The following is a 144,179-nucleotide window of genomic DNA, read 5'->3' on the forward strand; positions in this document are numbered from 1 at the left end:
GGCTCTGGAGCCTGACCCACAGCCAGCATAATCCTCTGTACGGCGTCTTTTGTGCCGTTCGTTCCTCGTCCTGTCCCTCGCGCCGAGATGAAGTGATCTTAACGCGGCTACGAATCGGACATAGCCGTCTAACGCATCGTCATTTGCTGCAAGGAATGGACCCTCCGTTGTGACGTTGTTTTAACAGTTCGACACATTCTTCTTGAATGTGTCCCTAACGATTTGTCATCCATGTTGGGTGACGATGACAGTGTTTCCAGCCAGTGTTTTTAGATTTTTGAGAAGAGCAGGTCTTTCCCACTGTTTCTGAGGTAGTTCTAAACTATACTTACCTTTCTTAATGTGTTGTGTTTGTCCATGCAAGTCCTTTTCTAACTTGCATTTTTAAACTTACTCAAGGGTTTTTTACCCCCTCTTTTATTATTTCTAGGTAAAGGTTTTAGATAAGGGGAGTAGACGGCATATGCGTTATATGTTAGGGAATATATGAAGATTTTAGCTTTTGCAGGCTCTGCTGTATTGCTAGCTCTTGTGACAGCTGAGCAATTTGATTCTTAGGTTGTTCCAGAGGAAATGGCGGAGCCAAGCTGGAAATTATTTGTCTAGCAACAGCATTATCTCATCTCTGATTACTTTCGCAAGGATGGGAGTGATTGGCTGAGTGCAAGAGCGTACATTAGCACTAGCAATTGCACGATAAGCTTTAGGCTTTTCTATAGCAGCCGCTTGCGCAGCATATGTTTTTATTTTGCCATATGGTATATGCAACAACTCCTCCCAAACCAATGGGGATCTTCCCCATATATACTGAAGGGTGCAAAATGGCCTAAAGAGCCGACGCAACCAGCAATTTCAAATCCATCAATCGATCTCATTTCATCACTATTTATCCCGATCGTCGCGATTAGTCGCACGTTGTAGAAGCGTGACGTTAAATAAACTTAATAAATCAATCAGAGAGAGAAAGAGAAATAATATAACAGAGGAAGAAAGAAGGAAACAGAGAAAGGGACAGAGAGATGAACAGAAGAGAGAGAGAGAGAGAGAGAGAGACAGAGAGAAAGAGTAACTGAGAAAGAAGGACACAAAAACGGAAAGGAGAGAAAGAGAAATAAATGAACACAGAGAGAATGAAATAACAGAAAAAGCAGGAAAGAAACAAAGAATTTGACAGAGAAACTAGAAACAGAGAGAAAAAAGGAAGTAACAAAAAAGAAATTAAGAAACATAGAAAGAGACTTAAATGAACAGAAAGAGAGAAAAAGAGAGAGAGAGAGAGAGAGAGAGAGAGAGAGAGTGAGTGAGAGAGAAAGTAACGAAAAGAAAGAAACAGGCAGAGAATGAGAAAGAGAGAAAAGAGACATTAATGAGCAGAGAGAGATGGTAACCGAAAAGGAAAGAAACAGGGGGCATACATGTACAGATAATGAGAGAGAGAGAGAGAGAGAGAGAGTAATAGAATAAAAAGAAAGATAGAACGGAACAGAGGGAAAACAGACAAAAATTAACAGATGGAGAGGGAAGAAAATAAAGAATCCGAAGAGAAAGAGATAGAGGAAGCAATATAGCGATGATCAGCCATGACCACTGAAACAAGGCCTTCCTGAAAATACCCCTCGCTTCCACAAATCTCTGTCAACCCAACTGATGTGTTCCTCTTTAACAACAGTCCAAGCGAAAAGTTGAGACATGAAGCTCATAAACCATGACCTTGAGATCTGAGAATTTTGAACTGTACTGCAAAATACACTTTGGATGCTGATGGTTTTATATCATCGCGAGTTATAAAACTCTTGAAGTATCACTCAGTAGCTTGCGATCTTCATCTGTCGAACTGAAGTCATTGTTCCACTGTCTTGAAAGTTCCTCAAAGCCATAAACTTTCTCAATCCTACTCCAAGTGAAAATGTCTATCTTTATATTCCAAGTGTACAAGATCGCCATGTTTCCTTTTAATATGTTACGTAAGTTATTCCAGTAAAAGCGATTTGCAGTAAAAGAATAATTAAACTTCGAACCTAATTTCGTTGCTAGTGGCAGCTCTTATCGCATTTGGCAAGCGACTTTAATCTCTTCCATGGCTTTATAGGGAAATATGGAATTTAATTTGCATAAACTTATCAAATTGTTTCTGCCCGCCGCTATTTTTCCGGTTAAGCGCCCCACATTTTACGAAACCTGATCCTTCTAACTGCTAGATACGACATGCATAGTAAAACTGTCTGGCGATGTGTCAGTATGCAAATATTGCTTTTAATGCCAGAGTTGTTGAGTATAAATATACTGTAGAATGCTTGCTTGGCTGCACATCTGTAGGTTTTGTGTTGCCTGGTAAGTGGAAACATTCTGACAATTTGTTTAAGCTGTTTTGGTGTTCTGGAGATTGGTATATTTGTACCGGAAGGATTAAAACATTTATCTGTTCATAGATGGAGCTCTACTGAACAAATTATTTCTCTTCGTTTAGAGCTATATTTTCTTTGCTCGCCATCTCTCCACTATAGATTATTTTAGTTTGTTTTAGAACATGTAATCTAATTTGTACCGCTCTACTTTCACCTGGAATCAAACTCTGGTAATCTTGATTACAAGGTTAATCTCTCGTAGGTGACATGACGTATTCACTCTTTACTAGTAGCATTAGGTTAGTGATATCCACAATACATTATAAAATCAAGTAATTAAGTTTGCATTTTAGAAATAGGTCTGCAAAAACAACGTGCGTCTTATACGCCGATTCTCAATTTATGATTACCTTCCTATCTGAAAATGTTCTCTTTTGTGAGTTGCTCTTTCCTGCTTCCTTTCGGTATGTGTCGAAGGAAAATAAAATATATTCTTCCCTAATCAGATTAGGTACGTTATTTGTTAAAAGTATACCTATATATTATTTTGTATTTGAAATACTGTAAATTAATTTTGAATTCAGTGATAAAGGTTTTTTCCCCCCTCGAAAATGTACAAAAAAGGGAGTGTGTCCTATACGCCGACAAATATGGTATTTCCAAGACTAAAACTACTTAACGAACAGTACGAGCAAATTATTAAAATGTACCTAGTTCGAGTTCGAAGTCACATAAGTAATTATATAAGAGCAGAAACAGTATTATTTTGCAAATATGAAAAGAGCGAAACAAAACATATAGTTTGTAAAATTATAGAAATATAAGCATGAAGGAAAATATTGAAAATATTTTATAAGTATATACTGGACAAATATGCAAATACAGTAAAAAAATAAATAGGAACAGGCATTTCAAAACCCAGATATGCAATGATCGTGCAAACAAGTCATAATGCAAAATGATGCACAGTGTTGCAACATTCCACTCCATATTTTTTTTTACTGTGCGGAATATGATGCAACCTAGTCTCTTAAACGTTCAAAGTTCATTGTTACATAGGAAAACAAATCAATTAGAAAATCGTGGAATCAAATATGTGTGTCGAACTTGCAAAGAAATGTACATAATTAATGTCTAATTATGTCTAATCGTTGTGTCCTCTGTGTTATTATTTTTTTAGTAGATGGCGCTGTTTTGTTACTTTTTCATTGAACCTTAAAATGGGTTTAAAATAACTCTGATACATTACATGAATGTAAGTGTATAAATAAATATTTCAATAATTAATGTTTGGTAATTGTTTTTACATATCTTCATAAATATACGGTATTATTTATGTTTCAATAAACATTAATATGGCAAAAATGTAAACAAATATTCAAATATCTTCAATTTGTGAAAGATTTCTATAGTCCAATGTCATTTGTTTAGACTTAAGCACGAGTGATTGACTTGTAAAATATTTAAATTGGAAACGTTTGATTGACGTATCTCTGTGGATTACGATTTCTACATTAGAAGAGCGAGTTTCTCTTGTCTGGGGGTGCACAACCTCACGATCAACAACATTTAAGGGAAAGTATTTCGAGAATATTCATGGCTAAGTAATTCATTGGCACGATTTGGGAATGCGTGACTACAAGCAGTTTACCAGACCCACAGACCAAACCCCGTTTGTTTAGAACAATGGTTATTGTACAAAGAGACACCGTCTGTTAAATCTTGTTCACGATATCTATGAATTCGGTCACCTGTGACTTCAAGTTGAGGCCTCACACGTCACGGTAGACGACATGACTCGGTAGAGAAGTGAAGTGGAATATCAGAGGAGTATATGTAGCACGAAGCAGCAGACTTGGGTATGTATTTCCACTTGGATCTTCTCAAGGAACAGGTGTGTGTGTTTTCTCAGCTCCGTAGTTAGTGCTTGCTTATTCGAAACTGTGGAAGTGCTTATCAAGAAAGACGATAAAGGGATTTTCCTGCACGAATTTCTAAGGACTTGAATTTTGTTCAACTGCAGCCTAAGTATTGTTCAGTTCACAGCTTCTGTCTACTTCATTAAATCGTCACCAGGTGTCGGGTGTGTTGTGTTTGGTTTCATACTGGTAAAGGAACAAATGCTAACGGACATCGGTGTATTCTGAATACTTAATTTTCTGCTACATTTTTTCTGGAATTAGAAATATGTTCTTAGCCTTATGGATTATAGTATATTAATGTATTTTTGCGAACGATTAGAAAGAACTTTCATGTAGTCTAAGCAAAGTCTTGATTTCTTAACTTAGAAAATTCTTGCAATTGTTGAAGGAATAAGATAAAGTCTATCAGAACGATTAGAAAGAGCTTTCATGTAGTTCTTGATTGTTTAACTTAGCGATTTGTTGCACATGGAGAAGAAAGAATCAGCTATCCAGCGCTTGCACAAGCGCTGAAAAATTAGTGCATTATCCATAAGAGCTGTATATTCAATTGTCTTACGCCTGAAATAGATATTATTATGATGACAGATTCACACTAGTGTGTGTGCAAGCTAAAAAAAGAACTTCATAGAATATAGTTACAAGCTAAGGTTCCGTCCAAGGGCGGGTCTATGGAAACTCGAATGGGGACATTAAAATAGCCTGTGGAGGCCCATAGTGGTTCGGATCCCACTTTAAATTGTAGGTCCAGTCCCGATTAGCCTGTCTGTGCATAAAGTGGACTTACAACAAACAAACAAACCTCTTTATGAATATGGATACGGTGTGAATAAATACTTGTGAACTGTAAGCATTACTTTGACAACTTTCATTCAATTTAACCATGTTAATTTCTTGTACACTAAGATGCAAATCTCAGCTGGACAGAACAATTTTAATATAAATATCCATAAGGGAAAAGGGTCTCCCCGATGGCGCAGTGGTAGGGTCGTCGCCTGTAATCCAGGGGTCTTGGGTTCAATACCCGGTGGAGGCACATAGTGGTTCGGATCCCACTTTAAACTGTAGGTCCAGTCCCCATTAGCCTTACTGTATATAAAGTGGACTTAAAACACCAACTCAATCAATCAATCAACCAACCATAAGAGAAAACTACTATAAACTTCATCAATGTTTTTCCCCATCCTACAAAATATCGTTTTTAAATTGCAAATCATTGACGGTTTGGATATTATTTTAAAGAAATATTGCTGAATAAACTGAAAATTTTAAATGAGCTCAATCTGCTATATGTTTCTCGTGAAAGTAGACTATTTTGACATAAAATGCTTGAAGTTGATTTACTTTGCTGCCTCCAAAGGGTGTATAAAATTTCAGGTTAACGAGGTCCTGGTGACTAGTTTTTTTTGTCCTTTCTCGCTCATCTACTTTTGTAGTCTCAAAACCCTTTAAAGGATTTATATTCCTCACGCATATATTTTATATCGGGTATGTGGTTTTTAATATATTTTATTTTCAGGTATTTCGATGAACGTATTCGGAGTTTTAATATCGCTTAAAATATGTCAAGGCTATGTGTAAAAAGATGAAAATAGAGTTAATGTGACAATTACACTTTAATTACAAACACAAGGGAATATAAATTCCGTATTTTTTAAAAGTTAATTCTGGGGTTAGTGTATTTGCCAAAACAAAAGGGAACTGGGCAGACTTAACTGTATTAGTGCTGTTTCTTCAATTTTATGTTAGAGATCCCCTTCTGTACAGTTGTGGATAGAAATATTTTCCCATAAGACTCCTGGTAACTAAGACTATATGAGGGGAAGTATTTTTTGCCATGGCGTACACTGACAGTTTTTTCTTTCTTCAGCATATTTGAAAAAAAAATACAATTTGTCTGAAGTTATTCCATTGCATTTAGTTCATATTCTCTATTCATTTGTGTAGTCTGTTTTTTACACTTCTCAAAGCATGAAAAAATTGTATTAATATTTAGCTGTATCAATGACACCTCCCCGCTAAATCTGCTGACCGTGTACAATGGGATGCAAATATATTACCAGGCAAATTGTCCGTCACTGTTTTAATTCATTCGGTGAGAAACGCGATGGTATCTTGTATTTCTTGTTATTTTTTATGCTCCTTTATTTCCAAGTTTGACTAATGAAGACAACGAGGGTGAATGATGATTAGATAAAACTGATGAAGGAATTCATGCTCAGGTCAGGATTCGACACCGGAACAGCCACCGAAGTGGTGAAATGGGATTGTATAGTGGAAGGCGTAAGTATTGCCAAGCAAATTGTCCGTCATCACTAGGTCTCGGAAGTTGAAGACCTATAAATTGCCCAAAAAAGGGCCTATAAAAAGACCTAAAAATATAAAAAAAGGACCTAAAAACGGAAAAAAGTACGTATAAATGTGATCCAAATTAATTAATAACTTCACTTTTAATTACATATTTAATGAATAAAAAATAAAAAATTCTGGTGGTATGGAACACACAGTGCAAAAAAACTATATGAATGAAATGCATCTTCTTTCAAACATTATATATTTTTTAGATTAACATAATTTGAAAAATCATATTTGAAGAATCAGATTTTGCCTAACCACACTAGGGTTACAGAGATAGGACTTCGGATCCTATTTCAGTCGTCCAAAAATGTTTTTCTCTCGTTTCAGGGGTGGTTGGAATATATTTCTTTCCTTCTTTATTTTTCTTTACTACATAAAGGATGTTTAAGAGGTGATGAACTGATGATGATTCGAATTGAGAATGGGCAGTAAAAACGTAGTCGAAAGAAGGTGAAGTTGCAAAAAAATCCGTTAAGGCCTAAAAAAAAAGGCTAAAAAAGGACCAATAAGCCAAAAGAAGGCCGAAAAAGGCAAAGAAGGACAAATAAAACCCACCTTTTTCTGGCCTACAATGACCCAAAATGAACATATATTAAGTCGGTCCTCGTCTTCGGACACTAGAAAAAAAAGAAGTTTTCCTCAACTTCCGAGCACTAATCATCCCATTTCTTCTCTTGTATCAATGAGAGCTTCAAGAATAGTGAATCGGTCAATGAAAACAGCTGACAAACTGTGCACCAGTATACTTAAATATAACATTTTTTAAAAACAAGTAGTATGCAAGAGAGAAAAATAATGAAAATAGTAATGGACAATTTGCCAAGCAATACTTGTGCATCCCACCGTACAGGTTAGTGCATTGGATAATATTGCTTCGGTGGAGTTCAGTTTCGGTTCGTCAACCTCACAATGTGCAAAACAATGTGAATGAACACTGTGAGGGCAGTGATGTACGTCTATGCGTAAACAACGATAGTCTACATTCTACACATAGACTATTTTATACACGTAGACGACGTAATCTGTGTAAACAACATGGCGAAAGGTGATAACTTAGCAAAGGGCGCGGTGGAATAAAACTGCCTATCAGTTGCTGATGTGTGAGGAGAACTTCCGTACTCTTTCTTCCAAATTCGAACAATTTCTCACCTAGGGAAAAACCTAGCATAGGAAATATTCTAGTGTTTTATTGGGAAAAGACCACTCTTGCCTCACGACTGCCATCTGTTGTTGTTTTTTGCATACTATTTATTTCCTTCCATAGTTGATAATAGAAGAGAAGATAAATTTTATTGTAAATAGGATTCTTTTCAGTTTGTTAGGAACCAATATAGTTGAAAATATCACTTTCCTTTCATGAAACCCTTGGACATTAATTTTAATGCACTTTAGATTGTCTACGTAGTCTATGTAAACTACAACCCAATGTAATCTACGCGTAGATTACGTGTAGACGTATAATCTACGGCACATCACTGGGTGAGGGACAATTTCCCTGGTAATATTTATGCTTCTCACCCTACGTTGCCAAATCTACTGATAAGGAGCAAGAAGTAAATGCATGTTGTCAGATTTATTGCCCTTGGATTCGTGACTTACTCTGTACAACCAAAACCAATAATTTATTTTTCATTATTCGTTCTTTCTACCCATAAATGTCCCGTAGTAGGAAACTCCCAGAGTTCACACTACTGCAAACAAAACACAGCTGGACTGTACGTCATAAATATGTCGCCAGCTTTGGCAGGAAGCGGTTCTATAGTCACTACACCACACTAATGAGACACAGTGCGTGCGTGATACACTAATGGTTACAGTAGCTTTTAAGTGGCGTTTAAAGTCCATCGCATTATACAATTAATCTGGTTTATTTCTGTCTGTTCGTCGAGACGGAACTTTTTCGTGAAACATAAAAAGCTACGTTAGAGTTTGCCGTCATGCCATATTTTCCACCTCGTCAATTCTTCTTGCCTCCAGAGCTGTGGATGTAGAGGTCGGTTGGGTGGAATTTGACCTTGTACACTTTTTGTCCATAGCGGCACAGAGAGTTCCTTTCCACCCCTTCCCCTCCCATTTCTTTACATTGTGTGAGGAACAAATTTGCAATTAGATACAATGTACAATTATTTCCTCGTGGTGTAAGTGCTAATTATTCCGCTGGGTAATTTTTATTTCGTACATTAAAATACAATTTTCCACATATGCAGACACTTCCACATACTTTTTTTAGCTTTGTCGGTGTCTTGCAATTGCTGAAGGTTTTGAGAGGCATGCTTTTGTCCATGGCATTGTTCTGAAGCTCATATCTTTACAATGAAATATGATCCAAGTTTACAGGACTTGATGCTAATCGCGACGATGAGTAATGATATGATGAAATTGATGAAGGGACACTCACAAAGAATACCCAGGGCCATTCCTGGATTCAAACCCTGGAACCCTGGGGCCGTAGCACGCCACGGAGATCTGCTGCATGTGAATTTGCAAAACCTGACCAATGTTCGTCCTATATGAGAGATTGGTCGATGGATTTGTTTTATTTTACTTCAATTAGCCAAAATGGGCTGCTCTGCCACTTTTGGCTAATCGCGAAGATGATGATAAAAGGTGATAAGATTAAATTGGTGAAAGGACAATCATAAACACACATGGACAAGATAACATACCAGATGTGAGATCCAGACGCCAGAGCCTCGTTAACCTGTATGGGCGAGAGTGGGTATCTTCAGAAAAAGCCACCCCTTACACCCCTTAATTTGGAAGAGGGCAATATAAAGGACTTTGGGAATTGGACCAGATGATATGAAATCCGGGTTTGTTTGAATGGGCAAGGTATCTCTGCATCGTCCATAACTGGAGTTCCGGTGGAGCCATATAGTGGTTCGGATACCACTTTAAATTGTAGGTCCAGTCCCGATTAGCCTTATTGTGCATGAAGTGGACTTAGAACACCAAATCAAACAAACAATAACAGGAGTTTCCCAGCGAAGTTGAGAAATTGGGTTTTCACGAAAAAGTTTACCTCGTCAAATGGACAGATTTCATCAATTTCAACACATCATTCAGTATGTGATTTTCATTACATACTTGGGAACCACTATACATATGATTCATCCTAAGCGTCGACTCGTTGACTCGTTCAATGCTGGATTCAACTCTGTTCCATTTCCGATTCCCAGTTTGGAATATGTGTTCCGTTGTGTCCAGTCATCTATTTAATCTAATCATCAGGTTTCCTTGTAGTCGCAATTAGTCAAAATTGACGGAAAAACAACCCTAGATAACACAAATACAAGTGCTCATCCAGAGAAAATGTATTATATTTCCTGCTGGATGAAGCATGATTGTCTCCTCATCTTAAAAATATCTAATATCATCATCTAATATCTTGGATCTTCCCAGGCACATCTCAAGTAGATCGACGTTCATAGATACAAAACAGTCTTTCCGCCACTTTCCAAGCTTAAATACAAGAATAGTTTACACAATTTAACTAGAAATATGGATGACACCACGGCTGAAATGGTCCTTTTGTTCCCTTACAGTTAATTTCCCCTTCTCCTTCAATATGTGTGACGAAGATGTTGCCGCACTTGTCGTCGACAATGGATCCGGAATGTGCAAAGCAGGTTTCGCTGGTGATGACGCACCAAGGGCAGTCTTTCCCTCCATCGTTGGAAGGCCTCGATACCAGGTGAGAACATGCTACCCTTTTTCATATTACCTCTGTTTTTTGTTTACTATAGTTATGTTAACTTGTTACTAACATTTGTACTACACAGATGTCCTGAGATATTTCATGATAAATATATATGAATGGCTTATTGCAGAAAGGGACCTGAGTCACATTTTTGAGGTATCGGAGTCACAACTTTTTCATCTCCTCTGTCTCTAGCAGCATACTGCAGGAGGGCGCATTGAGGGTTGCAAAATTAACTATTCATTATGCTAAAAAATTGAGCCAACAACAGCACATTTCTTTCTTACACTCTCAATATTATACGATTTTTCTTGTTTTTCTCAGAATTGTGCAAAAGTGACTCAGGTCCCTTTCTGCAATAAGCCATTCATATAGTTATAAAATCTGTGCGCAAAATTTGCATGAGGACTATAGCTAATTATGATGTATTGATCCTGTGCTAATTCCAGTATAGAACTTATAAGCATTATAAATTTGCTGTGTTGAGAAATGAACTTCTTTATAAGACATTATTAACTATTAAGATCATATGCCAGAATTAGAATAGCTTTAAAAAAACATTACTAATTAACAAAAAGGATCATCACAAGAATATACACAAAGTTCTACTTGTAAGGCATTTATTGAATATTTTGTATAAGTAAAACTTGTTTCCATTATATTAAGATTAGTATATTCTGAATATCTATAACATATTTGTATAATAGATTTTATGTGATTTGTGGTAGACATTTTTGACACAAGTCATTCATTAGAAGCGCGATTGTAATGGCACAAGATTGAACAGAGCAGGAAGGTTGAATTGGTAATCAAGTTAAAAAACTGTGTCTACTTCTCCTACGCGATATTGTAAAGAAGTTCTATATTGTCTAATTAAAGCTAATAAGGAACGAACATATTATTAAGCAATTTGCACGCTGTAATAAAACCATACTGTTTTTGCTTTAAAATAAAAATAACTGTGAAATATGGTTTCTAGTTGAAATGCCACAAAAGGTAATTAATATCAGCTTCGACCGTTATAGCTTCTTCAAATAACTTCTCTCTTTTTTAGCTGTTCAAGTGTCTGTTGGAAGTTCATTCACTGGCGTGAGAAACAAATCGAAGTAATTAATTCAACGGTGAAATATCTCGTTATAGCATTCTTGCTTAGTGTCCTGTGAATGCGTGAGGAATGTGTTGTGAGTCGGAAATGCGGTAGCAAGTAATTGCTGTGATGGTTCGGCCCCACCGAGTACTTGCTTTCATCACGTCACGTGTTTATTGCTCCCAATTTGGACATTTAATTGCACATTTGTTCCTTATTGTTCGTGACAATTGTACTTCGTGGCAGAAAAGTTGGTGCAAGTTAAATCAGCAAGCCATGGATTCCTTCTTGACTCGTAGATTAGCTTGTGATGTTTATTTCGTTAAATTGTAGAACAGACTAATTACAATACAAACCAAAAGTACACAAGAAGCATATTAATTCATAGAATGAGTAAACGCTGCATAGATATCAAAATATTGATTCTATTAATACAAATATTTACCACAGCAACACGAGATAATCTGTACTGCGCAGTGTATTTATTGTGGTAAAGTTAGAACAATATTAACAGAAGTATTGCAATTAAGATTAACGAAAGATTGGTAAGCAGTGAAATTGGATCTACATTCTGAACTCTAAACTTATCCTCGAACAATAAACATAATGACGAATTAAGTATTTACAGCACTTGAAATTTTCTGAAAACACATTAATTTAATGTTATTAATGTGAATAACTGTCAAATGATTCTTATTTCTCAGTTTCTCACCATCTTTCTCTCGCTTTATACCTATTGCAATTACGTATCTCGATATACGAATATAGATTTATAATTACAATGCAAATAAATAAGATATTGTTAGGTATAAAATGTTACAAAAAGTGTTATAAAATATAAAGTCTATAAATATACATGTATGTTCTGCTGAATAAAGACGCTGTACAGTATATGCTTACACATTATTCCACTGCAGTAAATATTTGTATTAATGTAATTATAATTTAGATATCTACATAGCGTTTGCATGTTCTGTAAATAAATATACTACTTGTCTAGTTGTGGTTTATTCTCTTCTACATTTTAACGAAAACTACAAAATATTCTATTTGAATAGATATCACAAACAAATCAACAAATTTTCACTGTAAAATTCAGATACTCCTAACATTAAAATACCGGTAGTACATATTTACTTGTGATTTATATTGTATCAAATGTCAGAAAACAAGAGTAAATGGATGACTTGGCGATATATTTTGTGTAAGAATATTATTTAACAAAAGTATTATTTGCTTGTTTCCAAATAGAAAAGTGGATATCGTAATATTTCTTATACAACCCATGCATTTCCTAGTTAAAATCGAGAAATGATGAAATACGAACCTGTCCAAATAATATTATAAATGTCAATAGTGTATAATGGTAATTGTTACTTTTTCCTCTCGTAGGGTATCATGGTAGGGATGGGGCAGAAGGACAGCTATGTTGGAGACGAGGCTCAATCCAAGAGAGGTATCCTGACAGTCAAGTACCCCATCGAACACGGCATCGTCACCAACTGGGACGACATGGAGAAGATCTGGCACCACGCTTTCTACAACGAACTCCGAGTCGCACCAGAAGAGCACCCGGTACTTCTCACGGAAGCACCACTCAACCCGAAGGCGAACCGTGAAAAGATGACACAGGTTTGTATGAATGGCCCTAACGAAAGTCAAGGGGGCGCACGTGTTCCCCCCGCTATCCTCAGAATAAGAAAAGAATGGCAATTTTCGACACTTCTTTTCATTTGTAACTGTTTTTTTTTCCTTGAGCCTTTTTTCTAGTTTGCAAACTCTTTTCCTCAGTTTACTTGTGTCTTTCTTAGTGCTTACTTGTGTTAATCATTTATTTCCTTTGTTTTCCTTCCTTCTTTCTGTCTCATTTTTCTTTCTTCTCCCGTCTTCATTTCCTCTTTCTCTCCTTTCTGTAATTATCTCACTACGTGTACTACTCCTATATATGTCTTTCTTTCTCTGTCACTTCTCTCTTTAAATTTCTCCTCTCCCTCTTTCTCTTTCTCTCTCCGTGTCTTGCTTCTTTAATTCTCTTTCTTTCTTTACCTCTTCCTTCTTTGTATTCTCTCTTCTCTTTCTCTTGTCCCGCTTCCTTATCTCTTTCTCTGTCCTCTACTTTGTTCTTCCCTCTCTCTTTTTCTTCATCTATCTGTCCGTCTCATCCCTTTTTCCTTTCCCTCTCTATCTTATTCTGTTTCTCTGTCACTTTCTTCTCTTTCTCCCTATCTCTTCTTTTCCTGTCTTAACCTCCATCTCTGTGTGTAGCTTATTTAATTCACTTCATTTCTGTCAATCTTTACTGCTGCTTCCCATGTCTCCTGTTCTCTCTCCCTTACAACTTCTTCTTCTTATGATGATTCTTAGATTTTTAAGACTTGTTAGAAAATTTTATCCGGTCACCCATATGGAACGGGCAACGTAGAAAAGCTAATTGTATGTTGGTTGACACCATCTTAGAGCACAATGCAGTATTAACTTTCATACTACAGTTAGAAAAGGTTAAACAGAGCAATTATTCAATCAATATTCCTCTAAAATGATCACTATCAATGATAAGTTTCTTCACTAAATCATATACTCTCTACTTGAAGCTATTTCAGAGCGATGACTACAAAAATTAGACGAAAGTGTAATAATTTAATGTGGTAGCAACATCACAACCATAACTTGAATATTTAGGATGCGAAATTCAATCCCAATACATGAATTCAATGATGATTAAAATGCATAGATATACTTGTAATGTATTGGATTTCCAAGAAAGCCAACATATATTTTTTTATACAATGTGATTGTGAAATTAGTTACAATTGTACATAGGATCTCAAAGGGCGTCCAACTGTTGGAAAATTTTGGATTTAATTATGAATAAACAGTTGTAGTGAAATACTGAAGAGTACAAGCACCTGATATGGGGGGAGGGGAGCATATTTATGTCAGTATTGCTTCTCCCCCAAATTTATTTAAAGTTGACGCTACTGCTGAAGAGGTGCAGCAGACGTGTTCATTTCTAAGTTAATATTTTACCTGTTCTTTGCAGATCATGTTCGAAACTTTCAACACACCAGCAATGTACGTGGCAATCCAAGCCGTTCTGTCCCTGTATGCATCCGGTCGTACCACTGGCATTGTCCTTGATTCAGGCGACGGAGTTTCACATACTGTTCCTATTTATGAAGGTAAGTACATATATTTTGATGCTGCAGTGACACTAAACTAAGAGACACATAATAAATTATTCCATCTTGCAACTTAGCACACACATAACTATATCAAAGTATAAACCTAACCTTGGTGAAATTTTGGTCACAAAATGCCAGCCTGCTTCAACTTTGAGCCCATAGATGGCTCTAGTAAACTTTTAAATGGACTTGTAATATAAATTGCTGCTACTGCTAAGTTATATATAAGAAATGTCACGTAACAAACTCATGTATTACTCTTACATTAAATGCTTTCCTTTATCACCAAGAATATTCCCTAAAGGAATAAAAAAAATCTCAAAATTCAGCACTTATCAGTTCAGAAGCTTATTTCGAAGAAAATATATTATGATGTTGCTAGTATTCTTTTACAATCCATACTACAGTTCTCCTTCGTAGACAAAAATAGAAAGGAATATTGAACAAGGAATAGGTATCATTAAAATAAGTGATTTTGCACCACTTGGAAGTAAGGCTACATGAAGAAAATCACATCTAATTGAAATATTTCTTACTTCAAAAATTGGCATCACAATTTGAAAGATTGTGCTTAAACGACTCCTCTGAAACATGGTTGTTAATGAAATGTACATAAATATTATAATTTTGTTACGCAATTACCCATAAAGAGATTATCTTACACATAGACTACTTTTTGATATTCATGAGCTGAAAGAATTAAGCACCACAACTTGAACATGTCTTGAACTTAAAATTATGCTCGATATAAAGAGAATAATCCTGTACGCTTTTAATGTTACATCATTTTTATCCTCAAAGTTTATTATTTGTACTTTGCTAACTTTTAAACATCAAATATGGGAAGTCATGCATAATTTCTTCATTCATTGTGAACTTCCTTTTATAAATTACTGGTTATTACACGCATCTTCCACGATTCGTGGCACATTCACTTAAGCACGGATTTTTCAGATCTAATGAATTCCATGTCATCAGTATACGGGGCACGCTGAGGCAAATTATTCAACTTTTATTTACATATGTATTACCATTCCGTTATCGTCATATAAACTTTAGTTCATTGAAGTTTATTTTGCTGCATATCATCTGTAACACGGCAAAGCACTTTCAAAGCAAGGCATCAAATTACATACCGTGAAATTGCACCATCAAAGTGTGCAGGATTTCCAGTGGTTCTGTAATTGAATGACAGTTATAGGTTTTCAGAGAAAGACATCTTTCTGATGGTTGGGACAAGCTTATCCCTGAATAAGGACAGGGTAACAGAGGAGCAAAAGTTGAACTATAAGAACAATTGGAATCGAACTGGGTAAGTTACATTCTGAAGGTAATTTAGTTTATTTTTTTAAGTCCACTTCATGCACAGATAGGCTGATTGGCATTCGACTTACAGTTTAAAGTGGGATCCGAATCAATATGCCCCTTCACCAGGTATCGAACCCGGGACACTTTGATTACAAGGCGACGACTATACTACTACTCCATGGGGGAGGCATGGAAGTGTGTATGTGGGCTGAAATTGCCCTGTTTCACGCCTTAAGCTTGTCATAGTTTCTGCTTAGGAATAAGTAGGTTATTAGGAAGGAAGATGAACGTAGAGGTTGTACACTCTGTAAAGAAAAGATAGCAACACTTGCTCGGATATGGTTTTCACAAGATTCATTATCCAACACCCCCAGTTCATTTGTATTTTCATTTATTTTCTTATGTTTCAATGCAAGAGGCTCCCTCTGGTGCTACTCTGTTGCATGGAGGCCGATGAGTGCTTCGTGCGATGCGAACTTCCCGCCTGCACAATGCACCTCAAAAGCAACAGAGTAGCACCAGAGGGAGCCTCTTGCATTGAAACATAAGAAAATAAATGAAAATACAAAAGAACTGGGAGTGTTGGATAAATGCCATCGTTTTCGCAAAACCACCTCCCGTTCCTTCTGCGATGATAGGAGGGAGTGAGAGAGGCATCACATGACGAGATATTTTAAATCGAACGAACACGACCGACGATCCCTTGCAACGCTTCATTCGAGAACGCTTCTTCACAAATACTTCTGGTGGACAAATCCTGCTTTTCTTATTGTTTTAATTCACTTCATAATCTTGTGAAAACCATATCCGAGCAAGTGTCGCTATTTTTTCTTTACAGAGTGTAGGAATTTGTGGTGCTGTAAGAGCTTAGAAGCACATCAAAACAAGAGCTTTATGGAAACATCCTCACAGATTTGTGTTTATTAGATGAAATTACATACAAGATGGATAGTTAAACTAATATCTTAACATAAATGGAGTTCTTACTTAGGTGAAATAGTGTTACGCTTCAAACCACTACTACCCATGTTGCTAGCATGTTGATTTGAGTTCACTTTATGCTCAGAAAGGCTAATCAGGACTGAACCTACAGTTTAAAGTGGTATCTACACCACTACATCCATCGGGTATAAACCCCGCCCCTATTGATTTCAAGGCGACGACGTTAGAACTACGCCATCGGGAAGTCAGCTACTCATTTGCGTTGGTTCATATGGAAACTGTAACTTGACTACCAGCGTCCGTGGCGGAGTGGTTATCACATCGCGCTACGACGCCAGGGGTCCCGGGTTCAAATCCAGGTCTAGGCATGGGTGTTCTTTGTGAGTGTGCCTTCATCAATTTCATCATATCACCACTCATCCTCATCTTCGCGATTAGCCAAAAGTCGCAGAAAAGCGAAGTAAAATAAACCAAATAATTGCAACCCCACATGCATTTATTATAATGTTCATAGTTATACCAGGGCATATCTACCTTTTTTATATATATTACGTGCCTCTTTGCTTCTTCTAATTGGAATTTTGTATTAAATATGAAATTAAGTGGCAATGAATCAATCATTAATCTGGTGGGTTAGGATCCCACATTAAATTGTAGGTACAGTTCCGACGATTAGCCAACTGGGAATGAAGTGGACTTGAAACAGAAACGTTAAATTCCCATTTACTTTCGCACACAGATCAACACTTACTTAACACTTTCAACAATAATAACTCATTGACTGATTACAATGTATTTTATTCGCCTAACAGGATACGCCTTACCACACGCAATAGTGCGTTTGGACCTCGCCGGGCGCGACCTCACCGACTACCTCATGAAGATCCTCACAGAACGTGGCTACAGCTTCACAACAACCGCCGAGCGAGAAATCGTACGCGACATTAAGGAGAAACTCTGCTACGTAGCTTTGGATTTCGAGCAAGAGATGTCAGCAGCGGCGGCTTCGAGCATCCTTGAGAAGTCATACGAACTTCCGGACGGCCAGGTCATCACCATCGGCAACGAGAGGTTCCGCTGCCCAGAGGCGCTCTTCCAGCCTTCCTTCTTGGGGATGGAGTCCTGCGGGATCCACGAAACTACATACAACTCCATCATGAAGTGCGATGTGGACATCAGGAAGGACCTGTACGCCAACACAGTCCTCTCTGGAGGCACCACCATGTACCCTGGCATTGCCGACCGTATGCAGAAGGAGATCACTGCCCTTGCCCCTTCAACAATGAGGATTAAGATAATTGCCCCTCCGGAGAGGAAGTACTCGGTCTGGATCGGAGGTTCTATCCTCTCATCCCTCTCAACCTTCCAGCAGATGTGGATCTCCAAGCAAGAATACGATGAATCCGGTCCCTACATTGTGCACAGGAAGTGCTTCTAAAATCCAAACATCTCGGATATCGTATCCGGTCAACGAATTATCCAAATAAAGCAACAATTGAATCATAAACCTAACAATGAAAGAACATTTTTCTTAATTTTATTTGTTTCTTTTAGCAAACCACGGCTTGATAATGCGTTGTAATGAATCTACACCTGCTGTCACATTGTTACCTTAGCACCATTGTTGTTAAAGGACTTTAAATTGCTTGCGCGCATGCGCACCATTATAATTTATTGTTGATATGGATGTATAATGTGTAAATAGCAAATAAAGTTATATTTTCAAATACACTTTTATTATTGGCATAGGCTTTTAAATCACAACATTGTACTTTTTCAGCGGTAATATATTTTTGTCATTCATTTGAAAGTAAATATGTAGATGGCCATAGCAAAAAAAAAATATCAAGGAATGTCATAAAGCAATAATTCTGTTGTTGTTAGATATTTAATTAAGTAATCAATTACAAATGCTTAAAAATTAGTGAAAATTAAAAACTAGTTCCCAATCAGAAGCTACATTTCTAACGTTCCTATGCTACTTCCACAATTTCTGACTGTAAGTTCTTAAATATTAATATATACCATCAGATACCATAGGGGATTTGGTTATGAAAAAGTTATGGCTCCTAAGACCTCTTTGATAAATTAATATTATGTACAATCAGAGCCTTTCCTTCTATCCAAATAATGTATTTCATATTCCCTTTTCATTCTTGTTTATTCTCACATTATTTTGTTCTCATCCATATCATAACTAGTTTTTGTAATTTACTTTGTAATCCGAGAAGAGCTTTACTGCAAGGCCAGAGCATTTCGCCCTGATAGATGGTATTACATTCTTATGGACCTTGATTCATTCGGTTGCCATGGCTACTAAATTAGGTTCTCTTTCTCTCTTCTTTTATCTCTGTCTTTTCTCCTCTTTTTCTCCGTCTCTTTCTGTTTCGTTGTCTTTCTTCACGTGTCTCTCCGTCTCTTTCTATTATTCCTCTCTCTCTCTCTTTCCCTGCTTTTTGTCTTATTTTCTTCCTCTGATTCTCCACTTCTTTTTATATATTTATTTCTTGTTCCTTCTCTCTTCCCACCCCCCTCTCTCTCTATCTTTCTTCGATTGTTATATTTTCTTCCTCCTCTGTTTGTAAGACTCTTTATATATTTCTTGCCTTCATTCTTTCTTGCACCTGTTTCTTTGTCTTCCATTCTTCTATGTTCCTCTCCCTTTTCAATATCTACTAATTTCTTTCTTCTTCCTACCTCTTTATCTATCTTAATCAGTTTACACGTCCCTTTTTATCTTTCACTCTCCGTTTCTTTTCTTCATCTTCTGTTTTTCCCATCTTTCTATCCTTTTCGCTTTCTTTCTCCATGATTCATTTTCTCTGTTTCTACGTCTCTTTCTATATTTCTATTTCTTTCAGTTCTTCTTTTCTTTATATTTCTTTTGCCCTTTCCTTCATCGTCTCTAACTCCATCTCTTTAGTTGTTTCTTCTGTTTCTTTATCATTCTTCCTCTTTTTTCACCTTCTTTCTTTCTCTATATCTTTCCATTGTCCTTTCATTAATGATTTGTGTTGTACTATAATTGTTTCTGAAAATTTTCTCATCTCTTCTATCTGGTTGGCCAAACTGGGGGCGACTCCTTTTTTGTGATAAGAAAAGTAAAAAATTAACAAATTTCTCCTAAGAATTTCAACCAATTAACACTCGATCAACTCCAACTGAAATAAATTAAACATTAATTGCATTGAAATAAATTTATTAATAAACCAGTACTTAACAACCATATTTTTCACACATCACAAAACGAAAAGACAGATCCTAGAACATTTTAAGACTTGAGCAGCAATATAAAACACCAACTGAATGCGTACTCAAAATTATCACAAAATTTCAGTGTATCCAACCGCGTAAATCACTCACCAAGGAGCAATGTGGTGTCAAGTCAAAGATAAAAATTTACAATATGCTCTCAGCTGTTCTTCTCTTCAAAGGGGGAATACATCCTACTCGTAGAGCGCAGATTCCATTACGAAATCTACTTTTGAGTCTACGCTGAAGTCTTCCTGCAATTGTTGAGCAATTCCTTCAGCCTCCTGTTCCTGTTGCCCATTTGCGTAAAACAGAAGGAAATGTATCTTCTCCAGATCTGGAAGAAAATTGCACATACTATAATCTGTCGTACGTATAAGTGCCTACTCGATGGCGCAGTGGTAGCGTCTTCGCCTTGTAATCAAGGAGTCCCGGGTTCGAAACCCGGTGGAGGCACATAGTGGTTCGGATCCCACTTTAAGCTGTAGGTCCAGTCCCGATTAGCTTTACTGTGCATAACGTGTACTTAAAACACCAAATCAATCAATCAAGTCGTACGTATAATTCTGTGCGTATTTAAGAATAATAGCAAAAACCCAAATAAAAGTGAAACTTTGATTTGTAAGTAAATGAAAGTACAGGGTGACCCAAACAGAGGTAACCGAACACATAATACAACGGTTCTACTTTCGGTTACCTTTTCCGGGCCACCCTGTAGGTTGATAGACGAAATGCAATTTAACTAATTTTAGTAGCGGAAGAAACAACGCCAAGAGAAAATTAAAAAAAAAAAACTATCGGCCTATCCCCCCCTCCTGACAGCAGTCTCTAGTTTCGCCCCTGGACAAGCTTGTGGCAAGGATTCGTCTCTTTCCGTTCTGCCTGAGTTGCCACCACTGCCATTTTGTTTTAATTGATTGATTGATTTGCTTTCCTTTACTTCGCTTTTCTGCCACTTTTGGATAATCGCGAAGATGAGGATGAGTGATGATGTGGTGAAAGTTATACTTTCCAATTACATGCATTCCCATACTGAAATTCAAACCCGGGGCTACTGACATCGTAGTGCCATGGCTAAACACTTTGCCACGGAGATTGACATCAAATCAATGAATCAGTCAATCGTATCGTTCGTTTACTTTTCGCATGGTCACTGAACGAGGTGCTCACTCGTTCTACGACACCTGATTGATAGTTTATAATTTGTTCGTATAATATGTGTATTTCTAGCAATTGGCATGATTACGTGCGTCGGGCGCACGGTATTTGGAGCGCACACAGAGGAGAAGCCGTTTATATAGCGCACGTGAAGGTCACATAACTGATGTGAGTCATCCTTGAACATCCAAGGTGCAGGCAAGGAGGAGATTGAAATTGTAAAGTGGGTTCATTCTTTGCAAAGTACTTGTAGTGAGAAAGTCGTGGTACAGAGCGCTTTGTTTTTGTGTAGTTTTTTTCAAATGGAAGTAATCACCACTTCAGAGGCGTGGCGTGCATGTAACCGGTGTTACCGCAGGTAACAGCAAAATGTAAAGAAATTAAAAAGTTTTTTCTTCTCTAAAATAACAACAATGTTAAATAAGTTAACCGACAGCGTTGCAGTTGAGTGTATATTGCAGAGGACATTTTTTTCTGCAGCCGACAAAAGCGAAGAGACAGGCCGTTCCGCTACCCTCAAGAGGCAACAGGAGGAAAGGGCGCCAAGGGCCCTGTTGCCGCTGCGGCCTACCGGATCAGCAAGTGTTGTCACATTGGATTTCCAGAAAAGAGCTAAATCCAGCCTAGAACGGGGATACTATTTCTCTGAAGCAACAAGAGCTAGACTGTAAAGCCAAAACTGGATTTAACTACAACTGAGACCGTTTACGTAATAGGCGAAATGATAAGTACTTGATGTGATTCGTGATTTGGACAAACCTTGCTCCAAAAAACTAAGTTGGCAACAGTAGTACGTACATCTGGACTTCCTCCCAACGCTGGAGGAGGGGAATTCTGTCGTCTGCTCACCGCAGAAACGTCAAACTGAACCGAATGTGTGGTTCTTCTTCCCCTTTCCACCTCTTTGCAAAGAAACAGAGATGGTTGACAAGGCTCGACTACTATTCACTGGATTTTCGCGGTAACTCTATCATGAGTGGTAGTTCTTTCTAGGAGTGATTGTGGCTAAAAAAAACCCATTGAGCGGATTGCAAAAAAAAAAAAAAAAAAAAAAAAAATCCCGATCAAAGGCATGTCTTTTGGGGGGAGGCCGTAGGGTGGAGATGATAACGTCTGATGGCCGGTAACACTTTTGAAAAAGTCACGCCACGCCACTGCACCACTTACAAGAATGAACCTAGTCTTCTGCTCGACGGATATCGGTTCCGTGTTAGCCGTCAAACTGAGAACATTATCCACTGGCGGTGTGTGAAGGAACGGCAACTCAAGCGCAAGGGTTCAGTGAAAACGAACAACGATGTTTTGGAATCGACACCTCATCAATGTGTGCCAAACGTTGCTGAGTCGGAAGGAGAAAAAGCCAAGTATAAGTTCATGAAAAGAGCCAGAGAGGACCTTTCGACGCCAGTCAACGCCATCTACAAGCAAGAGTTTGATAAACTGTTCAACAGGTAATACGAATTGATGCCGAAGTTCCTAGATACGAGAACGTGAAAGGCAATGTGTGCCAGGAACGCAGAAAAGCACTGGAAACTACGCATAATCTGGCCGAAAGTTCCGAAATTTCTTTCAATAAGGAGATGCTGCTACTTTCCGACGGGACGAACTTCCTTATGTTCGACATAACTCTGGATAATGGAAAGACATGCATCGCAGCGTTAAAACGTTGGGGTTGGTTTCGTGATACAGGCGTCAGAGATATGTTCCCACAGACTTTCGTGTTCGGTTGTAATCATTTTAACCAGTGTCTGTGGAGGCAGATACAGCAACTAGGCTTAGCAAAGGAGTACAAATACCACTTTAAACCACCATTGTGTATTAGATTACACATTGTCCAGTCCCAAGTCTGGAAAAAAATGCGAGGGAAAGTTGTGTGAGCTCGATATATGGTCGTTCAGGCGATGTATGAAATTTCGTTTGGCGCTCGATGTACGTGCGCTCATAGCACGACACCTCTGTGGATATAAGGTGTGACCAGTGATGTGCCGTAGACTATAAGTTTACGTCTACATGCGTTGTCTACACGTAATCTACGCGTAGGTTACATTGGGTTGTAGTTTACATAGACTACGTAGACAATGTAAAGTGCATTAAAATTAATTTTCAAGGCTTTCATGAAATGAAAGTGACATTTTCAACTATATTGGTTCCTAACGAAATGAAAAGAATCCTATTTACAACAAAATTTTCTTCTCTTCTATCATCAACTATGGAAGAAGGTAAATAGTATGCAATAAAACAACAACAGATGGCAGTCGTGAGGTAAGAGTGGTCTTTTTCCCATAAAACACTAGAATATGTCCTATATTAGGTTTCTTCCTAGGTGAGAAATTGTTCGAATTTGGAAGAAAGAGTATGAAAAATTCTCTTCGCGCATCAGCAACTGATACGAAGTATAATTTTCTTTTAATTCCACGGCGCCCTTTGTTAAGTTATCACCTTTCGCCATGTTGTTTACATAGATTACGTCGTCTACGTGTACAAAATAGTCTACGTGTAGAATGTAGACTATCGTTGTTTACGCGTGGACGCACATCACTGGTGACCCTTTCCAAAGGCAACGAAGTGTCAACTCTTCCATGTAGTTCAACCTGGATTAGCGAGGCTTTGGCGTCCAGGCAAACAACCAGTATAATCCTCTCTGGGAGTTTTGTTGTGTGCTGTCCATTTGTGTTCATGACTGTCCATTCATCCATTTCATCTTACCACCATTCATTCATCTTCACGTTTAGACATAAGTGGCAGAAAAGCGAAGTAAAATAAACCAAATCAATCAAGGAAACAACACTGGCACACGCTCTCTCACGACAGGAAGGCACGTCACAGATGTGATCAAATGTTATGTTGGGTTGCCAGCATACAGGCGGCAAAAGTGGCCTTTTGTGGGTGAGAGTGAAAGGTTTTGAGCCTCACATGGAAGGAGTGATGCTAGATAGTTAAAATTTTGGAGGATGTAAGGTTTGAGTTTTAGGACACTCTGTGCGAACTTTTATGAAATTTACATGTTTTCTTATATTTTTTTGTCAGGTTGAAAATTAATGAAGTGTCAGAGGAGAGAGTGGCCAACAGGGCCGTGATTCGGTACCTCTGTCGGAAAGGCCTCACTGCACAGGCTGCTTTGGTCGAGTGTGGCTTCACGCACTTCCCCACCCACCTTATTCCCCCGACCTGTCCCCGTCATCTTTTCCCTGCTATGCGGAATTTACTTCGAGGACGTCACACGGACGAAGGCGGTCATTCAGTGGTGAGAGACTCAGGACAAATCGTTCTACCAGATGACTGTAAACAAATTGCAGCACAGAATGCGTAAGTGCATTGATCTGGGGGGTGTTATAGAGATTCTGTGATTATGTAGATAAATCATAATGAGAAACTGTAGCTCAAAACTTTTCACTCTCCCCTCGTACATTCGTAGAGCCGAAATGACGCATTAGCGATACAAAATGTTACTGACACGTTTGTTTGTACCCGTGGCGGCCCTGTATATGTGTGTGTTTGTGGATATTTTTGTGCTTATGGATCTGTTGCCGCATATGCTCGGTACGGCCTTGTTCACTCACCTGCAATGCCATTGAGCTGCATTCTACATATCTGCACCACCGGCTGCAAGGTATCCAGGTGACCTTGGTACGTGAAGCTCCTCAAGCAAGGACACTTGCGCACCAACTCTATGAGGTCGTTGTCGAAGAGGGCCTCGTGGTTGTCAGGGAGACAGAAGTAGAATGACTCTACAAGGAACATGAAAAATGGCTGAGCACCGTGAAATATCTGTTTCTATTGCTATCTTCAATTAGAGTATTTGGGGATATAGTGGACTCTTAAAAAATGCGCCTGCTCTTATTGGATTCCGGGCTTTGTTTTCTGCTGGCATCTCTCTGTCTTTTTCTGAACAGTTCTCTCTCCATTCTGCTTCCTATGCTCTCTATACTCTGTTCCGGCCATCTCTGGAGCAGAATGAGAACAAGTCTCTGCGCAAGTAGTGACGCGAGGCATCTCCACCAATGAACACGTGAGAGGGAAGGGGATTGCGTGGAGGGGGAGCGACTGCAGTTACCAGCCTTCGCAGAAGCGTGTACTGCTTCGCTCTGCTCACTCGATTTCCCACCTTTCTCTTCCGCTATGCGCGGCCATGCTCCAGAGATAACAGAGACAGAGTATATCTCTTTTGCGCTCTCTGTTTCTCTCTCTCTCTCTCTCTCTCTCTCTCTTATTCCCCTTTGAATTTCAAGCTCTCTTTAAGTTATTACTTCACAGTTTTATTGCCAGAATGGGCTGGCTATGCGTCATAGAAGATAAATAGCAATATTTAACGCACGTCAGTTGTCAAATGTACAGGGTGATTCAATAAGGACTTTACAACTTTGAAAGCATATAGAAATTTATTCAGATAACTTACAGAGTCGGTTGATGTGCAATTGCAAAGCAAGACACATCACGTTTTGACTCACATAGTCCATTACCCCTCGTTAGAAGTCCGAGATTTTCTTGATACCCGATTCCCAGGTACCAGGATTGATCGTTCAGGTCCAATGAAACTCCACAAGAAAAAATCTGGGGAGCGAGGTGGCTGGTATCAAGAAAATCTCGAACTTCTACTTGGTAATGAGGTGGTGACGTCTCGTGAAACCAAAACACACAGCGAGCACGTTCCGCACCAGTTAAAATAGCTATTTTCAAGAACAGTAGAGTGACAGCGCTACTGGTGGGTGAGTTCGGTACTAATGGACTACGTGAGTCAAAACTTGATGTGTTTTGCTTTGAAATGGCACCTCAATCGACTCTGTAAGTTATCTGAATAAATTTCTATATGCTTTCAAAGTTGTAAAGTCCTTATTGAATCACCCTATAGAAGACATAAGCAGGCACGTATGTAGGAATATATCTCGGGAGGGGTCCTCATCCGCACAGACTCTAGACCCGGTAGCTTACACCAAATGCGGAAACTAAAAGCTCTAAACCTGCCCCTCTTAACCTAACTATCCCTAACCTACCATTCCGCTTAAGTATAATCAGGGACGTCGTTAGGGTAGGGACCAGTGGGGCCTTGGCCCCACCGAGTAGCCTCCCAAAACAAAATTTTGATAGATTAAAAATTATCCTAAATTAATAGAATACTATATATAAAATTTTCCTGTAAATTTGTAGCAGAGCCGGAAGACTACGTGGGGAACAAACTTGCTATTATGAAAAAAATAGTCAGAAGCAAATGTAGGACACCAATATTTCCACCCATTTCATTACTTGCCGGTTTGTTACCAAAAATCATATAATCTGCCTTCCTTGAGGTTATTAACCTTGCCCCAAGTTCCTAGAAACCAGAGATTCGAACTTTTCGTTACGATGACCCTTCCCTTACAGATATAATCAAAGTCTCTGCTCAGGGATCCCGGGTTCGAATCCTAGGCATGGATGTTTGTGAGTGTCCTTCCATCATGTCATCACTCATCCCAATCTTCGCAAATTAGTCAAAAGTGGCACAAAAGGCGAAGTAAAATAAAATCAACCAATCAATCATAGTCTCTGCTGAACTTCGTCGAGAGATATTCGAGTTTCTGTAGGTGCGATCAATGTATATTTGTTCGTTCGTGGGAAGATTTCTAGTGTTTGTCCGTTAATATAAACAAACTAACTAACTCTCTAGCCTTCTTAAACCCGAAGGTTCATGGCTGCAGCAATACAGTCCATCCTTCTGTCCCTATCTTGAGCAAGATCTATATACTCTTTTCCATCCTTTAGGTCCATCTCAACGTTGTCCCTCCATCATCGTCTTGGCCTTCCTACAGGTCTCTTACCATCAGGTTTCCCAACAAGAATCCTGTAAACTCCTCTTTCCTCTCCCATTCGTGCCACATGGCCTGCCCACCTAAGTCTTCTTGATTTAATTATTCTAATAATATCTGGACATGAATACAAATTATGTAACCTTCTCCACTCACCTGTCTCCTCATCCCTTTTAGGTCCAAATATTTTCCTAAGGATCTTATTTTCAAATACTCTCAATTTATGTTCTTCTTTCATTGTCATTTCATATGTCCGTTAATAGAAAAATTAAATAAATTACTAAATATATTCTTTAGCTTTCGTTTCTAGTAACAAATTTCAGATGCACCCCCCCCCCTTTTCCAAAGTGAATAACCTAGCTACGTCCCTGGGTATAACAATGCATTTGTGGTTAGCTTAGGAGGGCCAAGCCTAGAACTCTTAGCGATTAGCTTTGACCCGACAGAGTACAAGCAAGATTTGATGCTGCTTACCAAGAGTCCCTGAGTAGTTGTTATGTAGAAAGGTCAGCACGTTCTTTAGCTCGTTGATGGTGGAATGGTCCTTGGGCCACACGTTCTTCATCTTGAACTCCTGGACGGGCATTGAAGGCAGAATGAACCTCGGGAAGTAAGCGATGGCATTTACTACAACTAGAGATGAAGATATATTAGCCACAACGTACATTTACAAATCGTATGCAGGACCTGGGGACATAGGCGTCGGCATGGAAATTTCCATCTACTTCTTTTTTTTCAATTTATGGCAATTTATAAACGAACCACTTTAGTTCCTCATTTTGCGTCATTGTTTAAAAATGGTCTTGAGATATCGAATTTGGTACGAAGCTTTCATAATTTGCAACACTGAAACTCTGTTAATTTGTAACTTTCACACGTCCCGAAGCTTCTCATACTACTGCATTTGCTGCTGCTACTACTGCTGTTAGAAGTAACTATTATGTAATCTTAGTTGTAACAAGTACGTACTATATATCATTCATATAAAAAACTTATTGGATGCTAAAATAAACTAAACTAAAACTGCTACTGCTACTACTGCTGCTACTACTACTACTAGTAGTAGTAGTAGTAATAATAATAACAACATAATTTAAAATACCGATAATGCAATAATTTTAAAAATGAACCCCTCCTTGACAAACTTCTGCATATGCCAGTGGTCTGTATCAGAATATTTTTGAGGGGAGGGGGTGTCCTCGACATCTTCGATTCGACCCCCTTAGGAGAATTTCTCTGGGGACGAGGCTACAGATTCCACTCGGTAAAAATTGCTTTGAAAATGACCACAATATAAAACAAGAGATAATTAAATGTGGTAGAAAAAATGAAGTATTATGTATAGTATGTCTGACTGATTGATTAGGATTATTTTACTTCCCTATTTTTCACATTCGGGTAATCGCGACGATAAGGATGAGTGAACACACATTCCCAGGCCGGGATTCGAACCCGGGACTCCTAGCTCATACTGCGCTGTGCTAAACCAGACTAAACTGTTGATTCTTTTGCTTTATTTTACTTCGCTTTTTCTACCACTTCTGGCTAATTTGCGAAGATGGGGATGGGTGACGATATGATGAAATTTATGAATGGACACTCACAAACATCCATGTCCAGGCCGGATATGCTAACAACTCCGCCACGGGGACCGGCCAAATAGGGTGTTAAGGGGTGACCTTTTCGATAGGTTCCCAAATGTCAACCTCAGTTCCACTTAGTACATCCTGGACTGCTTGTAACAGACTAACGAGGCTCTGGCGTCTGGATTCACAGCCAGCATAATCCTCTTTGAGGTTTATGCTATGTAATCCATATATGTTTCATCCCTCCCATCGCCATTCATCCACATCGTTGCAATTAGCCAAAAGTGAAAGAAAAGCAACGTAAAACAAACTAAATGAATCGTCGTATGAGAACCACAGGAATGTAACTCCAAAAATGCTGTTTTCAGTTTTATTTAAATAATCTCGTCTGAAGAGTTCTATTTGGAGTTCAGATAGACATACCTCCACTTCTAATCCTTAGCAGTTAAGTGGAGTCACGTATTTTTGAGTTGAAGAGTGACAATTTCCCAAATGTCCTTCTCTCTGAGACAGCTGGGGAGCACTGTTGCCAACATAGCTCTTTTGGAGCCAGAACTGGCTCTCTCGTGCACTCTTTGGCTATGAACCCGCCCCACTGTCCCTAGGCTCCGGCCTATATAGACCAACTTTTGCCATGAGTATACATTTTGCACGTGACGTGATATTGTTATATTGGCTGCGTCGCCCCACCCCACCCCTCCCTCTTACCTCCCCAGCTACTTTTATACAGCGCCGTGGCTGAGGTGAAGATGACAATATTGTTATCCGGGAATCATTTCGATTCATACGACCATGAGTGAATTATTGAGATTGGTGATGCCGCCAGATCTAGACGGTGAAAACTAAGAATGCATTGTCACCACTTTAAAGTTAACCGTAATAGCAGCACCCCCATTTGACAACTAAAATTACCCTAGGAGGCACTTCAACCAGCCTTTCCAAATCTGGCATTGTAAGTCAACTAAAGCTCCATTTAAGGTGAAATTTAGCTTTTTCATGCGCATCAGGTTTGGCAACTATGCCAGGATGGCCGTAGGAGGCAAGAAGAAATGCATTACGCTTAAGGGAGCATTATTTTATTCGTTCTCTCGGGGATATCAAACATCCGATGACGTAGAAAAGTACATGAACGGAAAAAGAACATCTTGAACTATGTCTTAGTCGTAGGAAAAGTCGAAACTCCCATTTGCTTAGCAGTAACTTGAAGTTGAAGTTGATTTCCCATAAGGAATACATGGAATTCTGTAAATACTTATTGATCATATTTTTCAAACATCGTGTCTAGCTTAATAATCACCTTAAAAACCGCTTCCACTTGGAACATGGAGGTAAATTCTTACTCTCTTGTATATTCAAGAGGTTTTTTTTTTTAGTTGCAGTGCACATTCCGACGATATTGAAATAAATGCACAACTGGTGCGAAATTGTCACTGGCTCTGTCCGAAAGGTACGAAGTACGTACTTGAAGCATGGTTTTGGCGGAAGGGACGTCACCTAGTACAGTTCGAAAGCGCCAAGAACAGGAGTACGCAAGTGCATAGCTCGCAGTGAAGATGGAAGCTGACTCGGTCACGTGATTTCCACACTCGTTGTTCATTTGTTTAAAATCGCGGAGATAGAAAGCCAGCAAGACAGGTTAAATATATGTTATGGGTCAGCAAGTTGTTGGTTAAAGTACTTCTAATGTGTGGAAATGTATGTGTACGAACATTTGAAAATGCAACGTGATTTCTATGGTGAAAAACAAGTATTTAAAACGCTGGGAAAGCAACGAGTACTCAGTTTTATCTACTGATCGTATTTGGCGCTGCAGTCGAAGTGCAATTCGAAAGACTTTCACTTCCAGTCCACGACTTGAAGACCGCACTCCAAGACCATACTCGGAGGATGCTCGCTTCAAGTACGGTCTTGCAACTTTCGGACACGGCCTCTCTTTCTCTTAAGAGTCAGATGCATTCCTAAGAATACATTATTTCCTCTCTTTCTCTCCTGTAAATTTAATAAATTGGAGTTACGTCCCTCTGACGTAATTGTAGGCTCTCTAAACAGCGAACCTACCGATATAGAGCCTGACTCGCATCTGGCTGCAGCTTGAAACGAGCAGGTTCCAGTCCTCGTCGTCAGGTGGAGCTAGTCTCAGCTCCCTCGAGTCGCAGAGGAGGTTCATCTGTTTCAGGGTCTTCTTGACGTTCCTCCGCAGTGTTGCCAGCAACCCTCCGCAGACCATCTTGTTGTCTAGGGTGAGAGTCACGAGGCTGAGGAAGTTGTTGAACAGGAAGGAGGTGTCGGCGGGCAGCGTCCAGAAGTAGTCCATGAGGCGGAGGTGCTTGATGGTGCCCCCGCACCACGTACCAACGATGGTCAGAAGGTCTTTCCCGATGGCTGACGGGAAATAGCAGTCCTCGAAGGTTAGCGTTTCAAGGTTTTTCTGGAAGCTGTAAATGCGATGGAGAAATAACAGAGTTTCAATTTACCTCTTTCTTTCTGATAAAAATTAAGCAAACAAACCAAGGGAAAAAGTAGGGGTGTGCGGGACAGATTTTTTTTGGTCGGAACGGGATCGGGACGAGAAAATTTATAACTAGCGACATTCGGGACGGGAAATGTTTGAAATTTCCCGAAGCTCTGGAAATCTCGAATTCTAGCTACACGTCATTTTCACCTTAAGGCTCGGCTGGACCTTTGGCACCCGAATGGGCGATTTTTTTTTAAAAGATCCTCTCCATTTGAAACACTGCTGTGATATTCCAAAATATGAAAAATTACATCAGCTTAGAATTGCTTCTAGAGCATTGACGTGAATTTTCGTGTAGTTTGCTTTCACTGTTGTCTAGATATTATCAATAGTTTAATAGACTTACGTAATCACGAAACTATTGATAATATCTAGACAACAGTGAAAGAAAACTACACCAAAATTCACGTCAGTGCTCTAGAAGCAATTCTAAGCTGATGTGATATTTCATATTTTGGAATATCACAGCAGTGTTTCAAATGGAGAGGATGTTTTTAAAAAATTCGCCCATTCGGGTGCCAAAGGTCCAGCCGAGCCAGTGATTTTTTTTTTTGCATTTCTGGAATAAAAACTAACAATTTCCGACAAGTTCCAGACACTTACAATGCAGAAAACGTCAAGAATTAACTACTTTTTAAAATGGCCATTCGGTATTTCCCGACTATTCGGGATACCGAAAAGTCGGGATCAGGACGGGAATTGTTTTCCCGATCCCGGTACCGACTTTTCGGGATACCGCACACCCATAAAAAATAGTAAAACTATCCTCTGTGTATTGATTTGTTTTTTGTTATTTATTATAGCTTTTCTGTCACTTTTGGCTAATTGCGAAGATGAGAATGAGTGATGATGTGATGGAATTGAACACAAAGAACACGCATGCCTAGCCCACGATTCGAACCAAGGTGAGTTCATACGGGCAAGTCAATTAAATCCAGTGAACGGCCATTGGTTCATGAAATGACATCACCTTGTAAATTCGTGAAAATAAATGCTACAAAGAGAAATTCAAATTTTCACTAAACTAAGGAATAACACTAATGCATTCAAAGAGCATTAAAACTAAATAAATGGACATTTTTCACTCATCTTCTGAGTTGTGCATTTTTGTACAATAGTTTTACGATTTACTTGTTCAAGCTGTCCGATTGACGGCTCCGGTAAGATGCGTGCGTGAAGCTTTCCACAAACTTGTGTAGAACAAGTAGTCGATAAAATAAATCAATTTCACTTAATTAATGTTCCACGGGAGTAACTGAAGCGAAAATGGGTTAGCTATTTTGAAAAGTATAGTGCATTGTAATCAAGGTGTTTCGTATTCGATTCCCTGTGGAAGCACATTGCACAGCAGTTTGGAGTGCACAGTTTGAACTGTAGGTCTAATTCCGTTTAGCACCTGAGCATATACAAGGGTCGTTCAAGGTTGACCGGGACTTTTATTTCTGTAGAGGAAATATGTAGCAGAAGAAACACCAAACTATGTCAGTTTTTCAAAGTATTCTCCGTGCGCGCCGAGGCACCGTTGCCATCCTTCTGGCAGCTCCCGAATTCCTTTGGCGTAGAAAGAACTTGGTTGTTGTCGTAGCCACTGGAGGACATCGCTCCGCAGTGCTTCGTCTGTCGTGAATTTCTTCCCTCCCAGATGGTCTTTAAGGGGTGAAAACAAATGATAATCACTGGGGGCTAAATCCACACTGTAGGGGGGGATGGGGCAGAACTTCCCAGCGCATGTCGGCCAGAGTTGTTGTTGTCACATTGGCCGTGTGAGGGCGGGCATTGTCATGGAGAAGAATGACATTTCCAGACAACATCCCAGGTCTTTTCTTGCGAATGGACTTTCGTACAGCACCACTTAACAATGTGGAGTAATACTGGGCATTAATCGTGCTCCCTTTGTACAGAAAATCCACATGGATAACGCCCGTCATGTCCCAGAAGACACTTGCCATGATCTTTCCAGCGGACGGCTGCGTTTTGCTTTTCTTGGGGGGCGGGGAACCTTTATGCCGCCACTCCATGCTGCGTCTTTTGGTCTCTGGGGTTGAATTGTGCAACCATGTTTAATCACACGTGATGATGGATTGCAACAATTCATCACCTTCTGCTCGAAACCGATTCAGAAGCTGTTCACAGACCATCCAGCGTGTCCACTTCCGATCGAATGTCAGCTGGCGGGGAACCCACCTTGCACAGATTTTGCGGAAGCGTAAGTGGTCGTGAATGATTGTCTCAACACTCCCGACACTGATATTCACCTCGGCAGCAATATCCCGCACTGTTACTCGCCGGTTCTCAAGAATCATTTGCTCAACATGTGCGATATTCACTGGTGTGACTGCAGTCGGGCGAATGTGTCCATGCGCTTCATTTGTCACCAGCTCCCGTCCTTCGCGAAACTGCTCACACCATTCGTACACTCTTGTCCGCGACATCGTTTGTTCACCATACTGTGCTTGCAATCGTCTGAAAATCTCAGCTGGTTTCACTTTCTCCTTCACGAGAAATTTGATTACACACCGCTGCTCCACAGCCACAGACACACTGCTTGCCGCCATGTTCGCTGCAACTGCTGCGCATGCGCGAAATACGTCATGCCGGGCGCTAGTTACTCGCGAAGGAATACATTACGTTACCCGCACGTTTCATCATGATCCGGCTATTCATCGATTTTTTACGTACGAAAATCCCGGTCAACCTTGAACGTCCCTTGTACTTACGTGGATTTTAAACAAACCTCATCACAGTTCGGAGAGTTGAGTGTAAATTCCAGAAGCCAGGTCAGAGGTTGATCTGTTCATTTTTTGCTACTTTTTCCGAAGAGCAATTGACTTCATGAGGAAGTTTTCCAGATTTCAAAATTGATATTTTTATGTGAGTGACAAATTTCATGACTAAAATTTCTCATAAACTTTTGTAAATTTACATTGATTGAAAAGGTATTAATTAATATGACAAAGTGTATCTGTAAATAGGTGGTTTCATATCTGAATAATGTATTTGGTATTAAGACAAACAGACCTATCAAATATTTCTTCATCTGTTGTATAGATTAAAAGTGTCTACCAAACCGTGATAATAATATTTGATTATTATTAGTTGATAATTAACGTCATTCATTAAATTACCACCTTGACTTAATGTTATATTTTCATGTTTGTATTGGAGGGGAGGAGGGCTTGCCTATTCTAACCAATATAACTATCTGAACGTGGCTCTACACTTTGCCCTGCGAATATCTGGAACAAGCGAATGAAAATAAATCCTCTGGGCATGTACGACTTCAGAGCAATGAGGGCGTGAGAGGGGAAGTGAGTGCATGGAGGGGACAGAGCAGCTGCAACTACCAGCAATTTGCAGCAGCATGCACTGCTTTGCTCCGTCTATTCCCTTTCTCCCCTTTTCTACCTTATGCTCCACAGAAGCACATGACAGAGTGTAGTTATCATGTGTGTAACAGGTGAACCTTTCTAAAGACACCCAATAGTCACCCTCTCTTCTACGTCCGCAGGATTTTTTCCAGGGAGGGGAAAGGAAGGTATTTTTTCCTGGGTGGGGGCAGAGAAGGCACATTTTCCCCAACAATAGTGTTGTTCCCTCAAAAAACATTGCTTAAATATGAATTTATCATGTTCGTGTAATAATTAACACATATTATTGTGACTGTAATGGAATTATATGCGTGAAATATATAATTTTGGTTTACTTTCATTTTCCAGGGGGGCATGCCCCCTTTTGCCCCCTTCAGGACGCCCATACACGTAGTACACCCTGGCATTTTGCAGACTAGCGAGGCTCTGGTGTCTGGACTCGTAGCTAGTATAATCTTCTGTGGGGCTTGTGTATTGTGTATAGCCTCGTCCAGTGGCGGCGATTGGGTTCCAAAACCGGAGGGTGGGTAAGGTGCCAAAACGAGGGGGGGGGGAGACAGTATATTTCCATTTGTATATAAGTTTTAGTATAGTGCGGCTCCCCTCGTCTAATTCGCTGCACTTTTTGACTCTCTTTGCATTCTTGTGTCTAGTTAATTACACTGTGCAACACCGACTCGTCAACTTTGATGATTTGGTGCCACGTAGTGTACTTGATGTCTGCACCATTTGCACTACGCCCTGGAGTGGTGGAATGTGTGGTGTATGCTCACGTGGTGCGTGCTAACTAATCGAATGAACGTTTAAAGCAGGAGACAGTCATTTGCATTTGTGAGAGCCATTTGTAGCCCGAATGTCCCATCAACTATCCTAGTTCATGCACATCATCTTTTGAAACTCTTTTAGTAAAAATTTTAACAATACTCATAATTACATACTTAGTATATAGTAATAAGTCATGTGTTTTGCTGTTTCTGGTCATAGCCCTCCAAAAGTTGATGGTTTAGCTTTAGTGGTCTGAGCCCCCCAAAGTTGATAGTGTAGAACATTTCAAATGTGTATTTAAAGTTAAGTTCATGTGGCACAATTCAGAGTAAACTTTACAAGAGAAGCAAAATAATACATGAGATCCTCTTAAGCAAAATTATTTGCGGTGCTCTGCCCCCACATCGCTAACATTTGGAGGGCTCGAGTCCCCCCAAACCCCATGGAGTCGGCGCCTATGGGCAGAAGGATGAAGTAAAATAAAACAAACCAATCAAAATCACTGTAGTTGTCAGACAGCTTACCGCACTATGTCACCCAGCTTATCGGCCACGTGCTGAAAGTGTACAGTGTCGAGCATGAGGCCTGTGGGTGTCATGAGGCAGAAGCTGACGGTTCTCAGCAGCCGACACTTCGTACAGATGTCCTCCAGCAACTGCATGAACTCCGCGCAATACCCCTGACTCTGGTAGTAGCAGTTGAAATCCAGGCACTCCAGACTGAAACCGAAGCGATTGATGAACTTCTCGTACTTGAGCGCCTGCTGCCAGTCCTTGAAGTCCAGGAGCATCGTCTTGCTACTCCACAGGTCAGGGTTGTTCATGGTTTCCGACCATGTCTTGCAAGTCAGGGCCGCGCAAAACCGATCGAACTCATCCAAGTAGCAGAATATGACCGCGAGAGGCTTTTCTGGCAGAGAGGACCAGTCTTCAGTGGCGCAGTAATCTCCCATGTTCCTTTATCAATTCTCTCAAGGAATTTGTTGTTCTTGTAGGGAAAGGAGATTGTCGTTGCTAGAAGAATGTAACCTAGCCTGATTGTCCTGATATAACAATTGTGTCATTGTTGATGCATGGCAACAATGGTTTCCACCATAGAGTATAGTTGTCGCCCCCAAAGCAACCTCACTTTACTTCAAGAAAGTTCCGAAAGATCAGTTTTCCCTCTAACAACAACATGTCAAGTCCACGTGGAGTCCAATAAATCGCCCCTCGAACCGTTCCCACCAATTGCGTCCGTCCAAGAAATGACAGCTCTTGTCAAGTCCACGTGGAGTAAATGAGGTGATGCCAATTCAGTTTCTTTATATATTTCTGAAGGTGAGGTTGCGATTGCGTTGTCTTTGAAAGACTGTGTTATTGTGGTGTGCTATTTTTTTTAATACAATATAAAGACAATGGGAGTATAACATCGCAGTGAACGAATGGATGTCTAAACACTGCAGGCAAAAGTGACAACATTGCTTTTCCGAAAAACAGGCGGTGACTCGAAACCAGATACGTGGCCGGTCGGTTTCCTCTGGGATTGTGTCAAAGGTACCGAACTCTGGATGCTTAAAAGACCAGCACTATATGCAAGGTCAAGTTCCCCTTTCACATAGCACATGTAGGGGATATGGGAATTAGGGCCCTCAAATTCTCGATCTCGGCTATTTTGGAGGTGATGCGATGGTAACACTTTACTATAGGGGTGACGGATTTCTTACTTTTTACAGGAGAAAGTGCTTTCGCAAATCATTTTCTTTAGCGTTGTGGAAGTTCGTGAATGTAGTTTTGATCCATTTTAATGCGAATGCATGTTGTTTTCTGCGAAAATCTCTGTCCGACACGCTGTTTCTGCTGCCGCCATTTGCTTTCTACACGAGAGCACAATGTTCCGTGTGTTAGATGACGTAAACTCCGTAGTCAGTGTTTCAAACTCACCGTGTTTTCGCTATAACATGACCTGTCGAGTATTTTTTTAAACTATGCTTGCCTAACCTAACCTAACCTTACGGAAAATGGTTTGTGGGGCTAAAGTGAATGGTTTTTGGGGCTAACGTGAATGGTTTGTGGGGCTAACGTGAATGGTTTGTGAGGCTAACGTCAATGGTTTGCGAGGTATTAGCATAATTTCAAATCCGGGCACGAAAGTAAGTATTTTCCGGTGAACAAGGTTGCAACACTGCATAAATCGACAAAACATTATCACAACGCGCGATGGACCAGTACACTATCGCCATAATGTTACAGAATCGAAATAACAAGTAACAGTAAGTACTCGTAAATGTAAGAAATATACATTATTTTCGTTAGAAATTCATTATTTAACCTAAAGAAATGTTCCGCATTCCATAGTACGTTAGCAATGTAAAAAAGTGCGAAATAAATGATTTATAGGTGTCACCCCTATAGTAAAGTAGTACCGATACGATCAGCACCACGCTCCAGCCGCCTTTACCCCTAGGATTTGAGACTGGGTGAGCCCCAGAACCGCTTTATGCGTAGACAAGGCCGAAAAAATTCCGATCTTAGATCACCCACCCTGTCAAAAGAACCCGGGTCGGTCTCCCGCGTGACAGTCATACGCTCTACCGACTACACCACCCCAGCTCCATCCCTAGAGTATGGAAAAGCACAAAATATAATGGATAATGCCCAATTAACATTGCATGCTAATCTAACCTATGTCCAGAGCTTGCAGTGGAAAATGTTAGCTAGGGGGTGTTTGATCGAGCCTATGGTTTAACGTACATGGTAACACTGAGATAGCTTTGCGGAATTTTTAATAGATTTGGGAAATACTGTTTATGGCAATCTCCCCCCCCCCAATTTTTTTCGAAGTTGACCACCCCTGAGGCGTAGTCTTTAAAATTCAAATACTTGTCTCGAGTTAAATTTTTAATTCAACTCGTGATTAACTATATAATAATTATTATTATTATTTTGTTTTGGTCCAGCCGTAGCTAGATATTTTGGCGCCCTAGACAATATTGTGATTTGTTGTTCCCCCCTTTTATGAGCGTTCATATATATTTTCTATTTTCTTCTTATGATGGTTTGTGATATTTACATGCTAGAAATTTTGAAATGAGGAAACAAGAAAAACTCATTAAATATAATATAGCTTAGTTACATTTAAATATTCTGTTTGCAGTTTTTATTTTTAAAAACGTTAGCATGTTTTAGTGTCTGAAGAACATCTTTAAAAATTACTATTACCACAGATCACAATCCCCCTATGGGAAAGATTAGAAAGCACCGTGTTAAAAAGTTGAACTAAATTTTGCTTGGAAGTGGCGCCAACATCGGGGACCAACGGAACTACCTGCAGTTCTGCTGGCAGTGTAGCCAACCAGTAGATTATTCTCTAGATTCAGGCAGGTAGATAGTGTTGCCATCTTTGTGTTATTATTAGTACTTTGAGAAGCAGAAAATGCCAGCAGGGCCTCACCAGAATATTCCTCTGACAAATATAAATTCCTCCGTCACGTATTCAAACTACGTAGTGCACTCTGTGCTTGGAGCCCTAGGCTATAGCCACCCCCCCCCCCCCCTTCCCCTCGCTTCGGGCCTGATGAAGAAATCTTGTCAGCCTTCGTTGTCGAGTGGCCTGCGTAATGTGTTACGAACAGTGGCGATTTCTCTGGGTGTGTAAGTCGTGTGTCAACGGCCAAAGGAAAATGAAATAAAGAAGAAACTATCTGTACCTTTATAAATTACGATTTTGAGCGTTTTTCTTCAATTGTCAGTTTCGAACGCCCGGTAGTTTTCGAACGCGGCGCAGCGCGCAGTGGTTGTCAGGCAGGCAGATCGGTCCCGCACTGTCAGGGCGTTGGAGAAGAAATACGTCTTAGAGTCCAGCGCAGATAATTCTGCCGTGCGATGCGCGAAACAACTAAAGAAGCAGTGTTGCTAATGGAGCAGATAGAAAAATTGCTGCAGTGCGCCGATGCACAGCTGTTACGTACAACAATAAAATTAGAGAATTCAGGTCTATCTAACGTTGAGTTTTAAACGTGATGCATTATACCAGGACTAGGATTAATATGTACTAACAAGTGGCTTTGTATGTAGCTACATACATGTGGACTAAAAATTCGCAAAATATGAACTAACACATAAGTAAAATTACCAAAAATGCTGCAATGAAGACTTCTTCATACGATTCCTTATTTGAGTGATTTCAAACAAAATAAAAAAAATATATATATTATTTTTCATTGCATTAATGCACTGGTGGCGTTCTAACTTTTCACTCCCAAAACCCGTATACACTGGTATGGAACTGCAACGGCAGATAATAACATGCCAACGTGTTAAACCGCTACAATTGCACCATAACACTCCTCCTGAAGCAGTATTATTATTTCCTCTCTGAGATCGGCGACAGTCGGTTGCCTTTGTTGTACATTTACAAAGGATGCCGGCTTCCACAACAATAACAAGTACATATACTGCCACTAGACGATAAGCTGCGCGGCTTTTTCTTTTGTTATGAACCAGGGCCGGCGCTAGTCATTTTGCCTCCCTGGGAGGTGGCGGCAGATGCCGTTCTATTTCGACCCCCCCCCCCCCCGGTCATTACGCAGCAACGGAAAATTGAAAATCAATATATTCCTAACTAAAACATCAAAATATAAAATAAATAATGAGACTTCTTATGCTATTTCAATACTATTCAGCGCAAAAGAATATCTCGCTCGATCACAGTTTTCAATAGGCTTATTTTTTTCTTCTCTTCAAATTTTGCCGCTCTGGGCGATGGGACGGTTCGCCCTCCCCTTCCGCCGGCCCTGCTATGAACTTGGTCACCCATCAAAGCATGGCAATTTTAACACAGAAAACAATATGTATCGCATTAAGCAGCAAAAATGACAGCCTCCTCTATGCAATTTCTACAAGAACACGTGCCGGAGCCAGAGTTGAAATGATGTTGCAGCCACATAATTTATTTATTTTGAATAATTCCAAAATTATGAAATATGAACAATTTGTTGCTGCTTTTCACTGCTCTCTTGCCAAAATGCTTTATTGGGATGCTAACACCATGACTGGCTTCCTCCTTCATGAACTCGTGCACGTTGCTTAGAATTTCCCGAGCTTGGCTATGCAAGGTTTTTGATTTCAACTTCGACAGAACTGGAGGCATTATGGAATTTAACGTTAATTAGCAAACACACACTTTTACATACACACACGCAATACACGCACACAACGTCAAACCGGTCAAATACTTAGTATGAAATAAAAATATGGTGCTTCCAATCCAACAAAACTCACCGCCACTTTACCAGCCTTTTCCCCTTCCGTGACAGAAATAGTGCTTCATTATTACAGTTGGCAACACTAGTTACTAGCTAGCCAATGAACATGCACTGCATAAAAGAAGCAAGCACTACGCCGTGCTATATTGCCACATTAGCGTCCCTACCGAACGGTGGGAACCGCGAGCTGGAGCGCTATTCAATTGTTTTCAATGATGTTTGCGCGAGTGTGTCCAGGAATGGAATGACAATGTGGCAACAATAGCGAAGGTTTTCGAGCAGGGTAGAACACATGATGCAAAGAGAGAGGGAGACGAAACGAAAATTCGTTTCTACGCAACGGCAAATTTACGTGTGTGGCACTCTACCTGCCAAAACATAGGATGACCGCGCATGCGCATCCTGCCACCCACCAGCATGGTTACCTTCTCAAGGCATTGTATTTGTTCCCAACGGTTTGGCTTTCATTCGCCCCGCGTTCCGCGTTGTTTTGCTCGTGATTGTTGTGCATTATTTTTTAAACGTGTGGTGTGAATTGATGTGATTATTTTAAGATGGAGAATAGTGAAAGTGTTGTGCAAAAGTATTTAAATAATTCATTTTCTTTGCTTTCGTATTCAGAGAAGAAACAAGTGATTGACAATGGTCAACCATGTCCGAATCTCACGATGTCAACATATGTTAATGGAAAAACTGGTGCTGGAAAAGGTTTTGAGAGACATTTTCGAAAAGAACTCTATGAAATTTCAGACTGGCTTTGCGGGTGTGATGTGGTGAATAAATTTTACTGTTGGACATGTTTATTATTGTAGACTAAAAAAGGTGTTGTTAATTATCAAGGGTATGCGGATTTGAATCATCTCAATACTGCAGTGAGAAAACACAGCGAGTCTGAATTGCATCTTTCTTGTTTCTTTAAATTTAGTAGTTTTGTTGCCACCCCTACTAGAATTGACGTTCTTTTGGATACTCAACAAAAATCTGAAATAGAGCTACACAATGAAAAAGTAAAAGAGAACAGGGAAATATTAAAGAGGTTGATTAACGCCGTCTGCTATTTAGCAAAGCAAGAACTGCCATTCCGAGGCCATGAGGAAAATGCAGCATCTCTAAATAAGGGCAATAACATGGAATTCCTTATTGCAAGTGCCGAGTTCGATCCCTCATTAAAAGAACAGTTTTTTCTTTTCTACAGTTTTTCGCGGTACTTCGGCAGGCATTCAAAATGATTTAATAAATTCAGTTTCGGATGTTCTGAGAGATGAAATCTACAATGAAATTCAAAACACAGATTTTGTGGCTATCATGGTCGATGAAACATCAGACATTAGCAAAAAAATCTCAGGTGTCAACAGTGTTACGTTTTTTTCGGCCTCACAGAAAAAAGTCATTGAAAGATTTCTTGGATTTCATGACATGAGAGCCGATAAAACTTCAGGAGCTCTTTTTAGTCACGTGACTGAAATAATGGATAAATATAAGTGTGGGGATAAATTAATTGCCCAGACATACGATGGATATTCTGTAATGAGGGGTCATTTGAATGGCTTTCAAAGTAAAGCTTTGGAAAATTATCCGAAAGCTTTTTTTACGCATTGTTATGTTCATGTCATAAACTTGGTGCTGCAACAATCGTTAGAATGTAACAAAGAGCTTAAGGTGTGTTCTTTTGTGGTCTTAAATCACTTAAACCTCATTCTCCAAAGAGGTTACAAGAACTTTCTGCTTTCATGTCCAGAAAGCTCCCGTCATTAGCTCCTACCAGATGAAATTTTACCTCTAGGCTAGTTTGGACGGTCAATGACAACAGAGAAGCACTGCTTATGTTTCTTGAACATGTTAGTGAAAGTGGAGACTTCGATCATTTGATTGCAATGACTCCGAGAGGATTTTCTAGCTTCCTGAAGGATTTCGAAAATATATTTTTAAAAAAGGCTTTATCCAACTTGCTTGCCTTTTCAGACGTATTATTCAGTATATTGCAGTCTAAAAATGTTGATATTTTGTATTGCAGTAATAAAATAAACTGAATTTCAACAACAGCTGCAAAAGGAAAGGGAGAATTTCGAAACACTATGGAATTCTATAACTGGTGCAGTAGAAGAGGAAGAGGCTGTTGAAATGAAAAGGAGGCGACTGAACAACGAATCACAGAAAGACCACTGCCGGAGGCTTTACATTGAAATCATTGATAATATCAGCAACCAGATAACAATTAGATTCGCATCATTTGAAAAATTGCAATATTTTGATTTACTAAATCCCACAAAACGGGGCTACTTGAATAAAAGAAAACTTTCCTCACCATCTCGTACATAAATTGCAGGAAATTTATGGCAGTGTGTTTAATTTAACCAAACTGCAGAAGAATGAACTTTATGTTTGGTATGCTTCCACTGAAGGATCAGAGAAAACACCAATTGAGATTGTAAATTATCTACTGGACACGAATCTAGTGGGCGAGTTTACAGAAATATATAAATTAGCAGTGTTGATCGCAACAATTTCATTCACGACGTCATCTGTCGAGAGATCGTTCTCATCACTGAAGAGGGTCCACACATTCTGCCGATCTACTCAAACTCAGAACTGGATGACGAATTTAAGTCTTATCTCCATCCAGAAAGAATTACTTTCTAAGCGGCGAGAAGGGGATAAATCCAAATTTTATGAGGTGGTGATCATCGCATTTCTCTCTAAAGAAAGAAGAATAGAGCTGGAATTCAAGTAACTATAAGTAATGAGCAGTTGATTTTTCAAAATCACTTTTTGGAAGGATAAATGAAGGGTAAGGAGAAAAACCGGGAATGTGCATGTGCATTTTAGCGATTTTTCAATGAACGGGTCATTCTTATGTTCACGGTGTTTTCTTAGGGGTGATAAGTAGGATTTGATTTTTTTAATTTGATTTAGTTTATTTTACTTCGCGTTTTGTGCCTCTTGGCTAATTTGCGAAGATGGGGATGAGTGATGAAATGATGAAATTGATGAATGGACATTCACAAACAACCAAGCCCGACCGGGATTCGAACCCGGGACCTTTGGAGTCGCAGCGCGATGTGCTAACCACTTTTTATTTATTTTTATTTTTTTATTACATTTTGCAATTTATTACATTACATTTGCAATTTACATTTCAACTCATTGGGCAAGTAAACATTACAGTAAGAAAATTAGCATACAATCTATTTCTTTTACATTCAGGTATCCTGTGGTATTCTTGATGGAGGTAATTTACAAATTGTATATTAAAATCTGGTTGCCGATATGTCGATAGGAAATAGGCATAGTGTCCTAGGAGCCATTGTACACTTTTACGTTTTGTTTTTGGGTAATATTCAAAAGCTGGATATAAAAGAATATCTACAGAGATGTTATACACTGATGTTCGACAAATAGTACTCACAAGTTTCCTTATATAAAGCCATGATGTTTCTATTATTTGGCATTCACTCAGTCTATGGACTAAACTATCAGATACATTACATTTGGCACACATTGGCGTATTTATTAATTTAAGATCATAGAGTCTCTCTCCAGTGATTAATTTTTGGTGGACAATTATATACCATGCTGATCGGATTCGTGATGTAAGATGGTGAGCCTGAATATTATTCCATATTTCTCTCCACTTCATCCTGGGATTTTGCTCAATAATTTTACATGTTGGTTGTTCTAATTTACATAGTCTGCGATATATTTCCGATGTCACTGGTATTGTTAATATCGGAGATTGTAATAGGGCATAACTAATATCCACTATTGTTGACTTAAAATACCATAAAGTGTCTACCAGTCTAGTAATATCAATAGGAGCCTCTAGTGAAATATAGTCCAAAGCGCTTCTCAAAGATTTACTTGTGAGGCTGAGTGGATGCTGAATCAATGTCTGCGTGTCAGCTTGAATACGTAAGGCCTGGCATTTGAGTTCTATATTCACAAGATTCATTCCTCCCTCGGCAAAAGGCAAACAAAGTAATACATGTTTCACCCTCAATATCTGACCATTCCAAATAAACCAATTTACTGCACTCTTAAGTTTATTTATATCTAACTTCCGTAGTGGGAGGATTTTTGCCATGTACCATACCTTTGACAGTGCATAGACATGTACAAAGGTCACCCTTGACTGTAAACTAAGGCTGCGAAATTTATTTGTTTGTAATATCGCTTTAACCCCAGTTAATACCCTATCATAATTTAATTGGATCATACTTTGGATAGAGTGCGTATATATTATACCTAGTATACGTATCATTTGTACAACCTTAAAATTACCTCGCTGCGAGTGAGAATGAACCAAATTTAAATTCAAAATTGACGATTTTTCTTGGTTTATTTTTAATCCCGACCATTTTCCAAATTTCTGTAATACTTGACATGTTTCATCAATATCAGACTGTTCATTTATTAATACAGTAACATCGTCAGCATACGCTAACACCTTAATGGTAGTAGAGTGAACTTGAACTTTTCGGCCTATTTCAGACAGAATGGGTCTCAGTGCAATACAAAACGCTAACATCGACAAAGGATCTCCTTGCCTTACACCTTTATAAATATAGAGTTCTTTTGTCAGAAAACCATTTATTTGAATTTTTGCTGTTGCATGACTATAAAGACTTTTAAATACTGAAAGAAAATGTCCACGTATACCGTAACCCTGCAAAACGTTAAATAGATATTCATGATTTATCGAGTCAAAAGCACGTTCAAAGTCTAATGCTAATATAGCATTTTCAGAGTTTTTGTTCTCTAGTCTATAACATGTAATTATTTCACGCATCGTTTGTAAAACTTTTGTGATTTTCTTATTTAAACCAAAAACATATTGATCCTCTCCTACTAATTTGTCGACATAAGGCATAAGTCTGCCAAGCATACATCGCGCCAATATTTTATAATCCGTACAAAGGAGGGTGATGGGTCTATAATGACCAGCTTCGCTTGGTTTTGGACATTTTGGGATTAGAATTATAATACCCGTATTGGAAGATTTACCCATTTGATACTTGCTAAACACTGCATTTATCCAATCCGTTATTGTTTGACCCATCAATTTCCAAAAGGTTTGATAAAACTTATTGGGTATCTCATCCCAACCAGGAGCTGAAAATGATTGCCCTACCTTAACCGCTCGAAACACTTCCTCACTTGTATATTCTTTGTTTAAGTTTTCACTTTCTTCATCTGTAAAAACCTCTGATTCGGATGCCAATTCATCCATTAAAGCTCCATTATGTGACGCTGGTTGGGAATATTGTTGCTCAAAATAATTATAAATGCAATTACGTATTTCAGGGGCTGAATTGATCTTTGTTCCCCCATTATCAAATATTTCACTAATACATTGTCTTTTAGCATTTTTTCTTTCTTGAATTACATGGCTGATAGAGGCGACCTCATCCTTGTCAAAATGAGGAAGTCTACTACGAATTTTGACCCCTTGACGCCTTTCTGCAGTCATTTTTAACAATACAGCTTGTATACGTTTGACTTCAGTTTGCACTTTTTTCCCGTCTGTTGATTGCTGAATTTGTTCACGCAATACCCTGTAGTAAAAATTATATTTATTTGTCCACTCTCTCGACCGTTCCTTACAGTAACTGATACAAAATCTTTTTATACCCGGTTTGAGAATCTCCTCCCACCAGCGGATTATATCTATCCTCCTCAGACGGTGTGTTATCCATCTCGACCATTGGTCATTAAATGCTTGTTGGAAATTTTTCTCATTAAGAATTGAAGCATTTAATTTCCAACAACCGTACCCTCTCGGGACTATTGGAATGTCCACATTTATCATCATAATGACAGCACTGTGATCTGAAAAACATGTAGGTGTTATACTGATGGACTTTACGTTCTGACGTAATGTGGGGGTGACATAAAATCTATCCAAACGGGATGCACAATTGTCACGTATATACGTGAAACCCCTCTGCCCAAAACATTTGTCACTCCAGACATCTGTGAAGTTAAAGCCAGTTACTAATTTTTGCAATGAATTCGACGTGTTAAATCCAGGTCTTTGATCCTGCGGATACAATACACAATTGAAATCTTCCCCACATATTATGTGTTCTCTCCTACCCTGCATTTCAACAGCAACTTCCTGCGCAAAAAACTCATCCCTTTGTTTTCTACACTGTGACCCGGATGGAGCATATATGTTATATATCCATACATTTGCAACTTTTGCTGATATGATTCTATTATTAGGATGACATACCACATTTGTGAGGGGAACCGTATTACGTGTTAACAAAGCTGTTCCTGTCGATTGGAAATTTGCATTATTATGAACTCTTATCGTTGGGGAAAAATTGAAATTAATTTGTCCACATTCTTGGAGAAAGACAATATCTAATGATGCTTGTATAATAAAGTCCTCTAACGCCGCCTGTTTTGTAAGGGATTTCATTTTGTTTACATTTATTGTAGCAAAACGAAGGGTCGTCATCATAAATACTATGAACAAAATTTTTGGGATTGGGTATTCCCAATACTTATACTTCCACCTTTGCCCCATCTGAGAGTAATAATTCTTACACTATTTTTATATGCCCCTAATGTTATACACCAAAAATTAACAAACACATTAACAATATTATTTTAGTAGGGGGGAGGAAATACCCCTTCCCTTTGTATAGCTTAATCCATAAATATCTACCACCACGCAATACAATATCATTAACTTTCTGACAGTCCATATAAAAATATTCATTCCAAATAATACTATTTTCTAATCTTAAAGTGATTACCTGTATCCAGTATTCACAAACTTTCATGGCCTATCGGACTTGGATCAATAACTATGTCTTGGACATTTGTTTTTACATGTCGCAATGATCGTCTTTTCGTCCGATTGCTGCCTGACACTTTCCTTATACTCTTTGGTCGATTTTGTGAGCCGGAAACCGAACGACCCGTACTACTTTGGACACTTCCACTTTCACTATCCGTTTCCGAATCTTTTTCCTGTTCAGCTTCTTGTCTGAAGTCCTTTTGCTTGGTCTGATTCTGCTTCCTCTCCTTGTTGCTCTGTAGCACTTCATCACTCGATTCCTCTTGCACTTTAGTTATGTCTTCATGTCGTCTTAGTGGTCCACCCTTCTTCTGCTCCATAGTATCCAGGGACATTTCTTCACTTTGTCGCGTAAGTTGAACATTTAACACAGGTTCTTTTGGTTGCTCTTGCATATTTTCTTCAGTTCCTTCCTTGGTCAAAGTTTGTTGATCATTCTTGTGAATATTTTTCTCTTCCTGTATATGTTTTCCCTGTTGAAGCCCTTCTATCACAGTCAGTTGTGCTGATTCTTGACTCACATTTATATCTTCGTGTGTAGATGTAGACGGTGCAATTGCTTCGCTATAGGACCGAACTGCACGACCCATGACTTTGAACACTGTTGGTTTCCGTAAGGTACAATTAAACCGCATGTGATCACTACTACCACACCATTCACAAGTCGGGATTTGACCATTATATACTACATGTGCCGTATATTGGCCTATTTTCACAAAGGAGGGAATTGGCTTCTTAATTGCCATCAAAACCTGACGCACCCCATTATACACTTTGTACCTAAATTTGTCACTCCAAGTTTCTGCTTTCAATTCATCGATTGTCCCATATTCACTCAGTTTTTCACGAATTTGTCGTTCTGGCACTTCCAAAGGAAGATTAAACACTCGAACCGGCTTCAAAATTCGATTCGCATCACTCAGTTTCACTTGTGTCACAGCTCCACTACTATAATAAAAATTCACTTCACCAATATTTTCTTCTAATATTTTTCTCATTTTTCCCGGACGCACTAATTTCAAAAATACACATTTAATCGTCGTGGGAATTTGTATGGCTGCAATTTCATCCACACTCAGTTTGAATTTATCATGAATAAATTCATGTACTTCCAAAGGACTAGGTTTCAAAGTTCCCGTTTCAAAACTGATTTGTATCGTATTTTCGCGATCCATTCTATATTTTACTTTTGTCCAATTCTTCACTAGCACACCCTCTCCCACACGTACGTACCGATATCGCGCTGAACTTTCACTTTTCCTCAAAGCACAGAGCTCGTACAGCACGACCTACCTGTTCCGCGCTAGGCGCGAGACTATGACTCGGCCACAGGGTCGGGCGTGATAAGTAGGAGTTCCACCAACCCCTCTGGTTGCAAACTCGTGCTTTAAAAATTAATTGTATGGCGAAGTATTGAACATAGTCTATTAATTTTCTCCTTACCCTTCAAATATATTAATACATTAAATGAAGTATTTACTTCATTTAAAATAATTTATGTAATTTAATGTTTTTTAAATATTTATAAAATTACACCAAAAAGGTACGGAGAAAATTTTTAATATTGGTTCACAGAATTGAGAGGGGGAGTGGTTAATATTCCTTCTTTGCCAACGCCTGAAGTTCAGGGTCAGGAGACGCCACTGGTTACGAAGCTAGAGGTGCCACGTTCGAATCCTGGGCAAGGCATAGGTGCCACATCGTTACACCCTCATCGATTTTATCATTTCGCTATGCTTCATGACAGTTGCGTAGAAAAGCTACGTTCAAGCCTGACAGACCCTTTGAAATATGGCGCTGGTTGCTGGAAACTAATACATTTTCTTCTTTCAATATTCTCATTCGTGAATTACACTATTCTATCTACATAGTTATAACCAGGGCGAAGAAAACAAATATGTCTTCAGAACATGATTGTAGTGAAACCACTTTATTCGTCAATAGGAATTCCTTGGTAAACGTTTCTTGAAAACACAACATGTAATATTTATTCTAAAATAAAGTTGTAATTTCCTTTCAGATCTTTCCTTGTTTAGAAATAACATTTGAACATCTAGGGATGTAATAACATGGAATTTGCATTGAATTGTCTGTTTATTGTTCAACATTGCAACTAACACTACTCACACAGATCTATTATAGTCCAAGTCAGGTCATAATGCTTAGGAAATAAAGTATTTGAAATTTCAAAAACAGATTTTCGTTAAAAACGATTCCAAACCTTTGTAGTAATATATATTATAAATAGACGAATGTTTATCCACCCTGATTATTTCCAGTGTTGCCGGTGTTAGTCCCAGTGTTGCCTTGGTTGTTGTTATTGTTGTTGTTGTTAGCTGAAATGAAAAAAATAAGAATGATTTCGCCCTTACATCTCAACTGAAATAAAAATCGTATACAAGTCACTTTCCTCTGCCAAAGAGCCTGAATTCTATTTCATAAATTTTTCGATAAAAAGCGCAAAATGCATTTTAAAATCAAGTTTAGGTAAACATAGTCATGAAATCATTTTATGTCTTCCTAAATTTTACTTCACGGTGCAGCTAATGGCGACATTTGCTTCTTGTATCGAAATTCTATGAAATGTGGTGGCTTAGCATGACAGGGCCTGTGACTTATTTGAACTGGTTCACCAGCAGTAAAGCAATGCGTCTGTACAATCGCAGACAATTCTGGGTTGTAATGGTACCATTGAAAGCAAATGTAATCATTACAATCCAGAAGTGACCTTGACTGAACGTACAGACACAACATACAAGATAATATTCCGCAATATTTGCTACAGCGTGATTCTATCAGATCAATGTTCACCAGCTACATCTAGCCTAAAATAAATCAACATAATATTTATTTTCAAATAGTCCTACCTTGCAAACAGTTATTGCCAAACAGTTGCCTGCATGTGGAGAACCCACTGAAGACACATGTACACACTATGCAGTTATTTGGGTAGAAAACTTGGCCAGGATTACACTGTCTATTGTTGACTTGTTGGTGCCATGAAAAGAAAATTAACATAATCTCATTTTCTGAATCACAACAATATACTTGTAAATATTTATAAAGAGTGTCTTCAAAATAGAGCTTTCATGCATTAGTGGAATTTGACGTTACATAATATTTGATCAATTTTCTTTCGTAACTATTGATTCTTTCATATATTTTATCGAGGTAATCATATTCATCGTCACGATTAACCTAAAGATGAAAAACCTACGTTAATTAATAAAATTATATGTTGCGATATAAATGTGCAAAATTAGTATAGCATAATGAAAATAATACCAGTTATTTACTCACTCAGAAAGTATGCATTTGCAGGATACAACGTAAGACAAAGGGCAGCAAATAGGAATAAAATTTTGATCCTTGATATCATTGTGACAATTCCAAGTGGACAGATGATCCTAAAAAAATAAAATGAGAGGGGAATAAAAGACCAAACATTACATGTGCATACAAATTTTAAATGGCTAACGGGTCCTTTCTAAGTTTTTACTGCCTGTAATATGGCATGAGAAACACTCATAATTTAATATTTCAGGTTACTTACCTGCGAAGGTACAACTAATAAAGTACACTTGATCATATCTTGAAAAAACTCTCATTCATTGCTCCTATATCTCCAGAATTATTGTATTTCTATCATGATATTTTACAATCAAACTATTTATTAACGTCTACGCCATCAAGCGAGCTTCTGTATAGTTATAGGATTTTAATTTGCTACAGTAAAGAAAATAGTCCAATATTATTATTATTATTTATTATTATCTCAATAGGGTTACAATTAAGCCATACAATATTTCACTTAGAACAATATTAATACAAATAATGACTTGATAGTACTTCAAACTGCAACGAAATTATGTGGATTTCCGACAATAGTTTATAAAATATTTTTTAATGGGTTTCGATGTGTGTATTTTATTTGGTATGCAGTGGCGGCGATAGGGTTCCAAAACTGGAGGGGGGGGCAAGAAGAGTTTACTTTCCCTTGTTAGATAAGGTTTAGCATAGTACGGGGGCAAAAGTTGCAATTGCCCCCCCCCACGCCACCTAATCGTCTTCACTGTCGGTATGTAATGAACAGCAGTAGCTTTATTGAAATATTGTAACTAGTTTACCAGTGGTGCATCTGGTTATGGGCTGAACGAAGCTACTTCCGTTGCGCAAACCTATTGCCAAGGAGATCGACGGTCTCACTTATCGCACAAGTCTCGACTTGGTCAATATAAAAGTTTTTTGGAGTTTTACTTGTAAAGTGAAGAAAAAAAGTGAGCGAGGTATATTTGAGATAGACCTAAAGGAAATCGGTAGTGATGGAAAAGAGTATATAGATCTTGCTCAAGATAGGGACAGATGGAAGGCCTGTGTTGCTGCAGCCATGAACCTTTGGGTTTAAGAAGGCTAGAGAGTTAGTTAGTTAGTTGGTATATTTCAAGAACCATTCGATCTTTGTTGACAAGAAGTTGTGGAACAAATGTGTCAATGTCGTATCGATGTACAGTGTGCGAATTAACGGGGGTGGGGTTGCGGGTGGCGGGATATCCCCCAACAAAACATTGTATCCCTGCCAGCAGTGGCGGCGATTAGGGGGGACGAGGGGGGCAGTTCCCCCCACTTTTTTGCACTTTTGCCCCGCACTATGCTAAACCTTATCTACAAAGGGAAATAAACTGTCCTTGCCCCCCCCCCCCAGTTTTGGCACCTTGCCCCCCAGGTTTTGCCTGGGATGTTTTTACCCCCCAGGGATGTTTTCTGCAACTGATTAACCTCAGTGAATATGTATTAAATTGTTCACAAAAAAATGCATAGGTAGGTTAAATGGACATTAAGTTTGAACCTGGTAATGGAAACTTGGATACGTTTTCGGTGTTATTACCAGGTGGTTATAATTAAACTGACGGTGTTCAGAGTGGTACAGCACGGGCTGTAATGAGAGTAGCAGTCTGAAACTTCGTAGATATGCTAATGAAGCAATGCGCTCGCGAATTATGTAAAAATAAAAAAAAAAGAATTAGTTCCAATTCTCGCCACCAGGGTAGAAATGGCGCTGTAAGCAGTCAAAACTTGGTATAGTTACAGGAAAAACACTTTAAATCGCAGAAAACAATACTCTTTGTAATAAAATATCGCTACAATTTCACTATTTGAATTACATGAACATTACTAAATGAAAATGCAACAAGCGTCACCAACAACAACCAGCGAGCTCACACAATGGTTAGGCAATGCCACCGACTTTGACGTCAGAGTTACGGAAAATTCCACGTTTTGACTGTTTACAGCGCCATTTTTAACCCTGGTGGCGAGAATTGGAACTATTTTTTTTTGCATAATTCACGAACGCATTGCTTCATTAGCATATCTACGAAGTTTCAGACTGCTACTCTCATTACAGCCCGTGCTGTACCACTCTGAACACCGTCACTTTAATTATAACCACCTGGTACTTCGGTATAAAAATGTATTAGTAATATTTAAGCCTAGGTTAGGATAAGTGTTCTATAGGTACTTAGAACCGGAAGGCAATAGTTAATTTTACTGACTGGTAACATAATTTAATTTGCTTACGAAAAAACATACCGGGTTGTTATAATTAAACTGATGGTGTTCAGAGTGGTACAGCACGGGCTGTAATGAGCATAGAAGTCTGAAACTTCGTATAACCTATATGGTAATGAAGCAATGCGCTCGCGAATTATGATATATATGTATATAAAGTTCCAATTCTCGCCACCAGGTTGAAATATGGCGCTGTAAGCAGTCAGAACGTTGTATGGGTACAGGAAAAAGACAGGAATGATCAAACACATAATAACAGTGGTTCTGTCACGTTTATTAGGAACTATGGTACTTCCCAAAATTAATCACAAATACGCCACTGAGTGGGAACACGACGCCGGCAGGAAGAGCACTTCCCCCCACCCCCACCTGAGACATCTAGAAAAAGTTCATGTAATTCGAATGATGAAATTGTAGCGATATTTTATTACAAGAATATTGTTTTCTGCGATTTATATAACTAGGGTTATGCAGGGGTGGTCGAGATGGAGTTGTGAAGAAGACATTAATAATTCCGACTTTCGGTACTGAAAAACATCTCCTTTTCCCGAATAATATTCGAAATTTCCCTCCGACATGTACAAACATGTATCAGAGACACTAGGAAGAACGTAGGTTAGGTGCTCTCTGATATATGTGCATTGTGAAAAAGTACAAATACAAAAAGACATTCGAGAACTGTTCATCAACAAAGTGATAGATGTTTATGGAAAGGAAGTAAGATGAATTCAGTTTTTATCTAAATAGGGGCAGCACGCAGGAGATGGCGCCACCGTTGAAAAACAACCAAAATTCCTAACGGGACTGTTTCCTGCTAGAAGTTAAAGACCAGATTGAGAACTGCAGTTTCACTTCTTCAACTTGTGACTGTTATGGCGATCCTTTTGATTTTGTGTATTCCTTAATGTACCTTTTATCTACTCTTACAAATTTAATTGTTATTCATTCATTATTAATACTTACATTTGTTCTATAATCAACCACATCTCCCCTTACTCGTTTAATAATATAATTTACATTCAAACACTTGAGCTGCCATCTATCATTATTACTTTCAACTATTTACAATGTATTTCGTCCATCTAGGCACGTAACACCCCCAAAGCAAAAAGTTTAATTCGCACAGTACCGATCTATTTCAAGAACAATTCGATATTCGTAGAGAAGAAGTCGTGGAACAAAATGTGTCAAATTCGAATCAAGAGCAACATCTGAATCTTGATGCGAAGCGGAATTGCAACGTTGTATTTGCAGTAAGGAGTGAATCAGTACTTATAGTTATGGATAGATATGTGAAAATACATGTATATACATGTACGATATAAAAGTTCCCTAACTAATGAACATTGGCTTCTCGAGGCAGACGTTGTGCTCTATGGGAAGGCTTATTAGTCGTGTTGTTTACCAAAGATATGTTCAGATGGCGCAGCAATCACGCCAAAGTCTCTTCGTTTGTTTCTTAATGAAATTTTTTCTCTGGCCTGGAAACATTGGGACTTTATCGATATTTCTGGAGTTTTGGCGGCTGGTATAGTGGATGAAATGCTGTGTAGTGAATGTGTTTGCACTAATATTTGTTTGGAAAATTTACCTGCGTTTGTCTATTCAAGACCATTTGAACTGACGGTAAGCTGGTGTGACTGAAATTTAAATAAAAACTTACGTAGATCTACAAGTGATCTAAGTTCCTGATAATGAATGTTCTACCGAGAATGTTCAGTGCGGCTATCCGTTAATGGTTTTCCGGTAATTTGCAGCAACGAACCTATAAAAAAATCATATTTTCGTACCACTTTAACCACAAACGTTACTCACCGAAGACGCCATTTTCGTATCCTGCAATTTTACGATCCATGCACTGTTGCCAAACTTACCTGTAATAAAATCAGTTCACATTCCACATCCTCTTCTACATCGTGATTGTCACTTTCACTTTAGTCCTTCGTCCTCGACGCATCCTCCTCCACACTCCATCTAACGATCTGTGCAACATTCACAACTTTTTCACTGCTCTCTTCCACCATTCTAAAACGATCCATGCTCTCTAAGTATCAAATCAACACTGTGGCAACGCTGTAGACACAGTAAGTCATAGCGAATGTCAATTGTTTATATCAACAAATATGGTTTCGGAGCGAATTTACAATATAGAGAAAGTCTCCAATTTTGTTAATTTTCGGTATACTAACTAATTTTGACCTCCTAATCACGAATCTGTTGAAAAAAACCGGGGGTCACGTCTGAAAATTTGAAAAAAAGCTGATTGAATTTTTTATATATATAGGTGTATATGCGTAGTTTTACGAACAAAAATGTAATCTCCTGTCATTGTGTCCAACCACGCCGTTGTTTTACAAGAAAATGATTTATGATGTTCAATTCTAGTACGATCCCTATTTTTTCGATGAATTTAGGGGTGAAATGAGTGCTAATGGAACCTAACCTAACAGGCCTAACCTAACCTCGTGTGAATGGTTCGTGGGGCTACCCGTGGATGGTTTTTGGGGCTAACGTCAATGGTTTGTGGGGCTACCCGTGGATGGTTTTTGGCGCTAACGAACAATTTTTCATCAAAATGTACAATTTCCAGACGTGACCCCCGGTTTTTTACAACAGATTCGTGATTAGGAGGCCAAAATTAGTTAGTATACCGAAAATTAACGAAATTGGAGACTTTCTCTATATTGTAAATTCTAGCCATGGTTTCCATACTTGTACACGGAGAATGGTTGCGAGAAATGAAGAATTTCCTTTACAACTTCTACATGTTAATGATCAATTTCTGCACTTGACCGCAACATCTTAACCTTAGAAGAACCACCGCGACTAAGTATTTCGTGAGTATAATTAGTATTATGGAAATTACAGAAGGCTCCGGTATTGTAAATTCTAGTCTTTTGGTTTTATCAGCAAAACCTGAAAAAAAGTATCGTCCCAACTTCCGAGAAGGTGGAAAGTTTGAGTGGTTAAGAATATTGTGTTTTATATGAACGTCTGTAGTTGTTTTTAGTTCGGAGATGTATTATAATCAATCAATCTTTTATTTTGGACCTAACAGCTTTTAAGCCGTTTTCGTTCATGATTTCGGTACGTGTCATAACCAGTGATGTGCGTCCATGCGTAGACAACAATAGTCTACATTCTACACGGACACTATTTTATACACGTAAATGTTGTAATCTATGTAAACAACATGGCAAAAGATGATAACTTAGCAAAGGGCGGCGTGGAATTAAAAGAAAATTATACTGCGTATCAGTAGCTGATGTGTGAGAAGAACTTTTCATACTCTTTCTTCCAAATTCGAATAATTTCTCACCTAGGAAGAAACCTAATATAGGAAATATTCTAGTGTTTTATGGAGAAAAGACCACTCTTGCCTCACGACTGCCATCTGTTGTTGTTTTTTGCATACTGCTTATTTTCTTCCATAGTTGATAATAGAAGAGAAGAGAAATTTTGTTGTAAATACGATACTTTTCATTTCGTTAGGAACCAATATAGTTGAAAATGTCACTTTCCTTTCATGAAACCCTTGAAAATTAATTTTAATGCACTTTAGATTGTCTACGTAATCTGTGTAAACTACAACCCAATGTAATCTAAGCGTAGATTACGTGTAGACAACGCATGTAGACGTAAACTTATAGTCTACAGCACATCACTGGTCATAACCGATGGGATAGCGAGTTTTTGGGGTATCATTTATGACGTCATGACATCGTTGCCAGATCCGCGTGATGTGATCTGCGTGTGAAGAGTTACTTGTTACGTGTTTGTCTTTAGTGTTGCGTATAAAATTCAACCGCTTTTTTAAATATTATGACGTAGTAAAGAATGAGAAACACAAACATTGTGACATAGCACAACATGAATAAATTTCTGGCTTTGTAAAGTATCGAAATCTGTAGATTAAATTTAGGAATGTCAAAAATTTCGAGTGTTTACGGTCGGTCACTGGCCCAGTTTTAGCGATTAGTCTACTTGCTTCGTGTTTGCTATAGAATGTTTTTCCCCTTCCAAATACTCCTACATAATTCTTTTCTTGCCACCAGACCAATGATGTGCCGTAGACTATAAGTTTACGTCTACATGCGTTGTCTACACGTAATCTACACTTAGATTACATTGGGTTGTAGTTTACATAGACTACGTAGACAATCTAGTGCATTAAAATTAATTTTCAAGGGTTTCATGAAAGGAAAATGATATTTTCAACACATTGGTTCCTAATGAACTGACAAGAATCCTATTTACAACAAAATTTCTCTTTTCTTCTATTATCAACTATGGAAGAAGATAAATAGTATGCAAAAAACAACAACAGATGGCAGTCGTGAGGCAAGAGTGGTATTCTTCCCATAAAACACTAGAATATTTTCTGTATTAGGTTTCTTCCTAGGTGAGAAATTGTTCGAATTTGGAAGAAAGAGTATGAAAAGTTCTCCTCACACATCAGCAACTGATACGCAGTATAATTTTGTTTTACTTCTACAGCGCCGTTAGCTAAGTTATCACCTTTCGCCATGTTGTTTACATAGATTACGTAATCTACGACTATAAAATGTAGAATGTAGACTATCGTTGTTTACGCGTAGACGCACATCACTGCACCAGACGTTTGCTTACTGTCGTCTTGGATGTTGCTGCCATCTAGGTCACATGTGTGGAGTGAGAAGGGGTTTTCGAAATTGGCCCGTGTACTGTGCGGTGAGCTATTGTGTAGTTCCATTACATTAGGTCAGGTTTAGTAAACTTACCATTGAAATAACGTCCCTAAATGCTTTTGTAGTTAGGTTAGGCGGGACTTTTTCAATCTGTTCAAGCGGCTCCAGCGCCCACCCAGCGTCCTATAAAGTGGGTACCTGGAGGAAACTCTGGGGGGGGGGATAAAGGCGGCCAGGGGCGTGGTGCTGATCACATCACCTCCAGCTCGGCCGAGATTAAGAAAGTGTGGGGCCCTAACCCCACACCCCCTATACGGCTTCACGGCATGGTTCAAAGCACAGGGGAGCACTTTTTTAACCACATTTTTCATATTTACGAGAGCAGATTCTGGAACTCAATCTTCTCATTTTTGAGAATTGTATTTTAAAATTTATTGTAACTTTCTCGATTGGACGTCCCCTTTTATATATATATATATATATATATATATATATATATATATATATATATATATATATAACATTGTCCATTCACAGTGGACACTGAACAATATACGTAAGTTTTGAAGTAGTGGTTGCAATTACGGAACTTTTCCGAAACATGTTACATGTAGATGTGAGCTCATTATTCATTTGTCCACTTGCTCTTTAATCGCTACAATAACAACACACTCACACGTCGTGGAATTGTATGACCCAGACTCCAGAAACATCCGAATAGGTCTTGAAATATAAATGTTATATTCTTAAAAATGTATTCGCTTTTGCGAGATGGTCATGTACGGAGCCCTCATTTTAGACTTCAGATTAAAAGTGTTGTTGAAATGCTGTAATATATGTTTACTACATTAAAAACATTAAAAATATCCGTTTGAAGACATGAACACTGGTGTAAGAACAAACCATAATTTAACGTGTATGTTTCTGTAATTTCAACTTTCATACAACTCCCTCTAGTAGCTGTTTTTATAACAAGATATAGCCAACTTATTTTGCATAATTGCAACTTTTATACACTGTAAAAATCATGTAAAATATACTGATGATTCACTGTAAGTTCATTATACAGTATTTTCACCGTAAATAAAGATAAACTTCAAATTCTGAATCCCACTTCTAAATTACAAACACCGTTCGTTGTTACAAAATGTATTGTGGAACTGTTGCTAAAACATTTGTTGTTATTGTGAGGAGTGCAGATCACTGGCGTATGCAGAGGGGAGATGATGGGGCTACCGCGGCTCATGAAATTTGGGGAAATGAACATTTTCAGATAAAGAACGAGGGGAAAAAGAGTGGCAAATGCACACACCCCTTTAAATGACCCGCCAACCATATGTGTATCTCACCCCCACTAGAAACCAGCTATGTCGGAAATAATATCCACCTTGACAATTCCAGCCCCTCCGAAAAAAAAACCTACGTTCGTTAGTGAAGCAAATGGATACTGAAATGTAAAATAATGCACGTAAAAGTATATAAACGTTTCGTGATTACGTAAGTCTATTGAGCTATTGATAATATCTAGACAGCAGTGAAAGAAAACTACACGAAAATTCACGTCAATGCTCTAGAAACAATTCTAAGCTGATGTAATTTCTCATATTTTGAAATATCCAAGAGGTTTCTCGAATGGAGAGGAAAATTTGAAAAAATCGTCCATTCGCATGCCATGGGTCCAGCCGAGCGGTGTTGGGATTACGATATGGTTTGAGGGCGCGAATGATATGATTTGAGGGGAGGGGGACGCATGATATGATTTTGGGCGGGGTGCGCCATTGTTCTTTGGGGGAATGGACACCCCTGAATTTCACTATGACATCACTGGCATCCTAGCTGCTGCTGGTGGTTTCAGAGTAAAATTTAAGTCATTTGTTTTATTACAGTGCACCATTATTGTGTAACTGCATATCGCATTAAGATAGGGATCGGTTAGTTCATTGCACTCTCCAGCCTAAATATTGCCTATTTTTGGAGGGAGCAGGAAAAGGTTTTATAAGCTCTTGCCTTGACTCATTCTCACCCAACAGGTCGTTAGGTGCCTGGGCTTGCCCCGAGTTGATATCTTCCTGGAGATGAGGCCTGCTCGTAAAAGGTTTTATAAGTATAAGTTTGTTAAAGATTTCTTGCAGAGCCAAACTTTATTTTTAGACCTTAATTTGATACTCTTGAAGTCTGTTTCAGGCGCCTGAAACTTCAGTTTTTGTAATCTAAAATTCCTAGTTCTACACTATGTCTGAAGATGAGTTCTCTTGCAACTCTAACTATACATCCTTGGTAAGGGCTTTCCGTGGCGGAGTGGTTATCAAAGCGTGCTAGACGCCAGGAGTCCCGGTTTCGAATCCCTCCTCAGTAATTTCATCATATCACTACTCATCCCCATCGTCGCCATAAGCCAGAAGTTGAAGAAAATCGACGCTAAATAAAAAAAAAAATAAACAAGTTTTTCCACGACCTTCAGGCTTTCCACGCAATTGCTTCTATGAGACCTTTATCGAGGACCAGAAGTCATCCCATCTTCCAGTCGCGTTAAATCCCAATTAGTACAAATTAGCTACGTTAATTATTAAGTCAACGACTGAAAAAATTCTTCAGTAGTCCACATCCACACAAACCACAAGATATTCACAGAAAATAGTCTGGGAGGGACTTAACACTTTAAATCCGACCCCGTTCTTCACTTATTTTATCGTTTATATTCTTTCTAGGCCTCTATCACTGTATCACCCCACACATTCTTCCCTATCTTCTTCCTCTTTCTGTTTTCTATTATTTCTCTTCCTCTTTTACTAACAAGTGCATTCTGTCGGAAATAATTTGAAATTGAAACTTTTATGTTTGATCATGTTTCACTTTGCATTTGGGAGCATATTTGGATATATAATATAGGCATATGTACTGTTTTCTATATATTAATAATGTTCATTACATTTATGTGTCTTACTAAGTATTTCATACAAAATAGTAATTTTATACACAAACACACGCACACACACACATGTATAGCCTATATATATACATAGTACAATAGACAAAAATATTAAATCGATTAAGATACATGTGCGAAGATTTTTAATAAATATTTTTTAGGATTTTTTAAAATATTGAAGTAAAATTTCCTCTAAGCCCCGGCAAATATTGAGGACAAGTGGAAATTTCAGGTGATTAATGCTCCAATTAACGACAACCCTACGTTAAGTCATTGAAAGCTTTCCGGTTTTAGATTTTTCCGTATCTAAGAAAATGTCACAAAATGACCAAACCATATCGTTACACCAGTGCGAAAAACAAGGATGTGCTAAATATTACTTTTGAGATAAAAGTGTTTTAATATTTATGGTACTGAAAAGAAGAAAAAAAAGCTTATCTCTCGATCCTGCTAACCAGTGATGAGCGTCTACGCGTAAACAACGATAATCTACATTATACACGTAGACTATTTTATACACGTAGATGACGTAATCTATGTAAACAACATGGCGAAAGGTGATAACTTAGCAAAGGGCGCTGTGGAAGTAAAACAAAATTATACTGCGTATCAGTTAGTAATGTGTGAGAAAAACCTTTCATACTCTTCCTTGCAAATTCGAATAATTTCTCACCTAAGAAAAAACATAACATAGGAAATATTCTAATGTTTTATGAGAAAAAGACTGCTTTTGCCTCACGACTGCCATCTGTTGGTTTTTTTGCATACAATTTATCTTCTTTCATAGTTGATGATAGAAGAGAAGAGAAATTTTGTTGTAAATAGGATTCTTGTCAGTTCATTAGGAACCAATGTGTTGAAAATGTCACTTTCCTTTCATGAAAGCCTTGAAAATTAATTTTAATGTACTTTAGATTGTCTACGTAGTCTATGTAAACTACAACCCAATGTAATCTACGCGTAGATTACGTGTAGAGAACGCATGTAGACGTAAACTTATAGTGTACGGCACATCACTGCTGCTAACACGACATGATGGCGGCTGTATTCGGTCGAACGGAAGCGTGGAATAGCTAACATGGGATCCCTATATAATGGCTCGACTATCTACTAGACTAAAAGGTTTTACATTTGGATAAATGTTGTCATCGGTAAAATATATACCTAAATGACTGTTAGGTCACATAAGTTTGCATAGGAATCTATCAACAAGAAGTAGTCAGGAACTGCACTAAGTGCAAGAAAGTCAATCTTTGCACATTCCCGGTTTTCGCATTAGTGGAACGATATGCACTTGGCTTCTAAACTTTCTAAGCTACAAGTTTTAATAGTTAAAGAAGAACTTACAGTGCAACGATACTTCATGCAAGAATTACTTCGTTTGACATATTGGGTAGTCTCACACTTCCCATCTATTCCTTTTATACATGTTGTGACGTGCTGCGTCATTCTGCCTTCACGTTTTAATGTTCAGGAGCGTGCTTGTGCACATAGGAAGCCTCAAATTTCAATGACTGATTCAGGAAGCCCGTCGTCAAGTGTCGCGTTCAGAATGGATGAAAGATTAAATAACGAGCGGGGAAAATGTTGGTCAAGGCCTGCAAGATAATTCAATGGTTCCGACATTGGCAATGGTGTTCTGCACCAGTGAGGCTGTTGTTGATGTTTGAGGAAGGAGCTCTGCAATTGCGCAATGAGTATAATAAGCGTTCAGTGCGAAAGTGGGATGAATACATTTTTGTGATCGAAGCTTAGAATCCTTCTCGCTAATAAAAAGATGTGTTGAATATTTGTTTATGTAGCGTCGTGCGTTTGAAGAAGGGTAGAATCCAAAGACATCTTTGCACGAAGTAACAAGTAAGACGAGATGATTCAAAGCGAGTCAATCAAATCAGTGTAGAAGCCTGACACTCTGCCTGTACATTTGATTGGTTCGCTTTCAAGTATCGCGTGTCACTTGTCAGTTCGGTGTGAACGCAGCCTATGAGTTACCTTATTGTCATCCAACAACGATGTTTCAGTTTATTTTCAGTTCATAGTATTTCGACGGTGCTTTCGGCATGTATGTATAATATACATATTGCTTATTTAGATATATCTTTATTTGTTTGAAGTTGAACGTTAAGGAAAGATGTGTACAGTTATTAACAAGAATTTTAAAAAGTTATATTGGCATTTCCACTAAAGTAAAAAACGTGTCACTTGATATTGCTACTTTTGCTTATTATGTAAACAAACCAACATATACTATTTCCTAAATTATTTACATTTATTATTCAGTATTATTCTAGAACAAGAATTAATTTAATCCAGAAAGACATAGTTAATAATGAAATTACATTAAAACTTCATTATTTTCACTTGATTACTCTTACATCTTTTAAATACGATTATAGTTTTGTATGTATACATATTCACAAAGGAGGTAATTGTGGTTCTTTTAAGGTGTAATTACATTAACAAAGGAAACAGCATGTAAGAGCTCGACTTGACTTCCTCTTTTTACAATGAAGATATTATGGGTCTCTTTTGTACATTTCGGATAGAAATTATGTGAAAACAACTCATGAATCTATTCACTTAACAAACTTTATATATGCTGCCATCTCGGATTGTTTTGGGTAGTTATAAGACTTAAGCACTACCGGAAGTTGTTGCTTCTGTTGCTGTTGCGCTATCTGTTGATTCAACTGTTGTTCCTGCAGTTTCTTCGCTTTCAGCAGTTCCTTCCACTGTTGTTTCAGACCCTTCTGTATTTGTGTCTGTTGTTCCTGCAGGCTCAGTTGTTTCTTCTGCGGTTGTCGCTGTTTGTGCAGATGTTCCGCTAGATGCTGTTGCTTCCATGTCCGTAGGAGTTGTTCCACCTGCTCCTGTAGTGGCTTCTGTTGTTCCTGTAGGTATGTAAGTTGCAACCACTGTTGGCGCAGTGTCTGCTGCTATTAAGGTTGCTAATGTTGAAGCTGCTTCTGTCGCTGCTACTGTTGAAGCTGCTTCTGTTATAGCTGCTGTTGCTAATGATGTGGCTTGTGTTGTTGCAACTGATGAGGTTTCTTGCACAGAGGTTTGTGTAGATTCTGTTGGTGTTGTTGCCGATGATGTATCTGTTGTTGCTGTTCCTGCAGTTGTGGCTGTTGTCCCAAAGGTCGAAGGAACCAAGGTGCTTGTTGGTGTCGTTTCCTCAGGAGAAGATGCTGTTTCAGGCATAGTCGGCGTTTCCGGTGGGCATTTTGTTACCGGAGGCGTCAGGTATAGAGATGGAGGTGGTAGGGGCGGGGGGCCTGAAAATAGATATTCATAAATTTCTCAAATAATAATGACAACAATGCTGATAAGTTGATATACTGCTCTATTGACAATTGCCATTAACATACAGCGCAATCATGGTACCACTAAGAATACCATATTACTTATGTTAATATCACCTTATTAGGGTATGATATAAATACAATTAAGAATAATGATAAAATATTTTTCAAAACTGCTAAAGAGATAGGTTTGGAAGTTAATAAAGAGAAAACTAAATATATGCTTACAGGCCGAAACCAAGTGTTAGGTAATAATCAAAATCTAATTATTGATAACAACTCGTTTGAACCAGTTTCCAAATTCAAATACTTTGGAGTAATATTAACAAATGAAAATTATATTAAAGAGGAAATAAAAAGTAGGCTTAATTCAGGAAATGCATGTTACTTTTCTCTTCATAGACTTTTGTCTTCTCGTTTAATATCTAAGAAACTAAAAGTTAAAATATACAAAACAGTAATTTTGCCTGTAGTATTATATGGGTGTGAAACTTGGCCCCTTACATTGAAAGAGGAACACAAATTGAGAGTATTTGAAAATAAGATCCTTAGGAAAATATTTGGACCTAAAAGGGACGAGGAGACAGGTGAGATGAGAAGGTTACATAATTTAGAACTACATAATTTGTATTCATGTCCAGATATGATTAGAATAATTAAATCAGGAAGACTTAGGTGGGCAGGCCATGTGGCACGAATGGGAGAGGAGAGAGGAGTTTACAGGATTCTTGTTGGGAAACCTGATGGTAAGAGACCTGTAGGAAGGCCAAGACGAAAATGGAGGGTAAACGTTGAGATGGACCTAAAGGAAATCGGTAGGGATGGAAAATAGTATATAGATCTTGCTCAGGATAGGGACAGATGGAAGGCCTGTGTTGCTGCAGCCATGAACCTTCGGGTGTAAGAAGGCTAGAGAGTTAGTTAATTAGTTAGTTAATATCACCGTGCTAGTTCTGAAGGTGAAACAAAAGAAGCATACTTTGCGCTTTAAAAAATGTGTTCGTTTAACGAACACGATGAACTGGTATTCTGTTCTACCTGAAAATCCACAAGATTTCGCTTATTTTAATAGAGTAGTGTGTGAAAGAATGTCGTGATTAAAAGAGGAATAAGAAATTTTCCTTGGTATCTTATTTTAGTAACATATTCATACGTACATGCCGCATTTTAAGGAGAGATGCATGTAAGCTTAATGAGTTTTAATAACTAATGATAACAATGATAACAGTTACTTTGAAGGCTTAAGAGTTTTTTTATTAGTAGCAGGTACGTAGCCAGAGGGATTCTGGGGCTGAAGCTCCCCAGAAAGCCTACAAATGTTTAATTTAAATATTGTGTAGTGGTAATTAATTTTACTTAGCAGGATTAAACATCTTGAATAAAAAGTTGCAAATAACTGAGAAATTCATCTTCAGGGTTTCTACCACCTACTTTTTTGCCTTTAGATGGCGGCTACTGATAAGGGTTGAGACCCCTCCCCCGAAATAAAATTCTGGCTACGGGCTTGGTCAGTAATATTTGTCCATTTACGATTTTGTATCTGACGGGTAACATTTTCAAATTTTCTATTCTACAAGATTGCATGTAATGTAAGATTGATAATCATGGAGCGTGTTTTTGTATAAATATATTTTATTGGCAATGTACATATTGAAGAGTGTACATAAAACATATTTGAGGGAGTTTTGCAGATTTTATCCTTTCGTGCATATAATTACGTGTACGTAAATAATTTTCTGCAAAATAATTATCTGAGGCTAAACAAAGAACATGAAGCCCTGTTTTCATCTTTCGGAAAAATAAGTAGTAGCCAAAAGTGTCTGGCAGTTCGAGATTTGTGAGTAGTGTGAATAACCATGGAAATTATGGATATTGGTTCAGTTCTCGTAGATTTGGCACCTTCCTCCACTCTCCACTGTTTGGAACAAATGTGTTCACCTAACTTACCCTTATTTTTAATATTCCTGTGCAAACAATAACTCTCGATTCCTTAAGGTGCCCTTAGCAAAATTGATTTTTGTCTGAAGTGCCAACGTTCCTTCACAAAAAAAGAAAGAGTTTCTTAACTGTAGCATAGCTCAGCTCACGAAGACAAAATTATCCTGCGCTAAAAAGTTCGAAATGCATATAGTACGCGTGCCTTAGTCACGACCTACGACGTAAATGCGCATGCGCAGACTGGGTGAGTCAAATGGCAAACTATGGGTGGAAGCGATAAGAGAAACAGGTTCAGTGAAAATCGACTATAGTAGTAACATCGAGGCAAAATACGTTGATAGTGGTTAAGGCCATCAACACAACAAATCGAGCGATATTAAACAAAACAACTGAATGCATGCAAAAGGAATGCCTGATCTGAAGCTGTGCAATTTCTGCCAACTCCCCCTTTCGCTAGTGGATTCATCCACTCGAGCCAGTTTTCGTTTCCGCGGTCGGAAAGTATTACTAATTAGAAATTACTTATTCGTTCCTTCTATTTGATAATTTTCAATAAATTACTATGCAGTATATTGAATACGATTATTACAATGTGCAGAACATTATTCACTATAAATAGAACATAGCACAAGGAAGAAGTACTATTCTAAAATAATAAAATATATTTATATAGTTATCAAAAGGCCGAAACATATTTCACGTTTTGATTATTTTCAGAACACTCCCGCAAGAAAATGTATAGATCTCTTTTTCACTGACAATAATATTAATTTAATAGGGCACCAATACTTTCAGAGAGAACCGTTTACACTTTTCCATCTTTTCTCCTTTTCCGCGTATGTCAAGTTGGCCCCCCAAGTGAATGGGCTAGATGAAAACAATATTGGGCCAGAATCTACACTTAATGGGCTAAATGGGCTAACAATTATTTCTGATTGGGCTAACTCCGTTTACGAGATATTCGGATTCAAAAAATGGGGGGCCAACTTGACGCCAGCCCCCCCAAATGAATGGGCTAGCAAAACTAACCAATGGGCTAGATTCTCTGTGGAATACAAGGAATGGGCTAACAAGAAATTTTGATTGGGCTAACACGGTTTCCGAGATATGCGGTTTCAAAAAATGGCGGCCAACTTCAGCCCAGCGCAACAAAACGAATGGGCTAACGAAACCTATTATTGGGCTGGAATCTCTATGGAGTGGACGCATTGGCACAACAATTATTTTTGATTGGGCTAACACCGTTTACGAGCTACACGGTTTCAAAAATTTTTGCGCAAAGCTTCAAGTTGGGCCCCTAAATGAATGGGCTAGCAAAACTAACCAATGGGCTAGATTCTCTGTTGAATACAAGGAATGGGCTAACAAGAAATTTTGATTGGGCTAACACGATTTTCGAGACATCCGGTTTCAAAAAATGGCGGCCAACTTCAGCCCAGCGCAACAAAACGAATGGGCTAACAAAACCTATTATTTGGCTGGAATCTCTATGGAGTGGACGCATTGGCGCAACAATTATTTTTGATTGGGCTAACACCGTTTACGAGCTACACGGTTTCAAAAATTTTTGCGCAAGGCGTCAAGTTGGGCCCCCAAATGAATGGGCTAGCAAAACTAACCAATGGGCTAGATTCTCTGTTAAATGCAAGGAATGGGCTAACAAGAAATTTTGATTGGGCTAACACGGTTTCCGAGATATCCGGTTTCAAAAAATGGCGGCCAACTTCACGCCAGCGCCCCAAAATGAACGGACTTAAAAAATTAACTATTGGGCTGGATTCTCTATGGAATAGACGCAATGGTCCAACAATTAGTTCTGACTAGGCTAACACCGTTCACCAGATATTCGGCTTCAAAAAAGGGGGCGTGGCATCAAGTTGGCCCCCCAAATGAATGGGCTAGCAAAACTAATTAATGAGCTAGATTCTCTGTTGAATACAAGGAATGGGCTAACAAAAATTTTTGATTGGGCTAACACGGTTTTAGAGTAATTCGGTTTCAAAAAATGGGGGCCACCTCAACGCCAGGGCCCCAAAATGAGCGGACTTAAAAAATTAACTATTGGGCTGGATTCTCTATGGAATGGACGCAATAGCACAACAATCATTTTTGATTGGGCTAACAATGTTTACGAGCTACAAGGTTTCAAAATTGGGCGCAAGGCGTCAAGTTTGCCCCCAAATGAATGGGCTAGCAAAACTAACCAATGGGCTAGATTCTCTGTTGAATACAAAGAATGGGCTAACAAGAAATTTTGATTGGGCTAACACGGTTTTCGAGATATCCGGTTTCAAAAAATGGCGGCCAACTTCAGCCCAGCGCAACAAATCGAAAGGGCTGACAAAACCTATTATTGGGCTGGATTCTGTATGGAGTGGACGCAATGGCACAACAATTATTTTTGATTGGGCTAACATCGTTTACGAGCTTCACGGTTTCAAATATTTTGCGCAATGCGTCAAGTTGGCCCCCCAAATGAATGGGCTAGCAAAACTAACCAATGGGCTAGATTCTCTGTTGAATACAAGGAATGGGCTAACAAGAATTTTGATTGGGCTATCACGGTTTTCTAGATATCCGGTTTCAAAAAAAAGCGGCCAACTTCAGCCCAGCGCAACAAATCGAAAGGGCTGACAAAACCTATTATTGGGCTGGATTCTGTATGGAGTGGACGCAATGGCACAACAATTATTTTTGATTGGGCTAACACCGTTTACGAGCTTCACGGTTTCAAATATTTTGCGCAATGCGTCAAGTTGGCCCCCCAAATGAATGGGCTAGCAAAACTAACCAATGGGCTAGATTCTCTGTTGAATACAAGGAATGGGCTAACAAGAATTTTGATTGGGCTATCACGGTTTTCTAGATATCCGGTTTCAAAAAAAAGCGGCCAACTTCAGCCCAGCGCAACAAATCGAAAGGGCTGACAAAACCTATTATTGGGCTGGATTCTGTATGGAGTGGACGCAATGGCACAACAATTATTTTTGATTGGGCTAACACCGTTTACGAGCTTCACGTTTTCAAATATTTTGCGCAATGCGTCAAGTTGGCCCCCCAAATGAATGGGCTAGCAAAACTAACCAATGGGCTAGATTCTTTGTTGAATACAAGAAATGGGCTAACACCGTTTACGTGATATTCGCTTTCAGAAAAGGGGGGCTTGTCGTCATTTGGCCCCCCAAAGGAATGGGCTAACAAAACTAACCAATGGGCTGAATTCTCTATACAATCGTACAATCGACGTATTGGCCCAATAATTATTTCTGATTATACTTACATGATTTTCGACGTATTCTGTTTTTTTTTTTTTTTAAATATGGCAAATTGCATCAGTTTTGTTTACTATAGAAAGGTTTACAAAAATAACGAAAGAGCTGGATTGTTTGTTGAATGAATAGAGCGGGCTAATATATTTTTTTATTGATGCCATTTTAGATGTATTCAGTTTACAAGAATTTTTGATGGGGCCGTGTACTAACGAATTTGCTGGATTGGATAACTGACGTCGATGTCAAAATATGACACAGGATTGAAATAAAGACTAACTTAAAGGGACAACGGTAGATGGCAGCACACAACATAGAATAACTTTTAATTGGAATAAAATGTTCGGTAATGAACATTTTACAATGAATTTGTATAGTAAATTTAGCAAATAAGTGTTATAATGAAATTCGTAAATATGAAGCATGAGGAATCATAAAACGAGTCACAATTAACGTATATGCCTTAATTATTGTGTACAGATAAGCAACTTTTGCCTTAAATCACCGATTATTTCCAAAAAATTTTGAGTCCATAAACCTATACATTAAGATTGATTAGAACGTGTCAGTTAGAAACAATAATAGGAAACAGGACACAAAATTAAATTCTTTATCATCTACAATAATCTGCTAATAAGTATAACTTTTGTGCTAGATTCCCCACGAAATACACTACAATCATAATGCGTGTACGTTAATAGTTTATCTCTCCAAGATATCCATCTATGGAAAACCTGAAATAAATCGATTAGGTAGCAGACAATGTCGACTGTAATAAAACAATGTGATATCCAAAGAGAATATTTGGATGGATTGCGAACGGTCTCATCTACATATACATTCATGGGGATTAATTGGAACGTCACGGTTGCTCCATAAGACACAGGGGAAATGTGTATGCAAGGAAAAAACATTTGAGGAAGCAGCCGACAAAATTTTATTTCTTATCTGCCACAACAATGTTTTGACAAAGATAAATATTGGGCTAGATTCACCACCTAATGCACCACAATTGCCATAAATACTCAACGCTTGTAACTGCATAATTTTACCATACGGTGTATGGAATGTTCAGCCTTATAAGATGGTTTCCGTAAAGGGAGAGATCAATTTCAGTCCACCCAATGGACAAAAGAAAACAGAGAAAGATCATAGGAGTAGAACCATTCTGTTCTGTAATCAGCATTTTAACATCCTTGTGAACACTATATTTATATATATAAAAATGTGATATTTCAGTTCAGCATACATTATTTATCTCACATGAATAAGATTTTCGTCATTTTTAAGATCCTTACCTACAAAAGGTCCACGTTTGAAACAAAATCGAAGAGAGTAACTTCCACTTATTTATTTTTTATAATAAATTTAACAGAATCAACAGCTACAATGTGTTTATTTTCATGGGATACGTCATCTACATTTCTTCCCTAAATAGAATATGTTAGGAACACTTATTTACTTCATGTAAACAACGAAATGTAGGATTAACACATATAGAAAAACAGAGCATGTTCGAGGGCTTTTGCCAGGTAACATTAATGTTGCATCTAATAGACAATTACGGAAATTGTTGCGGATCGTCTGTTTACTCTACACTCTACACCTTCTTTTATAAAATATGTGTATTACGTCTGGAACTTGTATACATTAATATATTTTTAAAACTCTCTACATGGAAAAGTTTTTGAATCTTCATTTTTTACCTTGAAAACATTAGTTCTGCATAACATTAGAAGTAGTATCCAAAATAAAATTGCATTGGGAATCCACACACACACACACACACACACACACACACACACGTACATAGGAAAATATGAAATGTGTAATTCCTAACTTATAAACCTATTATCTAGAAATGCAATAATTTTACCTACTGACATCAAATATTTAACAGGGTGGCTACAAACAAGCAGAAATGAAATTCCCTGACTTTTCCACGTTTTCCAGGACAAAATTTACATTTTCCCTGACAATTACAAACTAAACTAAATCGATGTTTTAGCAAATGGAAATAATAAACTCATACAGATCCACGTATGGTTTTGTTAAGTACCAATATTATCTTCTATGAAATTGACTTAATTTCTCTATTCTCTATGATTTGAATTCAAACTGCAAAATAGTGAATTTGGAAAATTATTACAATTCACAAGCTAAGGAAGGATTATGGAATTTTGTCATACGCAGTAAGTTTAAAATAAAATACTTGATTATTTTTAAAGTTACGACTAAATGAGATAAGAGTGAAGAGTGATGATTAAGAAATACAATTTGTAATTTATCAGTCTCCTTATACATTCTCGGTATTATATGTTGATATTTCCACTGAGGTTTGGAACCCTCTGCTTGCAAAAACTATGAGTGCGGACTCATTTTTCAATGCATAAAGCTACTACTCTCTTCTCTGTAAAGCAAACAACTTAACTCTTGCATATAAGTGAAACAACTGAATCGAACAAAAGAAAGTGTCATATTGCCTTACATTATCGATGGGATTTCTGCTTCAGTACAGTATATCCAAGTGAAGTGCTGTGAAACTGCCAACATGCAGTTATACCATTAATGCTGACGAAAAGGGTATGTAAGTATTAGAAATTTAACGCAAGGAATTTATAGAATTGCATTGTATAGGTACCTGATTTAGCTAACCAACACATTAAAAACAGGAACACTCTAATAATAAAAGCTTCTGAAAGTTCATATACGAGGGGCATCCTGAAAAAAGCTCCAATGGTACCTATACGCAGCACTAGTGGTCGGAGAGCGACACACACACATGCAGGCAGGCAGGAAGAAGTGGCATGTAGCTGTAATCTGGTACAGTTGCAATGTAGCCGGTTTAGGACAGTTCTAGGTTAAAGATTGCAGCTCTCATAAAGTCTCCCACTGACTGCGATGTAGCCTACATTGCACGCTCAGAATTTGGCACAGAGCCACCAGCAATCGTGTGAGTTGTGCAGACCGGACATCGTGAGTGATAGTATGGTCAGACGATGGTGCAGACAATTCACGGAAGGCCAATCGAATGTGCACAACTCCACAGAGCTGAGTACACACGGGCCCTTTGCATCACTTCAGGTGAGAGATCTTAGACCACTCCCTGTACAGCCCTGGCCTTGAATGTACCTACTTTCATCTCTTTGTTTAACTGAAGAGGTTTCTGGCAAGGCAAGGATTTGACAGCTACACTGCGGTAGAGATAGTTCCAGTCTTTGCTGTCAGACACATATACCATGGGCATACAAAATTTAGTGCCATGCTGCGACACATGCCAGAACAACGGTGGTGATTATGCCGAAAATTTTTCCGAAAATTCACATTTTCATTTTAGCGCATTTTCTGGCAAATATCTGAAATTATACCTTCATGGTGTTTTTAAACTACTGTTTCAAATTGTAAGTCACATGGCTTATTCCTCTTCGCGAGAGTTTGATATCTTGAAAGTTATTTTGGGAAAGTTATTTTCCATACCCCTTTATTAATTTTAAGGTCAGGATTTTAGATAATGGAATTTTGGTGTGGAGTTAGGGCCCCACACTTTCTTGATCACGGCTGAAGGTGGGGGTGATGTGATCAGCACCACACTCCTGGCTACCTTTATCCCTCACAGTTTCCTCAAGGTACCAGCTTCATATGATGCTGGGTGGGCACTGGAGCAGTTTGAATAGGTGGAAAACATCCCGGTTCTCCCCTGCAGGGGATCGACCCCGGGTCTCTCGCATAGTAGTCAGATGCCCTAACGACTGAGCTCCATTATTACAAATGCCGATAGTGCACACTTAGCTTGGTAATTCAAAACATATCTCGTGCGACAAATACGAAGATGTGGCTCCCGTGTGACGGTAGATACGCACGCGATCTCATGTTAGAACCCTGCCACTTTGCTCTGTGATGCAAATGGTTTTGATAGAAGTTGAAAAGATCGTGGGAAATAAATGATTTAATGTGGCTGTCGGAATTATTCCACGTACGTATAACTCTATAGTTTACTCTTGAGTAAAATGTTGGAAAACTTGCATGTTCTATGTACACAAACATGGCCTAGAAAAGACAAGGATGTTGGATTTCATGGAATTTTTCATTGTTTTAGGACATTTCTTTAAAAAAATCCCTAAAAATGCCTACAATTCGCATTTATTGCCAAATTCGCATTATTTCGATATTTCGAATGGGTGAAAAAAGTGTCCAGACATCACTGAACATTCATAAACATAGTTTCAATTACCATTTTTCACGGTTTTGGCGTTTGCGAAAAATCAATGTACCTACAAATTGGAAATTACTTTCTGGCCACCTCTCGTATAAATCAGTAGATGGAAAGTGAAAATTTAGCAGGGCTGGCAGAGAAAAGTCAATTCTTGAAGGAAGTGATTTGCTGTTATGATTGAATGATTCGAGTAAATATGGTATTAAAATATTTACGTATTTATTATTAGTATTTTATTTCTTAATATTGGACATTAACTTCACTCAGTGAGAGATTTAAGACCATCTCTCACGAGATCAAACAGACAGGACAGAGAGTGGCGTTAATTTCATTGCAATACTAGTGTTGCAGTAAATTGGAGGTTGGGAGCATGCACTTGCCAATTTTTAAAACGTTCACCAATGTAGATTTATGTTTCGCTTTTTCGTGATAGTATTCAATATATATCCAGTTTGGTTGGATTCTTCTTCATATCTAAGAATATTGCAATGTCATTGTAAACGTATGTTAACTTGTGCGAAACCAGTAATACGTCAGGATGATAAAAGAAAGCCTTCGCAAGCACTGCTACATTCAATAAGGTGAAGTGAGCCAGAAGAGTAATACAATTCCAGCAGCATATTAGCAGTCTAAAGCTCTTCTTGTTTATGCATGCAATTTTTGTGAGACGTTGCAGTTTATGCAATTTCTGTCGCATGTTGTAGTGAGATACTTTGTCGGGTGGTGATATTCGACAAAAATCGTATGTATCAATGGAACCTATTTGTTTCCATGTTCCTTCAGTTTGCTCAACAAAATGACTTACTACGACGTCCGACAACTATCGGACGGCACCACCCGCTCTTATCCCCTCCATCTGTTGACAAGTCCCCTTACTACTCCCATACGGACAAGAAAAAATGATAATTCAATGCATTTTCCACATAATATTTAGAGGCTTAACCTTTACTCCTCCGATGATACCAACCATATGGTATCATCAGAGTAAGGTCGCACTGGCCCGATGATACCATATGGTATCATGGTGCTGATTACGAAATGAATGTGCTTTTTGGACCTTCATACTTTTATGTTTGGATGGAAACTCTGACACAGGTCTGGAGCAAGTCTGGGAAATTCATATTGATGACCAACCTCCCCCCCCCCCCTCCGCAACATATCCATGCCACATTTCCAAACAGAGTTTTATTTCACATTTTGGCTCATTATTCAACTTGTATGGCACCAAAGAACATGAAACAAGTTTCATTCTCTTGAGAAATGTCCATTCCTTGAAAAGAATACTAAATTTCGCACCTTCTTCCCAAATAGCGGGAGAAGAGAGGGTAAACTCCTGATTTTTATGTATTTTTTCATTGAAATTAGGTAGTTGCTCCCCCCAAACCCCCTTTCCTCGGTTCGGCGTTCTGAATTGTACACCGTTTCATGCTCTGATGTTTTAGCTGCAAAACAAAACTTATCCGAAGTAGATTGCTCCCATAGTGCCCAAGTTATAACAATTTTCCTCCAAAAATGCAAATTACCTATTTTTCGTAAAATACCGTTTCACATTTTGGCATATTATTCAACTTGTATGGCACCCAAGAACATAAAACATGTTTCATTCTCTTAAGATATGTCGATTCTTTGAAAATAATACTAAAGTTTGCGCCTTCTCCCCAAAATAGCGGGAGAAGAGGGGGCAAACTCCAGATTTTTGTTTTTTCCATTGAAATTCGGGGGACGTGCCCTCAAGCCCCCTTCCTCGGTCCGGTGCTGTAAATTGTACACCGTTGCATGCGCTGATGTTTTAGCTGCAAAACAAAAGTTATCCGAAGTAGATTGCTCCCATAGTGTCCGAGTTATAACAATTTCGTCAAAAGAGTGTTCGAAGTCAATGAAGACGAAATTCCCTGACATTTCCCTGACTTTTTTTGACACTTCAAATTCCCTGACTTTTCCCGGTTTTCCAGGTTTTCCAGGTCTGTCGCCACCCTGATTTAAACACTTTCTTGAAAATGTCTGGTTTCTTTGAAATGTATCATGGCCATTTCTTTCAGGGATTATTATTACAAGAAAGCAGTAACGTACCTTAGCTTTAATACTAAAAACAAATTAATGCAGCTACAGTAATCTTCATTATAATCACTGATGCATTACAGAAGGAAAAGGAAAGGAAAACGCTAATATGATCTCAAATATGTATTTCAATTAAAAAATTGCTAAACTGAAATCGTAATTTTATATTAAGACTAAATAATCAATTATATTTAACACCCTTACTAAGTACAATGACTTGTTTTATCGAAAGTAATCCGTGAATATATCATTACTGGCAAATCACTCTTATCGTTTCAACTATTTCTCATCTTTCTGTACATTTTCAGAAACTTATTTCCACCTTCACTATGAAAAAAATGTGCACGTAATTAATTTTACTCAACCTAGATAACACATGTATTTTAAAGACTGTAAACACACATTCTCAAGTCTATTCTAATCGTTGATTTTACTGGAACTACTTTTCCAGCCATATCATCTGCTTTCTGCCACCGTCCATCTCGCCTACGGCAGAATGCTACGTAATGGGAACTTTTCTCTTGAATTACACCTCGTAGAGTATACCTAGAAACGAATGATCAAATGATACAGGTTCTTTTCCTAGATGACAAGTGTAAAATTTATATAAAGACTTTCGACCACAAATTATTGTATCACAATACTTTACAGTAATTAAATTCTTGGGTGTGCTTCATGCATTCCTTTTCAAGAATAATTCTAAAAGTTAAAGCAAGGGAAATGTATTCATTATTTAGATATACAGAGAGAAATAACTTAAAAATTTCGTAAACATAAGATGAGTGGGAAAATGTATCTCGTTTGGTTATAGGGCCTATGGAAGAAGAGTAATAAGCTACGGTTACACAAAATTAAAGACAAAGATAGCTTAATCAGCTGTACTTACGAAAGAGGAGTCTGTCTTAGGCACGCTTTGGACGGAAGTATTTCCATTTAACATTTTTGCCAGCTGAAATGCTTCCAAAAATCTTGTACAGTCTTTTTTATATCAGACAGCACTTTAGTCCTCAATGAAGAATTTCACGTAACATTCCGGTTAAAATTGGTGAATATGATGATGCGAAGCGTGCAGAGAACGTTGGATAATTTATGCAGCACGCAATACATAGGAGTTACTCGGTTTTCATTTCACGAGTAATAAATTTAAAGAGGAGGAGATGTAATTTAAAAGAGGAAATAGTTATTTAATTGAAGAGATATCGTGTAAACATTAAACAAACTGAAACTCTACAACTAGTTTATTCTTCCAAACGTGTACTGTATGTGCTACAAAGTGCGTATGTCTTTAAGCAGCACTATGTGAAGTGATACATTGTTAACATTTCACTCTGCCACCATTACATCTGCACTCGTGACCTATAGCTGTCTTGTGATTGGTTATGCCACGCGATATCCTAATGAAATTAGGACCCATTCTATGTGTGAAATATGAAATGACATCAAAAAGATTTCTTCCCTTCAAATTGCAGAATTAGATCATACTAAAAATGTTAAGAAAAATGCGAAGTAAAATCCTTTCGTCTAAAGCGAGCCTAACTCTCCAATCCTAGGTTGAACCTTCATTCTGCAGATTTTTATATAAATTACCAATACAACAGAGTAATATTATTATAAAACATGGAAATGAAATAAACCAACTTACTGGCCTCCTAAAATGTACCATCAGAGAAAAAATGTATAATGTAATTTGCAAGTAATAAAGTTTTATGAATGTAAAAGTAACTACATAAAAATAAAAAAATAACAATCTAATGCGTTTAAAATGCCAAAGAAAACTATAAATTGGTGATTTTTTTAAAAAAATAATTTCGTCTACCTAATGTTCCAAATAGAGAGATATGCTAATTCACTGATTTCATTCACAATGAAAATAATGTCCATTTACAGTACTTGTTATATCAAAGATCTCTAAAACTATAGTGCCTCCCGGATAGCGAAGTGATAGCGTATTAGCCTTGTAATCAAGGGGTCCTGTGGTTCGGCACATAGTGGTCCGGATCACACTTTAAACAGTCACATTGTTTAAAAAGACAAGTTACCGTTTTAGAGATATTGCGCCAATACAAACTAAAAAGCGATACAATATTGGCAAGTTTCCTAAGCTGCTGCTGTTTATTTTTTTAAAAAAAAAATAGAGAACAAAATATATTAACGTACGTGGCAATGTTTTTTCTTATATCCAAAATTATTAACATATTAGTTACATTCCCCCCATATAAGTAATGTATTAAACAAATTCATTTCAACTTTAACAAGTTCTTTTTTATCTGCATCACTAACACAACGGATCGAAAAGTAGTTAGTTATCACTATGGTTAGTTTTTCAAAATATTGGCGCAATATATAGTTTAACCTATACTATTTGGTTAGATTTTCTTCCCTTTACATTATATAAATATGTTTTACATAACCTACCTTTTCCCATTTATCATTATAATAAGTGGAATTGTCCCGAGTGAAACGGCAATAGGACGATCAATAGCTGGACTGCCCTTTGATCCAACCCCTTTGCTCCTACCGATATCTAGCAAAAGCACAGACGGCAACTTTCTAAGTTCCAGCGATGCCCTTCCACTACGCACCACGGATCTGAATACATTCAAGGGCATCAATAGATGGAAAGGAAAAAAAGAGACACATCCGTCAATTACTCTCTCACTTAATGATGCTTCACAATTACATTGCAAAATTAAATCGGCAAAAACGTCTTGTAATTCCTCGATCTTAGCAAATCAATACTAAATCCAACTAATGGGTTAAATCCCATCATTAAAACTTAATAGGGAAGCTAAAGTCAATTGTAATGAAGTTCCGAAGTGTTCCGAAGTACGAAATTGTGTACTATATTTTTTAAGTCCGTAACGTATCATTGTCACTTTTCGTATGTGTATAAAGACAGACATAGAAGATATGCTGAAAGTAGAGCAGGTGCACCGGTTCAGCAACCGAAAATGAGGCTCGGTGAGGCTCGCCTTAATGGATTTCTCTCGTAAGGCATGAGCCTCATTTTCTCGCAGTGTTGCCAGCTCGGTTGAGGCGTAGCCTTTTACGGTGTATGTTAACGGTTTGCTCTCGTAAGGCATGAGCCTTATTTTCTCGCAGTGTTGCCAGCTCGGTCGAGGCGTAGCCTTTTACGGTGTATGTTAATGGTTTGCTCTCGTAAGGCATGAGCCCTATTTTCTCACAGTGTTGCCAGCTCGGTCGAGGCGTAGCCTTTTACGGTGTATGTTAACCTCACCAGTTGCCAACTCGTCGTAGCTTTTCACGGTGTATAATTTTTTAGCTTTTTTTTGTGTGTGAGTGTACGTGTTCGGGCGAGGCGTAGCCTTTTACGGTGTATGTTAACCTCACCACCGTTTCCAACTCGTCGTAGCTTTTCACGGTGTATGTTAACCTCACTAGTGTTGCTAACTCCTCACTCGAAAAAATCACCAAGGTTTTTGTTTTTGGGTCTAACCTAACCTAAAGCAAGGAGCTGGCAATACTGCAAGGCAAGCCTCAAGCAGTATTGCCAACATCTTACTCGAAAAGTCACCAAGGTTTTTGTTTTTGGGTCTAACCTAACCTCAAGCAAGAAGCTGGCAACGCTGCTTGAGGCTTGTTTTAATGGATTTTTCTCGTAAGGCGAGCCTTATTTTCTTGCAGTATTGCCAACTCCTCACTTGAAAAAAATCACCAAGGTTTTTGTTTTGGTCTAACCTAACCTAAAGCAAGGAGCTGGCAATTTTGCTTGAGGTTTTACAGTGCATAAAGCAATTTGCCAACCTACTGATATTTTTGCCATAGCTTTTTTACAAAAAAAAGAGAGAGAGGGAAGAGTTAAACAACCGACAATGCTGCCATATACCTACCTACAGCTTTTTTACTTGGCAAGGGTTTAGCCAATTTAGCAAGGAGTGCCGGCAACAAATATATACTGCCGTAAAAGAGATGGATGGATGGCAACACAGTGTGTGCGTGTGTGTGTATAATATGTAGCATTATTAACTAGAGTGTGTTGGCAACCCATCTGCAACTAAAAAAAAGATAGAGATACCAATATTGCTGTAAGATAAAGAAAGAGAGACCTATTACGACTTTTGTAAACCTCTCTTGGGGGAAACACGATGTGCTATACATACGTGCGCGCGCTGGCGCTTCTTATTATTTTTCGTATTGTGAGACAAACAAACAAATAAATAATTGTTGTTTTTTAGGATGCCTGGCCCCTAACCTCGCCAGGGTGCGTGGTGCCCAACCCAAAAAGGTTCTAACGGCTGCGGCTCTAGATAACCGCACCTCTGTAGAGTTTCACGTGTTTTTTTTTGTATAATAATAATAATACTGACAATAATGAATGGGTTAATTGTTGTTGTAGTATTTTGGTTATTTGGCAGAGTGCTGCCGGTAACTGAAGGAGTTAGCGTGGGAACGTGAGGTGATGGCGTCTGATTGTCTCCTCCGCCATTATCCCCACCCGAAGGGTCCGCCCGGCTCAGTTCCGGTCGGCTTTTGTGCGGGTGACCTTGTTGGTATTGTGTCGGTTCCGCTGCCGAGCATGCCAGAAGCACTCGGGTATTAATCAACGTCTGGTGAATCGGGGATGTGATACATGCCAAGGCTTTTGCCTGCTTTTTCGCTATTCTTCGCACATCAGTTGCAGTCGAGTATTGCTACTAGGTAGTCGCATAAAAGTGTACGCTATACCAAGTGTAATATCAAGTGTAATAGAAACCGAATTAGTTTGGTCTGTCAGGTGAGTACCATATCAGCATAAGTTATACACACACAAGTTGCTATGCATAGTAAGGCTAATCGAAACTGGGCCTACAGCGGGATCCAAACCACCTCTGCCGGGTATCGAACTTGGAGTTTACAATTATACAAGTGTACAGGAGAAACTCTATTTTTTTTTAATTTGTTGATACTCTGGATTGGATTTTGTTGTTTTTAAGTCTATTTTATGCACAGTAAGGCTAATCGAAACTGGACCTACAGTTTCAAGAACCATTTGTACCTCTACTGGGTATCGAACCCTTGATTACAAGATTATTGCTGTGCCATCGCAGAGGCTAGTGGAAGTACTGATTGATTTGATGTTTTAAGTCTATTTTATGCACAGTAAGGCTAATTGGGACTGGACCTACAGTTTCAAGAACCACTTGTACAGGTATCGAACCCTTGATTACAAGACTATTGCTGTGCCATCGCAGAGGCTAGTGGAAGTACTGATTGATTTGATGTTTTAAGTTTATTTTATGCACAGTAAGGCTAATTGGGACTGGACCTACAGTTTCAAGAACCACTTGTGCAGGTATCGAACCCTTGATTACAAGACTATTGCTGTGCCATCGCAGAGGCTAGTGGAAGTACTGATTGATTTGATGTTTTAAGTCTATTTTATGCACAGTAAGGCTAATTGGGACTGGACCTACAGTTTCAAGAACCACTTGTGCAGGTATCGAACTTTTGATTACAATACTACCGCTGCGCCATTGCAGAGGCTAGTGGAAGTACTGATTGATTTGATGTTTTAAGTCTATTTCATGCACAGTAAGGCTAATTGGGACTGGACCTACAGTTTCAAGAACCACTTGTGCAGGTATCGAACTTTTGATTACAATACTACCGCTGCGCCATCACAAAGGCTAGTGGAAAGTACATAGTTATTCGAATCTTATTTATTTAAAATATTTAGTTTTTTTTATGCACGCTTATTGATTTTTAAACCTAAAGTTAAATAAAATCTGACAATTATATCCAAATATACTTATAGCTACAACGAACATTCACAAAAATGGCTTGAGATTTTTTTGCTACGTAAACAAAATGGTCGACATACCAAATATGAACAGGCTATATAGATTTGAGAGATGGATAGAAAAAAAAAGTTAATTAAAATTTAATTTTATGATTGCAACACGAAACTTAATAATTGATTGATTTAGTTTATTTTAACTTCACGTTTTGTGCCTCTTGGCTAATTTGCGAAGATGGGGATGAGTGATGAAATTGATGAAAATCGACATTCACAAACAACCATACCCGACCGGGATTTGAACCCGGAACCCTTGGCGTTACAGCGTGATGTGCTAACCACTCGGCCACAGGGTCGGGCAAGTACTAGTATATACATAGACCAAAGTTACATAGTTCTAGACCCCATAGGAGCCGAGAAAATCAATGTCTTGGAAAACATCTTAAGACAAATATCTTAATCTTTAAGAAAGTCGACTTCCGGTCTGTCAAGATGGTACTTCCGGTCTGTCAAGAAAATTTTCTTAAGATATTTGTCTTAAGATGTTTTCCAAGATATTGATTTTCTCGACTCCTAATTGAGCTAGGATGATGATTTTAGGTTTGTTGGATAGGATTCGACGAAAACTATTCGACTAGCAAATAAAATCGATTCCAAACTCCCTCAAGTTTCGAAAATATAGACAATTTTTTTATTTTTTTGAGAAACTTGATTTGTTGGCTTAGTTTTTACCCTATTTCGAAAATTTTAATGATATTTGATAAAAATTGAATGTACTCTACAACCTATTGGAAACATAATGATTAGTGCTTACTGTTTTCGAGTTATTTTAAATTTAAATTTCAAGATGTAATTTCTAAGTTGTTTTGTAGCTCGTAAACTATGGGTTGTAGAAAACCCATTCTTGTTTTATCTGCTATTGCCTGACAAATACTATAAACACAAATAATGTTTATTGTTTGATTTAAAAAAATGGAGATCGAAAATAACTTTGTTTTCTGAAAATAAAAAAATGTGTGTATGGAAAAAAATACGATTGTGTAATTTTTTTATGATGTATGTTTGCATGTAAAAATAAGTATACCTGAAAGTTTTAGAATTTCAAAATAGCTATATATATTTGCTATTATATCAGCCAAAATAATAGAATATATATAAACAAGTATATTTTCATAGTTTCATACCTCTACTAGATTGGTGGAAAAATATACTAATGGGCAATAAAATCTGAAGAAAATTTGTGTCTAACAAAAATTAACTAAATAGAATTACACATGCATACAATATTTATTGTGTTTTTTTTCTATCTACAATTATATTTTTCTTATATATTTTTTTTATTTTTTTATAGAGTTGATTAAAGCACATAATTTGAGGAAGGCAACACCACCCATATATAAATAAACATACCCCAAAAAAATGCGCTCCATGAAAAATTGCCCTGTGTGCAAAAAAACTATATCGAGCAAAAATTTTGCAAGACATTGTCGCACCTGCGTGCCAGGCAAGCATTTGGCTGCCACCGAACTGTGTTCCGGGTGCAATAAACATATTACAATTGCGTATGCCAAGAAGCATAAGCTTACTTGTTTAAGCAAAAGTACATCTGGGGCTCAACCGTCGACCAGCTCAACCAAGAGGAAAGCGGAAGCTGACTCGCCACCATCCGCCAAGCGCATCAAGACTGTGGCGAAAGCGAACCAGTCTGCTTTCCAGTGTTTGTTAGAGGACTTTCCTTTTACTTCGGAGGGTTCATGCGACGTGCGTAGTTTTTTGGAGAACGTGCAAGCCCAAATTATTTCCATCCTCAGCGATACGCTTGCAACGCACTCCACCAAATTCTACGCATCGCTTCGTTGCTGGTACAAAAAGCCGTCTGATGAAATTTACAGCTTCTGCCACAACACCAAGGCGAAGACGCTGCATCTGGCGGATGTCGACAACCTCGAGGATATTTACAACAAGTTTGCCGAGGAGCTGGTGGCACAGCAGGAGGAACATCAAGCCAAGGGCTCGGGGGGTTCGCTGTGTGGCGAGCCTCACGAACTGCGCGTCAAACTTTGCAAGTTTGTGCCTCTCTCTGCCTCCAGCTACGTCCCCTTACCACCTGCTATTGTGAAAAAGAAGGCCGTCCTGAACATTCAGAACAGTGACGCCAAGTGCTTCATATGGTGTGTGCTTGCAGCGTTGCACCCTGTTCACAAGAAAAACCAACCACACCGAGTTAACCACTACCTACCCTACGAGCCAGAGCTGGAAGATGCGATGGCTGGGATCGACTACCCGGTGGAGGTCTCGGATATTCGCAAGTTCGAGACCCGTACACACAACCCTCGGTTGGCCATAAACGTTTACGGTCTCACCGACAAAAATGTGGTGTACCCCATCCGGGTGAGCGACGTAGACGACGACGGTGCGCAGGAAATTCACCTTCTGCTCATCAAGGATGAAACTCGCCATCACTACACCCTCATCCGTTCCCTCTCTCGACTTGTTTCGAGCCAACGGAGCAGTGATAGTCACCACATAGAAGTTTGTCGCAGGTGCTTGTCTACATTTCGTAATCAAAAACAGCAGAATTATCACCGCATCAGAGGTTCCAACATCGCTGCCGACAAGCTCGCTAACCACAAGCTCTACTGCAATGCCAACGAACCGGGGGTGGCAGACTTGCCCAAACCTGGCACCGTGGAGCGTTTCCACATGCACGGTGCCATGGTGGAGCACCCCGCTATCATCATCGCGGATTTCGAGGCCTTCCTCAAACCCCTGTCTACTTGCGATCCCGATCCCGAAGTTTCTTCCACTACCCCTTACCAACTCCACGAGGCATCCAGTTTCGCATACGTTGTGGTGCGACGAAACCAGCACATCGCCCGCGAGCCTTATGTGTACCGTGGTCCCGACGCAGCCAAACACTTCCTCGAGAGGATGGTTGACGAGGCCATCGAAATAGGGAAGGTATTGTTGGCCCCCAAGTCTATGCTCCCACTGTCCCCCGACGATCAACGTAGACATGACGAGGCCATCGCTTGCCCTGTCTGCGTCAAGGAGTACACTACCAAAAACCATAAAGTCCGTCACCACGATCACTTTAATGGTAGGTACGTTGGTCCTTGGTGCAATGATTGCAACCGCAGGGCCTGGGACCCGCGCTTCATCCCTGTGTTTTTTCACAACGGCTCGGGGTACGACTTTCACCACCTGATCAAGCATCTTGGGTACGACGACATGCGAATCAACGTCCTGGCACAAAACGAGGAGCGTTACATCAGTGTGAGCAAATGGGTTCGAATCCCGGGAGCAGACTCTACCGTCGAGCTTCGCTTCCTCGACTCCCTGAGGTTCCTCCCGGCCAGCCTCGATGCCCTTGCAGGGAAGCTGAGCAACGAGCAAATGCTCATTACCTCTGCGAATTTTCCAAACTTGGACGCCGGTCTCTTCAGGCGTAAGGGGGTCTACCCCTACGAATACATCACCGACTCTACCAAGTTTGCGGAGACGTCGCTACCTCCCCAGGCGAAGTTCTACAGCCAGCTACGAGGCTCGAACATCACCGACGAAGAATATCACCACGCCCAGTCCATGTGGCACGAGCTGGGTTGTCGAACTCTCGGAGACTACCACGATGCCTACCTCAAACTTGATGTGACGCTCCTCGCCGACGTGTTCCAGACGTTCCGGGCGACCGCAATGAACATCTACCACCTGGATCCCGCCTACTTCTATAGTCTCCCCGGACTGGCGTGGTCAGCCATGTTTCTGGTGACGAAAATCGAGCTGGAGCTTCTTTCGGACGTGGACATGATGCTGTTTGTAGAACGTGCCGTGCGGGGTGGCATGGTCCAGGTGTCGCAACGGCACGCGCGCGCCAACAACCATCACATGGCTACTGGCTACGACTCCACCCAACCGTCGAGCTACATCATGCACACGGACGTGAATAACTTGTACGGGCACTCCATGATGCAAAAACTCCCCTTTAGAGGGTTCGAGTGGGCCGATCCTTCCAAATTCGACGTCGAAAGCTTCGACGATTCGAAACATGGGTTCTTCGCCGAGGTGGACCTTGAGTTCTCCGAGAAGCTGCAGGATTTGTTCTGCGATCTTCCCCCTGCACCCGAGTTCAAGTGTCCACCCGATTCCAACCAGAAGAAGCTCGTCATGGATTTCGAACCCAAGAAGAATTACGTCCTGCACTACAAGAATCTCCGGTGGTTGATGCAGCGAGGGGTCACAGTCCACACAGTTCACCGCATCCTCAAGTTCGAGCATTCTCCATGGTTGCGCTCATACATCGAGCTCAACACCGAACATCGTACAGCAGCCACGTCCGAGCTTGATAAGGATTTCTTCAAGCTCATGAATAATGCAGTGTTTGGCAAAACCATGGAGAATGTACGGAATCGCGTGGACATAAAATTGGTGACGAGGAAAGAGCGATGTCGTCAGCTTGTCGCGAGTCCATTGTTCAAGTCTCGAACAATCTACAACGAGCAGCTGGCTCTGATTCACATGAGGCAAGGTGTGGTGAAACTCACCAAGCCCATCTACGTTGGAGCCACTGTTCTGGATCTGAGCAAGCTCCACATGTTCGAGACGTACTACGGCATATTACGCCCACACTACGGCCACAACATCTCGCTTCTCTACACGGACACGGACAGCTTGGTGTACCACGTCCGCTCAGCCGACGCATGCGGGGATATGGTCACAGTTCCATCTTTGGTTAAGCTCTTCGACACCTCAGGCTATCCTCAGCCGAACCAGTACAATATCCTGGCCCGCAACAAGAAGGTGCCTGGCAAACTCAAAGACGAGAAGGACGGAGACGTGATTCTTGAGTTTGCTGGTCTTCGCGCCAAGGCCTATACCATCAAAGCCGAGGGCAGCGTTACCAAGAAGGCCAAGGGTGTCGGCAGACAGGTGGTTCGGGAGCATCTCACATTCGAGGACTTCGCGGATTGCCTCAAGACCAGGTCGTCGGTTCTAAGAGCAGAACAGCGCATCCAGAGCGTCGACCATGTGTTGACCACCAACAAGGTGAGGAAGATTGCCCTGGATCCCAACGACGACAAGAGGTGCGTCCTCGAGTGTGGTATTCACACACTGCCGTGGGGGCACTATCGCTTAGCAGAAAGCAAAACCTGCAACATATGCCCATCTTCAACAGAAGATTCATAAAACAAAACAAAAAAAACAACAAAAAAAATCATTTTGTTAGTCATTACAAAAAAAAAAACACTGACTGTCATTACAAAAAAACTTTGACCGTATTCTTAAATAACCAGCATACCTATGAATCTCTTTGGTTTCCGAAAACAAACCAACATGGAGACTGTACACCGCGCGACGACAGATCATGAATTTCTACCTTCCATGTTAACTAAACTCAACGGTCTACTGATTGTTCACCTTAACAGCATTTGGACGAAATTGGATGACGATGTAGGCAAGATGTTTTACGTCTTCAACAACAATTTACATTTTTACGAAATTCCGATCGATGGAAAACTTCAAATCACCGTGAATCCCGAGAACATAGGCGAAATCAAAATATCTACCGGCAAGAACATTTTTCGAATCAAGCACGACAAGATGCTTTCTAACATTACGTACGATGTTTCTGCAGGAGATTATCTTTACGTGGAACTCCTAGGAGATTACGACAAACTCATTCCTCTCTTCGTAGAATTACGAATCGTCTATCCTATTATAAATAACCGTTAACCAAAATGCCTAACGATATTTTCGGCAACACTAAGCGTGTAGACCACGCAGAAGAGATTCTCATGTTGGACGTCCGAATTAAAAAGTTGAGGAGCGATTTGATTGCTTTGCAGGAGACCTTAAACAAAAATTTAGAGTCGGAGATCGCTACGCTCCAAACGCAATGTCTCGACCCCATTCTGAAAATCGATTCCGAACTGAAAACGCTCATAAAAAATTATGTCGACGTACCTTCTTACGACAACGTTCAAAATATACAGTTGAGCGTGGATAAGCTTCAAAATGATTTGGCCAAATTGCAGCAATTTCAATCGAAAAATGAAGATTTGGAAAAATTGAAACTCCAAATCGAAGAACGAACTTCGGCAATCGAAAAGAATTTCTCTGAACTTCAAACCGTCGTGAAAGATATTGATGTAGAACGCTTGCACGTCGTTGTTTCCAAATTACAAGAAGAATTCGCCAGCACGTTGGAAGAAATTAAATCCAAGTTACAGACTTTGGAAGATACCATGACGAACCTACCATCGTCAGACGAACTGCAGGTCATCGGCAAAAGCGTCGCGAACATAAAAATTCAATTGGAGGCCTATCAAGATTTCGGACACATTCAAACCACCATCGCTACGCTTCAGGCATCTCTGGAGTTGATCAACGAAGAAATTAAAAATATTCACGCTGAAGCAAGTGCGTTGACGAGCATACAAGACACGTTGAGCACGGTTCAGCAGAAGATCGAATATTTAGAAAATTTGAACGTCGAAACGAATCTTGCTCATTTTCATCACGTACTGGACAACATACAGGGTGACTTGGAATCGTTACGGACGAGCGTACCTTCGAGCGAAGATTTGGAAAAATTGAAAACGGCGGTGACGGCACTATCCGATTCGAGCGACATCAAAAGTTCATTGAGCGATCTCGAGAGTAGGGTGGCCAATCTCCCCACCTCAAAAGAATTACACGCTTTGAAAAGGAGCATATCACGTATGCTGAAACGACTGGAAACGGAAACGGCGAACGTGGAACAGATTCGAGACGAAATCAGTTCGCTGGTGTCGACGCTGCCCACTTCGCAGAGCGTCGCCGACCTTCACACACAGTTTACCGAGATGCGAAGCATCGTGAACGATCTTACCGAGAAAAGTTCGAAATTGAATCAAGTCGAGAACCTTCAGAGTATCGTCGTCAACATCAGAGATCAAGTTGGAGTGCTGGAATCCACGCAGGAATCGGCGCTGGCTTCTTTCGGTGCCAAATTACAAGAACTCAACGAAAACTACAAGCAGTTGAACGTGGAAGTGAAAATCAAACCGTCATTTTCTACAGTAACGGATACCATCGTCGAACATTTGTTGCCCGTACAAAATACACTGGGACAGCTTCACAGCAACCTCGTTAGCGTCGATACTAAATTCGCTAAACTGCATTCTCTGCAAGCCATCGAAATCAACAGCGTACCCAATCAACAGAGAATCTCCACGTTCGTCGAAGGTAACAAACTGTACATGTTACATCCTTATCATCCGTACTACAAGTTTCTCCTCGATGGCACAATTCAGATAAATGAATTTTCGTACTGGTCTCACGGCAGAAAAGCTAGCGTTCCCACCATGACCTTGATATCGAATCGCGGTGTCCAGAAAGCAGGAAACATTCCTCTGGCACGTTGGAACGAAACGCGCAACATATATGAAATACACAAAGACGAAGATCTCACCGTTTTTGACGTGAGTGCCGGCGATAAGCTGATCATTCAAAACACGAGCGAAGTGCCACCCTCTTTGAATCCCATCACGCTGGTGCTTCTCTTCAAACGTAATCTCTAAAAAATGTCTAGGCAAGTCATCGTCGAAGAATTGCATAAACCTGCACGCCGCAACTACGAACGTTTGGCGGTGGTGACCAAGGGAATCGACGACCTCTGGCAAAGTGACCTCGTGGAGATGAGTAGCGGCAATCTAAAAAATGTGCATATATTGAACAAGGGCAACAAGTACCTCCTCACCGTCATAGACACGTTTTCGAAATTCGCATGGGCTCTACCTTTGAAAGCCAAAACAGGAACGTGCGTCACGGAAGCATTCAAGACAATTTTTCGCGAAAGCGGCAGACGACCACGGTTTTTGCAAACAGACAACGGTAAAGAATTTTACAATACCGTATTCCAAAAGTTTATTCAAAAACACGACATTCGACATTATTCAACCTTCAGTCACATCAAAGCCAGCATCGTGGAAAGATTTAATCGAACCTTGAAAACACACATGTGGAAACGATTCACGCTTCGAGGAAATTACAAATGGGTCGACATCTTGCCGGAACTCGTCGACACCTATAATGATACGGTACACAGAACGATAGGCATGAAGCCAGCTGATGTTACAAAATCCGACGAGCAGCGTTTAATTTCTACAGTTTACTGTCCAAAGTACACTCCCACAACTACCAAAAAATCAAAATTCAAAATTGGAGACCAGGTGAGGATCAGCAAATTCAAACGCACCTTCGAGAAGGGATTCACAAAAAATTGGAGCACGGAACTTTTTACGGTGGTTCGAGTTTTACCCGGAAACCGACACACGTATATAATAAAAGATAGTAGCGGCGAGATTTTGAAAGGAAGATTTTACGAAGAGGAACTCTCTAAAACAAAACATCCCGACACGTACCTCATCGAGAAAGTATTGCGTAGGAAAGGCGACAAACTGTTTGTCAAATGGCTGGGACTTCCAGAAAAGAGTTGGATCGACGCGAACGAAGTGATCTTGTGAGTACGTGGAACGTGGTGAAGCGTCTACCGGATTCGGAAAGTCAAACAAAAAAAAAAGAATGGTGAGTTGCTTCCCGACAGCATCCGCTGCCTGATCGTAGGTCCTTCGGGGTGTGGAAAAACAACACTGCTCGTGGACAATTTTCTCCTCGCACCGAATTGGTTAGATTGGAAGAACAGGCACCTCTACGTATTTTCGAAAAGTTTGGAGCAATCCAAATACCAGCAACTGATAAAACTGTACAAAGGTCTGGACATTGCAACGTTCGCTTCGGAAATAAAACCACTCGACGATTGTCGTAAAAATTCAGTCGTTGTGTTCGACGATGTTATCCTGGAAAATCAAAATGAAATTCGCAATTTTTTCACGCAAGGTCGTCACAAAGGAATAGATTGCTTCTTCCTAGCTCAAACGTTTTCCAAAATTCCAAAACAGTTAGTACGCGACAACGCTAATTTCATATGTTTGTTTCGTCAAGATCACACCAACCTCAAGCACGCGTACGATGACTACGTAGGTGGAGACATGAACTACAATCAATTTTCGGAACGCTGCTGCTCCCACTGTTGGAACAGTGACGATTTCGGATTCGCGACGATCGACATGACGAGGAAACCCAACGACGGAAAATACAGAAACAAAATCAACGACTTTCTAAACGTTGCAACGTTGTGAGAAACGATGTGTATAAATAACGCTATGACGAAACGAAAAATCGAAAACGAAAATCTCAAGCTTCGCGATTACCTCGCGAAACGCTTCAAAGGTTGGAAATCCGAGAATCGCGGATTCTACGAAGAGAAGAAACGTCAAGATCAACCTGTGATCGACGCCATCAGCGATCTAGGTAAAGAAATTAAAGGCGTCACGGAACAAAATAAAAATTTGATCAACGAACTCGTACCACTTACAGCTAAAAGTTACACCGTACCCACGCCCATTTCGAGCATTCCTTCGACGCCGTTCGAACTGAAGGACGTACCGGCACGACGTCGAGCCATAGGTAGCACGCCGTCGTCTTTGGATAAGATCGAGTTGGGACCTTTGGCACGAGACTACCTGAGCACGGGGAAATTCGACAAGGATGAAGTGTTCGGATTGTATCCGAGCATGGAGAGCAACGAAGGCGGCGGTGTGGTTTGGAAGATTGGAAAATCAAAGGTGACCTTCGAAGGCAACGACATTAAAGTTAATTTAGGCGAGAAGGATAGTTGGAACAGGTATCCGGGTACGGTGGGACTGTGGGAACTCGTTGCCAAAAAGCAGCCGAAAGATTACACCCACGAAGATTACCAGAGTTATAAGGAAATTCTAATCATGACGGATGCCTTATACCAAAACAACGACGCCTCACAGAATAGGGTGAAATCCAGCAGCGGCGAGAAGTACAGGAATCTCATCAAACCGATATGGAACCAGGTCAAAACAGGCAGCGGCGTCAAACTCTACAACACCCTGCCCAAAGAGTTTGTGTGGGTGGACGACGTGCGCAAGCTCATAGACCGATTGTTGGTTATTGCAGGAGAGGAGAATGCAGGCAATCGTAATTTCTACAACGAGAAGGTTGGCATCGTGGACATGATCAGCACCAAATTTTCCAATTTCATCGTGAACGACGACAAAGGCATAGGTTACCTCATCAAAATCATCAACACGCTGCCTCCAAGATTCTGGAACGTGGCCGAAGGAAAGGGACTCGTGAACGACATCATCAACAAGTTACCTTTCGAGATGCATTTACCCGGCTACCAGTACTGCGGACCGGGTACCAAACTCGAGAAAAGATTGAAGAGAGGAGACAAGGGTGTAAATCCGTTGGACGCCGCATGCAAAGATCACGACATCGCCTACAACACCACTCGCACCGATCTGGACGCACGTCACGAAGCAGACAGAAAGTTAGAGCACGCAGCTTTCGAAAGATTCGTTAGCAGAGACGCTTCGCTGGGAGAAAGAGTTGCAGCACTGGGCACCACCATCGCCATGAACACGAAACAAAAATTTGGATGGGGTGTGTAGAAATAAAAAAATTTCTCGAATCGTGAAAAAAATTTCTTCAGTATATAAATAACACTACGTAAAAAAAAAAAACTCCAGTTGTGCTTGCCATATAAAAAATGTGTAAACAATCACTAGACGCCCAAGCATTAAAACAAATGCTAAATTCATCAGTCGAATATGTAAAAATTCGGGAATTGGAAGTGGACAAACCTTACACGATAACTTCCGGTTCAATTGTTTCTACCCAGTATGGTCCCAAGGCGCGTCTGTTGCTCAACGCACAATACAGTCTATTTTTACCAGATCGATACGCTGACATGTTATCCGACGAGAAGCTAGCTATTTTAATCGAGAACAAAACTCGAATCGTGTACAAGGGTACAAAGGAACTTCTTGGTAAAAAAACAAAGCACGTAATAGAATTTGTGTAACGGTTCTGCGCGGAGTATATCCTTGAAAAAAAATTACACGGAACAAAAAAAATCTCAGAACATTTATATATAAATAACATACCGAAAAAAAATTACACAAAAAAAATCCTAGAACATATATATAAATAACATACCGTGAAGATAACATATAGAGCATCAACATGAAGCCCAAAGGTGTCGTGTACCAGATACCATACTCCAATCTGAAAAATCTAGGTGCCCTCGATGGTTTACTCACCAAGAAACAACGCGAGAAGAAACGTTCTTGCTTGACGAAAGGACACGGAATGAAATTACTTCTCAGCACACCTCAATTGAGACGCTTGCAGCGTTCGCGGAAAGAGCAAAAGATCGGAGGTTTCATATTCAGCATCCCGGCCATCCTAGCGGCATTGGGGGCTGTTGGAAGTTTGGCCGGCGGCAGCGCCGCCATCGCGAAAACCGTCATCGACTCGAAGAAAAACAAGGCGGAATTGGAAGAACAGAAACGTCACAACCTGGCTATGGAGAAGAAAGGGAAAGGTATAACCAAAAAACAAAAAAGCAACCTCGATGCTTTGAAGAAATATAAAAAAAAGAAGAAGCCCTGTCCAACTTCGATATTGAATCTCTGATCGAACTGTTGGGAATAAGGAACTTTAGGGGTGTTTTCATGTCCGATTCTCTACCCTCTGCTGTGAAGAAAAAAGAGTATGGCGTGGTCAACCTGGACAGTTACAAAAATCCTGGTACACATTGGATATGCTACCTCAAAATTGACGATAACAAAGCATTTGTTTTCGATTCGTTCGGTGGCACACCACCTGCCAGGTTGGTGAAGTATCTCAGTGTTGCCAACCTCTACTACAATGACAAACGCATCCAAGGTTTCACCGATGTTAACTGCGGCCACCTATGCCTTTCTGTTCTCGCATACATGTCTAAAATAAATAACCCGTCGGTGGAACATTTTCAGAAAGCATTGTGGAATCTTAAACACAATGGGCGTGTTCCATCTCACGAGCGAATCTTCAATCTTGAAACTCACGCTGCACGACGACATCGTCTATCCTAAATCCGTAGCTCTGCGTGCATTTTACAGCATGTACCTTATACCTAACGTCACGCAGCACAACAACAAAATTAGCGTCGGAAGCGAACACATCGTCGTCACGCCAGGCCAATACAATCTTTCCACTTTGCAAGCTCAGTTACCCAAAGGCACGTATTTTTCTCAAAATTCGGTCACGCACAGAGTGGAAATCGTGTCGGCGACGGAAACCGTGGACCTGGGTACCATGGGTGAACTTTTAGGTTTCGAGAACGACACAAAACTCGAAGCTGGCATCAAACATACGGCAACCAACATTCCTAAATTTTTGGCCATAGAGACTCTAAACGTTCACTGTAACGTGGCGGAAGGCATGATCACGAAATCTTCGGACGGGGGGTTGCTGGGAAGTCACAAGCAGACGGGAATCATAGCTACGTTCAAACCCAGTTCTGAATTCATGGAACCGATCATCTACACACCCTCTTCGCCGATCTATTTTCCAGTATGCCGCAACCGCATAGACGACATAGAGTTGGTGGTGACAAACGAGAAAGGAGACGTGGTGGATTTCGCAGGTGCAACAACCACTGCCATCGTGGAGATCAACGTATAATAAATAACACGCATAGTAAAAATGGAGCAAATCGAAAGTTACGAATTGCAATCTTTTCCTCCCAACCGTCGCACGTTTGCCAATCTCAACGAAGCGAACAGGGAGATCGAATACGACGTGGACGTAGGTGATGGGTTCGTTCATCCTCACAGAGCGGACCTCTACCTTCAATTCGACGTGGTGAAGAAGGAAAGCGGAGACGCGTTTCCGCCCAATGCAAATTTGATACTCGTGGACAACTTCGTGCCTCACCTGTTTTCGCAGGTAGAGGTGAGGAAACACAACACCGTCATAGACAGAATAGACTATCCAGGCATCACGTCGACGGCAGTGGGAACTTTGAAATTATCCAAAACAGACGCCGCATACTACCAGGCAGGAGGATTCGAAGCAGGGACCAAAATATCGACTAGAAGTCACACGGTGCTCTTTCCCATGCGTCTGCTGCCGGGATTCTTCTCGGACTACAAGGAGATCATGTGGAAGGGAGGATTGCGCGTCACGTTTCGAAGAGCGGCCAACGACAACGACGCGCTGATGCGATACACCAACTTGAACGCCGACGGCACGCCGATAGCCAACACATTACCTGAAGCGGCCAAGTGCGTCATCCGGAGCATGGAGTTGAGAATGCCGATCGTGGAATACGAAACAAACTACGCCCTCAAGTACAAAGCGGAGATCTTGAAGAGTCCGCAGGTACCGATTCACTTTCACGGTTACCAGTGCGTGCAGAAGATGGCGTCGGGAAGTCACATGGAATTCGACGTGACGACGCAGTTCAACAACATACAGTTCGACATGCCAGATTTCGTCGTGGTGCTCTTTCAGACCGGGCGCGATAACAACCAGGAAAAAAATTCCAGCAAATTCGACGACTGCAAGATCAACAACGTTTATCTGAAGAATGGACGCAACGAAGTGTTCCCGCGCGAGAATTACAACCTCGACATGACCAAAAACGATTACCTCAAACTTTACGAAGCTTACACCTCTTTCAAACGCGTGACCGAGGGAAGCATGGACATGTACTACACGCCCAGCGAATTCATAACCCACAGACCCATGTCCGTCATCAATACCACGAAGAGGAAGCAGGTGGTGGTCAACGATCGCACCAACATCAAGGTCGTCTGCGAGTTCAACAGTCCGCTGCCCGAGGACACCGTATGCAGTGTGATCCTGGTCGCCGAGAAGTCCTTCGTCCACGACGTGAAGAACGAGAGGGTCACAGAGCAGTTTTAACAAGTTTTTAACATTTTTTCTTGCACAATAAGAAATTTTTGTACTAGCACAATCAATTTCAAAGGCACAATACGAAAATTTCACTAGTTCAAGATCAGTTACAATATTATTTTCATCAGTTATCAGTTACAATATATTTTTTCTCATCAGTTTTTGTACTATAGCACAAGTCAATCAGAAAATTTGCACAAAAATTTTGTTGTTGCTGTTTTTACATGAGAAAATTAACAATAAAATTTTTTTATCGTTTCAGATGCTGTCGAACATCAAAAAACACATACACATACAAACACACTAAAAAATAAGCATGCAACTTTATTTGTAACACACTCACATATATTCTCCATCTTCATCAAAAAAATATTATAATAAACATAATTATTTTTATCTATATCTCACAATAAAACTCTATATCCAAAAATATTACAACATCAAATAACACTAGAGTCGTTAGTACACGTTGCATGCATTACGGAGGTCCTCTGTAGGGTTTCATGGAAGTTTGGGGGAAAAAAAAAAAACACGTGAAACTCTACAGAGGTGCGGTTATCTAGAGCCGCAGCCGTTAGAACCTTTTTGGGTTGGGCACCACGCACCCTGGCGAGGTTAGGGGCCAGGCATCCTAAAAAACAACAATTATTTATTTGTTTGTTTGTCTCACAATACGAAAAATAATAAGAAGCGCCAGCGCGCGCACGTATGTATAGCACATCGTGTTTCCCCCAAGAGAGGTTTACAAAAGTCGTAATAGGTCTCTCTTTCTTTATCTTACAGCAATATTGGTATCTCTATCTTTTTTTTAGTTGCAGATGGGTTGCCAACACACTCTAGTTAATAATGCTACATATTATACACACACACGCACACACTGTGTTGCCATCCATCCATCTCTTTTACGGCAGTATATATTTGTTGCCGGCACTCCTTGCTAAATTGGCTAAACCCTTGCCAAGTAAAAAAGCTGTAGGTAGGTATATGGCAGCATTGTCGGTTGTTTAACTCTTCCCTCTCTCTCTTTTTTTTGTAAAAAAGCTATGGCAAAAATATCAGTAGGTTGGCAAATTGCTTTATGCACTGTAAAACCTCAAGCAAAATTGCCAGCTCCTTGCTTTAGGTTAGGTTAGACCAAAACAAAAACCTTGGTGATTTTTTTCAAGTGAGGAGTTGGCAATACTGCAAGAAAATAAGGCTCGCCTTACGAGAAAAATCCATTAAAACAAGCCTCAAGCAGCGTTGCCAGCTTCTTGCTTGAGGTTAGGTTAGACCCAAAAACAAAAACCTTGGTGACTTTTCGAGTAAGATGTTGGCAATACTGCTTGAGGCTTGCCTTGCAGTATTGCCAGCTCCTTGCTTTAGGTTAGGTTAGACCCAAAAACAAAAACCTTGGTGATTTTTTCGAGTGAGGAGTTGGCAACACTAGTGAGGTTAACATACACCGTGAAAAGCTACGACGAGTTGGAAACAGTGGTGAGGTTAACATACACCGTAAAAGGCTACGCCTCGCCCGAACACGTACACTCACACACAAAAAAAAGCTAAAAAATTATACACCGTGAAAAGCTACGACGAGTTGGCAACTGGTGAGGTTAACATACACCGTAAAAGGCTACGCCTCGACCGAGCTGGCAACACTGTGAGAAAATAGGGCTCATGCCTTACGAGAGCAAACCATTAACATACACCGTAAAAGGCTACGCCTCGACCGAGCTGGCAACACTGCGAGAAAATAAGGCTCATGCCTTACGAGAGCAAACCGTTAACATACACCGTAAAAGGCTACGCCTCAACCGAGCTGGCAACACTGCGAGAAAATGAGGCTCATGCCTTACGAGAGAAATCCATTAAGGCGAGCCTCACCGAGCCTCATTTTCGGTTGCTGAACCGGTGCACCTGCTCTACTGCTGAAAAGTGTATACAAATACGCATACTGCGAACTCATCCGCTGATTGATAAGCAGTATTTGAAATTCATAAAATCTCCCCGAAAACTTACCCCACATATGAGACACACAACTCTAGATTTTTCTTTTGCGTTTGTGTCAAGATACAGGAATTTTAAATTCTTGCAATTAAGTATAGAAACTGCATGCTTATTAAATGCTCTACAAAGAACGGAACACACACAAAACAATATATCTCTTTTAGCATGAAATGTATGAAGTTTAGACTTGTTTTTCATAACTCCTAGACTTTATAAAACGGAACAAATAGTAGCTTTTTAATCATATGGACCGGGACACGCCTCTAAAAAGGGGACTGTCCCGGTCAAAACGGAGCGCATGGTTACCCTAAAAAAGAGGCCTTATTTTAATGACTGTATTTGCATATATTTTTACGTCGCTTTCTCCCCTTCCAGGTTAACCGCAACGACAAGAATGAATAGTGTTTATATGAAACAGAAGAAGAGTCACAAGCCAAAGATTCTTTTTTTTTTTTTTTTTTTTTTTTTGTAACTGCAACACGTAAAAAAGTCTTGCAACGTTTCAAAAACTTCTTTCTTTGCATCCCTGAGCCTACAGAGAAATTCAAATAAAACAAAATTACGAAATGTCACAAGACATTTTAAAGCGTTTTAATGATACATGAGTATAATTTTGGAGTTATTTAATGTCGGAATGTGATGTGATGAGTTTGTATGACCCAATAACTAGCCTTTATTACTTTAAAATCTAATTTTATAAATATCGGTATCGGCATCGACATCGGTATCGGTGGGTATCGGTGAGAGTATTGGCATCAGTATCGGTTCAAAGTGGTATCGGCTCAGCCATAGTATTAACGGTAGTCTAGGTCTCGGTACATCCACTAATACTCGTACATTCTTGTGGTCACGATTAGCCACGAATGAATGCAAAGCGACGTAAAATTACGAAGTACAGCAATTAATACTGCAACAAGTTTTTTAGAAAGAGCTACTGGAAAAGTTATATTCTCAGAGAAGAGTAAAATAATTGAAAAAGGAAATACACTGTTATCTTGTGTTACGATATATGCCTACATTGCGACAAGATGCACAGTCGAAAATGTAAAAAAGTGAGAATATAAATTCAAGTAAATTTTACATTAGAACCAAGTATGTTCGGATGAACCGCTTCAAAAGTTCTAGTGGTGCTCGGCAAGATTAAAAATCCGAGGCCTCCACGACAGCACAGTTGCAAACGCTGTCGCCTCGTAATCAAGGGTTATCAGCTTCCCGGTATCACTCTGCGCACAAACAGATCTTAAAATCAACTTGTGGAAACAAACAAAGAGGAGAGACATAGCAGTTTATGCGGTGGAAGTATTAGCAGGCAACTTGCAAGCAAAACCTCACGTTGCGTAAAAGCAAGATGTAAAATTTCCCTGTTAACTTTCATTCATCCCAATAATGCAAGGTTCGTGTTCTAAACTGAAAAGAAGAAAACTTCCTTTTATTTAATTATTCTTAATGCAAAAGCACTATGCGTGTTCTAGTTTGAAGTTGGTTCGTTTAAAATATCATTTCTGAAACACAGAAATAAAATCGATTCATATTTTAAAGTAGACACTTCTCTAACTAGTACATAACCTTCTTAAATTAAATACCAATGCCATTAAAATCTGTCTTACCTTCTAGATATAGATTCATCAAATATTGCAAACGAAGGCATATCGTGTACTACATTCATTCCTCCTGGAAATGGAGAGGAGCACATATCAATTTCTCTCGTTCTAAGACTAGCAATTACTTTAATTTCCAAATGTCTCACGTCATCATCGGTATCGCATTCTATGGTTAGAATCGTTCTTCTTGCATCTTCCTCTTTTCCTGGGCAATTTGGATTTGTGCATTGGCGTGTCCATTCAGTCACGAAGTTGGTAACTTTGAGCGACATGTAATTGAGTGTCATAAAACCTCAAATAAGATTTATATTAGTCTATGAGGAAGAAAAATTAAAATACAAGAAGATAGGACATTATTTTCATTTACAATATTACTACAACTTCATAATGGAGCAAGCAAGTGATCGAAAAACAAAATTCATAGTCGGATTTGTGGGACTGCTGTGTGTTCCCCCTTGGGAGTCCGCCTTGCCCCCTACATTACGAGACACGATAATTCCTAATGGATTGCAAATACATTCCTCATCTATTAATTGCTAAGTTATTCAACACCAAGTTTACGAGAACTGCTTCTTTCAGTTTATACGTTATCTATTAATAAAATTTGTAGCGTCTAAATAAAGACAGTGAAATCTGAACACACGCAATTCTTCTATTCGGGTCTCTAGTTTTAAATCTGGATTATTATAATGATTGACATTGTATCTCAAATATTACAAAATTTCTATTTAATAAGCGATATATTATCTTGAAACTGAACTTTTTGCTTTCATAGTCAAACATGTCTAATATGCGGTGTACGCATTTTCTATTCGAAAAATATTACCTATCAACATTTATAATTTGAAATGCAAGACAGAAAAAGTAAGGAAAGTATTACTTACAGTCATAAACAAGAAGTGTAGGAACCACATGAGATAATTTCCCTAGATTTCTGAAGATTGTGTGGATCATAGCAGCCCTTTGCTTGTACACTGTGATTACATTTTGATCCTCGCAAAAATTCGTAACCATGCACACGAATGGGTCATCCAACTGCCAGTCTTCACATTCCTGTACATGTACGCTATCCAAGAAAGCACAACAAATCACCGTGAATAAAAAATCGAATGAGCATGTGTTTTTCACACAGATACTACTCATTTTGGGAAACCGTACGGGCTTCAAGAAATTCCCGTTTCTTATGATTTTAATATGAACTCCTGGGTTGATCCATTCAGTATTGGGATCAAAGTATGTCCTTTTTGAGTTGTTCGCAGAAGATACCTCTCCACGCCAATCTTCAACAGCCTGCAAGTCTCCGTGAATGCTTCTGACCAATGGCTGAGAACATCTGCAACACTGATTTTGTGAAGCCACCCCTGTCACAATGTGATTCTTACAACTATGCGAGTTCACTCTACCTTTACAATTGCTACATGTTTGGAACTCCTCCGCCTTTTCGTAACAAGCCGGGCTCAACATATTTTTATCGGTAACACTAGCCTCTACCGTAGAATAATTTTCATTTTTTTTCTGCCTCATGATATTCGCTTCAACGGCAAGTGCCTGGAAGTTTTTATTTAGCTGGGAATTTAGGCTTTCGAAAACCTCTTCTTGGTTTCCGTTGTTTGAGAAGTCTGTTGGCCTGTTTACTTCTTCAGAAATCTCTATGCTGCCATTCACATGTTTCATTTGTTCCTTGCATGGGTTTTCATTTGCAGAGCAGTTGAAGCATACTACCATCTGGCCATATCCCTCCTCATTCTCATCACCAACACCACAAAACACATGAACCACTTCCTTACAACCGCTACATCTGTGAGCTCCTCCTGCTGGTAGATGGCAGACTACACACATACCTTGGGCTTCATCTCTATTTTCCTCAGAAACAGACGACAAACATCTGAATTGATCCAAACTTGTTTCATTTGTTCTCTTGTGACTAACATCATGATCTCTACCTTCACATTCGCTTTCTTCCACCATATGCAGGGTATTAACTTCATGCTGTTTCTTATGCTCCCGTGTATTAGAAATGCTGTGGACACGTTCAACTTCATTTTGATCCTCAGCAGCTTTCAATTTAAGCAAGCCATCCTGGTTAGTGTGGAATCTTTGTAAAAATATATCCGGAGTTGTTGGTAGTCGGCTATCCGCGAATAACTGACACTTTACAAATTTGTGGTGGGATTCGACTTCGCTGTTAGATATGCGAAAAACCGAACTGTTGTAATATTGTGCCATAACTGCTGTAGCCATTGGCAACTTGCTGAAAATAATATTATTGAGTGCTGATGGCAGGTCAGGTTGAAAATATGGATTTGGTGCTTCATTCTCGTCAATATTAAAATTAAGTGGCAGATGCCCATATTTTTCAATGATCGCAGAGCCCAAAACAGAAAATTTATTTTCAGACACACAAGCATCATTGTCCGTTAAAGCGCATGAATCTCCAATTTCACAATCATCTACTAATGATGTGTTCTCAAATTCATCACCTGCTATGATAGTTTTAAGTTCTTCTGTCTCTTTCTTGCACTCGTTTGTTTCACATTCACATTGTGAAGCTACAGAAATTAACGTGAAAATGTGAATTGCATTCTCCAAATTAGTAGTTGTGATTAACTGGCAAGCTGCATGCATGAAAAATTTCTTCACCAGGCGATTTGCAGATACCAAGAAGGGTAACTTGCTCACAAGTTTCACAATGTGAACACAGTCCAGTCTCAACCATACCTTTGGCAGGCCCATGTTACCTTCACCTCTTAAGCAGTCATAACAAATATTTATGTAATGCTTTAGTGATATTCCATTGAAAGATATAGAGCATCCTTGCATCATTCCTAAAGAGTTATCGGTGACAACAGTATGGGGTAGTTTATCAAGATCCCTTATCCAACTCGTTAGCCAAAATGTGAAACCAGGAGTATGATGGCGAGCACTTAACATCTGCACAACAGGAATGCCACTAGTTGTCCCGACATAGTAAAACACTGGTGAAGTTGACCCGTCTGTGCCTGATGCAGGCGAAACAGTCCTTCCCGTGGCATCTATATGTAAACTCGAATGTTTTTCACTGAATAGCTTTCTACAAATATCCAGTTGAGCACTACTCCAAAAATGCACAAAAAACTTATCTTGTCCAACATCATGAATGTAATTAGGAATTTCCTTTTTCACCTCAAGCACACCTTGAAAGTAGTTTGAACTTAATCTTTCACTTTTTCTCTTCTCGTAAAAAGCCTGGCGTATGGTACTTCCTTTTGGTAACGTTGGCGGTTCCTTGTCGCCTAGTTTCATAACTTTTGAGGCCAACTGATTCCTTACAACAGTCGAGCTAGTCCTTCCAGTGTCTAAACTTTGTATCCATTTTCTCTTAACACCAGACAGTACTCTTTTTTTAAAATGTTGTCTATTCGTTCCACCAGTTAAAACAACGTCAATTTGGACATCACCATTTCTAACATTAGGTTCTTTGGGTATTATACCAGTTAGGATGGTGTCACATTCAGAACAATTTCCAACAAGTTTGCAAAAATATTGTGCGTTTTCAGTTACGCTCACTTTGCTTCGCTTGAAGGAAAATGCGCAAGGTAATGAAAGCTGATTAGAAATTGCTTCTGCCAGTGCGTGAGTCCATGCGAATGTTTTTAGTGAATACCTTTCTTCTTTTCCCCATTTGTGGCATTCCGGTTCGATTTCTAACCATTTCTCATATGGTATTGTGACACATCGTGAGTTTGTCAGAGATGATATGCTGTGGGCTGTTACATCTGATTGGGCATCACAGTCTTCACCTTCAATTACCTGAAATGAGCATGTAAATAACATTTTCAAAGATTAACTACAATAATTTTCTCTTAATTGAAAATAGTTTATTAAAGAAAGGTAAAGAAAGGTTATGTCGCATCATTATATCATCTGTGACACATCTATTACTGCGCCAAATTCAGGGGTGCCCATCCTCCCCAAGGCCAATGACGCAATCCCCCCCAAATCTCGTCATGCGTCCCCCCCAAATCATGTGGTAATTGACTATTTAATGAAGTATTTAATTACGATAGCGTGCCTACTGAAAGTAACGTTTTTCTAAGTTTTATTGAACACGATACTTGATCTGCTCGTCCTCCTTAAACAGAGGTTTCCATCCCCCAGCTAAACCGTGGATGCATTACAATAGCCTGTTAAACTGTCCATATTTGTTAATGGTTCAAATTTTCGAAATAACGGAAAGCTAGCAATCTCAAGTGTCATAATTATATAAATATGTATTTAAACAGTGCTTGGAGAACAAGATTTCAATAATCCACAATTTATGGATTTAACACAAAGTCTTGCACAACTTAAGATCGAAAATTACCGAACCGTAGCTAGAAATTCCTAAGGCCGGGACGAGAATATAATATGGTGCCTCCTTCAAAGAACTCACCCCCTCTGCTTGGGGTAATTACATTTTTTTAGTAATCTATAGCAATAATTACATAGATTTCATCTTAAGTGGAAATTCCACTTGGTATAGCAAAATTACCCGGCAACAATAAGTTAGAAATGCGAATTTGACACTATTTATTTTCCTGTTTTATCCAGTAATGTGCAAGACGTTACTATGAAGTATACAGTTAGTACAGTTATTGCATCATAGCCTTTAGGGAATCAATAATAGAATAATATTGCTAATAGAAATATATAATTAAACTGACTCACCTGCTTTAAATAAGCAGTATACCGACACTAAACATAATATTTTAAGAAATTATATTATTAATTAATATCGAGAATATTGTTTATCTCTTGTAATGCATCTACAGTATAATTCTTCACAATCGTCTCATGAAAATGCCAGACACACATTTTTGTGACGCAAGATTGCGAGCGAAGCGAGGAAGAAAATTTTTATATACATTTCTTTGCAGGCTTGCAAGAATATTAATTTAATGGGACGTCAATACTTTCATAGGATCCCTCGATTTTTACTTTTTTCCAGCTTCTCTTTTCACACGTTCGGCGCCGAAACGTGCGAATACCATATCGCTAAATATAGTTCCCAAATATAATGTTCGAACCCTAAAGTAATCCCTTGATAATCTAAGATTTTACACTTTATTAAGAGCTCTATAACTCCTAGCATCAAATTTAATATTCAATCCTTCAACCTAGATATTACTCCCTCCAAAAGAAAAAAAATCTCCAAACCGAATTTTCCGCTACAATCTCAGACGTAATATTAATACACAAGAGTTGGATCCCCCCCAAATTTAATGGTCACCCCCCTAACTAAAATTCCCACGATAATCTAAGATTTAACAATGATATTAAATATTCGGATATTGCCACCCTCCCCCCAAACGTTTAATTCTCAATCCCCCACCAGAATCCACGTGTCGATTTAAGACCCAATGTGTGAGAGTCGGATATCCCCACTTCCTTAATAATATTTTTACCCGTTACAATTTCCTTGGCAGTCTAGAATTTGCTGTTTATGTAACGGCAATGGATAGTTAATAACGTAATTGAACTTGTGTCAAATGCTGTACTGTTTCACACCAGATTTCCATCACAGAAAATTGTCCCCCCCCAAAAAAAAAATAAGTTCCTTGGACATAACGTGAGTTCACAAACCCACTTGTGGGCATCATCCCTACCTTTAAATACTTCATTTTCTGCATATAATGGATTAAATATGGTGTACTTAAGGTGAAAACGTCTTTACATTTATTTTGGAAATAATATATAAATTTTAAATTTTATATTAGATAAAATAACCCCCCCCCCAAAAAAAAATTTCGATGGCGCAATCTGCGCCACAACCCCCCCCCCCCCCCCCCTGTGGGCACCCCTGGCCAAATTGAATCTCTTAACCAGTTACTTCAGGCAAAAATTGGTCAATTATTGCAGAAAATAACGTGAAGCTGGAAATTAGTGGAGAGTTACTTTAGACTTCCTTAATGACATAATGTTGTGTCCCCGTCGACCCAAAATGAAAGCAAACTGCATTCGCTATCTGATGCATTGCAACTTGGAACCAACAGCAATGGAAAGCAAAATCTTATGACAACGTAACCGTTTTACACGTACAACCCTCCCAAATTATGGCTAATTGCACTACAAGTCGGGTTTCAAATAGACGCATTTTGAGTTACACGTTTCTATCTAGTCCATAGTTTACTTAACATTTTACCTTTCATTCAACAAATTAATTTTCCTTAGAAACTTTTTCCAATTACAGCACCCTCCCAAAAAAATTTAAATTGGTACAATATACACTCAAACCGTACGTTCAAGTTGTACTTGAAATAATATGACCACCCCAAGTTGCTGCTTTTATAAGCATCCATACTATCTAATAGCTAAACACAAAAAGTTTATTTTGTTTAGAAAGAACATAATTGAACTCACTGTAACTATTCTACTCCGTTGTATTTCTAATTATTTCACTTGACCTGTGCTCTTGGAAATCTCAATTCGATGAAAATTGTTTAAAATGTGTGTGAAACTGTGGAATAAGATTAAGTTTAGTTTTAAAAACAATCATGCTACAGGCTAATTCCTTACTTTTCTAAGGAAGTAGTCGGTTTGAAGATACGATAATAATCTGCTTCAGAAGAGTATACTACTGACCTTTCCTCTGAAATTTTTCATGTAGTTTTTTTCAAGAACCAAATACTTTCACAGCTCTCACAATATGAATTGCTGAAATTTTACAATCTATAAAATTATATAAATTATAACTTTTAACATTCCATCACAATAAGCAGAATTTTGCCCCACTTTATGCACACATAAATGCAATAAATTTCATATAATTTTATCACGTAAAATATTTGCAGATATTTCGATTTCAAATTAAACTGTAAAGCCAGTCCTGATATTCCTATTTTAGCAGAAAACGAATCTAGAAGAAGTTTTGACAAACTTCTTAGTAAATACCAAAACGAGAAGAAGCACAAACAAGGATGAGAAGGACCTCTTCACACAGGAGACGATGCCACTAAAATGCCATTCTCACTTCCACGTAGTATATAGCTATATACGATTACATCACCACGGGCGCCTAAACCGGGAGAGCTAGGTGGGTCCGGGCCCCTCCAGTTCTCGTTTGACCCCCTCTTATAGTGGGCCAATATATAAATTTCAACATATTACATAACTTTTACACACAGAAACTTCGCATACAACAGGTGTTGGAAATTACGCAGAATTCTGCTGTGAAATGGGCAGAATCAATAATATCACTCAGTTTGAGTACCATCCTTGTGCTCGTGCGTTTACTGTTTCAGTATTTCCTTTTTCAAACCGATAATGAATTAAGGGCAACGCATGGTATATTATGAATGAACATGTGCGAGGATCGGGGGAGCGAGCGGGGTCAGTTGCCTTCCTACTTTTCAGCACTTTTACCCCTGCACTATGCTAATCCTTGACTACAAATAGAAATATACTGATATACTGTCTTTGCCCCCCGGCACCTGGCCAACTCGGTTTTGGAACCCAATCACCGCCACTGTTTGCGAGAGTAGAGGAAGAAGCATGGGATTACTGTAGGCTTCATTTCAAAATAGGCACCTTTGTTTTCTTTCGGAAAAGTCAAGTAGGAGTTGAAAATATTCTGTTTTCAATATGCGACTGTTTTATACAGTGCGTTCAATTTAAAACTCCCCTCCTCCCTCGCCCCTTCCTTCTTTGCACCCCCTCACTCGCCGCTATAAGTATACGTACATACAAGACTGATACAACAACGATCGATTAGAGGCAAATGGCAAACAATTAAAAATGTACCTCGGGCCGGCTTTTAAAAAATTAACGCACGTTATAATCACGATTTGTATAAAATTTTTACATGTACCTGTAAACATGTGTGTGCTACTTCATACTGCATTGATGTGCCTGAAAGTTGCAGTGTTACATGTCTATACCAATACCAATGCTTAACCAACGTTCAAAACAATACGTGTATGTGTGGCATCCCCATTTAGTAGAGCCAAATCCTTATTTCTGATTACAAAAATGTGGATATTTGTTTTATAAAGATTGGATTTGTGTAGAGAAAAATTAATTAAGTTACTTCTAAATAACAAATGTATATTTAAAAATCATGTAGCAATTTAAACTAAGAGCCTACTGTTATTTTGATATCAACCTACAATGTACGTACCCGTTCTTTGCATTAAGACATTGAAAAAACAAAGCTAATATTTATCGTCGTTAAAACCGTAAATATGCAACACGGTTATGTTTTTATTGGCTGAAGGTGGAAAGTAGTGAGGCGGGGGGCGACAGGGTGGGTAGTTGGGGTACCAGAAATCGACCTCGGCTGGATGAAAATTTTATCTTGGACCTTCCTTTTTTATGTAAATTTGTGTGAAGATATTAAATGCCTAATAAGGATTTTAGGAATAAGTATTTTAAATCGAATATGATAATCAAATTCTCAGTCAAAAGTTACATGGTGCGGTGGCTCAGTCGGTAACGCGTCTGACTACCATGCTCAAGGTCCCGGGTTCGATCCCCGGCCGGTTCAAATCCGGGAACTTTTCTAACGATGGAAGCGGCCCCGGCGCCCACCCACCCTGCGGGGTGGTCACCCAGCTGATCACATCATCCCCACTCATGACCGGATCAAGAAAGTGTGGGGCGTTACCCCCACACCCCCTATACGCCTTCATGGCGTGGTGCTATGCACAGGGGAGTACTTTACCTTTTTAGTCAAAAGTTACATGTAAAGTATTAACTTAACCCTCAGCGCGCCAGCCCTATGGGGGTCTTGGCTTACCTAGCGACTGCTGGTCTCCCTCCCACACTGTTCCTTCACCACCTGTTGCAGCTTGGAGATCTTAGACCAGTGTTGGGGTGAGGGTGGTCAGCCCGACGAACCCCCAGCCGTTATTGTAGGTCTTCTTGAACGGGTTACCGCTCACTCATTCGGAGCTTCCCAATTTCCTCACGATGATGGGTTGCAACCGGACCTATACGTAGGCCGAATAAACTCCGACCAGAGCCGGATTCGAACCTACGCCGTCGCGCAGCGAACGAGTAAGACGAGTGAACGCCTTAACCCGCTCGGCTACGGAGGAGGACACATGTAAAGTATTATGTTGTACAATTACATAATCACAGTAGTACAGTGAATTCTTTGTTCAACTAATAAAGTTCGATGTACCCTGAAATATATGTTTTGTTGTCAAAGATAGTTATAGCAATTACAATTTTTCAAAGGTTAACTCAAGTGTAAAACCCAACTAAAAAACAACAACTTTTGTCCCCCCCCCTCCCGCAAACAGAAACAAATCAGAACTTATGCTTTACTTACCTTTGCCCCCCAAATTTCTCAAGAAATCGGCGCCTATCATCTCCCCTTCGCCTATAAAAATTTTGAGTTGAATTCAATATGGTGGACGTCCGCTTGGAACACACCAATCTGGTTCCCCCGGGGCCTAACCTGTTTCTATCATGACCATTTGTACCCAGCTGAACTCCTTTACATTTTATAGGAGTTAAGAGACTTTTCAGTTATCCTATAAATCAATCAAGTACTTTCGGAGCATTGTAAAGTGCAGCCAATTTCATTATAAATAACTATTTTGTTAAATGTTTTATCAGTCCTTTAAGATTTCTTTGTTCCTATAACCTATGACTATTTTTTTAAAGAGAAAACAAAATACTATAGCTCTCCACAAGCGCTCAAACAGCAACAAAAAAAAAAATATAACACGACCTAATATAAGTCAAAAGGTCGGCACAGGTTTTTTTAGTATTCGCTGGAAAAGTGGTTGCGGAACACCCTGTAAGTTCGAGAAAATACCGAATACATGGCATGTAGGAAAGTGAGCAAAGAACATGCCCGTGGAAACGGGTTGCTAAGGATATGATAAAAGGAAAGGGCATTTTCACTCAAAAGGGACAAGTGAGTGATTTTTTAAAATTTTCTCCGCCTCTTGGAACAATTCCATGGGGGGTTGTAACCTAATGCATTAGATGTGGTATGGTACACTTTCGCCATAAATTGATTAACGATATTTTTATGTAAGAATTATATCTATGGTGATTAAAAACTGAACTGAACTGGAATAATATATTTTACATACCCACCGAGTGTTAGTTCGCAACTCTCATGTTACAAACTTTGACTTTTCATTCCATTAAATTCCAAATGATTGAATTTCAATAGGTTGAAGTTTGTACACCCAAAGTGTTTCTGTGTTGTTCTGTCGCAATTGCTTTGTTCGGAACACCTTTTCATCTAAGGAGTGCGGAGAACATGAGTTAAAAAAAAAAAACATGGCTTCGTGATGAAGGAAAGAAATACCGACAGTCAATAATAGCTCAAGTTTATAAACAAGTGTTCAAGCAATGAGGAACAATGTGCTGCGTTTAGCAGTTGAAATGGGAACAATAGTTGAGCATATTGTCATCACCATTTTCATTGTCTTTGTTTTGCGCAATGAGAGCTTCAGGACGCCAATCAAGCTGCTCATACCCTATGCAACAGTAAAACCCTATTCCATGAAAACACGTTGGATGGGAAAGAAAAATTGATAAATACAGTCATGTTGTCGACCAACGCTTGTGCGTCCCTTTGTACAAATATACATGCAGCTGCAGAAGCAGTTGCGTAGAAGTGTTTTTGTTCGGTGGGGTTACTTCGTTTGCAAAAAATGCGTATTTACATACAAACTAATATCTTTCAACATGGTCTGTCAAAACTTTTCATGTTTAATACACTTCAAATTTACTGATTAGTGTAGAAGGACCTATGCTAACGCATATCTTCATCTTATGATAGACTATGTCCCATTGCACATTTTTTTAAAATATGTATTAGACTGTACTCCTTGAAAGAACTTTTGATCCATCACACTAAGTTGTTAACTGCGGGAGTTAATTAACATAAAATTTACAAGGCTAGAAATGAACCGGAACAGCACAATTTCAAGTCAGTCAAACAAAATCTAACCCTTGATTACACGTAAAATAACAATATGGAATTATATATTTATCTTAAACAAATTAAGACAAAGTAATTAAAAATGTTTTCCCTTTTGTACGATATTAACTGACTACCATTTACGATTTCCTTCTGTTTAAATTAAAAAAAAAAAAAAAAATTTCAAAAGCCTTGTGTCCAGTGTATTTTGCATTATTTCATGCGTGTGTAAATATTTTAAAAATAACTCATTAATTTTAATACAGCACTCCATTTTACTTGTCGCTAATCTCCTAGCTGTAGTCAGGGCCGGACTGGCTCACCAGAACACCTGGCAAAATCCCGGGTAGCCATCTCAGTGCCTTTCAGAAAACACATTCGGTGCCTTTTTCATCCCAACTGCCTGTCGGCACCCTGTTGAGGAAATTGCCACCGCCCTCTTGACAGTCCTAGGCCGGCCCTGGCAGTAGAAACCATAGACAAAAAGAACCACGCATGTAATCGAAAGTAAAGCGTTCCATTTCGTTAAAATTTACATTTAGAGTCCAACAAATCATTGCATTTGTGGTTGAGTCCACGTTCTTAGAAATTCGCGGTTAAATTTCTAGAAAAGTCAAGGACATATTTAGATAGAGGGACAAGAGAGCCCGCTTGTTAATCCAAAAATTAAATAATCAAAATATTGTTTACTGACGTATAATATACAGTTGAATTATTTCCGCAGAACTTACATATAAGGATTACATTGTTATGATCAGGGTTTGTATTGGCAGTGCTTGTGGAACTTTATACGTATCACTGCTGATTATAATACGCATAAAAATAATTAGCAGGTGTTTACTTTTCTTAAGCTGCACCCAACAACCTTTTCGGTAGTCAAACATTAATTCCATTGATAGGACGACTGGTTTTACTGATCCTAACTAGAACTCAGATAGATACTGTTTTTACCTATTCATGTAATAATAATGAGAGGCCTCCTCGATGGCGTACTGTAATCATAGGCTCCCAGATTCGATACCCAGCGTAAGCACATAGTGGTTCGGATCCAACTTTAAACTGTATGTCCAGTCCCCATTAGCCTATCTGTGCATCAAGTGAACTAAAAGCAACAACTAAAATAATAATAATGATTATTATTATTTTATTTTAATAATAGTTTCATTAATAGACATAATATTATTTTCAGTTAATTATAAATAGTTTCCGTAAGTAGAGGTCCAGGGGTGCGGTTGCATTCGCTTTTTGCCCGTTTTTGACTCTGTACTACATAATCATAATGCTAAGTCAAGGCTACCAAGAGAAAGTAAACTGTCCTTGCCCCCCCCCTTTTAGTGTTGTCACCGAATCGCCACTACTGTTTATAACGTTATTATTATTATAATTATTATTATTATTACTATTATTATTACTATTATTATTATTAATCAGTTGGTTTGGATCTCTCCAGAAATGAAGTTCTAGGTACGTGCCCGCAGAGAGTGCAAAACTTTTTCCTCTTGAAAATCGAAATGTGGGTCCAATTTGGAACCCACTTATTTATAGTAGTGGACAATAATTCAGATGGGTTACAAACATTTTCTTGTGGAACAAAAACCTTCCAAACCATGTGATAGTCAAACACAGTATAAGATATGCGATGAAGTCTTTTAACTGGTTTAAACCTTCAGAGTAAATAAAATAAATTGTACTTACGTGCAATTCATTCTTCAGGTCCTTCAGTACATTCCGTCTGTCGCAACACACTTGAGTATAAATCCACTTCAAATCCACGTCAACATTCAAAGTTTTGTTGAAATCATCAGCAATATTTTGCCAGCACTCATGTTGCGGAGAAGGAACAACAAATTTATCATTCTCCAGAAAGTTACTCGCATGTTTTAAAACAGCCAAAAGAAATTCTACCTTCTGTTGCACGTAGTCACCTCCGAATTTCAACCAATTTGTTGCCTTCTTTCCCATATTCGTCACCACAAAATAACCTCAATATCGATAACAGGAGTTCACTCACTCTATATACTACGCATGATAAAACTTCATTCGGATTACTATACAAACAGGTACAAAAAGGGAGTTTCGATATGGCAAACTACAATATATCATTATAATTAAATGACTCTGAGAGTTAAAAATTGAACACCATTTGCATATCAATCTATACCAAAAAGTAGACTATTTTTCTTTTTTATAAGAACCTAAACTTTTACGTGTTAACTTCAATATCTAAAAAATATATTCTTATTACAGGACACGTAACAATTGAAAAATATCAAATAAAGCAACACTGCCATCTGTTATTCATAACTGATATGAAATTTTATTAACCTGATCACGGTAAATAATATGGTATAAAAATAGCGCAATCATTGGTGGACATGCATCCCACCCAAGAACCTTACACAGAAATCAATTCTTGTGGTGGCAAGGGTGGGGGAAAAAAGAGAGAGAATGCCATGGAGAACCGTGAAATTATTGTCTCGAAAACCGCCTTAACCCCAAACAAATTATTTTGTTAGCCCATTACTTTCATTCAACATACGTACAATCCAGCCGGTTGGTTAGGTTCCGTAGCACATTACTTTCGGGGGCCAAATTGAGCCACGTCCCCAATTTTTGAAACACAACATCTCGTAAACGTTGCTAGCTAAATCAGAAATAATTGTTGGCCCGTTGCATATATTCAATGGAGAGTCCAGAACATTAGCTAGTTTTGTTAGCCCATTCATTTTGTTGCGCTGGGCTGAAGTTGGGCACCATTTTTAGAAAACGAATACTTCTAAAACCGTATTAGCCCAATCAAAAATTTTTGTTAGCCCATTCCTTGTGTTCAACATAGAATCTAGCCCATTGATTAGTTTTGCTAGCCCATTCATTTGGGGGCCCAACTTGACGCCTTGCGCAAAAATTTTTGAAACCGTGTAGCTCGTAAACTGCGTTAGCCAATCAAAAATAATTGTTGTGCCAATGCGTCCACTCCATAGAGATTCCAGCCAAATAATAGGTTTTGTTAGCCCATTCGTTTTGTTGCGCTGGGCTGAAGTTGGCCGCCATTTTTTTGAATCCGTATATCTCGGAAACCTTGTTAGCCCAATCAAAATTTCTTGTTAGCCCATTCCTTGTATTCAACAGAGAATCTAGCCCATTGGTTAGTTTTGCTAGCCCATTCATTTGGGGGGCCAACTTGACGCCTTGCGCCCAATTTTTGAAACCGTGTAGCTCGTAAACGGTGTTAGCCCAATCAAAATTAATTGTTGTGCCAATGCGTCCACTCCATAGAGATTCCAGCCAAATAATAGGTTTTGTTAGCCCATTCGTTTTGTTGCGCTGGGCTGAAGTTGGCCGCCATTTTTTGAAACAGCATATCTCGGAAACCGTGTTAGCCCAATCAAAATTTCTTGTTAGCCCATTCTTTGTATTCAACAGAGAATCTAGCCCAATGATTAGTTTTGCTAGCCCATTCATTTGGGGGGCTGGCGTCAAGTTGGCCCCCCATTTTTTGAATCCGAATATCTCGTAAACGGAGTTAGCCCAATCAGAAATAATTGTTAGCCCATTTAGCCCATTAAGTGTAAATTCTGGCCCAATATTGTTTTCATCTAAGCCAAGCGTCAGGTTAACCTTGCAGCAGGTTTTCGCATATGTAGATCCAAACGTGCGCGCAAGAATATAGTTCCACTCAGACGGGTTCTATTCCGACACAACTGCATACTTGTAAGAAAACAGTTATTTAATTTGTAAAATACAGACAAAATAATACATCCATTAGCAGGTGTGGACTTGATCGGTTGCAATCACTGTGCAGACGAACTTGGATCCGCAGATTCGCCAACTGGAGTTTGTATTGAGCTGAGGAATCCCTGAAGCCCAAGTGCGAGTCGAGCAAGACTGAACACGTTGCAGAGCGCGTGGAGTCCGCGATACCAGTGTTGCACATCCCACTATTTTAACCCTATGTTTATTGTGATTAATAATCGTGCTATACAGCGGCGAGAATGGCTGAATCAAGCAAGGTCTCCTGTTCAGCGAGTGTTATTGCGGGCTTCATCCGAAGGGAAAAGCTCTTCAAATCAAGCAAGTTGTTTAAAATGCATAATCCTCCTTACGGAAACAAGATCAAAGTAAAACAGGGCGTGAGGTGATTTGCCGTCAATGGGCGCACGAACTGTATCCCGGGTGTTGAATGATTTGCGGTTTGAGTTTAGGAAGAGGAAACGATTGTTTGTTGTTTGACTACAAAAGAATGTCCCCGGTATTAAAAGATATCCCCGTGAGAAGAAACATGTTTATTATTTGGAGCAGACGTGCTTTAACTCTGGGAGGGGCGTGGGCGTTATATTGATTTTTTTTTATATATATATCACCATGCAAAACCACCGCCAGGGCTGAAGAAACCGACGAGAAAGGGAGAGGGGAAGGGGGAGGCTTATTGTTTCACCCACTGACGGCAATGACGTCTTTGTTGAAGGCGCATATATTTACTGTTCCGTGCAAGGAAAGGGATGGATGATTAGCAAGAAATGGACAGACCAAGATTTGAATCCTGGTTTAGTGAAGTGATTCATAAATTGTAACCAGAATAATAGCAGCAGACAATGCACCTGATTGTATATATCCACAATAACAAATCATACTTTTTTTTTTCTGGTATAACTTGAAGTGCGTGTGTCTTACAGTAACAAAGGTTTTCATAAACGTTTTTTTTTATAAACCAAAAACAATAATTTGTCATTAAATTCAAGAGGGCCTGTCGTTGTTTACTTATATCTTTGTTTATTTTTATTTTTGCGTGCTCGAAATATACACACATGCTCATGGGCGTCCGGAAGGGGGGGGCAAGGGGGCCGTTCCCTCCCTGGAAAATGAAAGTCAACCAAAAATTATGTATTTCACACATATAATTTCATTTTAGCCACAATAATATGTGTTAATTATTGCATTAACACAATAAATTCAAATTTAAGCAATGTTATTAGGGAACTACACTCTTTTGGGGGAAATGTGACTTGTTTGCCCCCCTGGCAAAAATACTCTCATGTTTCGAAGATATTTCGCATTTATATTAAGTAATGACACATTTTTTTAAATAATTTATGCGCCGAAAGTACTTCTCAAATGTTATGTTTCAGGAGACATGCATGCGGGTTTTGATGTGTTGTGCGGTTGGCAATACTGTGGATTTTCTCAGTGTCTGCGATGTACTATAAGCAGCTCGGCGGTTGTGGCAAGACTGGCACGGAAGATTCTGTGATCAGTTCCCGCGCGGATTGATACATAAAACCTGCTGCAAGGTTAACCTGACGCTTGGCTTAGCCCATTCACTTGGGGGGGCCAACTTGACATACGCAGGTTTATGGACTCAAAATTTTTTGGAAATAATCGGTGATTTAAGGCAAAAGTTGCTTATCTGTACACAACAATTAAGGCATATACGTTAATTGTGACTCGTTTTATGATTCCTCATGCTTCATATTTATGAATTTCATTATAACACTTATTTGCTAAATTTACTACAACAAATTCATTGAAAAATGTTCATTACCGAACATTTTATTCCAATTGAAAGTTATTCTATGTTGTGTGCTGCCATCTACCGTTGTCCCTTTAAGTTAGTCTTTATTTCAATCCTGTGTCATATTTTGACATCGACGTCAGTTATCCAATCCAGCAAATTCGTTAGTACACGGCCCCATCAAAAATTCTTGTAAACTGAATACATCTAAAATGGCATCAATAAAAAAAATATATTAGCCCGCTCTATTCATTCAACAAACAATCCAGCTCTTTCGTTATTTTTGTAAACCTTTCTATAGTAAACAATACAGTTGTTGCAATTTGCCATATTTTTAAAAAAAACAAAAAAAAAAGCACATATTGTTTTCATCTAGCCAATTCACTTGGGGGGCCAACTTGACATACGCTCCTTTTCCTTGCTCGCCGCCATCTTTACCTCGGCATTGAAGGCAACACCACAAATGCCCCTTCCCCCCGAAAGTGATAAACTGGAAAATCAATAACAATAATATAAAATTTAAAAAGTTATAAGAAAAATAGACGTGCATGTGCGTCCTTCATGCGTTGCAGCTGCTTCCATCTATGGTTCAACTGTAGAACTAATTGAGCAACTCGTTGCAGTGCTGCAGTTTTGATATGCTTCGACAATTACTCGGTAGATGACAGGCACTGCTACATGTTTGACTCCAGTCACAGAAGCTTTTTCATTAATATCAGTTAATCATTTTAGTAATCTCACAGTTTCACACTTTCTACCAAATACTGCCTTATTGATATTGAATATATAATATGTAGCACATTGTAGTACCGTGGATGTTATTCATATCATATTACACCTTTTTAGTAAATTCGTTGACCGTATTACAAAATAAAATTGAAGTTGTTCTGGTAATGATATTGTAATATGAAGACATACTCAAGGTATAGAACAGACTGCTTTGCCACATTTTGTAAAATGTTAGTAATTTCCAAAAGCCCCTCCCCCTTCCCGATACTTCTAAAACTAACAACACAGCTGATTGCACTTCCAAATTGCACAAAATTGAATTCAGCCTAGACTTACCGTAGATACATTGTCCAAAATATATCCTCTTGCATATGGACATTGCTGGGAATATACACTTACACATTATACACGTTCTCGGGTAAAATAAAGTACCCATCCTGCAAGTTCTGAAGTTAACTGAAATATTATAAAAGAAGAAAAACGTTTATAAGAGTAGTGTTTTTAAGTGTTACTTTCATTTCCTTGCATCAAAATAATAAGATTGTAATTCATATTCATGTATTCAACATTATCGCATAAGTTTTTTATCAGAAATTTGTTGTGTTTAAATTTTAACCTTCCGAAAAGTGAAATATTATCAATCAACTTTACATTCGAAATGTATCACCAATAATGATTTGATTTATTTTACTCATTACAATGATATATGCGAGATTTTGCACGACTTTTATTTATAATTTAATATTTTTCAGGCATATGTGTGTGTGTGTGAATGTGTGTAAATATGTTTTAAGCTTTTCTCTTTGGTTTGTGTGCATGAGTTACATATAGAAACTGAATGAGGTGGGAGAACAGACACAAGGTATACCTCCGTGGCGGAGTGGTTAGCACATTGTGCTATGTGCAACAGATTCGAATCCCGTACTGTGCATGAGTGTTTGTGAGTGTCCCTTCATCAGTTTTATCATATCACTCGTCATCATCGTCGCGATTAGCCAGAAGTGACAGAAAAGCGACGCTAAATAATAAAAACCGAAATTAAGCCCAAAAGAACAGCCATATGCTGAATCTCGCTCTTTCATAAATAAAACTTGAAATGAAAAAAAAAAGAAATTTTCGGTAGTGTTATAGAAGCCAATATTTCTTCACAATAAACAACTCAATTTTTCATACTCACAAACGAACGTCCCTTCAACAGAAGTAATTATAGCGGAAGCCACAGCCACCATAATTTGGAAATGCATTACTGGACGACTGTAATTAAATAATGAAATGCTTGAGCATTTAATACCGCATAAAATTGTTAAATCAATGAGACTTTTAAAGTAAATAATTAATATATTTAATTCACACAAATGTATTAAACATCGTTAACGAAAAACGAATATAATAAGTATATTTATGCTGTTTTTCAGCAAATATGCACAAGATGTAAATTCCATAATCGAAATGATACGATTGTGAGCTACTTACTGAAAATCCAGAACACACATAAGTTTGAGAAAAGGCAAAGAAACTTTGCGAATGTTACTGGTACTGTATTTATACCGTTGAATGCCAGAGAGCGTGTTTTTTGGTGGAAGAAAGGAAGTTTACGATCTCAATGGGGCGTGCCACGATGATATAAAAATCTAATGACAAAGCAGAACATCCATCTTTATTTCACCTGTCAGTTTCCGGGAATCGACACACGGATAGTACCGGATAATAAAAATGGTGATCAAAACCTTCACAGAGTATACAGGAAATGGTAAGAACATCCCGCCAAATGTGCATGTGTGTGTGTGTGTGTGTTTTGAGGTGTTTGTCTTTTATCTCCTCATGCAGCCTACGTTTGTCTGACTACACATACATGGTATGAGATTATGACGAAGCATTGTTAGCATTTTTCAATAAATTCGAAACAGGTATTGTCAGTTTTGCACTGTGCTAACAATGCTTTATGTCACTGGCGGATTTAGCGGGAGGGGCACAAAGGGAGGGGGGCACATGCCTCTACCAAAAGGGGATCACTAAGCATTAGAAAAAGTATTGATATTATTATAGTAGTAAAATAATAAAACTAAGTTTAGCATAAATACAATTGCTAGACAATTAAATAAGTCGACACTGCAAATCATAGCCGACGCTTCTTGACTGGTGGACACTAAGCGAGAGCATTCTAGGTAAAATATTTCCCATATTTCGTTGCCCCCGTCATAAAGTATCGCAAAAAAAAAAAAAAAAAAAAAAAAAATCGAAATTTGATATATTTCACCTACATGTAGTATATGGTGGTCCGCACAATCTGGCAAATCGACGTTCTTCAACTATTAGCCGTTTCCGAGATACACAGTCATTTAGGATTTGTCAGTGTGTCGTATCCAGTGATTTGCGTCTACGCGTAAACAACAATAGTCTACATTCTACACATAGAATATTTAATATACGTAGATTACGTAATCTATGTAAACAACATGGCGAAAGGTGATAACGTATCAAGGGGCGTCGTGAAATTAAAATAAAATTATACTGCGTATCAGTTGCTGATGTGTGAGGAGAACTTTTCATACTCTTTCTACCAAATTCGAACAATTTCTCACCTAGGACGAAACCTAATATAGGAAATATTCTGGTGTTTTATGGGAAAATGACAACTCTTGCCTCATGACTGCCATCTGTTGTTGTTTTTTGCATACTATTTATCTACTTCCATAGTTGATAATAGAAGAGAAGAGAAATTTTGTTGTAAATAGGATTCTTTTCATTTCGTTAGAAACCAATATAGTTGAAATGTCACTTTCCTTTCATGAAACCCTTGAAAATTAATTTTAATGCACTCTAGATTGTCTACGTAATCTATGTAAACTACGACCCAATGTAATCTACGCGTAGATTGCGTGTAGGCAACGCATGTAGACGTAAACTTAAAATCTACGGCACATCACTGGTCGTATCTCAACGGTTAGTGAAAAAGTTATTGCTCACAAACAGTAGTATCTTGAGTTCCGTCTCTTCGTGACGAAAATTTTCCAGCACAAACAAAGAAGCGCCCACCTGGTCCATTGTTTGTAAAGACAATTTTTCTCGATGCAAAGTACATATTTTTTTTCCATTGGCCGAATTGTTGGACATATATTGTTTCCAGTTAAAGGTTCTACCTTTATCGGAAATCGAAAAAGAAAATCAAAAGTCTATGATATCTCATGCTTATCTCATTCTGTGATGTTAATACAAATAACGCAAAAGTACGGGTGTATGACGAAAATTTACTGAAGCTATCACCGTTTAATAAAAAGGTCCTGAGAATTGATGTGAATAATTCTGCCCCTCGGTGAAAGATAATGGGAACCCACAACAAGGTAGTTTTGAAAAAAACGCGATTGAATATTTTAGAAATTCATCAATTTCGCAAATGTAAGTTGAAGCTCTTGAAACTCTACTTACTGATAAAATGAACTTTCAAGAACCATATACCCTATCTCCAAACATGAGACTCCATAAATCACGTTAAAAAGAATCAAAATTGATGTACATGGTGTGGGAAATACCATTATATTGCAGCTAACTGTTGGTTATCATGCTTTGGCTACAAAATTTATCAAAGAAATATGTATGGTAATATGAATAATACAAAAGGAAATATTATTTTATTTGGAAAAGGGAAATACAAATCAATATTACTAATGCTTTATCTTAGCATGTGAGGATGATTGTCAGTTTCTATAATCTTAAGCAATCAGGATTAATACAAAATGAGCCCAAATTGAGACAGTCTAGTGATGTATAAAAAACCCTCTTTTACATTGTTTGGAATGATTAATATCTACAGTCAGTCTGCATCTTTAATTTATGCATGAAAATGCAGATTGCTGTAGAAACAATGATACACTGGAGGCACGTACAACAGCAGATACTGTAAGTCCTCATACTTCTTTACAGAAATTGGAACCTGAGAACTGTATTTACGTGCAAGTTTAGTGAGGTCGACCTTGGGTCTACGTCCACGTTTGCCAAGGGAAATATCATGACATGTTTCCATATGACTGTAGGTGTTTTTAAATTTTACAGTCCAGGGATCATCCTTTGTAAACTGAAATGAACAAGCATCACGAAATTTTAGCTCCAGACCATCAGTAGCAACTTTTCGTTTTGTGAAGTTCGAGGACAGTTCACTGATATGGAAGAAATCTTCTTGTGACATCGTCTTTGCTATAAAGGGCCTTTTCCTTGCAGCTGTGGCAATCATGTTTATCCAATCATCAGGTGAATATGTGAACTGGTGTCGTGACTGAGCCAGCTGGAGGCATAATGTGAGTAACAGTCTCATAAAACCCACATGACACAAATGCACTAAGAAGATACAACATGGTGTGGTTTTTGTTTTGCCCTGCACAGTTATCAGTATACAAAAACAAGTTGTCCCCCTTTTTTTTGGATATGACTTGACAAAGCATAGTAAGCACGATGCAATTTCATCTGAACCTCTTTTAGCGATATTTTCAAACCAAACATACATGAATCCTTGGCCAGAAGCACAGTCATGGATCGTAAGATTGTACGTCCAAAGCTTCCTTCTGTAAAACGCAACATTGGTAGACAACTTTGGGGTTGGAAGGGCTTGTTTTAAATCAAGAGCTAAAACTTGGACATCATCTGGATGCTTGCTTCTTCTGTGTGCCTCTGCATTGACTTCGCAACACTATCAGCTTTTAGCAGATGTACCTTTTGAGTTTCTTGTAACTTTGTTTTCACTTCTGTGTTCTCTTCACCTTCAAGTTTGATCATAAGTTCATGACAAAAATTGCAAGTGTCAATAGCTGGTTCTTTGAATCCCATGTTATAATTGCTGCAAAATACTCGTCGATACTTGTCAGCTGACACTGGAATTTGAGACCGTTCTTCACACGCTACAATATACAGTTCATACATTTTACTTACATTTAGCTATGGACCTAAATATTTCCTCCCTGTTTCACTCCTACGTCTTGAATAATGAGACTGGTATGCCGGATGATTTTCTATATGCTTCTTAGCAAATGCAATATCTTCGTCAGAAATTTTGTTTACTCTTCTTCCATGTGTTCCTCGTTTATCTTGAGAGGGTGTGGTTTCTTCATTCAGTTTCAACTTCTTCTGGAGCTTTTCCACTCTTCCCCGATGCTGTTGTAATCCTAAAATACTTAGGAAAAGCTGTTTTACATACATTTACAGGTTCAAGATCGTTTGAGTGAATACGTTACTGACCTCTGTCTTCTACATTTTTTCTTCTGCACATAGTGTCTCTTTACTGGAAGCAATTTCATACAAGAGCAGATGTATGAATTTTGGAGATCAAAATTTCCCAGTTTCCAAAACTCTGCAAACAACTTTTCTCTTTGACGGGCAGTCTATTCTTTGAAACACTTTCTAGAACACAAACAGTCTTCTCCTTGAATAACAGCTTTGACTTTTTCCTTCGAAGACGATATGTACTCGCATCCACTGTTGCGCAAAAGTTTTAGTTTGTTCCTCTCCCACTGGTTGCGTTTACATTTTCTTTGTCGTTTCCTAGGCGACTTCCCCTGTGGATAAATCTGGAGACCTGATGGACCAGCAACTGCATCATCTGAGACCATGGGCACGATCTGCAATGAACAAACAATGATCTGCATGCCACAAAACTACTGGAATGACTTCGACTATATAATAAACCCGATAATACATACACTTTCTTCGTCATCTGTGGAGCTCCCACTGTTTGATGGTTTGTATGATGATTCATTATCTTCCAAATCACATTCTTCTTCCTGAAATTCACTTTCTAATTGCTCCGATAGACGCATACCCTTCACTGAATTGGCGGCAATCTTGCCTTGTGGGTTACCACTATCTTGCTACGAAAAAGTGATGATGGTAAAAATTAGTACACGCTAGAAAATGTGGATGGCAGTGTCTATTGCGAACTCTGACAATGCAGGGCGAAAGGTAGGGTCATGTAATTTTGCAAAACAACCATAACTCATTTTTTGTTAATTTGTGGGTTCCCTTTATCTTGCACCGAGGGGTAGAGAGAGAGCGTATGGTCTGTCCCCCTCCCAGAAAAAAAATAGATTTGCGTATGCTTTACATGTTTAATATTCTATTCATGTATCTACGTACGTACATCTTGCGAATATAAATCAGCAAATTTGTGAGTTCTTCCAGGGGGTGCTCGTTCGGCGGCGCAGATCGTATGCGCAGATGTCCGTGGATCCATGACGTCATCATCGAAACGCTCAGCACGGAAAAGGCTGGTTCCTTATGCAAATATTGAGATATTTGACAACGAATATCTTCTAAAATATAGTAGCAGGGGAAAAGTTACAACTTTTACTGATAAGATTCATCCTTTCTAATCAATTTATCACAAAGTTGATTCAAATGTGTAGAATGGTTTTCAAGAAATCATGTTACGAAGGAACCCCTGTTTTGTTCTCTCCAGGCTTCCAATGTAAGGGAGTTTTAACTTAAGCGCGTTGGATTTCTTTTTGCTCTATGTTTTGAAATAAGATTATTTTGTTCTTGTCAACTGAAATCATGCCTAAATGCTATGAAAAGCTGTGAAAACTATTATCAGAAAACTAACGGAATAAATCTAAAATATCACAACTTGACTGATATAAAAAATGCGGTATTGCCCATTTTTGTGAAAAAGGAATTGTGCGAGATCTAAAAGCAGAACTTGTTAATATTGTATATAAATGTAAGGGTGTAATAAACGTGACTGCTTCCCAGGCACGTATCCAAGGGGGGGGGGGTCTTAGGGGGCTCGAGCCCTCCCCCCCAGTGTTTTCGGTTTACACTAGATAAAATGAGATTTTTTTTTTCTTGTGGTGTCAAATAAAATAATGTGACGTTAATTTAAGGAGAGAAATAATTATCGAGGCAAGACGGAGAATATTCCATAACCCTGTTGTTGGTAACAGCTCGTATCCAAGGTGGGAATCAGGGGGCTCAAACCCCCCTTTAGAAAATTTTCAGTTTACACTGATAAAATTAGGTTTTTGACTTCTTGAATAATGTGACGATCATTTAAGGAGAGGAATAATTATCGAGACAAGACGGAGAATGTTCTATAACCCTGTTATTGTTAATAGTGCGTATCCAAGGTGGGCATCAGGTGTCTCGAGCCTGCTCCCCCAGGAAATTTTTCGATTTACACAAGATAAAATTAGGTTTTTGTCTTCTTCAATAATGTGACGATAATTTAAGGAGATAAATAATTATGGAGGCAAGACGGAGAATGTTCTATAACCCTTTTATTGTTTATAGCGCGTATCCAAGGTGGGGATCGTAACTCGTGCCCCCCCACCAGGACATTTTTCAGAAGACACTACATAAAATTATGTTGTCTTCTTGAATAATGTGACGATAATTTTAGGAGAGAAATACTTATCAAGGCTAGACGGAGAATGTTCTATAACCCTGCTGTTGATAATATTGCACGTAAACTTTTCTTACGCTTTCGGTGTTGTCGTAGCGAACTTGAACTCTAAGTAGAGCCTTTTAAGCATTTGCAAGCTGCACAACAAAGGTAGCGCCACACGTAGGGCGATTCGGATTCATTGTAATTTTTTAATCTCTGGAAAGCGCGAGAGGGAACGTTCTTGAAAAAGAGAAGGAGTCGAACTACTGGCAATATTTACGAATCATTTACGAATCGTTTTATCTGCGGAACGCTCTAGAATATAATGAGGATATTAATACGCGGCTTCAATTTCCCGGTTGATCTGTACAACAGAATAGGTGGAGACTTCAGAGGTAAGTGTGAAAATTCATACAGTCGATTAATGATCAGTCAGCGTCCTTTGGTTGCTTTATAAGATCTAGTGATTCGAAAATGAAATGGACTAAATACCGTAAAGTAACAAAGTCTACTACTAGTTCCAGTTCGGTCCCAAAGCTAAAGACATTGATGACAGCGGAACGTCGAGTAGTGCTACGAGTAGTTCGGGTCGAAAGACGATGAGATCGAAGGTCTCTCTCTCTAAAGTGAATATTTCGGCAGTATCGGACTGGGCATTGGAGCGATTCATTAAAAAAGAAATAAGCTGCACAGATCAACTGTAAATCAAAGTTTTGAGTGATGATTTAGTTGTGCCAGGACCAAATTTTGTGTATGCAGTCCGAGAATTTCATTGCATAAAAAATAATTTTGTTTAAGGCTACTGGGTTCGACACACACTCAACAGACAATTTTGAACACTTGCGAGTGCTTAGGCCTGAATATGAACAATTTGGTGGGTTTCGGCTTTTATAAGAGCTGCAAACATGGGAGGACAAGACACATTAGTGGTGTTCAGGCTCGAATGAGAGATAAATATTCGTGAACTGTCTGCGTCCAGTTCCCAGCGCACAGTTTGAATCTCGCGTTGTCGAGTGGATTGTGCATTCCGTGCATGTGTAACACCTTCGTAAAAATACTTCTGGTACATAGATGTTTTGATGCCTGACGAGAAGAAATGGACAAACACATTTACTGAGATGGTTCCGGCACACAATACTAATGCATGGAAACAGAGGAGTTGAGTGGTAGAAAATGTCCCGATTTCACGTTCTGATTAAAATGACAGCCTTAAACAGTGGCGACGATTTAGGAGATAGTTGCTCCCCATTCTTTTGCCTCCACACTATCACACTATGGCCTCTTAATGCTTGTCTCCTTGTCCACCCCCCCTCCCACATTTTGGAACCCAATTGCCACCACTAGCCTTAAACATACAATTGTGATACCCCTTTAAAAAATGGTGTTCAGCCTCCCCCCGAAAGGAATCCCTGGATACGTGCCTGCTGCTTCCTGTAAAATATCACTGCACTCTCCACGTTTCTCTTCTGTCTTTTCTTTGGCGCCGTCAATAGCTTCAACACGTTGTTATATATATATATGTCACATATTTGTTTTAATTAGTATTCTGCTCGTTCCGCCACCTGAACGCAGCAGCTAGGGCTCGAAGGGCACCGGAAGAAGGCTCGGAAATGGCAGGCTTCAGAAATTAACTCATCCAAATTAAATTAAACAGGTATGTGCTCTCTCTAAATTTAAATCATAGTTCACAAATAATTTGATTAAAAGTTTTAAAAGTATCTGTTTGATTTAATAGCGTATTAATTGGTGCATTCTTCTCCAGCATAGCTATAGGCAGTGACCACACCACGGGGAAGGGGGGGGGGGCAGGACAATTTCTCTCGCCCTCTCTCTCTTATCTGCCCCCAGTATAATGACAAAAATAAATAAATGAATGAATGTTCTTTTAGCCAAAATATGCATTTTTGTGTCGTATGTAACGGAATAATAAACATGATTACCCTGGGAAAATATGATTTACCCCTCCATCTTTACTATTGCGCCGTCACTAGCTACAGCTTATTTTGATTTCTATTGTTCCCACATATTTATTTTAATTTTAGTATTGTGAATCATGTTCCACTGTGTTACCTCACGTGCCCCCCCCCCCCCCGCCCACACACACACACGTACGATATGAGTTTTAAGTTTTAGACTAAGCTTGTCAAATGTCCACTTATATCTTTGTATTCTTGAGCCATTTAAAAAAAATCATTTCGCCCCTTCTTCTGGACTATTTCACAGCAATGTTTTCCCACTGTAAGCCCCTTTGCAGATCGAGATCCGGGGCTATAGCCTTCCCAAGGTTTTGCGTAACCCTAAAAGTACATTTAGAGACTGCAAGGTCAACTCTCGATATTTCTCGCAAATTAAAACGTAAATGCCATTTTCTGTTTATTTCCTTGTAATGCTGACCTCCGTGGCGAAGTGGTTAGCACAACGCTTTACGATGCCAAGGGCCCCCAGGTTCGAATCCCCGCCCGGGCATGGGTCTACTTTCCTTTCTTCAATTTTATCATATCATCTCGCGCATCCTCATCTTTGCGATTAGCCATATGTGACAGATAGGCGAAGTAAAATAAACTAATGTAAGTCTATTAATCAATTATTTTTTAAACTCTTTAATTCTTCTTTAGCATGCAACGTTTTTGTTAAAATTATATTACAATTTGTAAAATGACGAAATTCTAAAGGAGAATACGCAACTTTCTTTGTAGCGCATCGGTCAGAAAGTTTCAGGAATATGGATTTTCAAAATACATTTTTTTCACATGTACTTTGCCACCTTTTAAAAGTAGCGCGTTTTCAATTATGTTACTAATCATTAAAAGGATGCCTCAATACCATCTTGGAGGATGACAATTAATATTTCCCCCCTCCTAAAAGTAATAATATACTTTCCCTCTCTGAATCTCCCATATAAATGCTAGGGGCCGTCTGCTTCAGCCGAGCTCACTGCTTCTCCGGTGACGTCACGCGTTCGTGCAAGATCGGCAATCTTCGGATGGCTTTACCTAATCTCTATGTACCTTGAGTTCTTCATAGAATAAGCAGCACTGTAACAAATGTTTCTTCAAACAACAACAGGAATTCTAAAAAATCTGAGTAAGAATCAGGTAGTTGAATTAATTTAATGTCACCATTTCTTTTGTGTGTTGCAAAAAAGGATGTTCAACTTCTCTGTACTTCACGACCTTCAGGCAACGACTGAAGCGCCATGCGAAAGGAAGACGAAGATAAATATTAAATTGCGTCAACGTACAATTCTTTTTTTTTAAAAAAAAAAAAAAATTGTGTACATTGTGAATTAAATTGTAGGAAAAGAGACTACACGCTTTCTAACAGAACAATGGAGAAAATTTGAACATCGCACTTAGAAACTGTTCCGAAGAAAGAAAGAAATGTGCAGTCTTGGATGTTTACCGATTTGTCCTGGACTACAAAAGCACTCTAAATCTATGAAAGTAACTAGCAAAGTACATGAGATGTGGACGTAAATCAATGATTTGTACTTGTGTATGTTGCTTTATGTGTTCGGAGATTGTGTAACATTGATTTAGATACGCAAACAAATACTTTCAACTGTTTCGCTGGTTTTGCTAAGTGGGACAGCAAACTTTTCTGCAAAAGTTGATAAATAACGAAATTAATATTTCAAACTTCAACGATTTTTTAAAGAATGCGTTCAGACGAGAAAAATTAATAGATTCAGGAAACATTGACTATATTTGCTACATTCAAAACAGAAAATTAACTGGCCATAAATACGTGATGAAATGAAATGAGTACCTTCCAAATTCTTTTTTCGGGCTTTTGATTGTAATACAATTACGAACAAAATAAATGTTGATGTATGTGACGTACGTATATTTAGAGTTTCCAGCCGACTCAGTGGTCGACCGAATTTCCCAGGTTCGAGTTCCGGCTTGGTCATGGGTGTTCTTTGTCCGTTCATCATTTCCATTTATCATAACGCATTTTCATCGTCGCGATTAGCCAAAACTGGCAAAAAAGCGAGATTAAATAACAAAAATACAAAGAAGTCCCCCGATTTATGATAAGGGATCGAAGAAATTAAATTTTGTATGGTTACTTACAACGCAGTTCTTTCTTGTAAATAACAAATCCTTCTGTTCATCTGTGTCACAGTACGAAATTTAGAAGTATCTTGGCTATTTAAGTTGCTGCTTTGCTGTCATGAGCCTCGCAGAGAAATTTTCTAGTGGAGACGAAATCGAAAAGTGGCATCATGTGTACATGCCATCGGAAGAAAGACAATTTTAAGGAGAAATAAATAACGATAGATTGATTTTGTGTCTTAAGTCCACTATATGCATAGTGTGGCTAATCGGGACTCGACCTACAGTTTAAAGTGGGATCCGAACCACTATGTGCCTCCACAGGGTATCGAACCCGGGAAACCGTTGATTACAAGGCGACGACGTTACCACTACGCCATCGGGGAGGTCCAAATAGTGATGGAAATGAGCGAAAGAACGCGAAGAGAAATTAAGAAGCCGCAAACACCCACAATTCTGGGGGGTTCACTCATAACTGTTCCCATGGGCGTCGCAAGAAATTTGAATAATATAATTAATAATAATAATAATAATAATAATAATAATAATAATAATAATAATAATTTTAAAATTTCATAAACTAGTTATTTCAAAACGTATTATTATTATTATTACTGCTGTCCTTATATCCTTGAGGATACTTTTCTGTTCTATCCATCAGAAGTGTGAATATGCAGCATAACTGTTTTTGTTTATTTATTTTATGTTTCATGCAGTGTACAGGTACTGAAATGCACAGTTATTATATTTTGTTATTAAATTTTAGATACCTCAAGAAAAGCTTTAAAAGTAAGAGAGATAAATTTTAGTCTTAAAGTTTATGTTGTTTGACCCTTGACATAAAACTTAATTTTTGGAATTTTGAAAACTGTGGAACCACTTATTCTTTCGATTAAATGGTAAAGCATAACATGGTGCCTGTATTGTAAGAACCTCAATTTTTTGATTATTCTGCTGGAATACTAACTAACTGGACTTTATTTCAATTATTAACAATAAAACTAACAAACGTTTTGCTATTTTGTAACTTGCAATAAACGATGTCAATTCGGGGGGGGGGGGGGGGTTCTATGGACCAGTTCGATCCCACTTTCCGACGCTCATATTGTTCCTATCCTTACCAAACAGCATTATATACAAACAGTATGCACTATACAAGTATGTGTTTTATAGGACCGCATAAAGGTTAAATCAAGGCTATGTACTGTATCGACCGCTGGGTGAAGGACGGCTACGAAGCTGGATATCCTAAGTTTGAACTCTTATCAAGGGGGGAATTTAAAAGTTGGGACGGGAATTTTGGGACAATCACAAGGGAATTTTCAGTCTGATCCAGTAACAGCACTGGAAAGAGGACAGCAGAAGTGAAAATGAAGGGGTCGCGGGTGGGCTGCGATTCTGAGAATTAAACCCGTTTCGCTCAAATTTCAGAATTCAAAATGTTTGAAAATTCTAGCTCGATCATTCCAGGATTGTCTCCCTGTTGTATTTTTGTGAAACTGCGAATAAATTTTTGAAAATGTGTTACAACTTTTGGGTTCTGAACTTCCATTAATCAACATGCCTGAAGTTTCGGGGGGGGGGGCTGAATCCTAAAAAAAAACAACCTCTAAATACGGCCATGCACACACACACACACACACACACACACACACACACACACACACACACACACACAACACAAAGATAGAGACAGAGGGAGGTGTGGAAGGAGAGAGGGGATGGACATGGAGCTAGAAAATAGAAGAGATATAGAAGCGAAAGAGAGCATATGTATGAGAGAAAGAGGAGGAGGGAGAGAGAGAGAGAAAGAAGACATTAAAGAAAACATGGAAAAGGAATTGCTGAAGAAGATAAGGAACAAACACAAAGAAAGATGTAATAAGACTGATAAATGAAGAAGGAAAAGAAAAAAGAGGATAAGAGTAGAAAGTGTTGAGGAATAAGTCAGCCCTTTAACTAATTTCATCACCCTCCATGGGAGCGCCAATTCTACCTCTATAAGCTAATCGCGACGATGAGGAAGAATAGCGAATTCATGACATACTTCAAGAAAAGACCCAGAATTCGAACCTTGGACATCTCCCTTCGTAGTTAACGTAACCACTCCGTCATGGTGGCTGGCACATATCTAATAGTGATGCTTCATCTAATTATCGCTGCGGGTGGGCCAAAAAAATCGCTACTTACGTCACTGATTAGAAACAAGTGCCTGTTTGTAATCTAAATCGTGCCATCTTACAACATGGATTCAGTTACAATATAAAAGCGATGCCCTCAAAGCCAGATCGTTTATGCCTCTGATAACGAACAAAGAATTGATTTTTCCTGATCTCGACTTGTGGAGTAAGGTGCCCGAAGAGCACAGTAGAAATGAAGTGAATGGAGAATTTCTGCCACCCCTCTCCCTCCCAAACAACTCCCACGAAACAAACAGGAGAATGTGGGCCGGGCCAGCGTCATGGAGGAAGATGAAAATCTCTGCATCAACCTGATTTGTCGACCAGGAAGCAGAGAAGGAGCAGATGTAATCCCGCACCCTGAAAGAACACTCGTCGTTGCTTATTGCACGCTGTGCTCGATAGGAAGGTTTGAGCGAAACATAACGGGCTCAAAACATTCACCCTTGCTATGGCGTGTCAGAATCTATTTCGTAACTTTCATCGAGCAGTTCGCACGATTTTCGTCTTCATTCTTACCTTCACGAACTGAATAAGAGATTAATGAGTTATTTTAGTTTGTAGTGATTGTAATATTCAGTGGTGTGCCCAGGATTTTCGAAAGGAGGGTGTTACGCATACTTATTAAAGTAGTCAGCCCTCATTTTGCCATGTTCTTCTGCATTTGACGTTCTTTTTTAGGAATTCTAGGTGGGGGTGTGACAGCATGCCTTGGGCTTCCACTGATAATATTATGGATGGTGAATAGATTTCTGATTCAGGTTGCCCGGTTCCGAAAATACCAAAATTCAGATCAGTGATGTGCGTCTACGCGTAAACAACGATAGTCTACATTCTACACGTAGACTATTTTATACACGTAGATTACGTAATCTATGTAAACAACATGACGAAAGGTGATAACTTACAAAGGGCGCCGTGGAATTAAGAGAAAATTATACTACGTATCAGTTGCTGATGTGTGAAGAGAACTTTTCATACACTTTCTTCCAAATTCGAACAATTTCTCACCTAGGAAGAAACCTAGTATAAGAAATATTCTAGCGTTTATGGCAAAAATACCACTCTTGCCTCACGACTGCCATCTGTTGTTGTTTTCTGCATACTATTTATCTTCTTCCATAGTTGATAATAGAAGAGAAGAGAAATTTTGTTGTAAATAATATTCTATTCATTTCGTTAGGAACCAATATAGTTGAAAATGTCACTTTCCCTTCATGAAACCCTTGAAAATTAATTTTAATGCACTTTAGATTGTCTACGTAGTCTATGTAAACTACAACCCAATGTAATCTACGCGTAGATTACTTGTAGACAACGCATAGACGTAAACTTATAGTCTACTGCACATCACTGATTCAGATCCAGTGAAAACCGAGTCCGTGCGTCTCGCTACTTTAGAACTTGTAGCTTATTCAGGTTGGATTTGGCAATGTTGTACCACGCTGTTGTGCCATATAGCATGGCTGTAGATCCTGATGCTGGTCTCCAATGATAGTCCTAGGTTTCTGAAGATGAGGTACAGTCCTCCTAGTCTCTGGTTACCTTTATGCTATGGTCTAGCGTCAGACCGAGGTATCCGATAATTCCAAATACTCTAAATACCATTTTTAAGTATTTGGAAAAATTCCAACACCTTGGTCTGACGTTAGACTATGGTATCTTGCATCACGGAGAATACCTTTAAATACTGACCAACTAACAGCATGAAATAGTGCATTTTGTTTAGAGATATCATACTATTACATTCTCTTCTAAAAAGGGTCGAACACATGAGAAGCTTTGATTTTAGACACGCACAATTAAAAATTTAAAATATAATCTCTCGTGCTCGATGTTCCTGGGCACGTTAGTAATACTACATGCACTGTACGACATCTAGCGGGATTTTTTTAATAATTAGAAGCCTTTTGCAATATGTGTAAGCTGGCAGCGTCTGCGTTAACCGTGACCACGTGCGCATGTGCTAAAGTGGACGAGTCCAGTGACAACAGAGGGGTGACGACTCAAATTCGAACGTTTACAGGAATCAGGTTCCGTGAAGATCGTCTGTGGTGAAACAACATTGAAGTTTCACACAGTAATGTCGCCGGAAAATATGTTAAAAGGGGATGTTACGAGCTGTAACAGCCATCAAAATTCACAACCACAACAAAGCATTATTTCATACATCTTTCTACCTACCTCCCCTGTGTAGATTTGTCTTTCGCTGGCGAACAATAATTCAGTCAAACGAAGAGTTAATGGATCCCACTTTAAACTGTAGGTCCAGTTGACACGTCCTTTCCCATTGCACTAATATTTATTGTTATTAATTATATTTTCTCTTGTACAAATATTTATTGTTCTTTAATCTTAATTTCTGTATTTTACCTATCACTGATAATGTCAGGATAGTGACTAACCTGTATATACTTATCTTGTTAAAAACTGTTGCCATGGCAATTACGAGTGTCTTTTGTCTTGACTTGGAAGTTCGGGCTTCGAGTTTTTTTTTAATAGAGTGATGAAGTTGAATTATAAGAAGTTTAATTTCTTTGAGTGACATGGATTATATGTTAGAAATATAAGTATTTAGTTTGCAAAGAAGTAAAATAGACTTCCTTTTTCTTAGTGCAAACTTAACTTTGATTTTTATTTGACGAACTAACAGAGAGATATTATACCCCATACCCTGAGAGGCATCACGCGAATGCTTTCGAGTCTTTCATGTGAACTTATTATTGGCTCTTTTAGTTAAATCCATGGGCGTCCAGAAGGGGGGGGGCAAGGGGGGCCATGGCCCCTCCCTGGAAAATGAATGTGTACCTAAAAATTATATATTTCACACATAATTTCATTTCAATCACAGTAATTTATGTTAATTATTATAAATTCGTTGAAGAAACATGATAATTTCATGTTTTTGAGAGGGCATCACTATTTTGGAGGAAAATATGTGTCCTTTGCCCCCCCTGGAAAAAATTACCTTGCTTGCCTCTCCCTGGAAAAAAAATCTGCGGACGTCCATGGTTAAATCATGTTCTTTTGACCAATGAACGTGTCACAGTCCCGATCAGCCTAACTGTGCATAAAGTGGACTTTAAACAACAATTCAAACAAACGAACAGTTATCTCGAAGAAATCAACATTGTCTTCATTGTTACAGGAAGTAAGGAAATGCCAATCCTGACAAATCAACTGGAGGACGCAAGAAAACATAACCTTCGCTATACGAGGTTAATGACTATACTCTGCGACTTAGAGCAAGATTTCACTTGATCATACAAGAAAGCACAAGGTGCATGGAGGAAGTTGAATATGCATTCCTTTTTCACACTCCCTCCAAAGCCTAATTACCATCTTTTGCAGACGGAAAAGAGCAGCCCAGAAGATCGGAATTGCACAGCCTCTTTTTACCTGTAATAAGAACATGCTTTGGTGTATTAGGTCATCTATCATTAGGAACCCTAGAAGCAGTCAGACGACGTGATTTAATTCTCTCTCCATTGCTCCCAGAGGCTCGGTTCTCCTTCCTTAATTTGTGGAGGAGAACGGGTAAGGTACCTATTAGAAAGGGGAAGAGTGCGCAGGTTAATGCAAATCTCGTGGGTCAGGTTCCTCCTACATTGCCTCGGAAGAGTGCTGGATGTTCTTCCTCAACTGCATCCACAGAAGTTTCGCAATGTGTGTTTTCTTTGTTTTTTGTATTTCTTTGTTTTTTCTGTGCATTTCAACCCTCTATTTACCTATATCAAATACAAATATGGTGGCGTCCAAAATTTGCAAAAAATCTTTTTTTTTTACTAAAGTAATTGAGTTGATTGAGTAAGTCTAATCGGGACTCGACCTACAGTTTAAACTAGAATCCGAACCACTATGTCATTGGGGAGGCCATTTGAGTAAAGTAAGTCACCCCCATTGGGGTGCCAATTGACCTAAAAACACCCCACACAAAGTTTTGGATCTGAGCGACATTTCCCGACCTGGCCCCACGTGTTTTTATTTCTCCCATAAGGATCCCCGCCGAACCTGTTCTATTACCCTTTAAGGATCTAATAACTTTTTTCTTCAACTTGAGCTCAAAGGTATGCAGTATGCAGATGACACACACAACTATGGTTCCCCTGCGCTTAACCTATTTCTGTCATGAGCAATTGTACAGCATAGTACCTTTACATTTTATACGGGAGTTAAGGGACATTTGACTCGCAAAATACTACCTTTATGAGTATGATGTTAAGTACTTGCCTAACAATATTGTTAAGTAAGTACTTGAGTTGTGACGTGCACTCTTTTTTTTAAACATAATCTTGTTACAATGTTTGTATTTCTTTGTTTTTTTCTGTGTATTTTAACGCTTTATTTACCTATATCAAATACAAATATGATGGCGTCCAAAATTTGCAAAAAATCTTTTTTTTTTACTAAAGTAATTGAGTTGATTGAGTAAGTCTAATCGGTACTCGACCTACAGTTTAAAGTAGAATCCGAACCACTATGTCATTGAGGAGGCCATTTGAGTAAAGTAAGTCACCCCCATTGGGGTGCCAATTGACCTAAAAACACCCCACACAAAGTTTTGGATCTGAGCGACATTTTCCGACCTGGCCCCACGCGTTTTTATTTCTCCCATAAGGATCCCCGCCGAACCTGTTCTATTACCCTTTAAGGATCTAATAACTTTTTTTCAACTTGAGCTCAAAGGTATGCAGTATGCAGATGACACACACAACTATGGTTCCCCTGGGCCTAACCTGTTTCTATCATGAGCAATTGTACAGCATTTCACCTTTACATTTTGTACGGGCGTTAAGGGACATTTGACTCGCCTAACAATATTGTTAAGTAAATACTTAAGTTGTGACGTGCACTCTTTTTTTTAAACATAATCTTGTTACAATGTTAAACAAAAATTTCCAATGTACTGTTTCTGGAATGAATATGTATTATGTGGCTCTCTGACTCTTTCCTGACCTTCTGCATACCTTTGAGCTCAAGTTAAAAAAAACATGTATGTGTTCAGATCCTTTGAGGGTCATTGAGCAGGTTCGGCGGGTATGTGTACATTCTAGGCGTGTTATCATTATGGGAAAAATAAAAACGGTGCGGCACGGTCGGATAATTTCGCTCGGATCCAAATTTCGTGTGGCGTGTTTTCATGTCCATTGGCACCCAACTGGGGGGTAACTTGCTAAATTCTCACATTTTGGTAATTTTGGAGCAGGATAAGGCTTCCCTGTGACGTAACATTCGTGCTTCCAGGCTACAGCTACAAAAATGGTTGCAAAACAAGCTTGAACGTGGATCAAACTTGCTTCATTAATTTTAACTGTTAGTTAACAAGTGTTCAGAAGATGGTGTTTAACGGAAGTAGTGAAACGGCTTACATTTTTCGTTTGGATATACTGAATCTGAATCCACATTTATACTAGTTTATAACACATATTTGAGCAGGTAAATATGGCACTTCAAAAAGATTAATAGTAACATTAATGGCACTTACTTAGATTTGTCGGGTGCTGTTACATAGCCAGAGAATGAGTTTCGATCGAAAGTTGCAAACTGAGTTCGTTAATACGATTCTTACGAACAATAAGAGTACAATAGTTGATCAATGCCTGCATTTCGGCTGAGGAAGGTGGAGATATTCCTTATCACACCACGAACATAATGGTGGTGACATGGAAGAAAGTTGTTCAGCAGCCTTTGTGAACTGTTGCCAAGATTAATATCAGCTTCCTGGGGGCGTTTCCCCCTACAGCACGAGCCATGGTGTCCCTACTGTCTGAGAGAATATGGTTCCCAGTTTTGTATCTGGCGATACTGCGATATCTTTCGTTGGAAAGTTAAACCAGATGGCAATATCCATACAGATATACATAGCAAACGGCATGTGGTGGGATTTATTTATGAATTAAAACAAATCCATATCACTTAATAGTGTTTATTATCATAAATAAAGATGGCAGCCTATGTCAGAAAGTTTATAAGCTAAGAGTACAGAGCTATAGCGAAGTTTTCAAGCCATTGTACAAATGTAGTTACTTTTGTAGTATAAAATAATAAAGCTGTTCTTATTATTTGGCAATTAAATACTGACTTTCTTGAGTAGAAAGAAGATACTAAGATTACCCGTAAGAAGACTATTGAGTAAGTACAAAATAAACATGTAAAGTACAGAAATGGTAATTGAAATAAATTCTATTCCAATTAGTTCTACAATTATACAATATTGCTTATATTTGAGGGAGCAGGAAAAAGTTTATGAAGTCCTTGCCTTGACTCATTCTCACCCAAAAGGTCGGTAGGTGCCAGGGCTTGCCCCGAGTTGATACCTTCCTGGAGATGAGCCTTGCTTGAAAAAGGATGATGAAATGGTAGTCTCAGTTTGAACATTCAATATGATAACCAGTGGCGTAGCATGGACATTTCGGGTGGGAACGCCAAGTCCGAAGGAAGAGTCGGCCCTTTCTTGCTTAATAATTTACTTATGGTATTAGTCGCCACAGGTATTATTTGCCTGAAGTAAGCTGGGTTTTCAATAAAACATCATCATTGCATGTTTTAGCTAGAAAATTAGATGCCTCACTATGCCACAGATGTTTTGAACTCTGGTGTTCTATACCTTTTTTTATATCTTTCTGCATGACGCAAGTCATTAAAAACCTACCTGAATCACAAGCGCCTCTGCACAACAGTAGACGTCATTGTTGTGGGCGATCCAACTACTGATTGATTTGGTTTATTTTACTTCGCTTTTCTACCACTTTTGGTTAATTGCGAATATGAATATGAGTGATGATATTGATGAAGGGACACTGACAAAGAACACCCGTGCTCACGCCGGGATTCGAACCAGGGACCTCTGTCGTCTTGGCGCACTGTGAAAAGCAGAGTGGATGATCCAAATATCGTACACTCTACTGACGTAACAGTGCCGATTAGTAATTCAGACCACTGTTTATTATATCTTGAGAATGCTGATAAACATTTTAAAATAATTTTGTCCAGAGACCATTCGATGTTAAGAGTTTTCAAATGAATGCTAAACATTTCCATTCACACAATATTAAGTAGTTAGATAATAACGAAAAAATACAATAAAAAATTAATAGTTTTGCGGGTTAAGTGGTAGAGCAGCCACAGGCTGAATTTCTACCACGAGGACTTCACCAACTTATTTGACAAAAACTGTGTTGATCTTTTAGTTTCTAATACACATCGCTGTTCGTGCGATAAATTATACAATGCAGTGGCCATTAAGAAGCAGTATATTTGAGATTGATAAAGTTACGTCAGTCAATATTGCGTATTGTAGCAACACATAGCACGAGTTGCATGAGCGCGAAGAACGAAGAACCGGGTAGGAATTCTGCCGCTGTCGTCTGCTTCAGAAGGCAGGAAGGGTCACATGAACCAATTACGGTAGACCTCTCGTACGCTGGCGTAAGAGAGCCCATTTACGCGCGTGCTGTAGAAATGGAAGCTTTCCCTCCATAAAGGCAGCAAGGAATATAGGTGTCCTGTACGCCGAACCTGCTCGGCGTCCGGCCGGGAAAGGCATTCAAAAGATATGCTAGAACGAGTGTTGAGAGTGGAGCGTTGCAAGCGGATCGTGAAAAATAGCCATTATAATGCCATGAAGGTCAAACATATATGAAATTAGTTACGTTTTACTTTAGAATCACAGCATTTAAGCATTTTTGAAATTTTAAATCTGGGAACGCCGGGCGTACGGGCGTACTATAAAGCTACACCACTGATGATAACTTCACATAAACAATGAATTGCACTATTCCTTGCGTAAACCATACTTCCTACTGCTCTATCAAGACGAGAAACACCCTCTTGCGATGTCCTCGAATTTTCAGCCATAAACGAAAGATGGGAGCGTGGGTGATGCAATCAGCTGCTTCCATGTAATCCTACCTCTGCGTTGCCAAAATGCGTGCCGTTCTTCAACACACCATCGTCATCTTGATTCAGTCTCAAGTGTTTGCATCATCATTATAGGGCCGCAACACGATGAAAGCAGATACGTAATATTTAAGGTTGTTGAATTTTTCTGTCTTCGAAGCAAGAGAGGGCAAACAAGTGGCAACGCAGTGGCATTCGTCTGCAGTAACTGTAAACATATGACTGTCAACTTTGGTTCGCATGTTGGCCGTCGTCTTGCTCCTGGTTCGATTGTACGGTATAGAAAATTCCACTAAACATATCAAGTTTTCATAGTTGCATCTTGTTGTATTTGAATAAAAGTGGATCTGTTTGTACAGTGCGATCCATGAGTATTACCGTGAAAATTGTCCATGACTATTTTCATTAATTTTTCTCTCACATCCTGTGTGTTTTTAAGCGATGGATTTTTATGTATGCTGGTGCAGAAGTTGGCAACAGCTTGTTTTGAGTTTTCTTTTAATTCTTGAAGCCCTTATCGGGTCAAATAAAGTGCACGAACATGGTGATGGACAATTTGAACGGTAATACTCATGGATCCCACTGTACCCTATAGGTATACATCCATCTGGACTTGTAGAATACAATTATATATGATGTCCTCGCTAACTAAATTTTTTCAGTTTTCTTAAGACATTTTGGCACGTATGAAACATAACTTGTAGGAGTTGGTTGGTTGGTTGATTTAGTGTTTTAAGTCCACTTTATGCACAGCAAGGCTAATCGGGACTGGACCTACAGTTTAAAGTGGAATCCGAACCACTATGTGCCTCCACCGGGTATCGAACCCGGGACCCCTTGATTACCACTGCGCCATCGGGGAGGCTAACTTGTAGAAGTGTCAGAGCATGACTTCATCTATAATTTTTCTTTCTGTTTTTTCATTTCCCTCTATATTTTCTGTGTGTGTGTTACGAGATGGGGGGGGGGTGCGTGCGTTTGTATATGTTTGATGTGTATGTTACATGTGTGTTTCTGGCTTGCTCTCGTTTTCCTTCCTTTCTTTCTCTACCTTTCTTGCTTTTCCTCTCCCTTTCTCAAATTGAACATTCATCAAGGCTCTTGCCCCCCTCCAAATCAGATGGTCTGCGCACGCCTATGATCTCCCCTTTACTTTTTTCTTTCTCTATGCACCTTGTTTATTTTTTCCTTTCCATTTATCTCATATCTGTTTTGATGTCACGAAACCATGACGTAAATATATCACACCTAAGTACACAGCTTTTCGATTTTTCCTCTTCCCCTCTCTTGCCTACTGTTGTCCATTGGTTTCACGGGCAAACCAAACTTAGGCGTTGACGATCACGTTGAAATAGAAATTACGAAAGTTTTAAAACTTGTTAGTACGCAGATTAACTCAAAAAGAGCTATGTTGCAGTCATGGGAAGTTCTCGTGACGTCACCTAAATATGTCACTTCCATACCCTGGATGGACTAACCTGCATATATTTCCACCTCCGATTTGGAACAATAAATGTAAGTCTGGGAATCACGATTTAAGCATTAACAAGTAGCAGCGACGAGAAGGAATGATATTTGTGTTAGAACTGTTAGAAACTTTGGGAGCATTCCTGAATATTCTTTGCGTTTAGCGACGAATAAGGCGACGCAAATTGTTCTCTTGTACTTGACATCACTTAACTAGCTATGGAGGTGACAGGCGGACTCTTGCTTTCTCGCCTCTGTGGAAAATGGATGAAAGAAGACACATTATCCGCAACGTTCACACTTTCACTTCCAGTAGAACCCAATTTGTTTCCACTCTTAGAATGTTTTCCAGCGAGCAAGGTGATGTGTTGTGTCGGGGATGCACAATCCGTGCTCTGACCTTATGACATTGTGAACTTGACAAGGCTAGATGGCGCTGTGGAAATACTTGATATTTATCTTCCTTTGTGTGGAAAGTCTGCTGAAATTGTCTATATAGTTTACTGGTAAAAACTAGAGAAAGTACTTTTACTTAAAGAGTAATTTTATTGCTTCGTCTCATGACAACTATCAAGAATTCATCCAAAAGATAAGTCTTAATATACAGGTAACTTATGCTCATTTCGTAATTATATTTGTGAACTCGTGGCAGAGTTCTGAAGTCATATTTCCTTTGGGGCATTTATCGCATATACATATTGGTAAGTATCCTTTGGAATTTATTTGCCGATATGTGTCCATACTTTTCCGGCATGGCATCTGAAATTCCATAAAAATTTTCGCTTTACATGGCCACACTTTGGTCATGGCATAAATGTTAAGAGAAATGCTAAGGATGATGCTTTACTCTCGTCTCGTTTCGAGCTTATAGAAGTCATTAAGCCAAACAATTTTCTTAATACAGTTTGTCTGTTTGAATCCTCATTTCGACGCTATGAACCCTCGAAGATCGGAAATATATCCTGATAGATATGCAGCCAAGAACGCATCTTGGGCTTGCAGTAAGGTCTGTGCGATGTGGATTTGTCGTTATCGAAGTTCTATATTGTGTAAATATCGATATCGAATCGATATATCGAGAATCGAAAACATCGACGTGGACGTGTTTCAATTGTAATTTCACAATGGAGTGGAGTGGAGTAGTTTCACTCTATAGTCTGTAATTCTCAACCAGCTTCCATTTCCCTTACAGAGAAACTAAAAATAACCTGTTGAATTCTTCAAGCACGAGGTTGTCTAGGGGGGCTATCGATGATCTCGGAAATAACGCTCTTCAGTGCAGTCAAAATAGGAAAAATAAAGGAACTAAATCATAACAAGCTGAAATTTAGTATGTAGCGTCTTTATAGCATTAATAACAACATACCAAAAGACATCGGGAGATCACCCGTACGCTAAGTCCGCCATATTGAAAAATGGCGAAGAATGAAAGCTTTCACGAAATAAGGGAACTATAATTCATAACAAGCTGAAATTTGGTATAGAACATCTTAGTAGCATTAATAACAACATATCAAAAGTCCCCGGCGATCAGCTGTACGCCAAGGCCGCCATACTGAAAAATGGCGGACAATGAAAGTTTTCACGAAAAAAGGGAACTAAAATTCATAGAAAGCTGAAATTTGGTGCGTAGCTTCCTTATAACATTAGTAATAACATATCAAAAGTCCTCGGCGATCAACCTGCCGCCAAGTCAGCCATATTGAAAAATGGCGGACAAACAAAGTTTTCACGAAATAAGAGAACTATAATTCATAACAAGCTGAATTTTGGCATAGAACATCTTAGTAACATTAATAACAATATACAAAATGCCCTCAGCGATCACCCTGTCGCAAAGCCCGACATATTGAAAAATGGCGGATAAATTTAAGTTTTCAATAAATAAGGAACTATTTGACAATAGCTTGCTGTTTGATACATATCTTTCTTATAACACTAGTAACATCAAATGCAACATGTTAAGTTTTCTGCAGATCATTGACACGGTAGGTAACGGCGCCATATTCAAAGCACAGCGGATAATTTCAATATTTCGCATGAGAATGGAATTGACTTGTAACAGAATGGAATTTGGTATGTAAGGTATGACAACATTCTGTAGTGTTTGCCGTCTCATCAGGCGGACTTTTGTCTTCACGTGTCTCGTTCTGTTTACAAACTAAATCAGATTGTCACTATTTTAATGCACACCTGTAGGTAAAACACAACAAAGAACATATCTGAATCAAATAGTTTGTCGCTTGTATCGTTGTCATGTTGGTTATGGACGTCTTCACCTGTGTCTTCTCTGGAAACACTGAAAAGAAGAATGGAATTTGTACAGGAAACGCCCTTGCAAGGGACATCCGAAGCTTGCCTGCATGCAAATACATTCTCCATCACAGTTTTTGGTACATCCTCATGAAATTACATTCAGTATATCGTTTGGATCAGGTGGTATTAAAGTAGTGACAGCGGCTATAACTTTATCTTCTAGTTTCAGGTGATGTTCTCGCCAGTCAAATTAATTTCTAAGAAATAACAGAGGCAAGTCCAAATATTTATCCCCTTTCTTCATAGTTAGTAGAGGCAAGCGTCTCTCTGTAAAACTTTCCCCTGGCGACACTGACACCCTAATCGTTCTACCTGCCACTGGATACAGTATTAGAAGTTCAAAGGTACCGATTTGCTTTGATATTCTCACTGCGTGCACTCGCTCAGAACATAATGTGTTTTTCTCTGTCGGTTTTTTTTTTTAATGGAATCTGGGCAAGGTCCGATATCATTGGGCATTTACAGTTCAGCAGATTTGCAAATCCGTCTTTCTCAGTTTAAGAACCACGTTTTATTCCTTAAGTGGATTCGGAAATAAAAAGTTCTTTAAAATAAATAAAGTCAAAACAGACCTTACTTATGGGAACACTTGTAAACTTTCAATGACAATTCGGCAATGCCAGATGCAATTACAAAACCTCGAGAATTCCTCCTCTTAGCCTTTTATGGTGTGTCCGAACAGGAAGTCTTTCAATAACTTCAGATAATAGAAGTTTGTAGCAAAAGGAAGTCAAGATTGAAATCCTGTTCCAAACGATATACTGAATTTAATTTCATGAGGATGTACCAAAAACTGTGATGGAGAATATATTTGCATGCGGGCAGGCTTCGGATGTCCCTTGCCAATGTGTTTCCTGTACGAATTCCATTCTTGTTTTCAGTGTTTCCAGAGAAGACACTGGTGAAGACGTCCATAACCAACATGACAACGATACAAGCGACGAACTCTTTGATTCAGATTTTTTTTGTGGTGTGTTACCTACAGGTGTGCATTACGAAATTTGGTATGTTCACTTAGTTTGTGAACAGAATGAGACACGTGAAAACAATAGTCCGCCTGATGAGACGCCAAATATTACAGAATGTTGTCATACCTTACATACCAAACATATTTGCCAAATTCCATTCTATTACAAGTCAATTCCATTATAATGCGAAATATTGAAATTATCCGCTGTGGACAATGTGAAGGACTTTTGATATGTTATTATTAAGGAAGCTATGCACCAAATTTCAGCTTGTTATGAATAATAGTTTCCTTATTTTGTGAAAACTTTAGTTGTCCGCCATTTTGAAAATGGCGGCCTTAGCGTATGGCTGATCAACGGGGGCTTTTGGTATGTTGTTATTAATGTTACTAAGATGTTCTATATAAAAATTTCAGCTTGTTATGAATTATAGTTCTCTTATTTCGTGAAAACTTTGTTTGTCCGCCATTTTTTAATATGGCTGACTTAGCGGCAGGTTGATCGCCGGGGAGTTTTGATATGTTATTACTAATGTTATAAGGAAGCTACGCACGAAATTTCAGCTTGTTACAAATTTTAGTTCTCTTATTTCGTGAAAACTTTCATTGTCCGCCATTGTTCGCCACATATCAATAACTTCCTCATTAAGCAGGATTCTTGAAAAGGTAATAGACAAGCAATTAGAACAATACTTACATTCTAACAATCTACCCACAGATAGACAGTTTGCTTTTAGAAAAAATCGCTCGACAGAATTACTCGTGCATGAACTGATACATAACTGGAGAAATATATTAGATCCTAAAGGAAAGCAATACATTGGCATTATTTCTCTAGACATCAGTAAAGCATTCGACAGTGTTCAACCAAATTTATTAATACAGAAATTACATCAGCAATTTAATTTCTCTGCCCTTGCATGCAACTGGATCGAAAGTTATTTATGGAATAGGAGTATCGACACAAAAGTAGGCAACTCGATTTCAAACAGTTTAAATGTATCTTTCGGTGTACCACAGGGATCTATTCTAGGTCCTAAACTGTTTAACATGTTTGTGAATGACATCGCAGACAGGGAATTTGGGTTGGAATTATATTTGTACGCAGATGACTGTCTCCTGTACTGCGCGTCAAGCAAATTAGAAAAAGTAATTGCAAATATTGAGGAAAATATGCCCGAAGTTCTTGAGTGGTATCAATCTAACATGTTGAAAGTGAACGAGTCTAAGACGCAAGTATTAATACTATCCAGTGAAAATAATAACAATACGCTAATTGACAACATTAAAATAGGAAATTCCAATATAAAACCATGTGAATCTCTAAAATATCTCGGTATGCACCTAGATAAAAGTTTATCCTTTTCACAACATGTAAAAAGAATGTGTTCACGCGCAGCACCTAGAATCAAGCAGTTTCAATTTGTCTGCAAATATGTACACCTTGCCCACAAATTAGCGTTCTACAAAGCATTTATTAGGCCGTTACTTGAATACTGTTCCTCTGTACTTTATGGGATTAATAGAAATAACACCACGAAACTAGAGAAAATGCAAATTTGGGCTATTCGTAGCATAAGAAATACAGCGCACACGACCTCACGTGCAAGCAGAGAAGAACTCCAATTACCCACGCTGGAATCCAGACGAAAATATGCATTTATACTAAAAATTCACCAGACAATTAAAACGCACCACCACTTATTAAAGGACAAAGTAATGATATCTAGTAACATACATTATCCCAATCTACGATCCAACAACACCAACAGTATCCGAGTACCAAAATGTAACAAGGCAAGATACGGATCAAAATCCCTGTCATCTCTGGCAAGTAAAGCGTGGAATCAACTACCTGTAAATTGCAGAAAGGAGAGAAATTTGGCCACATTTAAACAACAGATTAGGACATTAATCTATGAATACTGACACTGTGCCTATTCTACCTCATTTCCTCCTTCATAAAACGTAGCTGCAAAAAAATGTTTATTTTAGTCTATTTCTTATATTTTTCAATTATATGAATTTATAATATTCCATTTTATGTATACTTATAAACAAATAGCGTAACTGTATATTAATTCATGTAGGGCAAAAAGCTGTTTTTGTAGTTCGGAATCAATGTACAACCTTAGTGACAATGAAGTTCGACCAGTCACAAATATAGGAGTGCGTTGTGAAAGAAGGAGAACACATGCATATGTTGAACATATTTTATTCAGCAGGCTACATGGAACAAAGGAAAACATAAATTTCCGCTGCAACGCAGCAATGTATGGTGTCCACACAAAATAAAACATTTTCGTCCATCTACACGAGTAGTTGTATTGATGATATAACCAGGACAGGAAAGGAAGAGCCCCCCTCAAGCA

The 144,179-nt window shown here is 39.0% G+C and overlaps 3 protein-coding genes and 1 long non-coding RNA gene across 6 annotated transcripts; 1 reads left to right on the forward strand and 3 right to left on the reverse strand.

The window, feature by feature from the left end:
• Positions 1–2,316: 2,316 nt before the first annotated feature.
• Positions 2,317–18,571, forward strand: LOC146004181 (actin-5C-like). Of its 3 annotated transcripts, none has more exons than XM_083142849.1 (5): positions 2,317–2,331; positions 10,171–10,319; positions 12,805–13,044; positions 14,453–14,591; positions 17,657–18,571. In XM_083142849.1, exons 2-5 carry the CDS (start codon positions 10,194–10,196, stop codon positions 18,280–18,282), a joined length of 1,131 nt encoding a protein of 376 aa, XP_082998975.1. In that variant the 5' UTR covers positions 2,317–2,331; positions 10,171–10,193; the 3' UTR covers positions 18,283–18,571. The 3 variants fall into 3 exon arrangements, with proteins under 3 accessions (XP_082998975.1, XP_082998974.1, XP_082998976.1); XM_083142848.1 differs by lacking the exon at positions 2,317–2,331 and adding an exon at positions 4,215–4,239; XM_083142850.1 differs by lacking the exon at positions 2,317–2,331 and adding an exon at positions 4,406–4,428.
• Positions 18,572–20,026: 1,455 nt separating this feature from the next.
• Positions 20,027–36,268, reverse strand: LOC146004180 (F-box only protein 39-like). Its single transcript, XM_083142847.1, has 5 exons — positions 35,793–36,268; positions 30,679–31,055; positions 27,509–27,667; positions 24,815–24,982; positions 20,027–20,433 (listed from the first exon to the last, which is right to left on the reverse strand). Exons 1-5 carry the CDS (start codon positions 36,218–36,220, stop codon positions 20,291–20,293), a joined length of 1,275 nt encoding a protein of 424 aa, XP_082998973.1. The 5' UTR covers positions 36,221–36,268; the 3' UTR covers positions 20,027–20,290.
• Positions 36,269–49,415: 13,147 nt separating this feature from the next.
• Positions 49,416–62,025, reverse strand: LOC146004362 (uncharacterized). The gene is made up of 4 exons (XR_014443920.1): positions 61,833–62,025; positions 50,622–50,728; positions 50,189–50,308; positions 49,416–49,657 (listed from the first exon to the last, which is right to left on the reverse strand). It is a non-coding gene; the product is annotated as an uncharacterized LOC146004362 (long non-coding RNA).
• An 891-nt stretch (positions 62,026–62,916) lies between these two features.
• On the reverse strand, positions 62,917–117,095 carry LOC146004081 (uncharacterized). Its single transcript, XM_083142708.1, has 4 exons — positions 117,028–117,095; positions 116,732–116,808; positions 115,891–116,010; positions 62,917–63,763 (listed from the first exon to the last, which is right to left on the reverse strand). Exons 1-4 carry the CDS (start codon positions 117,045–117,047, stop codon positions 63,120–63,122), a joined length of 861 nt encoding a protein of 286 aa, XP_082998834.1. The 5' UTR covers positions 117,048–117,095; the 3' UTR covers positions 62,917–63,119.
• Between the last annotated feature and the right edge of the window lie 27,084 nt (positions 117,096–144,179).

Source organism: Lepisma saccharinum, chromosome 21, assembly GCF_977018435.1.
Source record: "Lepisma saccharinum chromosome 21, izLepSacc3.1, whole genome shotgun sequence".
Taxonomy (NCBI): domain Eukaryota; kingdom Metazoa; phylum Arthropoda; class Insecta; order Zygentoma; family Lepismatidae; genus Lepisma; species Lepisma saccharinum.

Coding starts and splice junctions, on each gene's coding strand:
- LOC146004081 (XM_083142708.1), bottom strand. CDS start 117,047: ATGTGTGTTCTGGATTTTCA. Junction 116,011..116,731: donor TGTTGAAGGGACGTTCGTTT/GTGAGTATGAAA, acceptor ATAATATTTCAG/TTAACTTCAGAACTTGCAGG. Junction 63,764..115,890: donor TTTTGGACAATGTATCTACG/GTAAGTCTAGGC, acceptor ATCTATTTTCAG/GCCCCCCGCCCCTACCACCT.
- LOC146004181 (XM_083142849.1), top strand. CDS start 10,194: ATGTGTGACGAAGATGTTGCCGCACTTGTCGTCGACAATGGATCCGGA. Junction 10,320..12,804: donor TTGGAAGGCCTCGATACCAG/GTGAGAACATGC, acceptor TTCCTCTCGTAG/GGTATCATGGTAGGGATGGG. Junction 14,592..17,656: donor TACTGTTCCTATTTATGAAG/GTAAGTACATAT, acceptor TTCGCCTAACAG/GATACGCCTTACCACACGCA.
- LOC146004180 (XM_083142847.1), bottom strand. CDS start 36,220: ATGGGAGATTACTGCGCCACTGAAGACTGGTCCTCTCTGCCAGAAAAG. Junction 27,668..30,678: donor GCGAGTCAGGCTCTATATCG/GTAGGTTCGCTG, acceptor CTTCATCTCTAG/TTGTAGTAAATGCCATCGCT. Junction 20,434..24,814: donor GCAGCTCAATGGCATTGCAG/GTGAGTGAACAA, acceptor ATTTTCTTCCAG/ATCTGGAGAAGATACATTTC.